This window comes from Triticum aestivum, chromosome 3A, assembly GCF_018294505.1.
Source record: "Triticum aestivum cultivar Chinese Spring chromosome 3A, IWGSC CS RefSeq v2.1, whole genome shotgun sequence".
Lineage (NCBI taxonomy): Eukaryota > Viridiplantae > Streptophyta > Magnoliopsida > Poales > Poaceae > Triticum > Triticum aestivum.
In genome coordinates, this window is record NC_057800.1 from 144,356,936 (window position 1) to 144,501,114 (window position 144,179).

A 144,179-nucleotide genomic window follows, 5' to 3' on the forward strand; every position below is an offset into this window, starting at 1 on the left:
CAAGGAGGCTGGCAAGGAACATCCGGTCCAACGGTCGGTTTACTACGTCAGTGAGGTGTTGATTGAATCTAAACAAAGATATCCACATTGGCAGAAGCTCGTTTATGGGGTGTTCATGGCAAGCCGGAAGCTCAAACATTACTTTCTAGGTCACCCAATCACTGTGGTTAGCTCTGCTCCTTTGGGAGACATCATTCAAAATAGAGAAGCTATTGGACGAGTCGCCAAGTGGGCCATTGAACTTGGGTCTCATGGGTTGAAGTATGTGCCACGTACTGCGATCAAATCTCAAGCGTTGGTTGACTTTATGAATGACTGGACAGAGATACAGATGCCATAGGAGAAATCAGACAACACATATTGGACGATTCACTTCAATGGGTCCAGACAGTTGGAAGGCTCGGGGGCTGGAGTTCTATTAACTTCCCCTCGAGGTGACAAATTTTGTTATGTGTTGCGATTGATGTTTCCTTGTACTAACAATGCAGCAGAATATGAAGCCTTGCTCCATGGTCTTCGAATGGCTAACGAAATGAGTCTAAGCCGGGTCCGGTGCCTTGGCGATTCAGATTTGGTGGATCAACAGGTATCAGGCAAGTGGGATTCCAAGGATCCTCTCATGGCGGCTTATCGCCATGAGGTCGACGCTGTTGCAAGACATTTTAAAGGTTATCAAGTGGAACACATTGACCGTAGAAAGAATGAAGCGGCTGATGCCTTAAGCCGGTTGGGATCTCAGCGTAAGCCGGTGCCACCTAACACCTTTTTGGATGTTTTGCATAACCCATCTGTTAAGTTACCTACAAAGAGAACATTTGGCCGTTCCTGACCCGGAGGCACAGTTGGTGGCGACTCTTCACGTCATCCCAGATTGTACAGTACCGTTCTTGGATTACATGACCCGGGGCGAGTTGCCCGAGGATGAGACCCTGGCCCAACAGATAACCCGGCGGTCCAAGTCAATGACGATTTCTGGCGGAGAGTTATACCATCACAGCATCACTGGAGCATTTCAGCGGTGTGTTTCTGTTGGAAATATGCCCTAGAGGCAATAATAAAATGGTTATTGTTATATTTCTTTGTTCATGATAATTGTCTATTGTTCATGCTATAATTGTGTTATCCGGAAATCGTAATACATGTGTGAATACAAAAACCACAACACGTCCCTAGTGAGCCTCTAGTTGACTGGCTCGTTGATCAAAAGATAGTCATGGTTTCCTGACTATGGACATTGGATGTCATTGATAACAGGATCACATCATTAGGAGAATGATGTGATGGACAAGACCCAATCCTAAGCATAGCTCAAAGATCATGTAGTTCATTTGTTGTAGCTTTTCTGAATGTCAAGTATCATTTCCTTAAACCATGAGATTGTGCAACTCCCGGATACCGTAGGAATGCCTTGGGTGTGCCAAATGTCACAACGTAACTGGGTGACTATAAAGGTACACTATAGGTATCTCCGAAAGTGTCTGTTGGGTTGGCACGAATCGAGACTGGGATTTGTCACTCCGTATGACAGAGAGGTATCACTGGGCCCACTCGGTAATGCATCATCATAATGAGCTCAATGTGACCAAGTGGTTGATCACGGGATCATGCATTACGGCACGAGTAAAGTTACTTGCCGGTAACGAGATTGAACAAGGTATTGGGATAGCGACGATCGAGTCTCGCGCAAGTAACGTACCGATTGACAAAGGGAATTGTATACGGATTGATTGAATCCTCAACATCGTGGTTCATCCGATGAGATCATCGTGGAGCATGTGGGAGCCAACATGGGTATCCAGATCCCGCTGTTGGTTATTGACCGGAGAGGCATCTCGGTCATGTCTGCATGTCTCTTGAACCCGTAGGGTCTACACACTTAAGGTTCGGTGACGCTAGGGTTGTAGAGATATTAGTATGCAGTAACACGAAAGTTGTTCGGAGTCCCGGATGAGATCTCGGACGTCACGAGGAGTTCTGGAATGGTCCGGAGGTAAATATTTATATATAGGAAGTCCGGTTTCGGCCATCGGGAAGGTTTCGGGGGTCGCCGGTATTGTACCGGGACCACCGGAAGGGTCCCGCGGGTCCACCGGGTGGGGCCACCCATTCCGGAGGGCCCCATGGGCTGAATTGGGAGGGGAACCAGCCCCTAGTGGGCTGGTGCGCCCCCCCTTGGGCCTCGCCTGCGCCTAGGGTTGGGAAACCCTAGGGGTGGGGGCGCCCCCCACTTGGCTTGGGGGGAAGCCACCCCTTGGCCGCCGCCCCCTTCGGAGATCCATCTCCTAGGGCCGCCCCCCCAAGGCCCCTATATAAAGAGGGGGGAGGGAGGTCAGCCGCACCCCTTGCTCTTGGCGCCTCCCTCTCCCTCCGTAACACCTCTCCTCCCCGCTTGCGCTTGGCGAAGCCCTACCGAGATCCTGATGCATCCACCACTACGCCGTCGTGCTGCTGGATCTTCATCAACCTCTCCTTCCCCTTGCTGGATCAAGTTGGAGGAGACGTCTTCCAACCGTACGTGTGTTGAACGCGGAGGTGCCGTCCGTTTGGCACTAGGTCATCGGTGATTTGGATCACGTCGAGTACGACTCCATCAACCCCGTTCTCTTGAACGCTTCCGCGCGCGATCTACAAGAGTATGTAGATGCACTCCTCTCTCCCTCATTGCTAGATGACTCCATAGATCGATCTTGGTGATGCGTAGAAAATTTTAAAATTCTGCTACGTTCCCCAACAGTGGCATCATGAGCTAGGTCTATGCGTATTTTCTATGCACGAGTAGAACACAAAGCAGTTGCGGGCGTCGAAATTGTCAATTATCTTGCCGTTACTAGTCTTGTCTTGATTCGGCGGCATTGTGGGATGAAGCGGCCCGGACCGACCTTACACATACGCTTACGTGAGACTGGTTCCACCGACTGACATGTACTAGTTGCATAAGGTGGCTGGCGGGTGTCTGTCTCTCCCACTTTAGTCAGATCGGATTCGATGAACAGGGTCCTTATGAAGGGTAAATAGAAATTGGCAATTCACATTGTGGTTTTGGCGTAGGTAAGAAACATTCTTGCTAGATACCTATAGCAGCCACGTAAAAACTTGCATCAACAATTAGAGGACGTCTAACTTGTTTTAGCAGCAAGTGTTTTGTGATGTGATATGGCCAAAGGATGTGATGAATGATATATGTGATGTATGAGATGATCATGTTCTTGTAATAAGAATCACGACTTGCATGTCGATGAGTATGACAACCGGCAGGAGCCATAGGAGTTGTCTTTATTTATTTATGACCTATGTGTCAACATAAACGTCATGTAATTACTTTACTTTATTGCTAAAGCATTAGCCATAGTAGTAGAAGTAATAGATGACGAGACAACTTCAAGAAGACACGATGATGGAGATCATGGTGTCATGCCGGTGACAACGATGATCATGGAGCCCCGAACATGGAGATCAAAAGGAGCAAATGATATTGGCCATATCATGTCACTATTTGATTGCACGTGATGTTTATCGTGTTTTACATCTTATTTGCTTAGAACAATGGTAGCTTGAATAAGATGATCCCTCGTAATAATTTCAAGAAAGTGTTCCCCCTAACTGGTCACCATTGCGAAGGTTCGTTGTTTCGAAGCACCACGTGATGATCGGGTGTGATAGATTCTAATGTTCGAATACAACGGGTGTAAGCCAGATTTACACACGCAATACACTTAGGTTGAGTTGACGAGCCTAGCATGTACAGACATGGCCTTGGAACACAGAAGACCGAAAGGTCGAGCATGAGTTGTATAGAGGATACGATCAACATGAAGATGTTCACCGATGTTGACTAGTCCGTCTCACATGATGATCGGACATGGCCTAGTTGACTCGGGTCATGTTTCACTTAGATGACTAGAGGGATTTCTATCTGAGTGGGAGTTCATTGAATAATTTGATTAGATGAACTTAATTATCATGAACTTAGTCTAAAATCTTTACAATATGTCTGGTAGATCAAATGGCCCATGTTGTCCTCAACTTCAAAGCATTCCTAGAGAAAACCAAGCTGAAAGATGATGGCAGCAACTATACGGACTGGGTCCGGAACCTGAGGATCATCCTCATAGCTGCCAAGAAAGAGTATGTCCTAGAAGCACCGCTAGGTGACGCACCCATCCCAGAGAACCAAGACGTTATGAACGCTTGGCAGTCATGTGCTGATGATTACTCCCTCGTTCAGTGCGGCATGCTTTACAGCTTAGAACTGGGGCTCCAAAAGTGTTTTGAGAGACACGGAGCATATGAGATGTTCGAAGAGCTGAAAATGGTTTTCCAAGCTCATGCCCGGGTCGAGAGATATGAAGTCTCCGACAAGTTCTTCAGCTGTAAGATGGAGGAAAATAGTTTTGTCAGTGAGCACATACTCAGAATGTCTGGGTTGCATAACCGCTTGACTCAGCTGGGAGTTAATCTCCCAGATGACGCGGTCATTGACAGAATCCTTCAGTCGCTTCCACCGAACTACAAGAGCTTTGTGATGAACTTCAATATGCAGGGGATGGAAAAGACCATTCCTGAGGTATATTCAATGCTAAAATCAGCAGAGGTGGAAATCAAAAAGGAACATCAAGTGTTGATGGTGAATAAAACCACTAAGTTCAAGAAAGGCAAGGGTAAGAAGAACTTCAAGAAGGACGGCAAGGGAGTTGCCGCGCCCGGTAAGCAAGCTGCCGGGAAGAAGCCAAAGTATGGACACAAGCCCGAGACTGAGTGTTTTTATTGCAAGGGAAGTGGTCATTGGAAGCAGAACTGCCCCAAATACTTAGCGGACAAGAAGGCCGACAACACTAAAGGTATATGTGATATACATGTAATTGATGTGTACCTTACCAGTACTCGTAGTAGCTACTTGGTATTTGATACCGGTGCGGTTGCTCACATTTGTAACTCAAAGCAGGAGCTGCGGAATAAGCGGAGACTGGCGAAGGACGAGGTGACGATGCGCGTCGGGAATGGTTCCAAGGTCGATGTGATCGCCGTCGGCACGCTGCCTCTAAATTTACCTGCAGGATTAGTTTTAAACCTCAATAATTGTTATTTAGTGCCAGCTTTGAGCATGAACATTGTATCAGGATCTCATTTAATTCGAGATGGCTACTCATTTAAATCCGAGAATAATGGTTGTTCTATTTATATGAGAGATATGTTTTATGGTCATGCTCCGTTGGTGAATGGTTTATTCTTAATGAATCTCGAGCGTAATGTTACACATATTCATAGTGTGAATACCAAAAGATGTAAGGTTGATAATGATAGTCCCACATACTTGTGGCACTGCCGCCTTGGTCACATAGGTGTCAAACGCATGAAGAAGCTCCATGCAGATGGACTTTTAGAGTCTCTTGATTACGAATAATTTGACACGTGCGAACCATGCCTCATTGGTAAAATGACCAAGACTCCGTTCTCAGGAACAATGGAGCGAGCAACCAACTTATTGGAAATCATACATACTGATGTGTGTGGTCCAATGAGTGTTGAGGCTCGCGGTGGCTATCGTTATGTTCTCACCCTCACTGATGACTTGAGTAGATATGGGTATGTTTACTTAATGAAACACAAGTCTGAGACCTTTGAAAACTTCAAGGAATTTCAAAGTGAGGTTGAGAATCAACGTGACAGGAAAATCAAGTTCTTGCGATCAGATCGTGGGGGAGAATACTTGAGTCACGAATTTGGCACACACTTAAGAAAACGTGGAATAGTTTCACAACTCACGCCGCCTGGAACACCTCAGCGTAATGGTGTGGCCGAACGTCGTAATCGCACTCTATTAGATATGATGCAATCTATGATGTCTCTTACCGATTTACCACTGTCATTTTGGGGCTATGCTTTAGAGACTGCCGCATTCACTTTAAATAGGGCTCGGTCGAAATCCGTTGAGACGACACCGTATGAATTATGGTTTGGGAAGAAACCTAAGCTGTCATTTCTAAAAGTTTGGGGATGCGATGCTTATGTCAAGAAACTTCAACCTGAAAAGCTCGAACCCAAATCGGAAAAATGCGTCTTCATAGGATACCCTAAAGAAACTACTGGGTATACCTTCTACCCCAGATCCGAAGGCAAGGTCTTTGTTGCCAAGAATGGCTCCTTTCTAGAGAGAGAGTTTCTCTCGAAAGAAATAAGTGGGAGGAAAGTAGAACTTGATGAAGTGTTACCTCTTGATTCGGTAAGTGACGCAGCTCAAGAAAATGTTCCTGAGGTGCCTACACCGACTAGAGAGGAAGTTAATGATGATGATCATGAAACTTCAGATCAAGTTGCTACTGAACTTCGTAGGTCCACAAGGACACGTTCCGCACCGGAGTGGTACGGCAACCCTATCTTGGAAATCATGTTGTTAGACAACGGTGAACCTTCGAACTATGAAGAAGCGATGGTGGGCCCGGATTCCGACAAATGGCTGGAGGCCATGAAATCCGAGATAGGATCCATGTATGAAAACGAAGTATGGACTTTGATTGACTTGCCCGATGATCGGCGAGCCATAGAAAATAAATGGATCTTTAAGAAGAAGACAGACGCGGATGGTAATGTGACCATCTACAAAGCTCGGCTTGTCGCTAAGGGTTATCGACAAGTTCAAGGGGTTGACTATGATGAGACTTTCTCACCCGTAGCGAAGCTGAAGTCCGTCCGAATCATGTTAGCAATTGCCGCATTATATGATTATGAGATATGGCAAATGGACGTCAAAACGGCATTCCTTAATGGTTTCCTTAAGGAAGAATTGTATATGATGCAGCCGGAAGGTTTTGTCGATCCTAAGAATGCTGACAAGGTGTGCAAGCTCCAATGCTCGATTTATGGGCTGGTGCAAGCATCTCGGAGTTGGAACATTCATTTTGATGAGATGATCAAAGCGTTTGGGTTTACGCTGTCTTATGGAGAAGCCTGCATTTACAAGAAAGTGAGTGGGAGCCCTGTAGCATTTCTCATATTGTATGTGGATGACATACTGTTGATGGGAAATGATATAGAATTCTTGGAAAGCATAAAGGCCTACTTGAACAAGTGTTTTTCAATGAAGGACCTTGGAGAAGCTGCTTATATATTAGGCATCAAGATCTATAGAGATAGATCGAGACGCCTCATTGATCTTTCACAGAGTACGTACTTTGACAAGATATTGAAGAAGTTCAAAATGGATCAGTAAAAGAAGGGGTTCTTGCCTGTATTGCAAGGTACGAGATTGAGCACGGCTCAATGCCCGACCACGGCAGAAGATAGAGAAAGTTGAGTATCGTCCCCTATGCCTCGGCTATAGGGTCTATCATGTATGCTATGCTGTGTACCAGACCTGATGTAAACCTTGCCGTAAGTTTGGTAGGAAGGTATCAAAGTAATCCTGGCATGGAACACTGGAAAGCGGTCAAGAATATCCTGAAGTACCTGAAAAGGACTAAGGATATGTTTCTCGTTTATGGAGGTGACGAAGAGCTCGTCGTAAAGGGTTACGTCGATGCTAGCTTCGACACAGATCTGGATGACTCTAAGTCACAAACCGGATACATGTATATTTTGAATGGTGGGGCAATATTCTGGTGCAGTTGCAAGCAAAGCGTTGTGGCGGGATCTACATGTGAAGCGGAGTACATGGCAGCCTCGGAGGCAGCACAAGAAGCAGTCTGGGTGAAGGAGTTCATTACCGACCTAGGAGTCATACCCAATGCGTCGGGCCCGATGACTCTCTTCTGTGACAACACTGGAGCCATTGCCCTTGCCAAGGAGCCCAGGTTTCACAGGAAGACCAGGCATATCAAGCGTCGCTTCAACTCCATTCGTGAAAGTGTTCAAAATGGAGACATAGAGATTTGTAAAGGTCATATGGACCTGAATGTGGCAGATCCGTTGACTAAACCTCTCCCTAGAGCAAAACATGATCAACACCAGAACTGCATGGGTGTTCGATTCATCATAATGTAACTAGAATATTGACTCTAGTGCAAGTGGGAGACTGTTGGAAATATGCCCTAGAGGCAATAATAAAATGGTTATTGTTATATTTCTTTGTTCATGATAATTGTCTATTGTTCATGCTATAATTGTGTTATCCGGAAATCGTAATGCATGTGTGAATACATAGACCACAACACGTCCCTAGTGAGCCTCTAGTTGACTGGCTCATTGATCAAAAGATAGTCATGGTTTCCTGACTATGGACATTGGATGTCATTGATAACGGGATCACATCATTAGGAGAATGATGTGATGGACAAGACCCAATCCTAAGCATAGCTCAAAGATCGTGTAGTTCGTTTGCTGTAGCTTTTCCGAATGTCAAGTATCATTTCCTTAGACCATGAGATTGTGCAACTCCCAGATACCGTAGGAATGCCTTGGGTGTGCCAAACGTCACAACGTAACTGGGTGACTATAAAGGTACACTACAGGTATCTCCGAAAGTGTCTGTTGGGTTGGCACGAATCGAGACTGGGATTTGTCACTCCGTATGACGGAGAGGTATCACTGGGCCCACTCGGTAATGCATCATCATAATGAGCTCAATGTGACCAAGTGGTTGATCACGGGATCATGCATTACGGCACGAGTAAAGTGACTTGCCGGTAACGAGATTGAACGAGGTATTGGGATACCGACGATCGAGTCTCGGGCAAGTAACGTACCGATTGACAAAGGGAATTGTATACGGATTGATTGAATCCTTGACATCGTGGTTCATCCGATGAGATCATCGTGGAGCATGTGGGAGCCAACATGGGTATCCAGATCCCGCTGTTGGTTATTGACCGAAGAGGCATCTCGGTCATGTCTGCATGTCTCCCAAACTCGTAGGGTCTACACACTTAAGGTTCGTGACGCTAGGGTTGTAGAGATATTAGTATGCAGTAACCCGAAAGTTGTTCGGAGTCTCGGATGAGATCCCGGACGTCACGAGGAGTTCCAGAATGGTCCGGAGGTAAAGATTTATATATAGGAAGTCCGGTTTCGGCCATCGAGAAGGTTTCGGGGGTCGCTGGTATAGTACCAGGACCACCGGAAGGGTCCCGGGGGTCCACCGGGTGGGGCCACCCATCCCGGAGGGCCCCATGGGCTGAATTGGGAGGGGAACCATCCCCTAGTGGGCTGGTGCGCCCCCCCTTGGTCCTCCCTTGCGCCTAGGGTTGGGAAACCCTAGGGGTGGGGGCGCCCCCCACTTGGCTTGGGGGGAAGCCACCCCTTGGCCGCCGCCCCCTTTGGAGATCCATCTCCTAGGGCCGGCGCCCCCCCCAAGGCCCCTATATAAAGAGGGGGGAGGGAGGGCAGCCACACCCCTTGCTCTTGGCGCCTCCCTCTCCCTCCGTAACACCTCTCCTCCCCGCTTGCGCTTGGCGAAGCCCTGCCGGGATCCTGCTGCATCCACCACCACGCCGTCGTGCTACTGGATCTTCATCAACCTCTCCTTCCCCTTGCTGGATCAAGTTGGAGGAGACGTCTTCCCAACCGTACGTGTGTTGAACGCGGAGGTGTTGTCCGTTTGGCACTAGGTCATCGGTGATTTGGATCACGTCGAGTACGACTCCATCAATCCCGTTCTCTTGAATGCTTCCACACGCGATCTACAAGGGTTTGTAGATGCAATCCTCTCTCCCTTGTTGCTAGATGACTCCATAGATTGATATTGGTGATGCATAGAAAATTTTAAAATTCTGCTAAGTTCCCCAACAGTTTATCCTGAAGAAGGCCAAGAAATACTTCGTGAGATCCATGAAGGGGATTGTGGTCATCACGCCGGGTCAAAATCTCTTGTGGCCAAAGCTTTTTGTCATGGTTTTTACTGGTTGACGGCTCACGCTGATGCAGAAGATCTGGTGAGTAGATGTGATGGATGTCAAAAATTTGCACGACGAGCAGATGATTCCAATCACTTGGCCGTTTGCAGTCTGGGGGCTTGACATGGTTGAACCTTTCAAAAGGTCCAAGGATAAAAAGACACATCTTTTAGTGGCAGTTGACAAATTCACATAATGGGTGGAGGCAGAGCCAGTGAGTAAGTGTGATGCAGCAACGATGGTTCAGTTCATGAAAAAGGTGATTTTTCGCTTTAGTTTTCCACACAGCATTATCACTGACAATGGCACTAATTTGTCCCAAGGGGCTATGGAGGAGTTTTGTCAAAGAGAGCACATCCGGCTGGATGTTTCTTCTGTAGCCCACCCTCAATCTAATGGGCAGGCTGAGAGAGCTAATCAGGAAATCTTAAAAGGTCTCAAACCCCGGCTCATGGTTCCCTTACAACGGACACCGGGTTGCTGGGTAGAGGAGTTACCCTCGGTACTGTGGAGTATCAACACCACTCCTAACAGGTCCACGGGTTATACACCCTTCTTCATGGTTTATGGAGCGGAAGTGGTGCTGCCTAGTGACATCCGTCATGAGTCGCCTCATGTGGCGGCTTATGTTGAAGCTAATAACGAACAAGCCAGGCAGCATGCGCTTGACTTGTTAGATGAGGAGAGAGACTTAGCAGCGGCTCGATCAACAATTTATCAACAGGACCTGCGCCGTTATCATAGCCGTCGGGTTAAGTCCAGGACTTTTCAAGAAGGTGACCTGGTGCTCCGGCTCATCCAGGATCTGTTAGATGCACACAAGCTATCCCCGCCTTGGGAAGGACCCTTTGTGGTCAGCAAGAATTTAAACAATGGATCATATTACCTCATTGATATCCGAGAACACAAACACTCACGTAAGTCGGAGGAGACCCGCTGGCCGTTGAACATTGCTCAACTTCGGCTATACTACACCTGAGCCACCGGCTCTCGTCATGTACATACTTTGACGTTATATATACTATGATAAGTAATAAAGCAGGACCTCTGTCCTTTTCCTTTTTCAAAGATTATATATCTTTACTCTTTTTCACTATTTAAATGATTATTAAGGAGCTGATCATATCTGAATCAAGTCTAACCTTTTTGGTCTGGCTTATGATCGTATTTGAATCTAGCTGTAAACCTCATGATCACTTGGGGGCTTCCTGTTCAAACATAGGTCGTATTCGAACCAAAGAGAACATAGCTATCGTAACCCTCTTGATCGGCTCAAAGCCAAACTCACTAGGAGGCTTCTTGATCGTATCCGAATCATAGCTTAACCCCTTTTGTGTCCAACTTGGATCGTATTCGAATTAGGGTCGTGAAAAACCTCTCAAGGTCATTTGGGGGCTTCCTGTTCAAACATAGGTCGTATTCAAACCAAAGAGAACATAGCTGTCAGTACCCTCTTGATCGGCGCAACGCCAAAGCCACTGGGGGCTATATGATCGTATTAGAATCTTAGCTTAACCCCTATGGTCCGGTTACTGATTGTATTCGAATCAAAAAACCCCAACTTTCAGTTACAAAGTTAATTTATATTGCAGACTGCTATTTGCCTTAATGGACTTTTATTGTCTCAGTTTCAAACGATTAGCACGGTCTTTTCACCGGCGTGACTATTTGACAATAAGCCGCCCAGGCATGATGATCACCAGGCATGAAGAAGCATTCACTTCTCAAAAATGGATTGGATCATCAACCTCATTACCCGGGTCATATAAACCGGTGGTCCAGATGCAAAGAATACAGGTATGACTGTTATTTATGAACAGTTTTTTTAGTGTTTTTGTTAATCAAAGGTTATTTCAACCTTGTTTATTGTTACATCTGTTTTTGTTTTTTCTACTATGATAAAACCATTGGTCATGTAATGGATGTTATGACCCGTTCGGTGCTAAACCGCCAAGCCAGTTTTTTCTCTTTTCTACAGGTACAGAGCCAAAACATGATAGAGATAACCATAAATGTGACGCGTATATTTTCATCAGGAAGCAAAGAGTCACACACGGCATCTTATGCACGATGGCATCGGCAAAATATGCAGTTGTTTCAAGCTAAATTTATTACAAGGCTTTAGAGAGCCCATAAGATGGTTATCACTCTTCCCTCGCCGGTTCACCTCCTTCTGCTGATTGGAAGCTGGGATTGGACCAGCCAAAGCCGTTCACGGCAATGAACTCTCCTTCATCATCAATCAGGCCAGCCGGATCAACTTCTGGAGCAAAAGTATGTTGACGAACCGGCGGGATAAGGTCTGCCACCTTGTAAGAGGGAGTTGCCATCTTCTTATTCGCCAAATCAAAACCCGGCTGATATTTGTCAATGTTGGTCTCATCTCCAAGAACGGTAGCTTGAGGTCCAACTCCCCTCACGCAAGCGACGAAGTCATCCTACTCAAATAGAGACCTGTCTTCCTTCACGGTAGGGTACCCCCTGGCTACATCCGCCGGATCTAGATCTAGCACCCAGGCTTTGGAGCGGCTCAGGGCAGTCAAGGCTCCGGCTCTGGCACAGGATCGTTTGACTTCTTGAAACCTGGCGGGTAAGATTGAAATTTTTTTCAAGACATCACTGAGTCGATTGGGTCCTTGATTGGCAGGAGAGATAGCAGCAAGTGCTTGTTGAGTGCCAGTGTACAACTACTCCACTAAGGTGTAGACCGCCTTCAGTTTGGTCACATTGTCTTGGCTCAGAGTTTTGCTTCGCGGACCTGCACATATTTTTTAAACAAGGGGCCAGCAGGCGGTTTATGTTCCGGGTGAAAAGAAGGTACAAAAGATCAGTACAGATGACTTACCAAAGATGGCAAAAACCATTTGGGACACCCGATTCTTTAAGCCGGTGAGCTCCGTGGTAACCTCTTCAAGAGCAATTTCAGCTTTTTCAGAGCATTGTATAAGCAGCGTCTTTTCTTCGGCCCAGGATTTATTTTTGGCAATCAAGCTGGTTTTCAATTTTTCCGTCTCAGAAAGACTCAATTGAAGTTTAGAATCAACAGATTTGATTTCTTCCTCTTGATTTGCCAGCCGGGTCTTTGCATTAGTTAACTGAGAGCCTAATTCAGATAGACGTTCTACAAAACATACACAGGTGTGTCAAGGCTTAAAGTAAAAGTTATAAAGATTCAAGTCTCAAGTACTTTGCACTGCAATACCACTTGACACTTGGGGGCTAATGTCTGTTAAAACAATTTCTTATGAATTTAATTTCAAGTCCCAAGTACCTTACAAAGTAACTGCACTTGGCACTTGGGGGCTAATGTATGACATTTAGAAAGTCTCTCAAGATTAAGCCGGATTACAATATTTATTGGCACTGGCACAAGACAGTTATGAAATTAAGTACCGACTCATTTATGATCAAGTGAACTGGCCCTTGGGGACTACAGGTGAAGTTTGCACTATTCTGTTGAACTTTTGAAAGACTTAAAGAGAAAGTATCCATCTATAGCATAAAGTCTCTAGATCATTCAGGATCATCATCTGAAGACTTGGGGGCTGGCGGAGTATAAGTAAACCGGAGAACATACCTCATATTTCAGCTGAAGTTGCTTGACCATCTCAATCTCTGACTCACAGCTGGAATGAACATGATTGAGATAGCTGGACAATATGTCATTAGCGTTCAGATGGCTGTGGTGAGAGATATCAAAACACACTTTCTGTCTCTCTAGGGCTTCTTGTTTAGCGGTGTGTCGAGCTAACACGGTGGGTGTCCCCGGCTCAACAAAACGGCTTCCAGTGATCAGAATGTCATGGTCATACGATGATGGCCGGTTGGTCGAGCTGGATGGTCCAGCAATAGAGGGGTTAACAACGATGTCATTAGCTGACGGCTCAGGAGGATCCGATTGAGCATTGACAGTCGGGTCTTCTGGTGCCTCAGTTCGAGGGGAGAAGTTGGCATGGCCGATTCAGGTGCAAGGACTGACGGGTCTTCTGCCGGTTTAGTCACCTTGGCCTTCTTAGACTTGGCTTGACCACTAAGAAAGATGTTATGAGACAGTCAGTACAAAGATGTCGTTTGAAAGACACGGAGGAAAGATGATTTTTTTCCTTCCCCAGGGGCAGTCTTGAAGGCCGGAAATTGAGTCTGGGACGAGTCGCCAGAAGAGTGAGACACCTCCTGTAAAGATAAAACAAAGTTATTAATGCAAGGGAGAAGATCCCTTAATGGAAAGTAAAAGATGAAGATAAAAGAGACCTCATTCTGGCGTTTTTGAGGAGTTTGTTGAAGAACGGAAGGCGGTTCATCGTTGTTCCAGGCCTGACGGCGGCTTTCATGTTGCTGCTTTTTCAAAAGAAAATGAGGGTCCAAATAAGCCAAAGGTTGTGAAAACCTTACTTTCCAGGTTACCAGTCGAATTTTATGTCTTGGCAAATGGGCTGAGTTGGAGGAAATAGTTACCTCTTCTTCTACGGCCTGACTGCCCCCCGTGTCGTCTTGGCAATGGTCAGTGTCAATAAGGTTATTAAAAACTGGCCATGGAAGTCAAGGGCTACCTCCGACTCAGAAGTATCATCATCAAGCTTTAACAGGTCTTCAGCGGTGCTCTTTTTCTTCTTGGACTTCCGGGTCATCTTCTTGGCGGTTATGGCGGCGGCTCTAGCCTTCTTGGCTACTTCATGGTCATACTTGGCTTTCCAGAAGTCAGATCTGGCCTGTAAACAAGTAAACACAATAAAAGGTCATGCATGCATTTAAAACTACTGAGGAAAATACAAAGAGAAAGAGGTCCGGAGTTTTTTACCTCTGACGCCGGGTTAAGTTTGCAGAAGGGGTTTAACCCAACTTTACTGCAGTCTTCATATTTGTCATTCACCAGAAGGGTCGACATTGAAACAATATCTTCTTCAGTTAGTTGAACGGAGCTGTTACGAAGAGAGTCATCTGGGCCTCCAGCATATTCAAACATCAATTTGGATCGGCGACTTAGAGGGATGACCCACCACGCGACCCAGCAACAAGTCAAATCAACTCCGGTTAAGTCATTCCCCAGTAAGGTGGTAATCCTTTTAATTGATGGAATAAGCTTTTTGTGTTCGGCGGCAGTAAGCTTGTCAGGGAGTGCAAACTTGGAACCTAGACGATCTGCATGATAACCCGGGAGTGGTTTCTCATTGGCCGGTGAAGTGTCTTGACAGTAGAACCAGGTCTGATTCCAGTCTTTGGGATGACTCGGCAAGACTATTAGGGGGATGACGACGCCCTGTCGGCGCTGAATTGAGATGCCTCCAAGTTCCAAGCTAGGACCATTGGTACACTCATTCTGGCGGTTCAGATAAAAATACTCTCTAAAAAGTTCCACCGTCGGTTCTTCTTGAAGGTACACCTCACAGAGAACCTGGAAATTGCAGATGTTGGATATGGAATTGGGCCCAAGATCTTGAGGGTGGAGTTTGAAAAAATGGAGAACATCTCTGAAGAACTTTGAGCCGGGTGGTGAATAGCCTCGATTCATGTGGTCAGAAAAGACAATGACTTCAGCATCTTTGGGATTGGACCGTTCCTCGTCCAGGTCAGGTGCACGGTAAGACATAACATTCTTCACTGGCAAAAAACCTATGGTGAAGAATTCCTTCAGATTATCCTTAGTTACTGGGGAAGGGACCCAGTTGCAGACGGTCGGTGCTTTTGACGGCATGATGATCAAAAGACGAACTGAAAAGAAAGTAAAGTACCGGTTCAATTCAATGGTGAAATTAACAGTTAAATAATGATGGTGCAAATAGGTAATGGCGGCTTAAGTAAGGGCTTATGTCATATAAGGGAAAAGTAAGCCGGCGTTGTATGCCCCAATGACTACAGACATTTGAAGGAAATCAAAGACAGAATTGGCTGAAGTGTTGAAGCAAACAAGTTTCCTAAATTCTTGATATTATTCTGGATCAAAGGGTCGTTCAAAATGGAAAATATTCTAGACCTAAAAATCTAGCACAGATGAGTTCATGAGCTTTAATGAGGCCTTTGAACCACAGAAAGGGATCTGTTGGTATCGAAGATGGGCACAAAACAACTATTGCATGAACACATGTTCTCTTTGGATCAAGAACAAGCTGTAGTGGAAGAACTACAAGGAAACCGCGATGAACTACGAAGAACACGCAGAAACCTAGAAACCCTAATGCGGATCTGAGGAGTAGGAAGGTGAGAACTTACAACCACGGATCTTCTACGGAGGTCGCCGCCGTTCTCTGGATCGATTCAGGTTGATGCAGCGGCCAGGGTCGACGGAGACATAGGTGAAGCGCGACGGCGGCGGAGCTCGAGCAGTGGGAGGGTTGCGAGAGGAAGAAGACGAAGAAGAGAGAAGAATGAGAAAGACCGGGGCGTGCCTATTTATAAGGGGATAAGCGAACAGGCGGGCGTGAAAATCGAGGAAGACCCGAATAATGATTATCCAACTAAACGGACGCCTCAATTCTCGGAAGGCATTAAAGGATAAAGATCCTTTGAGAGATGACGGCATAATAGTTTTTCGTGTTTTCAAGAGATGACGTCATGGCGGGTTACAAAAAAATTTGCGAAGAGAGGAAGATGGATTTCGTCTAAGTATTGAAGATTGACAAAGAACAAAGTTCAAAGTCAACCTGAGGCCTAATGTTGGGGATATAGCTACTTGGTATGACCCACCCAGGAGGGGCCAGGTCAACCCCAATGGTGTGTTACAAAAGAAGCCCAGTAACATTCGAGGTGATAGTTTATTAAGACTTATAGAAGGCCTAAGCCCAGAGGCGGCTTAAGGCCCAATATTGTAAACCGCCATTGTAAGGAAAGACTTGTAAAGAATGGCATGAAAAAGAAGTCACCGAGCTGGACATGTTTTATAAGCCGGCCGGGACTCTGTAGGCCGCCAGGCGTCAACCCGTGTATATAAGGGGACGACCCGGTGGCGGCTTAGGGCAAGAAACAAGAGACAACAACTCGAAGCCAGGACAGGCATATTCACTCCCTGGTCTTCGAAACCCCAGCAATTCCAAACACAACTAGACGTAGGCTTTTACCTTCATCGTAAGGGGCCGAACTAGTATAAAACCTCTCATGTCCTTTTTCCCGATTAACCCCTTTAAGCTTCCTAGTTGTGATGGCCCTACGACTAAGTCCTTTCGCCAGGACATCTGCCATGACAATTCCACGACAAAACCCAAATATCAGAGAAGAAATACGAGGCTATAAAAGATCACGCATAAAAGAGATAAAAGAAACTCAAATACTTTCATGGATATAAAAAGATAGATCTGATCATAAACTCAAAGTTCATCGATCCCAACAAACACACCGCAAAAGAGTTACATCATATGGATCTCCAAGAGACCATTGTATTGAGTATTCGGCGAGAGAGAGAAAGCCATCTAGCTACTAACTACCGACCCGAAGGTCTACAAAGAACTACTCACACATCATCGGAGAGGCACTAATGGAGGTGGTGAACCCCATCTGAGATGGTGTCTAGATTGGATCTGGTGGTTCTGGACTCTGCGGCGGCTGGATGAATATTTTGTCGATGCCTTTAGGGTTCTGGTAGTTTCAGGGTATTTATAGAGCAAAGAGGCGGTCCGGGGGCACCCGCGGTGGGCACAACCCACCAGGGCACGCCTAGTCCTCCTGGCGCGCCCTGGTGGGTTGTGCCCCCCTCGGGGCACCCGCCAGGTGCAACAGGGCCCATCGCCTTCCTTTTGGCCCATAAAAATCTCCATAAAGTTTCGTGGCATTTGGACTCTATTTGATATTGATTTTCTGTGATGTAAAAAACATGGAAAAAACAGCAACTGGCACTTGGCACTATGTCAATAGGTTTGTACCAAAAAATGATATAAAATGATTATAAAACATCCAAGATTGGTAATAAAACAACATGGAACTATCAAAAATTATAGATACGTTGGAGACTTATCAAAGACGTCCCTCGAACTCTTGATCCAGCAAAGTGTCAAGGGAGAGTTTCTTCAGCCCGGCGGCGTGGTGACGGTGATGGTGAAGTGATCCGTGCAGGGCTTCACCTAAGCACTACGACAATATGACCGGAGGAGTAAATGGTGGAGGGGGCGCCGCACATGGCTTGGAACAATTGTGCGTCTAGGAGGCGCCCCCTCCCATGTATATAAAGGAGGAGGGGAGAAGAGGCCGGCCAAGGTGCGCCCCCAAGTGGGGAGGGGTCCTACTAGGAATCCAAATCCAATTCAGACCCCCTTTCCTATTACCGGAGAGGGGAAGGCGGAAGGAGAGGGAGAGGGAGAAAGAGAAGGAAAGGGGGGCGCCGCCCCCTTCCCCACTCCAATTCGGACCCCTTCCAAGTGGGGGGCGCACCAGGCCCTTGTGGGCTGGTGTGCCTCCCTCCCAAGGCCCATGTGGCCCATTACTTCCCCCGAGGGGTTCCGGTAACCCCCCGGTACTCCGATAAATACCGAAACACTCGGGAACCATTCTGGTGTGCGAATACTATCGTCCAATATATCAATCTTTACCTCTCAACCATTTCGAGACTCCTTGTCATGTCTGTGATCTCATCTAGGACTCCGAACAATCTTCGGTCACCAAAAGCACATAACTCATAATACAAATCGTCATTGAACGTTAAGCGTGCGGTCCCTACGGGTACAAGAATATGTAGACATAACCGAGACACATCTCCGGTCAATAACCTAAAGCAGAACCTAGATGCTCATATTGGTTCCTAAATATTCTACGAAGATCTTTATCGGTCAACCCGCAATGACAACATACGTCATTCCCTTTGTCATCGGTAAGTTACTTGCCCGAGATTCGATCATCGGTATCTTTATACCTAGTTCAATCTCGTTACCGGCAAGTCTCTTTACTCATTCCATAATGCATCATTCCGTAACTAACTCATTAGTCACATTTCTTGCAAGGCTTATCATGATGTGCATTACCGAGAGGGCCCAGAGATACCTCTCTGATACTCGGAGTGACAAATCCTAATCTCGATCTATGCCAACCCAACAAATACCTTCGGAGATACCTGTAGAGCATCTTTATGATCACCCAGTTACATTGTGATGTTTGATAGCACACAAGGCATTCCTCCGGTATTCGAGAGTTGCATAATCTCATAGTCAAAGGAATATGTATAATTCATGAAGAAAGCAATAGCAATAAAACTTAACGATCATTATGCTAAGCTAATGGATGGGTCTTGTCCATCACATCATTCTCCTAATGATGTGATCTTATTCATCAAATGACAACACATGTCTATGGTTAGGAAACTTAACCATCTTTGATTAACGAGCTAGTCTAGTAGAGGCCTACTAGGGACACTTTGTTTTGTATATGTATTCACACAGGTATCAACTTTTCGGTTAATACAATTCTAGCATGAATAATAAACATTTATCATGATATAAGGAAATATAAATAACAACTTTATTATTGCCTCTAGGGCATATTTCCTTCACTAATTTGTTGAAATGTCTTCTGCTTAGTTTACAAATCATAAGCTATGAATATGCAATGGCACTAATGACGAGAGACCTTTAACTTGGTAGTGTGATGTTGTTTGTATCTTGCATATGATTTATTTCTTGTACGTCTTCACATTTGTTTAAACGCCAGTTATGACGAGACACTGTTAACTTGGCAGAGCCATATTTGTAGCATCTTTCATATGGTGTCTACCTTCCATTGCATTGCTTCTAATTCGTTGAAATGCCTTCTACTTTGTTTACACATCATAGTTCTGATTATCTCATGCCATCTATTTTTCGTACATATTACATCACCCTATCATGTGGTTGTCTAACATCCAAGTTCAGTTTGTCTGTATCATGCATCAATTTGTTCTGAAGAACTAAATTTTAATTCTTTTTTCTTGTCGGCTTGACTTACCATGGCACAGAGAAAGAGGAAGGAACACAAAATGACAGGGGATGGAGTTAGTACTAAGGACACACGAAAACGGAAGCCGAAGAATTATGCATATTTTGCTGGTACTGGTGGTGCAATAGAAGGTCAAAGTCCAGCAGAAAATTGTACAAACACGGTATCCTGTGCTACACGAGCTGCAAAACAAGGCAAACATAAACTTATAGCTGCCACCAAACAAGCAGAGACATCCCTAGTTGTTGCAACACCTTCCACAGTACCAGCAGCTGCAAGTTACTCGTTTGTCAACTTAGCTAGCAGCACGTTCCCAAGATCCCTTTCCACCTGACACTACTTCCGAAGCACTCTTGACACAAGATGAGTTGGCAAGATCAGATGAACCTTGTGAGCTTCAATAGCAAGAAGGTAGTTGCTGGAGTCAAGTTATAGATGCATGCTTCTTTATATGTAGTCTCACAGTTTGATGTACACTAACACTTCCTATGTTCGTTGTTGGACTAGCACCTAGGCGCAATAGGAAACAAACATCAGGGATAATGCTCGATAGGTTAACTAAATCTAGAGGAGGAAGAATGGAGATACATTTTGAGGTAGGTTTAAAAAGGCCACGTGATGCTACAGAGTCGGCCAAGAGGCAGCGGTTGTCGTTAGGTGTCATGCACGTATCCTCCTGACATGGATTCAGTATAGGAATGACAAAGACGAAACCTAGGTCAACACCTTCCTCGACCATTTATCTGTAAGTATGGTTATATATGGAAACTAGGAATATCATCTTACTCTCTCCATACTTTCTAGGTTGCTGATGATGAGACTCCCATAATTTTCAACAGATGAGGTTCAAGTTGGATAGCCAAGATGATGCAACCAGTCAAGCATGCACCCATGTTTTCAAGTCTGCTCTGCGACAATATTGGTATAACTTTATGAAAACTCACTTTGAAGGCAAGGGTAACAGTGAACTTTCCCAAACATCTCCAGTGGGAAATATATCGGATGAAGACTGGAGAGGCCTCATTAAACACTGGTCTGATCCAAAGTATCAAGTACGTTATATGTATGTGATCATATCACATGTTGAACTCTTATTTACGCATGTGCCTCACAAATTTATCTTCTTGTAGGTGAACTGTTCAAAGAACAAGGCCAACCGTATGAAAGTGAAATTCCAACAGATGACGGGATCTCATAGCTATATTGCACACTATGAGGCTCTTGTAATTAGCTGTTGTTTCACTCTTTTCGTTGTGCCATATTATCAGATCTATATTGACTTGTTCCAAATGCAAATTAAAGCCCGCAAGGACCAAAAAGTACCTGGACCAAATGCTGTGGAAATCTTCAAGGACTGTCACACCCGGAAGACGAAGGGCATGACTACACCAGTCAAAGCTGCTGTTGTAAGTTGCTACCTCTTGAGCACTGCGTTGGTTTTCCCTTGAAGAGGAAAGGGTGATGCAGTAAAGTAGCGTAAGTATTTCCCTCAGTTTTTGAGAACCGAGGTAACAATCCAGTAGGAGACCACGCGCGAGTCACCTCGTACCTACAGAAACAAATAAGAACCTCGCAACCAATGCGATAAAGGGGTTGTAAATCCCTTCACGGCCACTTGCAGGAGAGAGATCTGATAGAGATGATAATAATAAGATAAATATTTTTGGTATTTTTATGATATAGATTGAAAGTAAAGATTGCAAAATAAAATAGATTGGAAACTTGTATGATGGAGAATAGATCCGGGGGCCATAGGTTTCACTAGTGGCTTCTTTCAAGATAGCATAAGTATTACGGTGGGTGAACAAATTACTGTTGAGCAATTGATAGAAAAGTGAATACTTATGAGAATATCTAGGTATGATCATGTATATAGGCATCACGTCCGTGACAAGTAGACCGACTCCTGCCTGCATCTACTACTATTACTCCACACATCGACCGCTATCCAGCATGCATCTAGAGTATTAAGTTCATAAGAACAGAGTAACGCCTTAAGCAAGATGACATGATGCAGAGGGATAAACTCATGCAATATGATGTAAACCCCATCTTTTTATCCTCGATGGCAACAATACAATACGTGTCGTTTCCCTTTCTGACACTGGGATCGAGCACCGCAAGATTGAACCCAAAGATAAGCACTTCTCTCATTTCAAGAAATATCAATCTAGTAGGCCAAACCAAACTGATAATTCGAAGAGACTTGCGAAAATAAACCAATCATACATAAAAGAATTCAGAGAAGATTCAAATATTGTTCATAGATAAACTTGATCATAAACTCACAATTCATCGGATCTCGACAAACACACCGCAAAAGAAGATTAGATCAAATAGATCTCGAAAAGAATCGAGGAGAACTTTGTATTGAGATCCAATGAGAGAGAAGAAGCCATCTAGCTACTAGCTATGTACTGAAAGGTTTGAGATAAACTACTCGCACATCATTGGAGGGGCCATGGAGTTGATGTAGAGGCCCTCCGTGATAAATGCCCCCTCTAGCGGAGCTCCGAAAAAGGCCCCAAGATGAGATCTCTTAGGTACAGAAGGTTGCGGCGGTGGAAATAGGGTCTCGTGGTGCTCCTGGATGTTTTCGGGGTATATGGATATATATATAGGAGGAAGAAGTAGGTCAGTGGAGCAACGAGGGGCCCACGAGGATGGAGGGCACGCCCAGGGGGTAGGCGCGCCCCCTGCCTCGTGGCCTCCTCGATTGTTTTTTGACGTCCACCCCAAATCCCCTGGATCACATTTGTTCCAAAAATAACGCCCCCGAAGGTTTCATTCCGTTTGGACTCCGTTTGATATTCCTTTTTGGCGAGACACTGAAATAGGCAAAAAAATAGCAATTTGGGCTGGGCCTTCGGTTAATAGGTTAGTCCCAAAAATAATATAAAAGTGTAAAATAAAGCCCATTAACATCCAAAACAGATAATATAATAGCATGGAACAATCAAAAATTATAGATACATTGGATACGTATCAAGCATCCCCAAGCTTAATTCCTGCTCGTCCTCGAGTAGGTAAATGATAAAAACAGAATTTTTTATGTGGAATGCTTCCTAACATATTTCTCAATGTAATTTTTCTTTATTGTCGCATGAATGTTCAGATCCGAAAGATTCAAGATAAAAGTTTAATATTGACATAGAAATAATAATACTTCAAGCATACTAACCAAGCAATTATGTCTTCTCAAAATAACATGGCCAAAGAAAGTTATCCCTACAAAATCATATAGTCTGGCTATGCTCTATCTTCATCACACAAAATATTAAATCATGCACAACCCCGATGACAAGCCAAGCAATTGTTTCATACTTTTGACGTTCTCAAACTTTTTCAATCTTCACGCAATATATGAGCGTGAGCCATGGATATAGCACTATAGGTGGAATAGAATGGTGGTTGTGGAGAAGACAAAAAAAGGAGAAGATAGTCTCACATCAACTAGGCGTTTCAACGGGCTATGGAGATTCCCATCAATAGATATCAATGTGAGTGAGTAGGGATTGCCATGCAACGGAGGCACTAGAGCTACAAGTGTATGAAAGCTCAACAAAAGAAACTAAGTGGGTGTGCATCCAACTTGCTTGCTCACGAAGACCTATGGCAATTTGAGGAAACCCATCATTGGAATATACAAGCCAAGTTCTATAATGTAAAATTCCCACTAGTTTATGAAAGTGACAACATAGGAGACTCTCTATCATGAAGATCATGGTTCTACTTTGAAGCACAAGTGTGGAAAAAGGATAGTAACATTGTCCCTTCTCTCTTTTTCTCTTTTTTTTATTTGGGCCTTCTTTCTCTTTTTCGTTTTGGCCACTTTTTTCGTCCGGAGTATCATCCTGACTTGTGGGGGAATCATAGTCTCCATCATCCTTTCCTCACTGGTACAATGCTCTAATAATGATGATCATCACACTTATTTTTACTGACAACTCAAGAATTACAACTTAATACTTAGAATAAAATATGACTCTATGTGAAGGCCTCCGGCGGTGTACCAGGATATGCAATGAATCAAGAGTGACATGTATGAAAGTATTATGAACGGTGGATTTGCCACAAATACGATGTCAACTACATGATCATGCATGGCAATGTGACAATGATGAAGCATGTCATAGCAAACGGAATGGTGGAAAGTTGCATGGAAATATATCTCGGAATGGCTATGGAATTGACATAATAGGTAGGTATGGTGGCTGTTTTGAGGAAGGAATATGGCGGGTGTATGATACCGGCGAAAGGTGCGCGATAATGGAGAGGCTAGCAAATGTGAAAGGGTGAGGGTGCGTATAATCCATGGACTCAACATTAGTCATAAAGAACTCACATACTTATTGCAAAAATCTATTAGTTATTGAAACAAAGTACTACGTGCATGCTCCTGGTGGGATAGATTGGTAGGAAAAGACCATCGCTCGTCCCCGACCGCCACTCATAAGGAAGGCAATCAATAAATAAATCATGCTCCGACTTCATCACATAACGGTTCACCATACGTGCATGCTACGGGAATCACAAACTTCAACACAAGTATTTCTCAAATTCACAACTACTCAACTAGCATGACTCTAATATCACCATCTCCATATCTCAAAACAATTATCAAGTATCAAACTTCTCTTAGTATTCAATGCACTTATATGAAAGTTTTTATTATGTCTAAAAGCAAATTGCCATGTTGTTTTAAAGGAGTCTAAAAATAATATAAGTGAAGCATGAGAGATCAATTATTTCTATAAAATGAAACCACCACCGTGCTCTAAAAGATATAAGTGAAGCACTAGAGCAAAAACTATATAGCTCAAAAGATATAAGTGAAGCACATAGAGTATTCTAATAAATTCCGATTCATGTGTGTCTCTCTCAAAAGGTGTTTACATCAAGCATGATTATGGTAAACTAAAAAGAAAAGACTCAAATCATACAAGATGCTCCAAGCAAAACACATATCATGTGGTGAATAAAAATATAGCTCCAAGTAAAGTTACCGATGGACGAAGACGAAAGAGGGGATGCCTTCCGGGGCATCCCAAAGCTTAGGATTTTTGGTGTCCTTGGATTTTACCTTGGTGTGCCTTGGGAATCCCCAAGCTTAGGCTCTTGCCACTCCTTGTTCCATAACCCATCAAATCTTTACCCAAAACTTGAAAACTTCACAACACAAAACTTAACAGAAAATCTCGTGGGCTTCGTTAGCGAAAGAAAACAAAACACCACTTAAAGGTATTGTAATGAACTCATTCTTTATTTATATTGGTGTTAAACATACTGCATTCCAACTTCTCTATGGTTTATAAACTCTATTACTAGCCATAGATTCATCAAAATAAGCAAACAACACACGAAAAACAGAATCTGTCAAAAACAGAACAGTCTGTAGTAATCAGTAGCTAACGCAAACTTATGGAACCCCAAAAAAATATATAATAAATTGCTGGAAGTGAGGAATTTATCTGTTAATCATCTGCAAAAATAATTAACTAAATACCACTCTCCAATAAAAAATGGCAGCAATTATCGTGAGCGCTAAAGTTTATGTTTTTTTACAGCAAGATCAAAAAGACTTTCCTCAAGTCTTCCCAACGGTTCTACTTGGCACAAACACTAATTAAACACAAAAACACAACCAAAACAGAGGCTAGGTAAATTTATTATTACTAAACAGTAACAAAAAGTAAGGAATAAAAATAAGATTGGGTTGCCTCCCAACAAGCGCTATCGTTTAACGCCCCTAGCTAGGCATAATAACAAGGATAGATCTAGGTATTGCCATCTTTGGTAGGCAATCCATAAGTGGATCTCATAACAAATTCAGATGGTAATTTAATTTTCTTTCTAGGGAAGTGTTCCATGCCTTTCCTTAACAGAAATTGGAATCTAATATTCCCTTCCTTCATACCAATAATTGCACCAATCATTCTAAGGAAAGGTCTACCAAGAATAATAGGACATGAAGGATTGCAATCTATATCAAGAACAATGAAATCTATGGGAACATAATTCCTATTTGCAACAATAATAACATCATTAATCTTTCCCACAGGTTTATTAATAGTGGAATCCGCAAGGTGCAAGTTTAAAGAACAATCATCAAATTCATGGAAACCTAGCAAATCACACAAAGTTTTTGGGATCATGGAAACACAAGCACCCAAATCACACAAAGCATAGCACTCATGATCTTTAATTTTTATTTTAATTGTAGGTTCCCACTCATAATAAAGTTTTCTAGGGATAGAAACTTCCAACTCAAGTTTTTCTTCATAAGATTGCATCAAAGCATCATCGATATGTTTAGTAAAAGCTTTATTTTGACTATAAGTATGAGGAGAATTTAGCATGGACTGCAATAAGGAAATACAATCTATCAAAGAGAAATTATCATAATTAAATTCCTTGAAATCCAAGATAGTGGGTTTGTTGCTATCTAAATTTTTAACCTCTTCAATCCCACTTTAATTAATTTTTGCATCAAGATCTAAAAACTCCGAATCATTGGGACGCCTTCTAACTAAAGTTGACTCATCTCCAGTCCCATCATTATCAAGATTCATATTGCAAAACAAATATTTAATAGGGGACACATCAATCACTTTTAGATCTTCATCCTTATTATCATAAAAACTTTTTGGTTTAGCGGCCATCTTATTGACTAAGGTGGCCTTCTTATCCGAGATTTCAGCAATTAATTTTTCAAGATGAGCAAGCTGAGATTTCATAACATAAAATTCTTTAGACATATCATCGAGCTCTTTATTCATGAAACCAATAAAACTTTTTTGTTCTTTAAGCTCGTTTCTAAAGAAATTATTTTGCTTAAACTGCAAGGACATAAAACTTCTAATGTTGTTTTCAATTTCTTCATACCTTCTAAGGTGAGGATCAACTCCTTTTGGTAAATCCATAAGGGCAACAAGCAACAAGAGGCAAGCGAAAAAGAGGCGAATGGAAAATAGAGTGAATAAAACGGCAAGGGTGAAGTGGGGGAGAGGAAAATGATAGGCAAATGGCAAATAATATAATGCGAAGGATAAGAGTTGTGATGGGTACTTGGTATGTCTTGACTTGGCGTAGATCTCCCCGGCAATGGCGCCATAAATCCTTCTTACTACCTCTTGAGCATTACGTTGGTTTTCCCTTGAAGAGGAAAGGGTGATGCAGTAAAGCAGCGTAAGTATTTCCCTCAGTTTTTGAGAACCAAGGTATCAATCCAGTAGGAGACCATGTATGAGTCACCTCATACCTACACAAACAAATAAGAACCTCGCAACCAATGCGATAAAGGGGTTGTTAATCCCTTCACGGCCACTTGCAAGAGTGAGATCTGATAGAGATGATAATAATAAGATAAATATTTTTGGTATTTTTATGATATATATTAAAAGTAAAGATTGCAAAATAAAATAGATTGGAAACTTGTATGATGGAGAATAGACCGAGGGGCCTTAGATTTCACTAGTGGCTTCTCTCAAGATAGCATAAGTATTACGGTGGGTGAACAAATTACTGTTGAGCAATTGATAGAAAAGCGAATAATTATGAGAATATCTAGGTATGATCATGTATATAGGCATCACGTCCGTGACAAGTAGACCAACTCCTGCCTGCATCTACTACTATTACTCCACACATCAACCGCTATCCAGCATGCATCTAGAGTATTAATTTCATAAGAACAGAGTAACGCCTTAAGAAAGGTGACATGATGTAGAGGGATAAACTCATGCAATATGATGTAAACCCCATCTTTTTATCCTCGATGGCAACAATACAATACATGTCATTTCCCTTTCTATCACTGGGATCGAACACCGCAAGATTGAACCCAAAGCTAAGCACTTCTCCCATTGCAAGAAAGATCAATCTAGTTGGCCAAACCAAACTGATAATTCGAAGAGACTTGCAAAGATAAACCAATCATACATAAAAGAATTCAGAGAAGATTCAAATATTGTTCATAGATAAACTTGATCATAAACCCACAATTCATCGGGTCTCGACAAACACACCGCAAAAGAAGATTACATCGAATAGATCTCCAAGAGAATCGAGGAGAACTTTGTATTGAGATCCAAAGAGAGAGAAGAAGCCAGCTAGCTACTAGCTATGGACCCGAAGGTCTGAGGTAAACTACTCACACATCATCGGAGGGGCCATGGAGTTGATGTAGAGGCCCTCCGTGATCAATTCCCCCTCTGGCGGAGCTCCGAAAAAGGCCCCAAGATGAGATCTCTTGGGTACAGAAGGTTGCGGCGGTGGAAATAGGGTTTCGTGGTGCTGCTGGATGTTTTCGGGGTATATGGATATATATAGGAGGAACAAGTAGGTCGGTGGAGCAACGAGGGGCCCACGAGGGTGGAGGGCGTGCCAGGGGGGTAGGCGTGCCCCCCGCCTCGTGGCCTCCTCGATTGTTGCTTGACGTCCACTCCAAGTCCCCTGGATCACGTTTGTTCCAAAAATAATGCTCCCAAAGGTTTCATTCCATTTGGACTCCGTATGATATTCCTTTTCGGCAAAACACTGAAATAGGCAAAAAACAGCAATTTGGGCTACGCCTCCGGTTAATAGGTTAGTCCCAAAAATAATATAGAAGTGTAAAATAAAGCCCATTAACATCCAAAACAGATAATATAATAGCACGGAACAATCAAAAATTATAGATACGTTGGAGACGTATCATAAGTCATTAATCCTCATGCCTTTTAACTACAACTTACTTTGACTCGTGCATGGAACTCCATGGTTTGCAGCCAATGTCTATTACTCTTTTCAATTTTATACTTAATTTTCTTAGTGTATCATTGCACCTTACAAGGTTTAAAAGAGAGAAGTGATGTTCCTTTGATCTTGATCTGTAATCTAGTTTCGTGCTGGACTTGCCCACACAAAATTACAATTATTTGTTTGTCTACTCTCAGTTGTTTTGTGATATGAATGATGTCATACTATTCTTACCATATTATAAACTTAATCTCTTTATCCTTACCTGTCAATACAATGTGAAGAAATAGACAATACATTAGCCATGGTATGTGGTCATATGTTTGGAACCTGGTTTTATTATGTACTTTGCAGTAAAATACAACTAATATTTTACACGGGTTCACCAGAATAAGTTTTGTATATAGACCAAAGCTATTTTGTTTGGTTTTGTTGCCTCCTTAATATCTTCTCTTCTGGTACTACTAATGTAAAAACTCAACTTTTCAGCAAGCTATGGAAAAAATGGTGGAACCGCCACCTTCTAAAGGTGATGAGGCAACTATCACCGCAATGTCACCTCTTGCTGTAGTGGGTCAGTACATGTCCACTAACAGTGCCAAAAGCACATTCCGGCGTAATACTTGGTTGCTTGTTAAGGCAATCTCGTCCAAACTGCCTCATGATCAAGATATGCAAGCTCAAAACGATGTTATATCTGCGCTCCAGGCACAAGTCAATTCCCTAACAGAGACCCTTTGTGAAACAAGGACAGCCATTCTTCGACGTCATCAAGATATGCATGGTTTTGAAACCAGACTATCAGACATTTACTATGTTGTTCAGGAGCCTAGGAGAAATGAAGGCGAAGGTTGTGGTGCTCCATCGGATAGTGCATCATGAAAACATAACAGTCAGGTCAAATGAACTGAGCTTATGAACTTTTGGTGGTGCATTTATCTGCTAGACAGTTAACTTTTATGCCAACCTTCCTTTTGTTTTAGGGTTGTAATTTGTTTTGTTGCGATACCACATTTGTTCTGAACGTGCAGCCACTGGATGAAGAAAACAGCAAGCCATTTTGTGTAGTGTAGGGTGTTCCCTATATTTGCACTGGTGGCTAAGTTTGATGCCCAGTGGATGTAATCTGTGCAATCGCCTTAATAGCCTAACATTAGTTTCGGGCTTATTTACTTCCTAGTCTTATTTTTCCCTGGTTTGCTAGTGGCCGCAACAACCATGGCCCATATATGGACCGTGGTAACCTTGAGCCTGCTATAGGCCGTAGGATCCATGCGCCTCCTATGGGCCATCGGATAAATGGGCATCCAACGGGTCGTAGAATCGATGGGCCTTGGGCTGTCGGACAAATGGGTCCACATTAGGGATGGCAATGGGTTGGGTTTGGGGTGGGTGGAGCTGGTCCACATCCAACCCATGACCCATCTTCCTACCCTCTGCCCATCCACCAAATTATCCATGGGCACAACTTGTGCCCATGCCCAAACCCGTTGGATACCCACATACCCATGGAGCTCCATGGGCATAGAAAAGTCAGCATGAAGCCTTCCCAAAGGTCAAATTAACTCATCATCATTCACTCACAAATGACAACATAAACTACATGCAAAAGTAGGCAACAAGTAATACAATGAGTCCTTAAGTGTGACATACCAGAGGTTGATTCAGTAGCATATAACTTACGGCACCAGTTGCATATTGCCTGCCATTTCCCATTGATTCGCTCTTTCTATTGTCACTGTCATATGGCCCCACATGTCATACAGGTATCCATTGGATATCCATGGAGCACAAAATATAACCGTGCCCAACCCAACTATTCGTGGGTATCCATATCCATGAACTCATGGGCAGAAATGCGCCCCATACCCTTGCCCAACTGGGTTGGGTATCCATGGGTAACCAGATCCGTGGATAAAATTGCCATCCCTAGTCCACATGGGACGTAAATGGGCGTAATTGGTATCGGGCCAGCATGACAACAGGCCATTAACAGGCCGGAAGACAGCAAAGGCTTAATTCTATCACAGGCATAACGGGTCGTTAATGTGCCAGAATATAGGACGGGCTGGAAACGAGGCAATGGGTTAACAGGCCAAAAACGGACCGATTCTAACCACGGGCCGAATTTGGCCCATGAGGGGAACAGGCCAGTAATGGGCTGGAAGTAATCGAGGGCCGGAAAGGAGCCCAAGAACGTATGGGCTGTAAGTAGGCCGAAAGCTAACATGGATGGAAACATCCCATGTGAATCATGAGTCGTTAATGGGTACAAAGAAATTTATTGTTCATTATGGGACAGAGTCACCGTGGGCCACTGAAGGGCCTAAAGATACGAAAGGCCTCATATGGGCCGAAAGACTTCGTGGGCCATACATGCGCCGAAAGTGAAACGGGTTGGTGTTATATTCGACGGCCCACATGACGTTGTTGGGCCAATTTCGGGAAGGCCCTAATGGGTCGTGAGTTACCGGGCCGCAAAATGGGCTATATGCGAGCAGACCATTAATAGGCGTTTCATGGGCCGGCCCGCTAACTTTTGACCAAGTCAAACGGGCTGACCTTTGTAAGCTAAATGGGCTAGTGTTGGGCCGTCGCACGTGTCGACATATCATAGGCACCTATCTGACCCAATGACGAGCTGACACGTGTTTCCTTCAGCCAATGAGGATTTTACACGTGGAAAATCTCCATTGGACTAGGCTGTTAACGGGTTATCGGATCAAAAACTGGACCCAATAGCTAAACGGTGACCCGTTGCGGTGGATGCCACATGTCGGTTACCCTTGATGAAAGCACTTCCATGACGCGTCATTTATCTTCATGGAAGTGAACACTTCCGTGATGATAATTTTGGTATTGTCATGGAACACTTCTACGACAACACATGTATGACTATCTTGATTCTGTCATAAAATCGTCATGGATGTACATACATGATAGAAAACGTGACCTACTGTGACAAACACATATCATCACGGAAGTGTATTTTTTGTAGTGATAGGTGTCAGAGAGAATATGTAAGCTGGATTATTGACTCTAGTGCAAGTGGGAGACTCCTAGAAATATGCCCTAGAGGCAATAATATTGTATTATTATACTTCCATTTCCATAATTAAGAGTTTATATTTCATGCTATAACTGCTATGCTCCTGAAATATGTGCTTCAGTGGAAAACTCATATGCATGTGTGGAATGATTAACGGTAAAGTATAGGTTTCCGGTCTTGCCTCTAAGACTGACTCAAGTGTTGTTGTCGATCATGTTTTCGGGGTCTTAGGATATCATCAAGTGTAATGCTAGTCATAAAACAACATTGAGAGTATGACGTTAGAAGAACAATCATATTGAATTGACACAAACTTGTGTGTTATACTTTGAGATAGTATCGTCTGAAATCAATTGTTATAACACAGAGTGTTAGCATGTATTTTTAGTTCCTCAGACCATGAGAGTATCATAGTCACTTCCTACAATACGATGAACTTTGGGGTTGCTCAAACATCGTCTGTAACACGGTGATCATAACGACAACTTACATGTTCATCGAAAAGTTTGATATGGGACTAGATAGCTCAAGAGTGGGATTTGCTCCTTTGACAATGGAGAGATATTCTTAGGGCCCTCTCAGTGTGATTGCATCAATCATTGTCTGTCCAGACACAAGTGACTACATCACGGGGATGTGGGAACACTTCAGCAAGTAAGAAGAAGAAAACTAGTAACGAGAAGAACGGTATAGTGAGCATGTGCATGACTTAGGAGGATACCGGCACACATCGGGTTTTGTAAAGTATATGAAAGCAAAGGGAACATCACATGATAACCAAAGGTTCACTCGAATGTCATCGTGTAATCATAGGGATTGATATGGACGCCCACATTCCGCTATCGGTCATTGAACAAAGGAGTTTCCATCATGTTGATGATTTACCGAACCTACGGGGCACAAGCTTCAAGTTGACAATCTGTTGAGTGTTAGTAGGATGATATTACCGAGGATTTATTTGTGGAATTGTCTCATTTATATTCAAAATAGTTTCAAGAGGATCCGAAAGCGTGTCAAGGTCACCGGAAGGGTTTCAGAGTTTATCGGGCAATACCGAGTATTACGATAAATAATATATAGGCAGTAAATATTTTGCAGGTCTTAAATTAATAATAAAATGCTCTAGAAATTGTTAGGAGGCTTTTATATTTAATTTAATTTCAAGTGGTGCAATGAGTATTGGGCCACCATGGCCCGATAGGAAGTGGCGCCTCCCCTTTCTTTCTTTTGGGGGTGCGAATTGGACCAGGGGATGATTCCAACCCATCCCCCTTCACTGGCGCCCCAAGGAGGGACTTCCCCTCCTTGGTGGCGACCCCTCTCCCCCTTATAACATGTATATATTTGAGGTATTGGCCCTTTTGTACAGACAATTTTGAAGCCTCCTCTAATCCCTATAGTTCTAGTTCTAGTTGATCATGGTTGTTCAATTAGAGCTTGACCTAGTTCCTCTAATCCTCATAATTGGAAACTGAGTGTGGTTCTAATCCCCTCCCTCTAATTCTCAGGTGATGATTAACTCCTGACGACGAAGCGCTGCCGGATCTTGAAGACAGTGTGCATGCAACAAAGTAGAGAGGTCGTGCTTTCGATCTTCCATTCGAGGGATCATATGAGGGATCATCATCAACTGTTCGAGGGACTCCAAGTATGATCTACACCGACTTGTCTAATTTTGCTACACTTCAGAGTCGGTAACGATCGTTGATCCAAACCTTATATGCATCTTCATATTGCTCCTCAGTGATCGTAGGGTGATTATTTTTCTTTTCTACTATGTTTCTCAATATGCATCACCCTTCTTCTTTTGAGGAATCTCAATAACTCCTACAAAAGTCACCAAAACAATATCTGGCATAATTGTCGAGGTCTCTTCTACTACCAAATCAGGTGCCTTCACACAAACTCCTTATTTACTTGTGTTCTTTCTTGTCCAGTTACTCTTTCCTTTTTTCTTTGCTTGCCAAATATTGTTTTCAAAATACAGAAAATACCTTTCGTTGCTATTCTTGCTATTGGTGGAATCATGTAAACTCTTGAGAATAGTAAGTTGTGCGATTTTTCTACTACTAATAAGAATGATGTTATTATTACACCTATTGCTCCTGTCGCCACTAGTACGCAATCTTATGAAATTAAACTTGATTTGTTGAATCTTATTATGAAATATCAATTTTCTGTAAATTATAATGAAGATGTTGTTGCCCATCTTAATACCTTCTTTGAACTTGGTGATATGCAAAAAACTAAAGATGTGGACAATGGTATTATAAAACAAAAATGGTTTCACTTCTTCTTAAGAGAAAGAGCTAAGCAATGTCTGGTGTATTTACTTAAAAATAGCATTGATTCTTGGTCCAAATGTAAAGATGCTTTTATTGGCAAATATTCTCCTCCCACAGAAATTATACTTTGAGGAATCAAATTATGAATTTAAACACCATGATTAACAGCATGTTGCCCAATATTGGGATTGAACTTATGCTAAAAAATGCCCTACTCATTAATTAAGTCTTTGGATGGTAGTACAAAATTTATATGCAGGACTAAACTTTGTTTCTAGGAACCTTCTAGATTTTGCTGCAAAGTGGTATATTCATGGGGATAACTCCTAGAGAAGCAACAAAGCTTCCTGATAACATCATCGCGAATTATTCCCAATGGCACACCGAGCGAACTTCAATTGGTAAGAGTTAAATTTTGTTGAGGAAATTACCTCTTTGGATACTAAAAGTACTCCTCTTGGTCCAAATGATATTCCATTGTCTACTTTGGGTGAGCAAAATAAAGATAATGTTGATGTTCATTTTATTTCTAGCAGTAATTTCAACAACAATGCTTATAGGCAAAACTTTGAAAATAATCCTACACTGTATCCCAGTAATTCCTTAATGCTTATGATAATTATTGTGAAAAAAGATTGCAAGCAATTGGCATATCTATTAAGAAAATATGCATGCTCACTTTGAACAAAATGAATCCTTTTCTAGAGAGGTTAAAGAACATTATTATATTCTTAAAGGGATAACTAGACAACAAGTTGTTAATTTACAATTAAATCTTGTGCAAACTAAAAGTATTTTGGGAAAAATACCCGATAAGAAAACCACACTAGTTAATATAATGACAACCAAACATGAATCTTAATATCTTACTAGTAATGATTTGGATGTTAAAACTATAGTCATATCACCATTAGAATCATTGTTTGGAAATATTAAACATGTTTAAAATGATGATAAAGGGGCTACAGAAGAGCCAACTTTAAGTAGAAGGAGTCCCAGTTGTTTGGAGGGTAAAAATATTGGTGTTAAGATTGATAAAAATGGGTTTGGACAGGCCAAGACTTTAGGTAGAATTACACCAACTATTTTGGATCTCAAGGACTTTAATTATGATAATTTTTCTATTACTAAAGGTATTACATTGTTTCAATCCTTGTTAAATTCACCTCAAGCCTATGATCATAGTAAAGCTTTTACTAAACAAATTGTACAAGCACTCACTAAGGCCAATGAAGAAATTCTTGAAATTGAAGTTTCCATGCCTTGAAAATTAGATGATGGATGGGAACCTAATACTAAAATTAATATTAAAAATTATGTATGCAATGCTTTATGTGATTTAGCAGTAAATGTGTCTACTATGCCTAAAACACTATATGATGTTCTTAGTCTTGATACTATGTGTGAAAGTTTGTTAAATTTGTACCTTGCCGATCCTACCATTAAAAGACTATGGGGGAATAGATGATGTCCTTCGTAGACTTTATTATTTTTATATTGAATGTAGTCCTCCATGTCCTATTACACTTGGAAGACTGTTTTCAAGAATTGTAGGTGCTATATTGATATGGAAGAGAGCAATATATGGTTCCAATTTCCATTAAATAAAGGTATGGAACACTTTCCAAGAAAAGAGAGATAAGCCTCCTTATGAATCTATTATGAGAGCTACATATGATCTACCATTGAATGACAATAAAACTTGATGCTTGCATTATCCCTAGCTAAAAGGCATTAAAGAAAAGTGCTTGTTGGGAGGCAACCCATTATTTATCTTTAATTTTTTCTTACTATTTTTGTGTGTCAATATGATCATTGATACTGTTATAATTATGTTTGTATCTTCCTTTTTATTTTTGTGAAAATTTGAGCCTTTGGGATGTTGCAATTGCATATTAGTGTGTAGAAACAGAAACTTATGCGCCCTACATTTGAATATCTATTATGTAAAGGAAAGTTTAAATTCCTAAAAGTTTTAGACATTACAAATTGTGTTACTTCCTATTTTTAATAATTATTTGAGTTACAGAAGTGTGATATTTTATTAGATCGTCACATACTGTTCTGTTTTCGATAGATTACTGCTATTTTTCATTATTTCCCTGTTTTAGAGTTTTCATGAATTATGTTGGGGTCCAAATTTTGGAAATGATAGGAATTCAATGGCTATTACCTGTAAATAAATATGCATATTGTCTTGACAGTACATGATTGGGAGATCTATTTTAATGTACTAACCTATCTCATGATTTCTATTGCATTTTATGTAGATGAAGTTTTTAAGATCGAGGGGAAACATTGATATGAGAGGAACAAGGATGGCAAAAAACTAAGCTTGGGGATGCCAAAGTCACCGCAATGTAATCTAAAGGACACTCAAGCGTCTAAGGTTGGGGATGCCCTAGAGGGTGTACCATTTTTGTTTTCAATAACTATCAGTATGTCTCAGTTGGACCTATGTTTTTATTTGTTCACATGTTATGTGCTTTGTTTCAAGCTAGGGGCCCACACGAGCACTAATGACCCACAAGTATAGGGACCGCAATACTCTTTGAGGACAGTATTTCACCAAAATTTATTGATTCGACACAAGGGAAGCCAAAGAGTATTTATAAGCCTTAATTAGCAGTTGAGTTGTCAATTCAACCACACATGAAAAGTCACTTCCTAGCAACAATTAGTAGCACAATAATATGATAGAAGTGGTAACAATGATAGCAATAGTAACGGTAACAGTAGTAGCAGTTTTGTAACAATTGGAACAGTAAAAGTGATAGTAACTTGAGCAAAGGTAATATTATAAAAGCATAGGCACTGGATCAAGGCTATATATTTGGATGAAATTCAATATGTAACAGTCACAACCTAGAGTGATACACAATAACTCCAACTCATCAATCATATGTAGGCATGTATTCTGTATAAAGTCATACATGCTTGCGGCAAGAACTTGCCTGACATCTATTGTCCTACCCTCCAGTGGCAGCGGGGTCCTAATGGAAACTAAGGGTAATTAAGGCGCTCCTTTTAATAGAGAATCAAAACAAAGCATTAGCAGATAGTGAATACTTGAACTCCTCAAATTACATTCGTTCTCGAAGAGTATCCCAATTTTTGTCACCTCGGAGTCTATGATTCGGAACAATAACAGGTGCATACACTACAAAAAAGACACATCCTTGACATTTTGGGCCGAACAATTTTTTTTCTGTCATACATATGACACTTCTATGATGATAATTGTGACAAAACCTGGTATCATCATAGATGTGGTGGGCTCCTACTTCTATGACAAAAAATCAGGACAGAAAATGGTGGGCGGGCCAGAGACGTAGCTGCATGACATTCTTTGGGCCGTCCATGACGGAAAAAACCATGGTAGAAGCGAGGGGGAGGAAAATTTCGGGGAATTCCCGATTACGGTGGGAGGTCGGGGGCCGAGCGATGCGCGTTTCTCTCGTACACGTATGCGCGTGTGTGCGAGGCGTTGGCTCTAACTGAACCCAAGCGAGGCGTTGGGCTCTAACAGAACCCGAGCGATTGCACTGCAGGCTACGCGTTACTGAACCCGAGCAATCGATCGATGGCTGTTAACTGAACCCGATCGAGCGATTCCTTCGCTACTGCTGCTAACTGAAGCCGATCGATGCTACCTCTGGTATGAACAGTGAGTGTTGCGGGGGGTTTGGATGAACAGTGAGTGGTGGCGTTGCCTCTGGATGAACAGGACCCCTTGGTGTGGTGGTGGGCTAGATGAACAGTAGAGAGTGGAGGGGTGCCCGTGGAGGGGTGGTTGAACACGACCCTGTGGTGTGGAGGGCTGGATGAACAGTAGATGGTGGAGGGGTGGTTGAACAATAGCTGGTGGAGTAGCGCGTGGTGGAGGCTGGATGAACAGGAGCCCGTGGAGGCTGGAGGAGGTCGACGGTGGAGATGAACAGTATCCCGTGGAGTCCCGATTTGCGGTACGCCACACCCCTCCCGATGAACAGGACCCCCGTTTCGACCGTAGGAGGTCCGTTTCATCCGTTTTGCGGTACGCCACACCCCTCCCGATGAACAGGACCCCCGTTTCGACCGTAGGAGGTCCGTTTCATGCTTATTGACTAAGTTGACAAAGACCTCCATCCCCGTCAACTTAGTAGGCCCACAAGTCAGCCTGCCACTATAATGGGTCCCAGCTAACAGGGGGAGTATTCATTTTTTGTGCGTAATAAGGAGGCACTTCCTTGCGTGCGAAGATATAGCTGGTGGGTCCGAGCTGTCAGCGGCGATAATGTTTTTTTCGCGAAATACAGAGGCCCTTTCGATGGGTCCCTGATGTCAGGTGGAGGTATCATTATTTTGCGCATAATAAGGAGGCATTTCCTAGCTTGCGGCCATGGACCCAGCTATCGGCCTCTCCACGTACAGTCCACTTCAGACGCATGTCGGTTGTTGACCACGTTGACCAGGCCGCGCCTAGTGCACCAGGGCAGTGGACGACGGCGAGGCCTAGGAAGGGAACGACACGGAGGCAGGGAAGACTCGGCAGTTGTTTCCCAGAAGGAGGGGAGTACGACTGTATGAGGGTTTACTGGTTCGTATGCCGTCGCCGGAGAATAACAGCAGATGTGGGTGAGTAGAGGGATGGCTAGGCCAGCGATGGGAGTACGGTGGGGCGGTGAGGCCTGCGCGGCAGCAGAGCCGACCGCGGGGAGGAGGGAGCAGGCAGTCCCGCCGACGCTTGTTTGAGCGGCTGGAGCAGGAAGAGCAGAGATTGAAGAAGCACGACGGCCGTTGGATGGCCATCCAACAGTCACCGCTTGTGCGTCAACCTTTTTTTTTAAGGAAAGCCTCAAATCTGTGGAAAACATCATACAGCCCATCTGCCATTATTTCTAATAATTTACAGCCTATTTGCTAATTATTAAGGTTTTTTGGAGCCCATATTCTTTTTGTTAGCATTACAGCCCATATTGTGGCCACGGTAAAAAAAATTATACGAAATTTTGCATATTTTGGTGCGGTCTGAACTGTTTTTTAATCCCGAAATTTCGACTCACATTCAAACTGATTTTAAAAATAAATGTATATCAATATAAAATCCAACAAATTCTCCACGCATAAAAATTAATGTAATTTAAAATCTCGAAATGAAAAAAAAAGATATTTGAAACTAATTGACGGTTGATGTGTTTTAAAAATGTACATTCCATTTCTCATTATTAATGGGCCATTTTCTCGGCCAGCCGAATGAAAGCTCTCCTCGTCTTGAAAGATTTGCAGCCCAACAGGCCTGACAAAGCGACTTACTTAGCAAATCACAAAAAAACTGGGCTGCGGCCGTGGACCCAGCTGTCAGCCTCTCCACGTACAGTACTCTTCCGATGGAATGTCGTTGACCACGTTGACCACACCGCGCCGGGAGAACCAAGGCGGTGGACGACGGCAAGGCCTAGGAAGGGGACGACGCGGAGCCGGGGAAGACGCGGCAGTGGATGCCCACGCGAAGAGGAGTACGAGGGTTCACTGGTTCGGCTGCGGTGTGAGGCTGCTGTCGCCGCAGGGCCTGGCTAGCGGTGGGAGTAGTAGGGGGCGATGAAGCCTCAACGGCAGCACAGCCGGCCACTGGAGGCAGGAGCAGGCGGTCTCCCTGGCGCTGGATTGGGCGGCTGGTGCAAGAAGAGCAGCGATTGAAGAAGTAGCAGCACCATTCGATTCAAATCCAACGGTTACTGCTGCTAGAATCGTTTGTTGACTAAGTTGACAAGCCCTGCGTACGCGTCAACTTAGTAGGCCCACGGGTCAGCCTCCCAACCTGTGCGTCCCAGATGTCAATGGGAGGAATCATTTTTTTCGCGTAATAAGGAGGCAGTTGATTGCGTGCGGCCAGGCCAGCAGAGGGAGTAGGGTGGGCCGGGGAAGCCTCCGCGGCATCACAGCGGGCCACAAGAGGAGGGAGCAGGTAGTCCCGCCGCCGCTAGTTTAGGCGGCTGGAGCAGGAAGATCAGAGATTGAAGAAGCACGTCAGCCGTTGGATGGACATCCAAAGTCACTGCTGCTAGAATATGCAACTTAATTCCTTTTTCATAGGCAACTTAATTGAGGCTAAACCCTATGGTATTATTGTGAAGTTTCAATCTAAACACGCATCGTAATCTTGGTTTCTTGTTTCAATCTATGGCCCGTGTCAAGGTTCTGCACGTGAACCTTGATATTCAGTTCGAGGAGAATTGGTTACTTTTGGGGGACTTCAACTTTATGCGCTCGATTGAGAACCGAAATCAGCCGGGTGGTGATGTGAATGATATTTTTTTGTTTAATGAAATAATTGGTCATTTGGGTCTTGTTGAATTGCCAATCAAGGGTCGTCAGTACACATGGTCCAATATGCAAACCTCACCTCTTCTTAAGCAGATTGATTGGTTTTTTACATCTGTGGCTTGGACTCAAGACCACCCCAACACAATGGTTGTTCCTCTTGTGCGCACTACCTCTGATCACGTCCTGTGTGTGGTTTCCATTGCCACTTGTATCCCCAAGGCCAAGGTTTTTCGCTCTGAAAACTATTGGGTTGATTTGCCTGGTTTTACGGATTGTGTTTCTGAGGTTTGGAATAGGCATGTGGGTAAAGCTTCTACTGCCTTAACCATTTCTGCTAAGTTCAAATCACTTCGTTATGCTCTTAAGAAATGGCACCTCAACCTGTCCACAGTAAACGCTCTCATTGCTGATTGCAATAAAGTGATCATTTTTTTGGATAATATTGAGGAATTTAGGCCCTTGAGTTGGCCGGAGTTCAATTTTCACAGGATTGTTAAATTGCACCTTGAAGATGTTTTGCATTGGCAGTTTATTTATTGGAAACAACGTTGCATGATCAGAAACATCAAAGTTGGCGAGGAAAATTCAAAAAATTTCCACGATATGGCAACTGAAAGGTTTCAGAGGAACACTATTTCCTCGATCAAGTCTATGGATGGGGAGGTGATCTCTGATCATCAATAGATAGTGGGGATGTTTTGGTTTGATTTTAATCAAAGAATGGGCCAGGCCAAAGGTATCCAAATGGGTTTTGACCTGGACACATTAATTACTCGGATTGATGGTCTTGAGGAGTTATCCTTGCCTTTCACAGACTCCGAGGTGGATTCGGTAATTAATAACATGCCCTCTGATCGCGCTCCGGGCCCTGACGGGTTTACTGGTCTTTTTTTAAAGAAATATTGGAATATTTTGAAGAAGGATTTTATGCAGCTAGTCAAAGATTTTTATGATGGAAAGTGTGACCTGGAGTGTCTGAATACATCTCTTGTTACCCTCATCCCTAAGAAGTTGAGCCCGGAATATATTGGTGATTTTAGGCCCATATCATTAACAAATACTTGCCTAAAGTTTTCAACTAAACTTTTGGCTAATCATTTACAGGGTGTGATCTTAAAGTGCATTCACCGCAATCAATATGGGTTTCTTCGCTGTCGATCCATACAGGACTGCCTAGCATGGTGTTTTGAATACATCCATCAGTGCAAGGCATCCAAAAGGCCTATAATTCTCCTCAAGCTTGACTTCACGAAGGCGTTTGATACCATTGAGCATGAGCTGATTCTTAGGATCTTGAAATGTAAGGGGTTTGATAACCGTTGGAAAAGTTGGATTGATAGCATCTTGTCCACTGGGTCCTCTTCGGTTCTTCTAAATGGTGTGCCTGGTAACCACTTTGTCTGCCGTTCGGGTGTGCGCAAGGAGATCCATTATCTCCTTTGTTATTTGTGATTCCTGTGGATGTATTGCAGTCGGTGGTTAATTAGATGTGCGCAAGGAACATTCTCACACTTCCCGTACCAACCTCTTCGATGGATTATACGATTGTGCAATACGCTGACGACACACTAATTGTTCTTCCTGCTGTGGACAGCCAGCTCATTGCTTTCAAGGAAATGCTTGAGGTCTTTGCCAAGTCTACGGGTTTGCGGGTCAACTTTAGTAAATCTTCGTTGATTCCAATAAATATGTCCGATGATGAGGGTAAGCGTGTAGCTTCTTTGCTTGGGTGTGATGTTGGCTCCATGCCATTTACCTATCTGGGATTGCCAATGGGTACCTCTCGGCCCACAATTTATGACTTGTTGCCCTTAGTGGATCACATTGAGAGAAGATTATCTTCTTCCTCTTGTCTGTTGAACCAAGGGAGCCGGCTGCAACTTTTGAAATTTGTTCTTTGTTCTATGCCAATATATTTTCTATGCACTCTCTCGTTGCCTCAAGGAATTTTGAAGCATATTGAACGTATCATGCGGCAATGTTTGTGGAGGGGAAACACTGATACACCACAACAATCATTGGCGGCTTAGGATTTGGTCTGTCGGCCTAAGAATCGGGGAGGCCTTGGAGTGCTTGACCTAGGCATACAAAACAATGCCTTGTTGATCAAGCATCTCTTCAAAAAATTTAATAAGTCGGACGTGCCCTGGGTTTCACTCATCTGGGACACATATTATGCTGCCGCACCACCCCAAGTCACTCAAAGTTGTGGTTCTTTCTGGTGGCGTGACGTGTTGAAGCTGTATGACAAATTTTGTAAGTTGGTTGTCCCTCACGTGCGGTCGGGGGATACAGTGATCTTCTGGTTGGACCATTGGCAACTTAATAACATTGTGGTTATCATGCAACAACAATTCCCGAGGCTTCACTCTTTTGTGATTGATGACACGCTTACCATCAAGGATGTGATGGAGCTGTCTGACCCGATCGACAATTTTCATAGGCAACTTGGAATATTTGGACACAAAGGAATGGGAGGATTTTCATAAATGAGTTGCCTACCTTCAGATCCTGGAAGAGGAATTTTATTCATGATATTTCTCTTTTAGCTCATAGAATCAAGTGTAAATATAGAAATAGTCTAACTTCTTGGATAGCTTCCCTACCTTAAACTCTATTTGTAAGTAGCATCTCCTCCCTAATCTTGTTTTTCTTTTGTAACTTTGTATTTTTTGTACTTCTTGGCTTTAATAAAGGACTGTGAGGCTGTTGCCTTGCAGTATATAGTCAAAAAAACAGTCACTGCTGCTAGAATCGTCTGTTCACTAACAAAGCCTTGCGTAAACAAGTCAGCCTCGAAATATGTGGCGTGTACAGCCCATTTGCTATTATTTTTATATTTTTTACTCATTTTCTAATTCATATGGAATTTATTGCAGCCCGTTTTCCATTTTTAGAATTGCTGGCCATTTTCTGGTTAGTACAAGGGTCAAAAAAATAACTAAATATGTGGGAAATTTTGAAAATTCGCAAATATTCTTAATCCAAAAATTAATAGCCATACTAAAACAAATTTAAAAATAAATTAGTACTATGTCATGTTAAATCCAATGAAATGCGTATAAGATATCAGTGAAGAACAAAAACAAAAAAAGAAACTTAGATCCCATTTGCTATAATTTTTTTGGAATTTTCAACCCCTTTTGATATTACTTTTAACAGACATTGACCATACTCTTAAGCCAGGCCGGAATGCATCCCTCCTCGTCTTGAAAGATTTGCAGCCCAGTAATTCGGAGAAAACAAATACGCCTAGCTTGGGTATTCTTCAAAAAGAAATACTGGGCTACCTATTTTCCCAAAGAACTGGTGCATGAGCATTTAGCTTTATTTATTTATTTATTTACTTATTTATGTTTAGGGGACCATGATCATGTACCTGGGCCGGATTCATGTGAGAGTCTCCCTTCCAGTTAATTATGGGCTTCTCTATTGGGCCTTCATCAGTGGGCTGCATGTTATCAACAAGTGGAAAATGTGTTCCGTATGAAAAATAGTATGCGCTACGTACGGTACAGGGCACTAAAGGATCGAACCGTGCAACGACTTCCAAAACATTGTGTTTGTCGTTCTAACAACACATTTATTCAACCAACAGACGAAATATACTACTGATTGTACATTGAAAATAGCAGCAGCAGCAACCAGGGCTGGGGGTGCAACAGAAGCAGTAAGCAGGCAAGAAGAGTGAAGACGCAACTCTCTCTTCCAAACCAAACATCAGCCATCATTACAAAAGGGCTACCAAAAAAAGAACAAGTGTATGCATCAAACTAAATAAAGATCCTACTACACTAAGTGTACACATCTAACTAACTGGCATAGTTAGACGTTACTATTTATTAAGCTGTGGAGATTGGCTGACAGCTTGAACCAGATGGGTGCCTGACGGGGGAAACTCCAGCCAGCAGGTCAAAGTCTGATACTTGCGACCCTCTCTCCTACTTTGGGCTGCAGAGCGTGGCGGCACATATCAGGGTATGGTACATGAAGAGACGCATGGTACGCTGTGTACACACAGTTTTGCCTGATGAACAAAATTGCGCTGCCATCATGATCCTTGCCGTCGGTTATCTCCTGGTTAATCGGATAATTCAGTCCAACAAATAGAGAGCATGTACCATGGCTACTTACCAACCTCCAGTCAAAAATTCCTGAAGGCCCAGAGAAGCTGGGATCCTGCTCAAAGACCTTGCAGTGATTGTGATTGTATTCTGCGAAACAACACGTCCGGTACGTGCGAACGATCATCAATCTTTCGCCGTCGTATGATCGAGCCAGGAACCACCTGCAACTGCCATGCCGCTTTTCTTTGAAAGGTTCTGGGATTAGGAAGGGTAGGGACACCAGGCGACCTACAACATCATATCAAGTTGGAGTCAAATAAAAAAGGGCATCTTAAGAACAGCACGTTATGAGCATGAATATTTTTTCAGCAGATGTTGACAGTAATATAAGCAAGCCATCATGATATCATAGGAAAGTAACATACTGCTGTAACAGCCGTTTGTAGCGATGATTGGAGTAGGCCAGCAATGCGTCCAGCCATAGAAGGAGTCGGCAGCGTAAATGAAGCCCTTGTCTTCAATGGCATCAGAGAACCATGGAGGACGTATGATCCTGTGATGGACGTGCAGATTTATCCACTTACCGCAGTGACCTGTCAGATAGGCGAGACCGCGGTTGAAGAACGCAATTAGCCTGAAGTCTTTATAATTCGCAGATCTTGTGGGCACTTGGCAGATTACAACCTTGAGCAAATCAAACTTGGTATCATGTTGGCTACTGTAAGATTCTGAGTATTCTGGGCCGCGGTGCCAAAGCAGTGCAGAGTTAATCGAAGGAAGGGGGATCAATCGCCGGGTGTAGACCTCCACGAGCATCCAGCTGCCGCGACCGTCAATGAGCACCATCCAAGACGTGTTCATGCCGACCTAGTACATACCATTAATGTCGTTGAGGCTGACGGGGATCGGATCACAGTCAAGGGGGTTGATGCTCGCCACCCTATGATCGTTATGCTGTGTGACACGCCATTTCTGAAGATCAGGCGGCATTAGCAAGCATGGAGCTGGCTTAAAAAGCTTCGGCCTGAGGGTTTGAGTAAACGGTACAGCCCCGACGAGCACGCGGCGAGCGACATGGTACTGAGATTGTCCACACGTGAAACAATGAGCTTGATTACCTCTGTGGGGAGCGAATTCCAGCCACTCTTTCAGAGGACGCTGCTCAGTTTTGCCATTGTTAGTGCTTGGGTTTCGGACGAGGGGGGCGCCTTAGCGGGGATGGAAGATTGGACGAGATTATGTGCGGACAAAGATGGAGAAGTGAATATGTGCTGCGGGAAGTGGACAGGTGATGATGACTACAGCATGCCGCTTGACTTACGAGACACATACCAGCAGCGTAGGGTCATGTCGATGCCAGACAACTTACTTGAGTGATCACAGTACTGGTACTCCCTACAGTGCTATGCCCTAACTTGCTTGAGTAGAGTAGTAGAGTAGGACTCTGCTCTACTACTAGCACCGGAGGAGTAGTATATTCTAATCTAAAATAGTTACAAACTTCAATGCCCGAGCGTGGAACGTCTACGAACCGTGCTCAAAGATCGTGTCTACGTGGTGTTTGGACATGGGCGACAACCTCAACGCCAACGGTGCTGCTACCGTTGCACCGTATGTGTTTTTGTCCTTCCTATTCGAAATCCAAGGAGGTTCACCTGGACATACGCATTATCAAGTTAAATGTTGATCATTAGTCTTCACTCAATGTAATCCGCTGTCTAAGCATGTGCAGACTTCCATGCAGGATCTTGCTCTATTGGAGTATCGTGCATGAATAAAAGTGTATCCATTTATGGTTTAGTCTAGAATCTTCCATGTATGAATTTTTACTACAGTACTGGTGAAAGACTTACGATGAACCATTTCTTACATCTCCTCTGCCCGCTTGCAAGTCATCCTGATTTAATCCCTCCGTCTAGGTGTATAAGGGCATGGTTAATATTACTTAATAGTATAGCCAACTGTTGACTATAAGAAAGTGCCATGTCATCTATAGCCAACATGTATAACAATCGATACTCAAAAACTAATTCTTAAAGATCATTTCTTGCAAAGCAAAATAAGTGTTATTTCTTCACAAGTTTTGGATGCAGGTTGAATAGTTGAACGCTTTTGTTTGCAAAAGATACCTTTTTATCTATTTCACCCGGATGTTTGTGAGCTCTAGAGATGAAATAATATCCAAAGAAACCTATCGATACCCGTTACACCTGAGATGACCCCCACATCCTTTGTCAAAATAAACAACTCCCCGATCAATGCATTTTACTCTTCGGTGCAATGCACGGGCACCTTACTACTCCCTCCGGTCCTTTTTAGTCTGCGTTTAAGAAAAATCCATTTTCCCCGCAATGCTCTATGTATTAGCGTGTTGGGGCTATTCTTTCCAACTTTACCCCTCCTTTATGTTCGCTCGCACGCATGCCTGTAGTTACTCCCATCTCTCTCTCCCATGCATGTCCTTCACGCCTTCCCAAGGCAGCCAACCGCCTACCTCTTACTCTCCTCCCTAGTCCCCACCGGTCCCTTCTCACCTTCCCATTCTCCCATCTCTGCTACATCACGTACATCTCCATGGATGACATGCACCCATCATGGTTGTGGTAGGATAGCTAAACCTAGTGAGACCATGGATGAAAGCTTGCTTGACATGGACGACATCGAGCTCGCGAACCGAAGCGTGCTCCCGCTTGTGGACGACGACGCACTTGTGGAAGACGGGGCGCTAACTGATGACAATGTGTTGCAGCTAGGCGATGTGTTCCAGGTGTGCGGCGCGCCCTCGGACGGCGACGCACTTGTGCAAGGCGGCGCGCTCACAGACTGCAGCATGCACCTGGATGACGGTGGCGTCCACGCGCTTGAGCACATTGTACGGGTGCTGGTCGAGCTGCTAATCTATGGCGGGCTGTTCAGTTTAGGAGGGAGTTGAAATTTTGGCGGAAAGATTTCATTTGCCAAAATTAAACGAATTGTTTTGGCTCCAATTCCACCAGTATCAAGCGACGATGCTGTTCTTCTTGCCTCGGTGTTCTTCATGCTCAAACGCCATGCAATGGGTGAGAGATTGGCGTGGATGTGGAGAAGATTTTGCACAGAGAGAGAGAGAGAGACGCATGCGCCTGCATGCAAAGATTGAGAGGAGAGAGAGAACCCGCATGCATGCAGAGAGGTGGACAAAGGAGAACGTGGGTGCGAGAATACAGGGTGTCGAGCCAATCATTGCATGCGCACAATAACTACCCAGCGTCCCTTCTGTAGCAAACCAGGGGCAAAACAGTCCGATTTTTGCTGCTCTCTCCTCTCCTTGGTATGCAGGCTGAGCATAGAACACAAAGAAAAAAGGATCGGAGGGAGTACTATAGATTAGTATGACCAAAAACTAAACTAACATTATATATAGTACGATAAATGCTGATGCATGTCACATAAATTATATCATTCAAAACTATGTTCAAATACGAATCCAACGATATAGTTTTTGTTGACATGCAATAACATTTTGTCAGTTAAATCTTCAGTCAAATTCAATGGGGGACTAATAAACCACGACCGATATAGTACAAGTGTAGAGGGCGGCACTGCACGGGAGTCTCACCTCTCACCCTGCTCGTGGCGCGGCAGTAAAGCCGTCATATCACAAAACCCAACCACTCCCAGTAATAAGTGGCTTGGTAAAATAAACGGACAAGCAACCATCACATCCGTCCATCTTTTTTGCATTTCATCTCTCTGCATTTACTTTCTTCGGTTCCTCTCGCACACTCGATCCCTAGCTACTACTCCTAGGGCCAGTTCTTTTGGCGGCTTCCCCAGCTTTTCCCACAAGGCGCCTCACTCATTTATTTGGGCTTCTAAACTACTACTCCGTCCTGGTTTATTCCTCACCATTGTAATTTGTGCTAAATTTTGACCAAAGATTTAACTAGTTTATTCCTCACCATTGTAATCCCTTCGTCTAGGTGTGTAAGTCATCTTACAAAAACCAAATAATCACAAGCTTGACTAGTGTTGTTTTTCTACTTTTACAAAAACCGCATCGTAATGTTAAAACGTGCATTTGCACGTACATAAGTAATAGTAGTACTCCCTCCGTCTAGGTGTATAAGTATTCCCTCCTTCTTGGTCACGGTGCACAACTGAAGATGACTTATTGACCTAGACGGAGGGAGTAACACAGTCTGCAAGCATATATCGAGAGAGACGTGTAGTGCGATAGTATATAGTAAAGTTTGTGCTATATGCACGTACTTGCAAAATGCGTACGAATACACAAGGTTTCCAAACTTTCCCTTTTACATACTTAATTATGGACGCTAAAAATTTCTGAACGTTCGGGATTTATCATTTGCGTCCCAAAACTAATGAGATCGCCTTACGAAACAAAAATTATACTCCTCCTAAAAGCCACGGCCTCGCAGGAGCGCTTGCGGCGCGCCACGAGTGCCCTGGTGCGCGGCCATTTCCCAGCGCGCCGACACAATGCCTCTTCCTCAGCCTCGCAACTCGCGAGGTGCTGATTGGCGGCTTGTCGGCGGACGAGCGCGATCTCACCAGTGTGGTGATCCCGCGCCAACAGGTACTCCTCCTCGCTGGAAGCGTGCACCCGGTCCACGTACCGCAAAGCGTAGATGAGGCGCTTGGGCCCGACTGCACTCAGGGCATCGGCACGAGCGTCCTCCGCCATCCTCACGGCCCTCGCACGAGCCTTCTGCGAAAGAGCCAATCGCCTGACTCTCTCGGACGCAACATAGGCCTCCCAGGCAGCTTGTTCTGCGGTGCGCTTCTCTTCCTCGGCCTTCTTCTCTGCCTCTATTTTGGCGCGCTCTGCTGGAGGCAGAGCCTCCCACAAGGTGACATCCATTTCTTTCCAAAGCTCCTCAAGGCTGGGGGGCTCGGCGGGCGGCGCGGCGTTCTCCTCATAGCAGGGAGCCGACGTGTCCTCCGGCGCGCGCGCTGGCGAGATTGGGAATGCCGACGCGTCCACCTCGACGCGTCGCGGCGAGGAGCGGAACACCGAGGCGTCCTACTCGACTAGTGGCGGCGAGGAACGGAATAGCGACGCGTCGCGTAGTGACGAGGAGCGGAACACCAATGCGTCATCCTCGACTAGTGGCGGCGAGGAACGAAACGGCGACGCGTCGCGTAGCGGCGAGGAGCGAAACACCGACGCGTCCTCCTCGACTAGTGGCGGCGAGGAACGGAACGGCGATGCGTGACCGTCTGCGCGGTGCAGCGAGGGGCTCCTAGGGCTTGCGAGGGGCGATGCCATGGTGGTTGACGTGAGAGGGAGGGGGGAGATAGTGATGAACATGAACGTGAGGCGGAGGAGATAGCGATGTCGTGGGAGGCGCAATATTTATAGCGAGCAATAGCACACCTACGTAAGATATGGACTGAGTTGCACTGACTTAACTGCAGGTCCAGTTGCATCACTGACATGTGGGCCAGACCCCTGTTGGGCCCATATGTCAGTGACCCAATGCACCTGCAGGTAAGTAACAACTATGTGGGCATATTTGTTGAAGTAAATTACGGGGGAGCGAAGGGGTGGAAATATTGCTGGTCACAACGGATTGGATGAGCGTGGGGGGAGGAGAGTCATGCATGCAGATTTTTTTCACACGGGGTGGAGTGGTGGGACCGCCGGAGAGACAAGGAGAGTTTAGCAGGCATATTGTTTCCACACATAGAGAGGAAAAGATTTGGAGACGAACGGGCTTCCTGCAGGTATGGGGAATGGTGCATAATAAGTCATCTTGCATGCCGGCTAGGTATAGTCTCAAGTCATTAAAAACATACATGCCCCACACATGTTCATATTTCAAGGTGCACTAAATTATTGCATGCGATGATTAAGGCTGGCCATAATGGTGGTATCTTAGCTGGTATCATGCACACGGGAATAGCAAACATGCTGATGTGGCAAAGAATTAAAGAAGAGAGGGGGTGGTTAGAGTAACTAGTGTTCATGCATGCATCTCGTTTTCCATACACATTTTACAAGTAAAATTCATGGACAAACTTTGACCCAAAGTACAATGGGGACTAGTAAACCAGAATGGAGGTAGTAGTTTTTTTAATCAAAGAAGGGTTTCCCCTTCCGATTTTCATTACTGAAAACCAGCATCTAAATCTAAACCATAGCATTTTCCCTAGAACTACCAGGTTCAACATCTCGCAACATAAACCCATACAACCTCCATCTCAAAAAAACCATACAACCATACGCCAAGGAGGTATGTAGTACTATCAATTCCATTTTTGCTCCATACCAATCATTCTAAAAACTACTTACTACTTATAACGCGCCATTGAAAATCGGAACTCTTAACCCCGCTAAAAACGATATTTTAAACATGGCTACTCGATCTGTGGCAACTGGCGAGCCACCGTGCTCCAAGTCGTTCACCTGTGGTCCTGACCATCAACTCCTACGGATCAAATTATCACGCGAGCTGACTATTCCTACAAAGGTGCTCCACCACGTACCCGGTACCCGCGAATGCAGCAATCGTGCACCTAGGGTTTTAGGGTTTATTTGTTAACGTCGCCTTTCCGTAACACTCATGTGTGCGAGACAGCGAGAGGCCGACTACGTGCGTGCGCCTCTTCTCTTCGTATATGTACTCCACCATTTGTCTGGTGTCCAAAAAATTATAATAACTACTAGTAATGTGCCAATGCGTTGTCACACGATCAAAGTAGATTAATACATATTCACCGATTTGATAGAAAAAAGTCTAGTTTTTGAAATACGTATATCACTAAAAATATGTTATGTTTCACTCAAAATATATTACTTTGGCGGTTTTGATGAGATAAGGGAGGAATTTTGTTGGTTTCAAGATTCGAGAAGTGGTATATGTCTAATTTATACTTTTACTAGCAAGATGCCCGTGCGTTGCGCGGAACATCAAGATCTTGTGGGAGAAAAGGATGAACGAGGGAAGGCCTTATCTGCAAATGTGGTGAAGAGTGCGGGTAAATTGCCATATTTTCCTTCCTATTAGTCAGATATAAATCGGACGACCTACATTGCAGGATGGCAGGCCCACCATCATCACCAACTCTATTTTTTATCCCTACTCTTATAAAAAGCATTGTCGGTGATCATCATGTGCCTGCCATCCTGCAATATAGGCCGTCCAATCTATATCTGACGGATAGGAAGGAAACTATGGCAATTTTGCAAAAAGATACCCACACCCTTCTCCACATTTGCAAATAAGGCCTTCCCTCGTTCATCCGTTTCCCCCACAAGATAAACTACTCATACAAATGCATCTTGATGTTCCATGCAACGCATGGACATCTTGCTAGTTGTTGCAAAAAGCCCATGTGTGTGTGAGAGAGGGAGAGTGGAGGAGGATGGAGTGCATGTGTGACAAAGACACAAGAAGTGTGTGTGCGATAGGTATAAGCTTAAAATGAGGCGATAGTGTGTGTGTGCACAATCGAGAGGTTCAAAAAGGGAAGAAAAATCTACATAGATACAAGGAGTGGGAGAGAGACATGTATGCGATGGTGGAAGCACGAGTGTGCGGGTGTATAAACCTATCTAGAGGCTAGCTAGTCGATAAATGTTTGTGAGAGAAATACGAGTCGGGGTGCGAAAGCGAGAGTTTTGTGTGTGTGAGAGAGACGGTAGTCGGGAAGGGGAGTGGAAGCAGGAGTTGTGTGTGTGTGTGTGTGAGAGAGAGAGAGAGAGAGGAGACGGTAGTCGGGGTTGTCTGATCGGTAAAAAAATGAATAATGTCAGTCTGGGATGGAGACGAAAAGGAGACCGCAACAAATGTTGTGTCTACAGGAGAGAGAGAGAGAGAGAGTAATTTTAGTGGTATGAGTCATATGAAGATACATATAGGGTGTGTGAGAGAATCCCATAGAGAGAAAGACAAAATGAAAGACGAGTGGAGACTGTGTGTGTGGCGGTGAAAAAGAAAGCTTAGGTACCGAGTGATACCAGAGAACAGTAGAGACGTGAGAGATAATGAAATCCGTGTAATGTATAATGATAGGGAGAGTGTGACACTTCTCAAGGGAGACGTCGAGAGACCATGTTTGCGAGGATAGGAGAAACATGAAGTGAGCGTGCGAGTGAGCTGGAGAAAAGAGAGTGATAGCTACCTGAAGAAGCATCCATGTGAGAGAGATGGGCGTGAAAGGAGTGAACAAAAAAGGGATTCAAATATTTGAATTCGAGATGATGATACATGTAATCCATACTTGTAGCGACCCGACCTCAGATGGTCAAGTCTCTGTGCTTCAGTGTCATCCCTGGATCGGTAATGCTGACACACACAGTACTCGAGGATTTATAACAGAGTAGCAATCACACACTTATTACATCAAAAAGTCTAAGAGAGAACTTATTACAATAATATGGCTTAAGGCCATCTAATGCGATAACAGCGGAAGACTTGGAAGATAAATTGAATCCATCAACTCCAACGGCATAGCTGAGCTGCACGGCAATGGCCTAACGAACCTTACTCCTCGTCTGAAAAGTCTGCAACATAATACGTTGCAGCCCGAAAATGGGTCAGCACATGGAATATGCTAGCAATATAACACAGTAGAGCAGAAACGGAATAATGCTATCACTACATGCATATATGGCTGGTGGAAAACTGTATGGTTATAGTTTTTGCGAAAAGCCAATTTTTTCCTACAACAAAGGAATAGATTTTAATTTAACTGTCATGGTGGTTGAAACATCATTGAGAAGGTACCCCCAACTCAATCCCAATTAAAGTGATTAACAACCCAACAATATTAATTAAACATGGTGAGATACATGTGATAACCCAAGTACTAGATACTCAAGAATTGTCCATAACCAGGGACACGGCTAACCATGATTAGATTGTACACTCTGCAGAGGTTTGCGCACTTTTCCCCACAAGACTCGATCGCCTCCGTTGGATTTCTCGCACTACATGGTGTTTGAGAAACGGATGACCGAGACACAGTCTTTCAGAAACGTTAACTCTCTACTCCGGGTAGACCATACCAAACCTACCAAACCCACTACCTGCTGATCTACCTCTTCAAGAGCTTCACGTAACTTACTCAACTATGCTAGAGCCCATAATAGCTTGTGGCTGCACACGGAAGTTTCTAGCATGAATCATCTCAGTTCCCTTTGAGCCTGGGTGGCGGTCCATAGGAAGATCACACGGGTACCCCGGGATTTCCAAAAAAATACAGACAACACTGGGTTCCCCAGGTGCCTCAATCCACCCAGTTGTTTGATTAAGTTGCCACCTTAAGTTGAACCATTAATTAACAATCTCACATCTGTCATGAATTTCACTCAAACCCAAACCACGTCTACGAGCATAGCATAGCAATATAAGCAATACGTAGAAGTAACTCCCAAGGGTTTGAATAATACAGGGCAATAGGTTCTACCTCAGCAACTACTTCCCAACCCACAAGTTAATGGCGTCCTAATCATGCAATGTTTGAGGATTGGAACTAATGCATAAAACTGGGTAATAATGGGATATGATCAAAGTGTTACTAGCCTTGCTGACGATCCGCAAATCCTAGAGACTCGTAGTAACACGCTTCGCACTCCGGGAATTCTATCGCAAGCAAACAATAACATACATAAGTAACAAGCAACGATGCACAAGCAAAATTCAAATAAGAGAGGTTGGCCAGAAAGTTCAACTTAAGAACTCCGGTACGCAAAAAGAATCAAATCAAACAAAGAAACGGAAGTCAAACGGCGAAAGAAAACCACTTCATTTACTAATCTGAACTTAGGTCAAATTTTATAGTAGCAAAAACTTGTTTGAGTTGATTAACCGGAAAGAGGGTTTCGAGACGAAACTCCGGGCGCTTGAATCGCCTGATTCCGATAAACGAGCGAAAAGATAAACAGAAATTAAGATCGGATCAGAAATCACGATCAGAAAAATCACAGAATAAATCTGAGAAAAAGAAAAACGACGAACAGATTAACGAATGAACGTTCGTTATCTAGATCTAAAAGTTCGTTAAAATGAACGAACGAGCGAACGCTCGCTAAATAAATAAACCGAAGAAAAACCGATCTATTTAAAAAAACGAAAACTAGGGATTTGAAAAAAATAAAACCGAACGGTTTTTAAGAAAAATCGGCGGTTGGATCCGGCGGCTACCTCCGGCGAGGTCTTGGGCGGCGGGGCGGTGGCTCGGGGGGCGGCGGCGTGCAGCGGCGGCGCGGGCGGCGGGTGGCGGCAGCGGGGCTCGGCGGCGGCGGGAGGCGCGGTGCGGCTCGGGGCGGGGTGCGGGAGGCGGCGATGGGGGGCTCGGGCGGCGCGTATATAAAGGGGGCGGGGTGGGGCGGCTTGGAGGAGGGGACAAGGCGGCGGCGACGGAGTCCGGCTCGGACTCTTCGTCCGAGTCGTCGGCGGCGGCGGCAGCTGGGCCGGCCTGGCTCGGCTGGGCCCTAGGCCCAGTCAGGCGCGGGATTCTTTTATATATATAATACCGCCGACAGAAGAAAAATCCTAGAAAAATAAATAAAAATCTAAAAATGCCAAAACAAATTTTCACCGTCTAAATAAAATACTTAGGACGAGTTGAACATTTTCTTGGCCCTAAAATGCAATTTTGAAAACGTGTAATTTTTCTAGTGCAAATAAAATCCGAATAAAACAAAATAAAATCCAATAAATGATTTTAATATTTTTCCTCCAATATTTCAATTATTTTGGAGAAGTCATATTATCTCCACTCATTTGATTTAATATGAAATTTTTTTCGGAGAGAAAAATTATTAAAATCAAAATCCTCGTTTCATTAGTTCATAAAAATCAAATATGAAAACCGGAAAATCCCCAACTCTCTCCGTGGGTCCTTGAGTTGCTTAGGATTTCAAGGATTGCGGAACGGAAATGCAATAAATCATGATATGCATGGATGATCTATGTATAACATTCCAAATTGAAAATTTGGGATGTTACAAACCTACCCCCCTTAAAATGAATCTCGCCCTCGAGATTCGGGTTGGCTAGAAAATAGGTATGGGTGGTCCTTGCGGAGATCATCCTCTCATTCCCAGGTGGCTTCATCCTCGGTATGGTGGCTCCACTGAACTTTGCAAAACTTGATAACCTTACTACGGGTGACTCTGCTGGCAAACTCAAGAATCTTAACTGGCTTCTCCTCGTAAGTCAAATCACTGTCCAACTGAATCGCCTCCAAGGGTACTGTATCTCTTAATGGTATATCAGCCATCTCAGCATGACACTTCTTCAGCTGTGAAACGTGGAACACATCGTGGACTCCTGACAATCCCTCAGGTAACTCCAACTTGTAGGCAACTTCTCCCATCCGTTCCAAAATGCGATACGGTCCTACAAATCTCGGGGCTAACTTTCCTTTAACTCCAAAACGTTTCACTCCTCGCAAGGGCGATACTCGCAGATATGCTCTATCTCCAATTTCGTAGGTTACCTCCTTGCGTTTTGAGTCTGCATAACTCTTCTGCCTGGACTGAGCAATCTTCAGTCGGTCTCGGATCAGTTTTACCTTCTCCTCAGATTCTTTAATCAAGTCTGGTCCAAACAACTGTCGGTCTCCTACCTCATCCCACATCAACGGTGTTCTGCACCTGCGTCCATACAGGGCTTCAAACGGTGCCATCTTCAAACTGGCTTGGTAGCTATTGTTGTATGAGAACTCTGCATACGGCAAATTGTCATCCCAACTAGATCCATAATCTAGCGCACAGGCTCTCAACATGTCCTCCAAAATTTGATTGACTCTCTCAGTCTGTCCATCTGTCTGCGGGTGAAACGCTGTACTGAACTCCAATCTCGTTCCCAAAGTCTGGTGTAACTGATGCCAAAACTTTGAAGTAAACTGTGTTCCTCGATCCGATACGATGGTCCTCGGAACTCCATGCAGACATACGATCCTGGACATATAGATCTTGGCCAACTTTGCACTTGTATAGGTGGTTTTCACTGGGATGAAGTGAGCTACTTTGGTCAAACGATCAACTACTACCCATATGGAATCATATCCTGCTTTAGTCCTGGGTAATCCGGTGATAAAGTCCATGCCAAGTTTATCCCACTTCCATTCGGGTATCGGCATAGGCTGTAACAGTCCTGCTGGCTTCTGATGTTCTGCCTTAACTCTCTGACATACATCACATACGGCTACATACTCGGCAATATCCTTCTTCATACCAGTCCACCAGAAACGTTCCTTCAAATCCAAATACATCTTGGTGTTTCCGGGGTGTATCGAGTATGGTGAGTCATGCGCCTCTTGAAGTATTAACTTTCTGATCTCCTGATTATTGGGCACGTAAATTCGGTCCTCAAACCATAGGGTATCGTGCTCATCCTCACGAAAACCTTTGGCCTTTCCTTTGCCCATCTTCTCCTTTATCTCGGCAATCTCTTTATCATCTTTCTGAGCTTCCCGAATCTTGTCCAGCAATGTCGACTGAACCTCCATTGTGGCAATGAACCTTCTAGGTACAATCTCTAATCGAAGTTCCATGATGTCCTTTGCTAATTCCTTCGGCAGTCCTTTACTTTCAAGGATATTAGCATAACTCTTCCGACTCAATGCGTCTGCTACGACATTGGCCTTTCCTGGATGATAGTGTAGCTTCATGTCATAATCCTTTATAAGCTCCAACCATCTCCTCTGCCTAAGGTTCAGCTCCTTCTGGGTGAAGATGTACTTCAAACTCTTGTGATCCGTGTACACATCACAACGGTTTCCAATAAGGTAATGTCTCCAAGTCTTCAACGCATGCACTACGGCTGCTAGCTCCAAATCATGCGTAGCATAATTCAACTCATGAGGTTTTAGTTGTCGTGAGGCATACGAAACAACTCTTCCGTCCTGCATAAGCACACATCCAAGTCCTAAGCGAGAGGCGTCGCAATACACTTGGAACTCCTTATGTATATCTGGCAGTACTAGCACTGGGGCTGTAGTCAAACGTTTCTTCAACTCCTGGAAACTTGCTTCACAATCTTCTGTCCATTTAAACTTGGTATCCTTCTTCAACAGTTCAGTCATTGGTTTTGCAATCTTGGAAAAATTCTCAATGAATCTCCGGTAGTATCCTGCGAGTCCAAGAAAACTGCGGATCTCGCTAACTGAGGTGGGTGCCAACCATTCAGTGACTGACTGAACCTTGCTGGGGTCTACTGCTATACCTTCTCCTGATATAACATGTCCAAGGAATCCGACTTCCTTCAGCCAAAACTCGCATTTGCTAAACTTAGCATACAACTGGTGTTCCCTGAGCTTCTCGAGAACTAAACGCAAATGCTCTTTGTGCTCCTCCTCGTTCTTCGAGTATACCATGATATCATCAATAAACACCACAACAAACTTGTCCAAATACTCCATGAACACCTTGTTCATCATGCTCATGAAATAGGCAGGGGCGTTAGTCAGTCCAAACGACATGACCGTGTACTCGTATAATCCATATCGCGTTGTGAACGCCGTCTTTGGTATGTCCTTCTCTCGTATCTTCAACTGATGATACCCTGATCGTAAATCGATCTTTGAGAACACTTTAGCTCCTTGCAACTGATCAAACAGATCGTTGATCATCGGCAGTGGGTACTTGTTCTTTATCGTCACTTCATTCAAGGCTCGATAATCAACAACCATCCTTAGGGATTTATCCTTCTTCTCAACCAAAAGTACTGGGGCTCCCCAAGGTGATGAACTTCTTCGGATGTATCCTTTCTCCAATAACTCCTTGATCTGTTTCTTAATTTCCTCCAGATCATTCGCGGGCATCCGATAGGGTCTCTTGGATATTGGTCCTGTTCCTGGTAACAGCTCTATCAAAAACTCAATATCTCTGTCCGGTGGCATGCCTGGTAACTCCTCTGGGAAAACATCCGGGTAATCCTTTACTACCGGCACTTCCTCCTGAACAACTCCCGTAAGGGCATTCACTTGGCTCCTTTTAGGCACATGCCTAGACACATACTTAATCCTTTTTCCCTCCGGGGTGGTGAGATAAATCGACTTACTCGCACAGTCAATGCTTCCTCCATACTTTGACATCCAGTCCATACCCAATATCACATCCAATCCTTGCGACTCCAAGATAATTAGGTCGGACGGAAACACATGTGTGCCAATGGTTAAGGGTATCTGGTCACACCATCGGCTAGCCATATATTCTGCTCCGGGTGAACTCACTAAAAGAGGGGTCCTAAGGGTTTGGGTTGGTAGTTTAAACTTATCCACGAATCCCCTTGATATGTATGAATGCGATGCACCAGTATCGAAAAGAACAAGAGCGGTAAATGACTTAACCAAAAACTTACCTATTACCGCGTCCGGCTGCTCTTCAACCTCCTCCACGTTAACGTGGTTCACTTGTCCTTTGTTGAATGGATTGGGCTTCTTCCCAGCGCTTCCATTTCCGTTTCCATTCCTTCCTTCGGGGCAATCATTGGCATAGTGCCCTGTCTTCCCGCACTTAAAACAGGTAACCTGACTTAAGTCTCTTTTGGCGGGAGTGGACGGGTTGGAGCGGTTCTGATTGTTGTTAGCTCCGTTCCCATTCCCATTCTTAGCACCACTGTGGTTATGTGATCCTCCTCCAGTGTGGTTGTGACCTCCATGGTTATGAACAAGTCCTCCCGAGTTCGGGGTTAGGCGAGGCTTCTGCTGAGCTCCTGAGTTATACTTCCCTTGTCCATACTTTCTCTTGCGGCTCTCAATCTGCTGTTGTTTCCCTTCAATCATAAGAGCCTTATCTACCAACTCCTGGTAGTTGTTGAAGGTTGCTACCATCAACTGCATGCTCATCTCATCATTCAGCCCTTCCATAAACTTCTCCTGCTTCGCGGCATCTGTGGCCACATCATCAGGGGCATAGCGTGATAACTTGCTAAACTCATCCACGTACTGAGCCACAGTACGGTTCCCCTGGCGTAGGTTGCGAAACTCCCGCTTCTTCATCTGCATAGCTCCAGTTGAGACATGGGCGGTGCGGAAAGCTTGCTGAAACTGGTCCCAAGTGACATTGGCTACAGGAAAAGTGGCTGTGTAATTCTCCCACCATGAGGCTGCTGGTCCATCCAATTGATGTGCGGCAAAGCGCACCCTCTCAGCATCTGTGCAACCTGCGGTGGTCAACTCCCTTCCAATACGGCGTAGCCAATCATCAGCAACTATAGGCTCGGTGCTACTGGAAAACACCGGCGGCTGTAACCTTAGAAAACGGGCTAGGTTGTCCACTGGCGGTGGGTTGTTGTTGTTGTTGCCCTGGTTCTGAACTAGCAATTGCATCAAGGCATTCTGCTGCTGGATCAACTGGGTGAGCTCCGGCGGGAAGGCAAAACCGGTGTCACGTCTCGGAGGCATCTGATGGGTTTAGATGGAAGAGATTAGAATAGAAAAGGGGTCTAATGAGAAAGCACTACCCATATGCACATGAGACAAACACAATCATTTCACTCAATCAATCAAGCAAGGGCATACAAACGGTCTAGAACTATCGCAAAAGTGCTCACTACTACTATATACATGGGGGAAATACTACTAATAGTTGGTGGTCATCTAGAAATTTTGATCGGTGGAAGACTCCATGATGTCTGCTCCAGCTTCGTCTTCAAAGTCATCATCACTAGGGTCGGAGTCGGTGTCGTCGATGATGATGTAGTTGTCCGGGCAAGTGGAATCGTCGTCTTCTACTCCCGGTGCTGGTCCTCCCATGAATACTCCGATCTTCTTGACTAGGTCGTCATTCTTCTCCAGTAGGGTCTTGATTTCCTCCTCATATCCATCGCGGGTAAACTTGAGTTCTTCCTCCAGCTCGATGATCCTAGTCTTCGCCTTCTTCAAGTCCATCATGTCCGCACACATCTGGTTCTCCTGACGTCGAATGTGCTGGTTTAACTCCTGGATGAAAGCTGCAATGGATCTATCCTTCTTAGTGCTGATTACTTCCCATTGCTCGTCTCGGCGCCCACATATTTGGTAGATAGTGTCCTGGAGATCCCTGTGATACACTTCTCCAATGCGTCCCATGGTGATGTGAGCTGCCATACTCTTTCCTAAACTCCAGGTTGGTGCGTCGAAGGAAAATTCTATGGGTTTAGAGGTTGGCGAGAACGTCCTTCCTGGAACTTGTACTTGAATCATCCAGCGCTCTTCTTCTGGTAAAGTGGCGTTGTACGTCCCGGTGAAGCTTGGTATTCCAATGTTCAAGTACCTAGTGACTTCCTTCAGGTGACGTCCAAAAGGTGTATCTTCATCCGGTTGTGCAAACTTGTTCTTCATCTCCGCCATCCTAAAGAGTAGAAAATGGAGAGGAGTCAGAAATGAGTAGAGAAGTGTGACCTAGGGTTTATCTTAGTGGTCGTGTCCTACACTCAGCGTGTGCTCTGATACCATCTTGTAGCGACCCGACCTCAGATGGTCAAGTCTCTGTGCTTCAGTGTCATCCCTGGATCGGTAATGCTGACACACACAGTACTCGAGGATTTATAACAGAGTAGCAATCACACACTTATTACATCGAAAGTCTCAAAGAGAACTTATTACAATAATATGGCTTAAGGCCATCTAATGCGATAACAGCGGAAGGCTTGGAAGATAAGGTGAGTCCATCAACTCCAACGGCATAGCTGAGCTGCACGGCAACGACCTAACGAACCTTACTCCTCGTCTGAAAAGTCTGCAACATAATACGTTGCAGCCCGAAAACGGGTCAGCACATGGAATATGCTGGCAATATAACACAGTAGAGCAGAAACAGAATAATGCTATCACTACATGCATATATGGCTGGTGGAAAGCTGTATGGTTATAGTTTTTGCGAAAAGCCAATTTTTCCCTACAACAAAGGAATAGATTTTAATTTAACTATCATGGTGGTTGAAACATCATTGAGAAGGTACCCCCAACTCAATCCCAATTAAAGTGATTAACAACCCAACAGTATTAATTAAACATGGTGAGATACATGTGATAACCCAAGTACTAGATACTCAAGAATTGTCCATAACCGGGGACACGGCTAACCATGATTAGATTGTACACTCTGCAGAGGTTTGCGCACTTTTCCCCACAAGACTCGATCGCCTCCGTTGGATTTCTCGCACTACATGGTGTTTGAGAAACGGATGACCGAGACACAGTCTTTCAGAAACGTTAACTCTCTACTCCGGGTAGACCATACCAAACCTACCAAACCCACTACCTGCTGATCTACCTCTTCAAGAGCTTCACGTAACTTACTCAACTATGCTAGAGCCCATAATAGCTTGTGGCTGCACACGGAAGTTTCTAGCATGAATCATCTCAGTTCCCTTTGAGCCTGGGTGGCGGTCCATAGGAAGATCACACGGGTACCCCGGGATTTCCAAAAAAATACAGACAACACTGGGTTCCCCAGGTGCCTCAATCCACCCAGTTGTTTGATTAAGTTGCCACCTTAAGTTGAACCATTAATTAACAATCTCACATCTGTCATGAATTTCACTCAAACCCAAACCACGTCTACGAGCATAGCATAGCAATATAAGCAATACGTAGAAGTAACTCCCAAGGGTTTGAATATAACAGGGCAATAGGTTCTACCTCAGCAACTACTTCCCAACCCACAAGTTAATGACATCCTAATCATGCAATGTTTGAGGATTGGAACTAATGCATAAAAACTGGGTAATAATGGGATATGATCAAAGTGTTACTTGCCTTGCTGACGATCCGCGAATCCTAGAGACTCGTAGTAACACGCTTCGCACTCCGGGAATTCTATCGCAAGCAAACAATAACATACATAAGTAACAAGCAACGATGCACAAGCAAAACTCAAATAAGAGAGGTTGACCAGAAAGTTCAACTTAAGAACTCCGGTACGCAAAAAGAATCAAATCAAACGAAGCAACGAAAGTCAAACGGCGAAAGAAAACCACTTCGTTTACTAATCTGAACTTAGGTCAAATTTTACAGTAGCAAAAACTTGTTTGAGTTGATTAACCGGAAAGAGGGTTTCGAGACGAAACTCCAGGCACTTGAATCGCCTGATTCCGATAAACGAGCGAAAAGATAAACAGAAATTAAGATCGGGTCAGAAATTACGATCAGAAAAATCACGGAATAAATCCGAGAAAAAGAAAAACGACGAACAGATTAACGAACGAACGTTCATTATCTGGATCTAAACGAAGAACGCGTTCGTTAAAACGAACGAACGAGCGAACGCTCGCTAAATAAATAAACCGGAGAAAAACCGATCTATTTAAAAAAACAAAAACTAGGGTTTTGGAAGAAAAAAACCAAACGGTTTTTAAGAAAAACCGGCAGTTGGATCCGGCAGCTACCTCCGGCGAGGGGCTCCGTCGAGGGCTTGGGCGACGGGGCGACGGCTCGCGAGGCGGCGGGGTGCGGCGGCGGGCGGCGGCGGCGCGCTGCAGCGGCGGCGGCGGGAGGCACGGCGCGGCTCGGGCAGGGTGCGGGAGGCGGCGATGGTGGCGGTGGGGGGGCTCGGGCGGCGCGTATATAAAGGGGGCGGGGTGGGGCGGCTTGGAGGAGGGGGCAAGGCGGCGGCGACGGAGTCCGTCTCGGACTCTTCGTCCGAGTCGGCGGCGGCGGTTGGGCCGGCCTGGCTCGGCTGGGCCCTAGGCCCAGTCGGGTGCGGGATTTTTTTATATATATATTATACCGCCGAGAGAAGAAAAATCCTAGAAAAATAAATAAAAATCTAAAAATGCCAAAACAAATTTTCACCGTCTAAATAAAATATTTAGGACGAGTTGAACATTTTCTTGGCCCAAAAATGCAATTTTGAAAACGTGCAATTTTTCTAATGCAAATAAAATCCGAATAAAACCAAATAAAATCCAATAGATGATTTTAAAATTTTTCTTCCAATATTTCAATTATTTTGGAGAAGTCATATTATCTCCACTCATTTGATTTAATATGAAATATTATTCGGAGAGAAAAATTATTAAAATCAAAATCCTCGTTTCATTAGTTGATAAAAATCAAATATGAAAACCGGAAAATCCCCAACTCTCTCCATGGGTCCTTGAGTTGCTTAGGATTTCGAGGATTGCGGAACGGAAATGCAATAAATCATGATATGCATGGATGATCTATGTATAATATTCCAAATTGAAAACTTGGGATGTTACAATACTCGAACCAAAATTGATCTATCAAACATGCATACTCATATGAATTCACGCACATCTATGTTATTTAATATGTAGATATTACTGATCCAAACATTTTAGTAGAACATAATTTGGTTAATTTTTTTTGAATTCAACCTTAAGATTTCGAGATTGTTGTATTTGTAAATCATATTATACATATAAAGGAGCAGAATTCTTTGTTGTGCTTTTGAAAGTATATATAAAAAATGATGTATATAGAATGTAATTCCAATTGAAAATGGATCCCGCCCGAAAAAAATAGAATACAAACGGGATTCGAATTGAGTTGGCATAGTAAACGTGCACTCTGCAAAATTTGAACGAAGCGGGGAAAGTCGCAGTAACCGCCCGAAACCAAAATCTGCGAGATGGAAATCACTACTGCCTATCCCTGCCACGCAAAGCCTATCTGATGGATTTCTATAGGTTTCGATAGGTGTAGGTTTGTAATTTCACCTAAACGTGACGTAACCGCCTCTCACCCGGATTCATACACGGTGGGCGCTAAAACACAGTGTGTCCTCAGCCGAAATCGACTCCCTCCCCTATTCATATTCATACACGGTGGGCGCCAAAAACAAACTCTCGTTGGCAAATATTCGGTGTATGCGAGATTACCGTCCTATCCCCAACCGACTAATGTTGCTGTGATGTAGTAGAAATTTGAAATAGGGGCTAAGTTTGTAAATTTCCTCGCATTTGAGACAAGCGCGCCCTGAATACATGGTTCCCCCTTCCTCTCTACCTCCCTTTTCCCCATTCGTGCTCCGTGGGCGCCAAAACACCCTCTCCACCCCACCCTCCTCCGTCCGCCGCTGTCCGCCACCCCATCCACCCCCGTCCTCCTCCACCATGCCAGAGTTGATACCCCAACGCCACCGTCCATTACAAGAGATCGACTTCTCTCATCCACGGCTTCGGACCGGGATCCTTGCATCCTGTCCTCTTGCTTCATCCCCACCGTCGTCCACCTTGCCGGCGCCGCTCCTACGACCGTCTCGTCCACCGCGCCCCTCCGCCACCGTCTACCCTCCTAGATCTGCTTCCACGCCGCCGACAGCCATCACTACCGCAGCACCGTCAAATTCTCAGCAGATGCGTACACGGCGCCGCACCAGCGGCGGTACTCTTTCGTATCTGCTCAACTTATTTATCGCAGCAAGAAAATAGATCGCCACTGCTTACTCTGATTTCTTGTCTTGGTTGTGAAGTTGCCTTTATCCGGTTTGCACCTTCAGATCCGCCATAGCACGCTCAACACTATACTCCCAATGCTTATGGTTTTCCCCTTTTATATTCCACACTAGTTAAATCATAGTAGACTAAATTTCAAAATTGGGTCACTTAATTTTTCAGAGCTCGCCGGAGTTCGCCGGTGCGATCGAAGGGGCTTGGGTGGTTGTGGGGCCTCACCGAACGAAGAAAACTCGACGCGGGTGGGGGTTGGGGCGGGGTGGGGGTGGGGGTGGCGGAGGGACACAGGCGATGGGGGCCGATGGTCCGGCCGGTGGCCCGTGCGGTGTTATGTATGGGAAGAATCAGAGACGAGGAAGAAGAAGGGTTAGGAGACGTAGGATCTTCATCCAACTGCCTAAAATGGTCAAGAGACAGCTGGGAGTTGCATTCTTAATGCGCTCTGGTTCATCATGTGTGGGCACTACGCAACCAACATTTTATTATCCAAAATCGGCTTACTCTTCTTTACCATGTTCCTCCTCCGTTCTTCTTTAATATGTACTCTCTCCGTTCCTAAATACAAGTCTTTGTATAGATTCCACCATGGACTACATATGGAGCAAAATGAGTGAATCGACACTCTGAAATGTATCTGGATACATCTGTATGTGATCCATAGTGGAAATCTCTACCAAGACTTATATTTCAGAACGGAGGGAGTATGATAGTAGTACAGTATGTTCCTTGTACTGAAGATGAGCAGGGACATTTGGAGTGTAGAGGTCTATACGGTCGGTTGTGATGGACACTTTGAGCCTCTTTGATTCGTAGGATCTTGTAAACATAGGAATAGGATTTGTAGTGGCCTGCCCACTTGAATCCTATAAGAATAGCAAGGAAATGCGGGGAGCTGTGTTGCCTTTGAGAGTTACACTGATATTAACAGTACCGCACCTTCACTTGAAGAGAGCTGGTATCCGAAGCCTTTCTAGCCGTACTGGCAATACTAGCACATATATTCCAGCAAGTTCCACTTTGCTGATTTTACTTTGATGCTTAAGGTTTTCCCGTTATATCTACACTATGATCTGTGTAGCTGCTTTGTGTCGCACTAGCAGCAGTACACTCTTGAAGCTAAACACTGCAATGACTTACAAAACTGGCACCAAGGCATTGAGTGCCATTCTGGATGCAATGAAACTCATACGCTCCCCACCTGTCGATTCTTGTTCAGAATATGATCCTAATGACTATTCTAACCTTGAGGAGTCAAAGGCATATGGCCTGTCCTGTTCACCCATCAAGGTGCCTGTTCTAATTTGGCAATGTTTTATTGATTGTGGGTATCTTGCATATGTTGTCTTGCATTTCTTCTACTTTGTTGCACCGCCATCTGCTTAGTTTACTCATCATATATGTCGAGATGCCATGCCCATCCATTATCAATACATATTCCATTTGTCATCATACCATGTTTTTCCACTCAAATGTTGTTCTTGTGCATCAGACATCAAAAAGGAAGAGGGTGATTGCCGAACCTGAAGGAGCACCAGCAAAGTCCTTGAAAAACGTGGTGGTGCCGGAGAAATCAGACAGCATCCCACTTATATTGGATGTACAACCAGTGACACAAAATGTAGGACCGACTCCAGCAGACTGTACCCATACTTCACTGGCCACACCACACAGGACCTGCACTCCAGCAAAAGGTATACCGATTTCATTTGCCATAGCACCAGCTGTACCACAGAAAAATCCCACTCCAGCAAAAAGTACAGCAAGTCCACCGGCCGAAGACCTATCCCAACCGCAGAGACGGCCAATTCCTGCAGATTGGAACCCCATTCTATTTATTCCCAGTTTAAAAGACAATGCTTTCAATGTTGTTAGGGACTACGTGCATATATTCCCATCATGGGAAGATTATTATGAAGACAAACACCATTTTCACATCTTCCTGTCCAACTTACGTGTAAGTGCTATTATTCATGGTTATTATTTTCCTGTTTTCTGCTTATTGAACACATCAATGATTTACATTACATTGTTGTAACTAGGCGAGGGTTAATCTAGATAGTCATGACGAGCAAAGCTTGCTTGTGCTTTTCAAGGAAGCATTGCAGCAGTATCAGTGTTACCTGAGGAAATCACACTTTGATGGCAAGTCTATAAACGAATTTCTGGTGAAGTCTCCTGTGCTAAATTTAGAAGACATTGAATGGAAAAACTTTGTTATGCACTGGTCTCGTTCCCAGGATGAGGTACTGCCTATGAAATCACATCACAATTTGAACTTCTAGTTTTCCGCATGTGCCTTACAGATCTTTTTTGCAGGAAATCTGCTCGAAGAAGAATTCCGGTTTGACAAGAACGACAGGATATCGCAAATACGTTGCCCGCTGCTTTGCTCTTGTTAGTACCTATTGTCATGTATCACTGTACTTGCATACATACCTGGTTCATTATGTGACAGCAGTATGCTTGATAGCTTGCTTATCAATTGTTTGCTCCAAATTATCTGATCTGTATGAATGGTTACATTAGTGTAGAATATATCCAATGCCAATGTTTTTTTAGCTCTGCATTGTTCTTGTAAGTACATGTTGTCCTTTATAAGTGTACTTATAATGACAGGTAGTTGTTCATGTACCATCACTCTGCAGCTTATTTTCCTTTTCCCTCCATTTTCTACACATCAGATCTATATTTACTCTTACCATAAGGTTGGTACTGAAGAAGTTTAGCTGTGCATTGCTCTTGGCTGTACCTTTTGCCTGTATCGCTGCACTTACATTTATAACTACTTGGTTATGTAGCATCAATCTTCATCTTATCTTAAATATTCTCCATTTTTCGTATATTATCACATCTATATTTACTCTTAACAAAATGTAGAATAAAGGCAAATGCTTTTGATGAAGATTCTGTGGTAAACTTCTTGAATTGCCCCCCCCCATCAGCATGGACAAGGCCTTTATAGAGCCTGTCTTCACCAATAATGTAAGTTTGTCCATCTCAAGCCTTCAAACTTTGTTGTATATATTTGGTTAGGCATGACTGCAACAGCTGTTTATTTTTGGTGTTTGCATCAAATTGCTTGTTTAAAGTATATTATGTAGTTCATAAACAAAAGTTTGTCCTTTCTCAATTTAAGTTTTCAGTTGTACAACCAAGTTCCTTCTTCATACCATGTAAATTAAACTATACAGAGCAAGTGATCTTCTTTTGCACTGCATGTATGCTTCTGTTCTTCATCCGTAATCTAGTGGTGTGGTGAACCTACCCACTAAAGCACAATGTCATATTCTGCAATGTCTTAACTATGAATAATGTCATATCATTCTACTATTATTTAAATCGTCTCTTTATTTGCCAATCTGAAATGGTATAAATTGACAGCACACTAACCATTGATACTTATGAGTTCTTGATCTGTAATCCAATGGTGTCGTGAAGCTGCCAACTCCTTCACAATGTCATTTCCTGCCATGTCTTGACCTGAACAATACCATATAGTGTTAATGCAATTTTAAACTGTGTCACTTTATTCGTCAGTAAGAAATGTGATGAATTGCCAGCACTGATACTTTTATGTGCAAAACTTGTCATCTGTCTGCTTGTTTATCTTTCAGAGTGAGGAAGATATAAGTGTTGAACAAGCGCAGTCTCATCATCTTGCTCAGCTCCTTGTGCTGCAGCTCCCCGGCAGGGCTAATCTTTCTTGAACTCTATTGAAGTGCTGTCGGTTTTGTATATAATTTTGTCAGCGTGTTTATTTGCACTGGTGGCGATCTTTGATGCCCAGTGTATGTAATCTGATGTCTACTTGTGCTTTATTACCATAGTGGTGAACTTTGATGCCCAGTGGATGTAATATGCTGTAATTTCTTTATTGTATAGTCTAGGTTTTTTCTTATTCACGATGCTACAGTTATTTTACTGTATATATATCATGTCTTCGCAGTAAACCGGCCAAACAATGTTATTATTTTATTTCCTTATATCATGATAAATGTTTATTATTCATGCTAGAATTGTATTATCCGGAAACATAATGCTTGTGTGAATACATAGACAAACTAAACGTCACTAGTATGCCTCTACTTGACTAGCTCGTTAATCAAAGATGGTTATGTTTCCTAACCATAGACATGTGTTGTCATTTGATCAACGGGATCACATTATTAGAAGAATGATGTGATTGACATGACCCATTCCATTAGCTTAGCACCCGATCATTCAGTATGTTGCTATTGCTTTCTTCATGACTTATACATGTTCCTATGACTATGAGATTATGCAACTCCCGTTTGCCAGAGGAACACTTTGTGTGCTACCAAACGTCACAACGTAACTGGGTGATTATAAAGGAGCTCCACCGGTGTCTTCAAAGGTAAATGTTGGGTTGGCGTATTTCGAGATTAGGATTTGTCACTCGATTGTCGGAGAGGTATCTCTGGGCCCTCTCGATAATGCACATTACATAAGCCTTGCAAGCATTGCAACTAATGAGTTGGTTGCGAGATGATGTATTACGAAACGAGTAAAGAGACTTGCCGGTAACGAGATTGAACTAGGTATTGAGATACCGACGATCGAATCTCGGGCAAGTAACATATCGATGACAAAGGGAACAACGTATGTTGTTATGCGGTCTGACCGATAAAGATCTTCATAGAATATGTGGGAGACAATATGAGCATCCAGGTTCCGCTATTGGTTATTGACCGGAGACATGTCTCGGTCATGTCTACATTGTTCTCGAACCCGTAGGGTCCGCACGCTTAAGGTTTCGATGACAGTTATATTATGAGTTTATGTGTTTTGATGTACCGAAGTTAGTTCGGAGTCCCGGATGTGATGACGGACATAACGAGGAGTCTCAAAATGGTCGAGACATAAAGATTGATATATTGGACGACTATATTCGGACACCGGAAGTGTTCCGGGTGATTTCGGAGAAAACCGGAGCCGGAGGGTTACCTGAACCCTACCAGGAGAAGTAATGGGCCATATGGGCCTTAGTGGAGAGAGAGAAGGGCGCCAGGGTGGGCCGCGCGCCTCCTCCCCCCCTTGGTCTGAATTGGACTAGGAGAGGGGGGCGGCGCCCCCCTTTCCTTCTCCCTCCCCACTTCTTTCCCCCTCCTAGTAGGAGTCCTACTCCTACTAGGAGGAGGACTCGTCCTGGCGCGCCTATAGGGGCCGGCCGGCCTCCTCCCCTTGCTCCTTTATATACGGGGGCAGGGGGCACCCCTATACACACAAGTTGATCCACGTGATCGTTTTCTGTGTGCGGTGCCCCCTTCCACCATAATCCTCGATAATATTGTAGCAGTGCTTAGGCGAAGCCCTGCGACGGTAAAACATCAAGATCGTCACCACGCCGTCGTGCTGACGGAACTCTTCCCCGACGCTTTGCTGGATCGGAGTCCGTGGATCGTCATCGAGTTGAACATGTGCTAAAACTCGGAGGTGCCGTAGTTTCGGTGCTTGATCGGTCGGGCCATGAAGACGTACGACTACATTAACTGCGTTGTGCTAACGCTTCCGCTATCGGTCTACAAGGGTACGTAGATCACACTGTCCCCTCGTTGCTATGCATCACCATGATCTTGCGTGTGCGTAGGAATTTTTTTTGAAATTACTACGTTCCCCAAAAGTGGTATCAGAGCCTAGGTTTTATGTGTTGATGTTATATGCACGAGTAGAACACAAGTGAGTTGTGGGCGATATAAGTCATACTGCTTACCAGCATGTCATACTTTGGTTCGGCGGTATTGTTGGACGAAGCAGCCCGGACCGACATTACGCGTACGCTTACGCGAGACCGGTTCTCCCGACGTGCTTTGCACAAAGGTGGCTAGCGGGTGTTAGTTTCTCCATCTTTAGTTGAACCGAGTGTGGCTACGCCTGGTCCTTGCGAAGGTTAAAACATCACCAATTTGACAAACTATCGTTGTGGTTTTGATGCGTAGGTAAGATTGGTTCTTGCTTAAGCCCGTAGCAGCCACGTAAAACTTGCAACAACAAAGTAGAGGACGTCTAACTTGTTTTTGCAGGGCATGTTGTGATGTGATATGGTCAAGACATGATGCTAAATTTTATTGTATGAGATGATCATGTTTTGTAACCGAGTTATCGGCAACTGGCAGGAGCCATATGGTTGTCGCTTTATTGTATGCAATGCAACTGCGCTGTAATGCTTTACTTTATCACTAAACAGTAGCGATAGTCATGGAAGCATAAGATTGGCGAGACGACAACGATGCTACGATGGTGATCAAGGTGTCGCACCGGTGACGATGGTGATCATGGCGGTACTTCGGAGATGAAGATCACAAGTACAAGAAGATGATGGCCATATCATATCACTTATATTGATTGCATGTGATGTTTATCTTTTATGCATCTTATCTTGCTTTGATTGACGGTAGCATTATAAGATGATCTCTCACTAATTATCAAGAAGTGTTCTCCCTGAGTATGCACCGTTGCGAAAGTTCTTCGTGCTGAGACACCACGTGATGATTGGGTGTGATAGGCTCTACGTTCAAATACAACGGGTGCAAAGCAGTTGCACACGCGGAATACTCAGGTTATACTTGACGAGCCAAGCATATACAGATATGGCCTCGGAACACGGAGACCGAAAGGTCGAGCATGAATCATATAGTAGATATGATCAACATAGTGATGTTCACTAATGAAACTACTCCATCTCACGTGATGATCGGACATGGTTTAGTTGATTTGGATCACGTAATCACTTAGAGGATTAGAGGGATGTCTATCTAAGTGGGAGTTCTTTAGTAATATGATTAATTGAACCTAAATTTATCATGAACTTAGTACCTGATAGTATCTTGCTTGTTTATGTTTGATTGTAGATAGATGGCCCGTGCTGTTGTTCCATTGAATTTTAATGCGTTCCTTGAGAAAGCAAAGTTGAAAGATGATGGTAGCAATTACACGGACTGGATCCGTAACTTGAGGATTATCCTCATTGCTGCACAGAAGAATTACGTCCTGGAAGCACCGCTGGGTGTCAGGCCTGCTGCTGAGCAACACCAGATGTTATGAATGTCTGGTAGAGCAAAGCTGATGACTACTCGATAGTTCCGTGTGCCATGCTTTACGGCTTAGAATCGGGACTTCAACGACGTTTTGAACGTCATGGAGCATATGAGATGTTCCAGGAGTTGAAGTTAATATTTCAAGCAAATGCCCGGATTGAGAGATATGAAGTCTCCAATAAGTTCTATAGCTGCAAGATGGAGGAGAACAGTTTTGTCAGTGAGCATATACTCAAAATGTCTGGGTATAATAATCACTTGATTCAATTGGGAGTTAATCTTCCAGATGATTGCGTCATTGACAGAATTCTCCAATCACTGCCACCAAGCTACAAGAGCTTCGTGATGAACTATAATATGCAAGGGATGAATAAGACTATTCCCTAGCTCTTCGCAATGCTGAAAGTTGTGGAGGTAGAAATCAAGAAGGAGCATCAAGTGTTGATGGTCAACAAGACCACTAGTTTCAAGGAAAAGGGCAAAGGAAAGAAGAAGGGGAACTTCAAAAAGAACAGCAAGCAAGTTGCTACTCAAGAGAAGAAACCCAAACCTAGACCTAAGCCTGAAACTGAGTGCTTCTACTGCAAGCAGACTGGTCACTAGAAGCGGAACTGCCCCAAGTATTTGGCGGATAAGAAGGATGGCAAGGTGAACAAAGGTATATGTGATATACATGTTATTGATGTGTACCTTACTAATGCTCGCGGTAGCACCTGGGTATTTGATACTGGTTCTGTTGCTAATATTTGCAACTCGAAACAGGGACTACGGATTAAGCGAAGATTGGCTAAGGACGAGGTGACGATGCGCGTGGGAAATGGTTCCAAAGTCGATGTGATCACGGTCGGCACGCTACCTCTACATCTACCTTCGGGATTAGTATTAGACCTAAATAATTGTTATTTGGTGCTAGCGTTAAGCATGAACATTATATCTGGATCTTGTTTGATGCGAAATGGTTATTCATTTAAATTAGAGAATAATGGTTGTTCTATTTATATGAGTAATATCTTTTATGGTCATGCACCCTTAAAGAGTGGTCTATTCTTATTGAATCTCGATAGTAGTGACACACATATTTATAATGTTGAAGCCAAAAGATGCAGAGTTGATAATGATAGTGCAACTTATTTGTGGCACTGCCGTTTGGGTCATATCGGTGTAAAGCGCATGAAGAAACTCCATACTGATGGGCTTTTGGAACCACTTGATTATGAGTCACTTGGTACTTGCGAACCGTGCCTTATGGGTAAGATGACAAAAACACCGTTCTCCGGTACTATGGAGAGAGCAACAGATTTGTTGGAAATCATACAGACAGATGTATGTGGTCCGATGAATGTTGAGGCTCGTGGCGAATATCGTTACTTTCTCACCTTCATAGATGACTTAAGCAGATATGGGTATATCTACTTAATGAAACATAAATCTGAAACATTTGAAAAGTTCAAAGAATTTCATAGTGAAGTTGAAAATCATCGTAACAAGAAAATAAAATTCCTACGATCTGATCGTGGAGGAGAATATTTGAGTTACGAGTTTGGTGTACATTTGAAACAATGTGGAATAGTTTCGCAACTCACACCACCCGGAACACCACAGCGTAATGGTGTGTCCGAACGTCGTAATCGTACTTTACTAGATATGGTGCGATCTATGATGTCTCTTACTGATTTACCGCTATCGTTTTGGGGTTATGCTCTAGAGACGGCCGCATTCACGTTAAATAGGGCACCATCAAAATCCGTTGAGACGACGCCTTATGAACTGTGGTTTGGCAAGAAACCAAAGTTGTCGTTTCTGAAAGTTTGGGGTTGCGATGCTTATGTGGAAAAGCTTCAACCTGATAAGCTCGAACCCAAATCAGAGAAATGTGTCTTCATAGGATATCCAAAGGAAACTATTGGATACACCTTCTATCACAGATCCGAAGGCAAAACCTTTGTGACTAAATTCGGAAACTTTCTAGAGAAGGAGTTTGTCTCGAAAGAAGTGAGTGGGAGGAAAGTAGAACTTGATGAGGTAACTGTACCTGCTCCCTTATTGGAAAGTAGTACATCACAGAAACCAGTTTCTGTGACACCTACACCAATTAGTGAGGAAGCTAATGATGATGATCATGAAGCTTCAGAACAAGATACTACTAAACCTCGTAGATCAACCAGAGTAAGATCCGCACCAGAATGGTATGGTAATCTTGTTCTGGAAGTCATGCTACTAGATCATGATGAACCTACGAACTATGGAGAAGCGATGATGAGCCCAAATTCCGCAAAATGGCTTGAAGCCATGAAATCTGAGATGGGATCCATGTATGAGAACAAAGTATGCACTTTGGTTGACTTGCCCAATGATCGGCAAGCAATTGAGAATAAATGGATCTTTAAGAAGAAGACTGACGCTGATGGTAATGTTACTGTCTACAAAGCTCGACTTGTCGCAAAAGGTTTTTGACAGGTTCAAGGGATTGACTACGATGAGACCTTCTCACCCGTAGCGATGCTTAAGTCTGTCCGAGTCATGTTAGCAATTGCCACATTTTATGATTATGAAATTTGGTAGATGGATGTCAAAACTGCATTCCTGAATGGATTTCTGTAAGAAGAGTTGTATATGATACAACTGGAAGGTTTTGTCGATCCAAAGGGAGCTAACAAAGTGTGCAAGCTCCAGCGATTCATTTATGGACTGGTGCAAGCCTCTCGGAGTTGGAATAAACGTTTTGATAGTGTGATCAAAGCATTTGGTTTTGTACAGACTTTTGGAGAAGCCTGTATTTACAAGAAAGTGAGTGGGAGCTCTGTAGCATTTCTGATATTATATGTAGATGACATATTGCTAATCAGAAATGATATAGAATTTCTGGATAGCATAAAGGGATACTTGAATAAGAGTTTTTCAATGAAAGACCTCGGTGAAGCTGCTTACATATTGGGCATTAAGATCTATAGAGATAGATTAAGACGCTTAATTGGACTTTCACAAAGCACATACCTTGACAAAGTTTTGAAGAAGATCAAAATGGATCAAGCAAAGAAAGGATTCTTGCCTGTGTTACAAGAGGTGAAATTGAGTAAGACTCAATCCCCGACCAATGCAGAAGATAGAGAGAAAATGAAAGATTTTCCCTATGCTTCAGCCATAGGCTCTATCATGTATGCAATGTTGTGTACCAGACCTGATGTGTGTCTTGCTATAAGTCTAGCAGGGAGGTACCAAAGTAATCCAGGAGTGGATCACTGGACATCGGTCAAGAACATCCTGAAATACCTGAAAAGGACTAAGGATATGTTTCTCATATATGGAGGTGACAAAGAGCTCATCGTAAATGGTTACGTTGATGCAAGCTTTGACACTGATCCGGACGATTGTAAATCGCAAACCGGATACATGTTTACATTAAACGGTGGAGCTGTCAGTTGGTGCAGTTCTAAACAAAGCGTTATGGCCGGATCTACATGTGAAGCGGAGTACATAGCTACTTCGGAAGCAGCAAAAGAAGGAGTCTGGATGAAGGAGTTCATATCCGATCTAGGTGTCATACCTAGTGCATCGGGTCCGATGAAAATCTTTTGTGACAATACTGGTGCAATTGCCTTGGCAAAGGAATCCAAATTTCACAAGAGAACCAAGCACATCAAGAGACGCTTCAATTCCATCAGGGATCTAGTCCAGGTGGGAGACATAGAGATTTCCAAGATACATACGGATCTGAATGTAGCAGACCCATTAATTAAGCCTCTTCCACGAGCAAAACATGATCAGCACCAAAGATCCATGGGTGTTAGAATCATTACAGTGTAATCTAGATTATTGACTCTAGTGCAAGTGGGAGACTGAAGGAAATATGCCCTAGAGGCAATAATAATGTTATTATTTTATTTCCTTATATCATGATAAATGTTTATTATTCATGCTAGAATTGTATTATCCGGAAACATAATGCTTGTGTGAATACATAGACAAACTAAACGTCACTAGTATGCCTCTACTTGACTAGCTCGTTAATCAAAGATGGTTATGTTTCCTAACCATAGACATGTGTTGTCATTTGATCAACGGGATCACATTATTAGAAGAATGATGTGATTGACATGACCCATTCCATTAGCTTAGCACCTGATCGTTTAGTATGTTGCTATTGCTTTCTTCATGACTTATACATGTTCCTATGACTATGAGATTATGCAACTTCCGTTTGCAGGAGGAACACTTTGTGTGCTACCAAACGTCACAACGTAACTAGGTGATTATAAAGGAGCTCTACAGGTGTCTCCAAAGATAAATGTTGGGTTGGCGTATTTCAAGATTAGGATTTCTCACTCCAATTGTCGGAGAGGTATCTCTGGGCCCTCTCGGTAACGCACATCACATAAGCCTTGCAAGCATTGCAACTAATGAGTTGGTTGCGAGATGATGTATTATGAAACGAGTAAAGAGACTTGCTGGTAACGAGATTGAACTAGGTATTGAGATACCGACGATCGAATCTCGGGCAAGTAACATACCGATGACAAAGGGAATAACGTAAGTTGTTATGCGGTCTGACCGATAAAGATCTTCGTAGAATATGTGGGAGCCAATATGAGCATCCAGGTTCCGCTATTGGTTATTGACCGGAGACATTCTCGGTCATGTCTACATTGTTCTTGAACCCGTAGGGTCCGCACGCTTAAGGTTTCGATGACAGTTATATTATGAGTTTATGAGTTTTGATGTACCGAAGTTAGTTCGGAGTCCCGGATGTGATCACGGACATAACGAGGAGTCTCGAAATGGTCGAGACATAAAGATTGATATATTGGACGACTATATTCGGACACCGGAAGTGTTCCGGGTGATTTCGGAGAAAACCGGAGAGCCGGAGGGTTACCGGAACCCTACCGGGAGAAGTAATGGGCCATATGGGCCTTAGTGGAGAGAGAGAAGGGCGCCAAGGTGGGTCACGCGCCTCCTCCCCCCCTTGGTCCGAATTGGACTAGGAGAGGGGGGGCCGCGCCCTCCTTTCCTTCTCCCTCCCCACTTCTTTCCCCCTCCTAGTAGGAGTCCTACTCCTACTAGGAGGAGGACTCCTCCTGGCGCGCCTATAGGGGCAGGCCGGCCTCCTCCTCTTGCTCCTTTATATACGGGGGTAGGGGGCACCCCTAGACACACAAGTTGATCCACGTGATCGTTTTCTGAGCCATGTGCGGTGCCCCCTTCCACCATAATCCTCGATAATATTTTAGTGGTGCTTAGGCGAAGCCCTGCGACGGTAAAACATCAAGATCGTCACCACACCATCGTGCTGACGGAACTCTTCCCCGACGCTTTGCTGGATCGGAGTCCGGGGATCGTCATCGAGCTGAACGTGTGCTAAAACTCGGAGGTGCCGTAGTTTCGGTGCTTGATCGGTCGGGCCGTGAAGGCGTATGACTACATCAACCGTGTTGTGCTAACGCTTCCACTGTCGGTCTACAAGGGTACGTAGATCACACTCTCCCCTTGTTGCTATGCATCACCATGATCTTGCGTGTGCGTAGGAAATTTTTTGAAATTACTATGTTCCCAACCAAGGTTGGGCCTGAAACATGTCGAACAGTTCATGGGCCGGCAGCAGCCCGAAATGAACCCCGGCCCATGATTGTGTGAATCAAATCACGGGCTTTTAATAGGCCAAAATTGTCTCGGTCCTTGTTTTGGCCCAATCAGATATCGGCTGTGAGTAGGCCGGATGCAAACCGGGCCGTAGTGAGGCCCAACTATATGACGAGTTTTTAACAGGCCGAAATTAAGATAGGGCCGAAATGTTAAACGGGCCCTTAACAGGCCAAAACTAATATCAAGACGAATTACTAAGTGGGCCTTTAGCAAGTGGGCCCAAAACCACAGTGTCCAGTTGACGGGACGAATCTGATATGGGCCATAATTGAGCCCAAAGCCTCTTAAAGTGTCGGACCTGATCTGGGCCGTAATTTGGCCCAGAACGTGGTAGGCTTTTAACGGGCCGGATCTCATATGGGCCACTATTAGGCCCAGAGCATGGCAGGCCATTAATGGCCGAATCAAATATGGGCCGGCATTTGGCCCAAAACATGGCAGCCAGTTAATGGGCCGACCTACTAGGGTCCTCAAAATCTTGTGGGCCTGCAGCTGGGCCGGCCCATTAATGTCGGCGATATCTCATGGGCCTTTAGCTGGGCTGGCCCATTATGATCCGCAAGAATCTTGTGGTCCTTACCTGGGCCGTCCCATTATGGCACAAAAAAATCTTGTGGGCCTTTACCTGGGCCAGCCCATTATGGCCCGCAAAATCTTGTGGGCCTTTAGCTGGGCCAGCCCATTATGGTCCGCAAAATCTCCTGGGCCTTTAGCTGGGCCGGCCCATTATAGTCCGCAAAATCTTGTGGGCCTTCATTTGGGCTGGCCCATTTAAACTTGATGGGCCGGTCCACGTGTCAACATATCATAGGAGCGTCTCGCCCATTGGATGAGTGACACATGTGCCAACGCGGACCTGACACGTGTCTCCTCCAGCCAATGAAGATTTTACACGTGGAAAATCCCCATTGGCCGGGGCTGTTAACGGGTTATCGGATCCAAAACCCGACCCGATAGCTTAACGGCGTTCCGTTACGGTGGATGCCACGTGTCGGTCACCCTTGACGAAAGCACTTCTGTGACGCGTGATTTATCATCATGGAAGTGGACACTTTCGTGATGATAATTTTGGTAATGTCATGGAACATTTCTACGACAGCACAGGTATGATTATCTCAATTATGTCATAAATTTGTCATGGATGTACATGCATGACAAAAAACGTGACCTACTGTGACAAACACGTATCATCACGGAAGTGTATTTTTTTGTAGTGATATAACTTGCAGATAGGATCAAGAACTCAAATATATGCATGAAAACATAATATGTTCAGATCTAAAATCGTGGCACCAGGGCCCTAATGATAAACATTAAGCATAGAAAAGTCATAGCAACATCAATCTCAGAACATAGTGGGTACTAGGGATCACGCCATAACAAATTGTCTCCATTACATAACAAATCTCATACATCTCCATCACCTCCAGCAAGTATACGATGGAATTACTTACTCCCAGTGGTAAGCATCATGGAATTGTTGATGATGACGATGGCGATGAATCCCCCTCTCCGAAGCCCCGGACAAACTCCAGATGAACCCTCCCGATGAAGAATAGGAGGTGGCGGTGGCTCTGTATCGTAAAATGCGATGAAACTTTCGCTGTAATTTTTTCTTTGAAGACAGTATTTGTAGCACTAGAATTAGGTCAGACGACCACCCGTGTGCAAACAAGGTACGGAGTAGAATTTGGTCAGACCCCGGGCGGTGGCGTTGACTGTGTGCCACGGTCGGAAGGGGCGACATAGTAGTAGCACCTAAGTCAGTGCAGCCATGGGAACGGCCTCGGGGCAGCAGCATGGACCGCCTGCCACAGTGGTACAACTCGAAGGGGCGATGCAGCGGCGGCTCATGGGTTAGTGCAGCCTTGGGAAGAACCATGGGGCAGTGGCGTGGTGGCTCGATGAGGCGACGCAGCGGCGACCCTTTTCTCGGTCGATGGAGGGGTGCGCAGTACTCGAGAGTAGTATTCATGGGACCACGGAGGCAACCGCCATCGACGGGCCAGATAGGTCGCACGGTGTAGATGAGGCAGATTGGGGGTGGGCGGGTGATCAATCTCATCGCGCACAAAGTCCTGGACGCTGCTCTATGGAGGCGGGGTGGTTGCGAAGTCCTTGCTAAATCCAGGAATGACGACCGGCGTGGGACGATGTGCGAACGAGCATCTCATCACTGGTGCCTGGGCGGCCAATGCAGCACCTACGCCCGAGCAGTGAAGCCCAAGCGGCCAACACAACACCGTCGCCAAGAAGCCAACACAGCATCGTGCAGAGGTGGACGTACATGTGCGGCGAAGGCAGGTGGTCATGAAGGAGTCCCATTCGTAGCGGGGTAGCGACGGGCTAGCAGACGCACAGGCGAAGACCGTGACGGGCTGCCGCGTCGGTCGAGGTCGCCTCATCGGAGAAGAGGCCGGGTGGTCGCGTCGGTGCAGGAGTAGAGGCACATAGGGTCGACGGCGGCATGTGATGAAGACTGATCTTAGATCGGAGAACCAAAAAGAAAGACATCGATCAATGCGACCGACGAGAGAGGAAAACCTAGATCAAAGGACTGGGAAAAGACTCTCTAGGGCAACTGTTCAACTGGATCACCGAACGAACCCTAGGTACAGGTGGCGCAACCCTTGCTGGCTACCATGGAGATCGACCACCCTGGGGCCGTGCGGTGCGGAAGTGGCGGCGGCTAGGGTTTGGATCGAGGTTAGGCTGATGCCATGTAAAGGGTATAGAGAGGGAGATTGACGTAATGCGGTGTTTGTATTATTGAGCCTCGAGGGCAAGTATATATAGAGTGCAAGAATTGGAGGGCAAGAAGGCGCTCCTAGAGATAAGATAGGAATCGTATTGATAGGATTACGATCAATATTAACAAATCCTAACCTATCATAATCTATATTACTTTAGAAGAACAAGGAGATTCCTCCCGGGTTCCATTGCTCAAATGAAACCCTCAGACATAGTTCCATACATCAGCTAACTTAGAGGAGCAGATCGGAAAGCAAAAACAAGAAAAATGGAAAATAAGTTCATCTAATACGCCCTATTACGAGGCAGGATGGGAACAACTAAAATGGTGTCCGAGGGGGGACCAACTACTAGATGCAGGTGACCTCCTGAGACGCCCTCCTGGTCTTCATAGGTGGTGCTGCAATGGCTTGAGGAAACCAGCAGGTGATGTGTGTCAACACAGGGCTGGTCGAAATAGGTTTGTCACTGATGTCTCTCTTCCCGGGAAACAAGAAGCCCCCATCGTCTTCAGAGATCTTGAGTTTCCTCTAGGGGTCAAACGCCAGCATGTTTTCTGGGCTCAGCCACAAGTGATCATCATTGGTTTCTGAAGGAATTTCGCCAGTTATGCCGCAAAGACCAATAGTCTTTCCTTGGAAAACTCTGGGGACAGGAAAGTCTAGTTCGTGACTATGTGCAAGATCAATCTCAGCACCTGGTTAACAGAGATCCAAGTAGTGTTATTGAAAAACAGTGTTTTTATATTTCCAAAGACACCAAAGTACTACTGAACCAGCAGTATTTAAGGCCGAGTTTTTATTGTTAGAAATCTAGAATCTAGCAATAAACTCAAAACCGGTCCCCACTTGAACGCCAAAGTGTTCATTAACGAAGGACCACATGTGTTTGTCCATAATACAGTCAAAGTATAGGTGCATGCCAGATTCATGTTCAGAGCAATAAACATAATCAAGAGGCTTAATTATATGTCTCTTCCTTAGGTTGTCTCTAGTCAATAGCTTATTGTTAGAAAGCAGCCAAAGAAAAACATGTATTTTAGGGGGAACTCTAAGTTTCCACATAGCTAGCATAAACATGGGTTGGACCCCCCTCAAGTTGATCGTATGATAAACAGAACTAGATGAGTAATGGCCCTTGTTTTCCAATTGCCAAACCAGGGCATCAGGATCAGAGGACAGAGCAATGCTCCCAACTATTTCTACTAGTTGGTACCATTGTTCCATTAACTTGTCATCAAAGTTCCTTCTAAAGGCGAGCTTCAATAGATGACCATCCCAGTCCTCATTCACACATTTAGTTTGCTCATTGCAGATAGAGTAGATAGGCCAAAACTAAACTGCCAAGAGAGAAGTGCCAAACCAGGCATCCTCCCCAAACCTAACTTTATTACCTAAACCAATCTTCCACCTATATCCAAATTTCAAGGTTTGAGTAATGGAGTTAACCCCTTTCAAAAATCTGGAGCAGTTCTGAGTTGGGGCAGGGGCAAAGAGGTTAGGCCTCCCTACCATGTATGTACGATCAATGATCATCTTCCAAGGTTTACCTTCTCCATAATAATACCTTTTAATCCAAGAGCCCAAAAGGTAGATATTAATCTCTTGGAGGTTGGGGATATCAAGGCCCCCAAAATCTCTTTTCATAGAGACCACCCCCGAGTTAGCTAAGTGGAGTTTTCTATGACCCTCAAAATCATTCCAGCGGCAATTGGCCATTTGGGAATAGATCATATGGACAACCCACTTAGGGAATTTAAAGAAATAAAGAAAGAAGATAGATAGGAATGCTGGCGAGGCAGGCCTGTATCAAAACCAACCCGCCTTTGTAGAATAGGAGTTTTCTTCTCCACCCAGCAATTCGCTTTAGGATTTTATCTAAAAGAGGTTGAATGTCCTCTCTCCATAACTTCTCATGGTATAGGGGGATCCCTAGATATTTTATAGGAAACTTCCCCCCACTACAATTTAAGATGGAGAGGTAGTCATTAAACTCAAGCTCATCAATATTATGGGAATGAGTTCACTTTTAGAATAGTTAATCCTCATGCCAGATACCTGTTCAAAGCAAGTTAAGACAATTTTGAGGTTTTTGTCATGATTAAGGTTTTTGTCAAGGAACAGAATGGTGTCATCTTCATACTAGAGACAGACGATACCCCTAGGGCAGACTACTGGGCAGAGCCCAGTGATGTCTACTACACAACTTGTTATTGTAGACTCATGTTGGGCCTCCAAGCGTAGAGTTTTATAGGACAGTAGCAAATTTCCCTCAAGTGGATGACCTAAGGTTTATCAATCCATGGGAGGTGTAGGATGAAGATGGTCTCTCTCAAACAACCCTGCAACTAAATAATAAAAGGTCTCTTGTGTCCCCAACACACCAAATACAATGGTAAATTGTATAGGTGCACTAGTTCGGCGAAGAGATGGTGATACAAGTGTAGTAATGATAGTAGATTTTAATTTTTGTAATAGGAACAATAAAAAAACAGCAAGCTAGCAAGTAACAAAAGTGAGCACAAATGGTATTGCAATGCTTGAAAATGAGGCCTGCGGTTCATACTTTCGCTAGTGCAATCTCTCAGCAATGCTAATATAATTGGATCATATAACCGTCCCTCAATGTGCAATGAAGAATCACTCCAAAGTTCCTATCTAGTGCACAACATAAGAAGAAATTGTTTGTAGGGTACGAAACCACCTCAAAGTTATCCTTTCCGATTGATCTATCAAGCTATCTCTATAAGTGTCACAAAAATTACTAGAGGTCGTACTAAAATAACACCAAATGATACACATCAACCAACTCTAATGTCACCTAGATACTCCAATGTCACCACGAGTATCCGTGAGTTGATTATACGATATGCATAAAAAAAATCAGATTCATAATAGTTAATCCAACACAAAGAACCTCAAAGAGTGCCCCAAGATTTCTACCGGAGAAATAAGGATGAGAACGTGCATCAACCCCTATGCATAGATTACCCCAATGTCACCTTGGGAATCCGCGAGTTGACTGCCAAAACGCATATCAAGTGAATCAATATGATACCCCATTGTCACCACGGGTATTCATAGCAAGACATACATCAAGTGCTCTCAAATCCATAAAAGTATTCATCTAATAACACTACTATGGAAAACCCTAGCAGTAGCGTGGGTATTTTGCCTATCAGTAGCGTGGGAGGACGCGCTACTTATAAGGCGCTACAGCTATTCCTTAGTAGTAGCGCATGCTACGCACACTGCTGCTAAGACATATAGCAGCCGCGTTTCTTCACTCCAGCGCTACTGCTAATATAGCTAGTTGTAGCATGTTTACTCTCCATCGCTACTAGTATTCTTTTTCTCATTTTTTTAATTTTTAGTGTATTTATACGCCATTATACAAATTTTGGTGCAATACCAATTATGAGGTTGTTATATCAATATGTCCATAACGGTGTGTCAAATGAAGGTGAATTAGGTTTAAGTGGAGGGAACATGTGGTGCATGTCAAAAGTATACTACTAATCCGAACTTGATCTAGTTTGGACTAGTAGTACTTTCGATGTGCACCACATGTTGCCTCCACTTGAATCTAATCCGCCAACACAAGCTATTTAATCATCATCATAGCAATTACCACCAACAGTAGCTATTTAATCAGCATCATAGCCATTACCACCAACAGTAGCTATTTAATCATCATAGTCATAGTGTAGCACACATCATCATCTTCAAGCTCATTCTAGCTAGCTAATCACCACCAACACTAGCTGCGGTAGCTATCTAATCACCACCAACACTAGCTAATAATAATCATCATAGTCATTACCACCAACACTAGCTATTTAATCATCATAACTCATTTCTAGCTAGCTAATCACTCCTGCTGCTCTCTCTCTCTCTCTCAGCTAAAATAACATAAAACATGTGTAGCACTGCTGCTTCATCAAGTTGGAGCATGCAGATGAACCTGTCTCCTAATCGTGGGCTGCGCTTCTGATTGTTGCCCCCTAGTACTTCTCTGCGACCGTTCACAATTTTGCTCCAGTCTTTCACTATTAAGCATTCCTCGCTATTAGAGATCCTGAATGCACTAAAGTGCATTGTAGGAAATCTTGGCCGTAAGCTAACAATTCTCATGCGACCTTTAGCCTCGATCCAATGAGGCACAACATTCATCGGGAGTCCCTGTTGAAGAACATCGTATAGTAAGATACTTAGCAATGAATTTTAGCTTAAAAATAATGTATGCAAAAGATGCACCGAGGACAAATAGTAAAAATCTTACCATCTTTCCTAAATAGATGTGACCGTAGTTCAGTACAAACACTATTGGTCGCATGTTTTGAGTACTAAGATTTTTAAGTCCAATAAATAATTTGTCTTGACAGTATGAAGATCCTCAAGCCATGAAACATAATGACTTATCTCCTCGCAGTTTAGTTCAGCGCTGGGACAGTAGTAGGTCCTGTCTACCAAGAGCTGGACATGTTTTCTTGAATGGAAATAAGCTGTCAATAGAAATTAGTTGTCAGCTATTTTTGAATAAACAATATCGAAGACATAAATATGGTTGAGAAACTCACATAATGGTATAATTGGAGGCATCTACACATCGACCCATATGTCAATATTACCTTCAATATCATCTTCCGGACGAATATCAAAGGTGATAACCATATCAGGCTCAAATGCATAAGTCTTGCATAGTGCTTGCCAAGTTTTGCATTCAATATAGGTGTAGGTGTCTGCGTTGTATAATTTTGCGTGGAAAGTATAACCATGCTCGGTCTTCAAGTAAACTCTCTTTACCTCCATAGTATTTTTCATAGAACTTAAACATATCTTATCCAAGACAAAAACTCTTGCATGGTAGGGGATACGCTAGTGGAATAGTAAAATAAATAAATTATAAGTTGAAGCAAATGAAGCAGATGTCATGCTTAATTACGAAAAGAGACTTGTCGTTGTGACTTACTATATCCACTTCGAAGTTCTCGTCCAGCTTGATGCTGAAGCGCCTATCATCATCTAGGAAGATTCTGTCGCACAGGCCACGCTCGTCTTCGCAGTACTCGCAAATACCGAAATCCTTTTCGTCGTCGGACATTTCCTATGTTCATAGTTGAAACATTAATTGAAAATCGATCGAAGGCAACTACCAGGATACTCAACACACAAATCCGGGGCACTCGATATTTCCTACATATTCTGGCACAAGTCATGCCAAAATTCACGGAAAAATCCGGCATGACCTTTGCTAAAATTGGACATATCGAGTGCCTGAAATTTGCCGGAATGGAAATGAATCAACACTCTGGCAAAACATAGGCCACTTGGAGGTGTAACCTGCAAACATGACCGGCCACTTGGGCAAGCACATATCCTATTTGAGCAACACAAGATATACATTTCAAAATATCTTATAGGACTCATATTGACATGAGCATTCAATAATCAAAACAAAGTCGTAAAATAAATAAGTATTCAAATTAGCATGCATTCAATAATCAAAAGTAAATCATCTCATGCGTTCGTACATCGTCGAATATTATGACTAATGCATCCCGAATAGTATCATACATATAACATCACTAATACAACTAAAACCCTAGCGCATGATGGGTATCAGCGCGGTCGGTGGACACCCACAAAGAAGGAACCATCACAGGATTATAGCTCCAGTGAGATCCCTGGAGAACCTGCCAGGTATTGGAGAACCTGTGCTCCAACGCAAACAAGTAGCGACGGACGTGCGCATCCTCCTCACTGACACGGTGACACACCACCTCCGCGGGGTCCTCGAGCCTCTGGACCGTCACTGGCCCATGCGACCGCCACCAAAGAAGGTTCGGGTCAACGATGGGCTGACTCCTCACCAACCTGCGCCTCCCAGTACCACCCCGGCAGAGCCCATTCCCGGACATGGCCCATCTGGTGACGCACTCGACGACGAGGATGCGGGATAGGCATCGTCGACGTCGATGCGGGAATAATTGCTTTAACTAAAAAAGTAAGCTAGTTCTATTAATTTTCGTACTAAAAATAAAATAGTTGTATTAACTCAACTAGTTAAATTAAGCACTTACTATAAATAAAAATAAACTAGTTTTTACTAAAAATAAACTACTTATATTAATTTTCTTATTAAATCTATTAAACACTTACTAAAAACAGTAAAAAAAACTAGTTAGATGAAGTCTAAAATTTACCCCTAACTAATTTGATGAACTCTAAAATTTAATGAACCCTAACTAATTTGATGAACACTAAAATTTAACCCTAACTAATTTGATGAACTCTAAAACTAATTCTATTTAACAACTACTGCCATAATTAGCATCTAATTTGATGAACCCTAACTAATTAGATGAACTCTGAAATTTAACCCTAAGAACCCTAGCTAGGCAGAGGTAGGGGAGGAGGAGGAGGAGGGTGTGCTCACCTCGGGCGCCGGCGGAGTTAGGGAGAGGGGCACGTGGCGTCGAGGTCGGGGACGGGGTCGCGGTCGGGGCGGTGGGCGCATGGCGGAGGGCGGCGATGTAGGGGGGCGTCGAGGTCGGGGTCGGGGTCGGGGTCGGGGGCGGCGTCGACGGTGTGCGGAGGACGACGGGAGAGTGCGCGGTGGCCGGGCGATGACGACGGCGACAGCAGACGCACGCGTGTTTGATTTGGGGGAAGTGGGCGTCGGGGAAGAAGAAAACGGTTGGTTAAGTGGAAAGTAGCAGCAGCGCGTTCCACGTAAAGCGCTACTGCTACATTAGCTATAGCGCGTGTACATAAATCCCGCTGCTCCTACGCATTTCTCCTTTATTTTTATTTTTCATTTATTTTCATTCACATTTTCTTTTTTCCTTCCCCTTTTTCTATTTCTTTCATTTTCATTTAATTTTCTATATGTTTTTCATTTTATTTTCCTTTCCTTAGTAGTAGCGCTTCCTGCGCGAAACACGCTGCTACAACAATCTTAGCAGCAGCGCACTTTCCTTAGGCACGCTACTACTATAGGTACCCTGGCGAGAATAGTAAGGAGAATTGTAGTAGTAGCGCCTCTACAGTTAGATGCGATACTGCTATGATCTTAGCTGCAGCGCGTTTGGATGACATGCACTAGTGGTAAATTGTAGTAGCGCTTCTTTTTGTCCTGCGCTACTTGTAAGTTTCTGTGTATAAGGTTTTCCCTAGTAGTGTAACAACGATATCTCAAAGGGAATACTCAATTCATCACAAAAAAGATAGAAAGGGAGAAACACCATATGATCCAACTATATTAACAAAACTCGCGATACATCAAGATCATGCCAAGTCAAGAATACGATGGAGAGAGAGAGAGAGAGAGAGAGAGAGAAATTAAACACATAGCTAAGTGTACAAACCCTCAGCCCCGAGGGTGGACTATTGCCTCCTCATCATGGTGGCCGACGGGATGATGAATATGGCCTCCAGTGATGATTTCCCCCTCCGGCAGGGTGCCGAAACAGGGTCCAAATTGCTTTCTCGTGGCTACAGAGGATTGCGGTGGCAGAACTTCTGATCTAGGTTAACTTTCAGGTTTTTTTGAATATATAGGATTTTTTAGCATTGGAATCACGCGAAGATGGGCCTCAGGGGGGCCACCACACACCAGGGCGCGCTAGGGGGTTGGCACTCCCTGGTGTCTTGTGGGCAGCAGGGGGGCCCTCTGGTGGTTCTTTGCCCCATTATTCCTCTTTTCTTCCAAAAAATCTTCAAAAAGTTGCGTCCAATTCTGAGAACTTTTATTTCTACACAAAAAACAACACCATGATAGTTCTGTTGGAAACAACATCATTCCGGGTTACTTCCATTCAAATCATACCGAAACCATATAAAATTGTTGTAAACATGGCATGAATACTTCATAAATTATAGATACATTGGAGACGTATCAGCATCCCCAAGCTTAATTCCTACTCGTCCTCGAGTAGGTAAATGATAAAAGAAATAATTTATGAAGTGTGAGTGCTAGCATAGTGCATAAGTTTGATCAATGATAATTTCAATCGCTTTTTCTAGCATCATAACAGCAACTGTTTCTCATATAACTCATCATGATAAAGTAGCAATCAATTCACATGTTACGATTCAAACAATGCATTCTCTTGAAACTTAACAACCTATGTTCTCAGTCACCAAGCAATTGCAATTCAACTTATTCAACAAAGTCTAAGTAAGAGCTCCACATACTCAATCATCATATAGTCTTCTATGATTGCTAGTACTCAAAGAATATTTTTAGAACAAATGGCATACACCAAACATAGAGAAAGATAGGGGCTCAATGTTTCGCCTCCCAACTCATTTATCATAGAGATAATTGTCAACAATAATAAATCATGATCAAATATATTTGACTTGCCATATGTGCCTAGATCTTTCCCCACCACATGATGCTTGCCAACTAGAGAATAATTGAGGTTGAAATAATAATGCATACTATTGACTCTTGCATAAAAGTAAATACTGAAAAGTAAAAGATAGGCCCTTCGCAGAGGGAAGCAGAGGTTTTCATGTGCTTTTTATTTTTGGATGCACAATCTCTTAATGCAAAGGAACGTCACATTACATTGCCCCTTATGATAGCAACCATTATTATGCAGTATATCGCTTTTATTACTTTGCCATCACAAGTTTGTACAACGCTTATTTTTCCCTTACAATAAAAGATCAAACATATTTAGGAGCATTTTTTATTGCTTTATGCACCAATGACAACTTACTTGAAGGATCTTATTCAATCCATAGGTAGGTATGGTGGACACTCATGGCAAGAAACTGGGTTTAAGGGTTTTTGGATGCACAAGTAGTATTTCTACTTAGTACGGATTTTTGGCTAGCAAAAGATTCTAAGCAAGCACCACATGTTGGAGGATCCATAACAATATAATTCTATGCAAATATACCCAACCATATAACTTATTACGTTGTCTTCCTTGTCCAACTTCAACTAATTTGCTCAAGTCTGAAAATAAAAGATCTGGTGTCAGAAACTCAGCTTGGGGATGCCCCGGAAGACATCCCCTCTTTCGTCTCCAATATTATCGGTAACCTTACTTGGAGCTATATTTTCATTCACCACATGATATGTGTTTTGCTTGGAGCGTCATTCTATTTTGTTAGGATTTTCTTGCTAGTATTTAGATAATGTTTTGCATCTTTTATTTCAATAAAAATGTCAAGTATAGCCTTTGCCATGCTTATTTTGCAAGTCTATATGTGGCTGTTTGAAAACAGAAAGTTGCATGCTAGTGCATGAATTCTTGAAAAAAGTCAGAATGTGATAAAATGTTAATTCTTTTTGAAAAATAAGTTATGATAAATATTCTACAGTGTGGTAAATTTTCAGAATTTTTGGAGTTAAATAAGTATGAATCTTCTTGCATCCTTTACAGATTGTCCTGTTTTGGCAGATTGTTGTTATGTTTGCATTGTTTGCATATGTTTGCTTGTTTAATCATTCTATTTGAGGATAGGAGTGTTAAATATGCAGAGGCATTTATTATGCAATGTTAAATAATAATTTCAGTGATTTGCTATAGTAGGGAATGATAAGGTTTTGCATTGATTTATACTAACTTATCTCACAAGTTCTTGTTGAGTTTTGTGTGGATGGGGTTTTTAAGATTTAGGGAAACCGTGCTATAAAAGGATTTAAGGAGACAAAAAATCTCAAGCTTGGGGATTCTCAAGGCATCCCAAGATAATATTCCAAGCAGTCTCAATTATCTAAGCTTGGGGATGCCCCAGTAGGCATCCCACCTTTCTTCATCAACAATTATCGGTTAGTATTGGTTGAGCCTAAGTTTTTGCTTCTTCACATGATATGTGCTATTATTGGAATGTCATTTTATTTTGTTTTGCTTGCTCCTTTAATAAAATACTTAGATCTAAAAGTTTTCAAATGAGAGAGAGAGAGTCCTCAAATCTATCCATTTACTTAACTACTCGTTTGATCTTCACTTATATCTTTTTGGTGTAGCTTGTCATTTACTCTTGTGCTTCACTTATATACTATGAGTAAATTGTTGAATGAATTGAATATCACAAAGTTGAAATATACATGCTTCATATGCTTGTATCATAGCTAGTAGTAGCTTCACATTGGGTTTAGAAAGTGAAATCTTTTGAAGCTTCACAATAACAATATTGGTCATAGAAGCAATTCATGAATGGTTAGTATACGGAAGAGAACTTTCACATACAAATATATTATCTTGGACATCTTCTATGATTATGAATACCCAATAATTATTTTCAGACTTGAGAAAATTAGTTGAAGTTGGACAAGGAAGACAACATAATAAGTTATATGGTTGGGTATATTTGCATAGAATTATATTGTTATGGATCCTCCAACATGTGGTGCTTGCTTAGAATCTTTTGCTAGCCAAAAATCCGTACTAAGTAGAAATACTACTTGTGCATCCAAAAACCCTTAAACCCAGTTTCTTGCCATGAGTGTCCACCATACCTACCTATGGATTGAATAAGATCCTTCAAGTAAGTTATCATCGGTGCATAAAGCAATAAAAATTGCTCCTAAATTTGTTTGATCTTTTATTGTAAGGGAAAAATAAGCGTTGTACAAACTTGTGATGGCAAAGTAATAAAATAACACCAAATGTTTCTGACTTGAACAAATTAGTTGAAGTTGTATGTCTTGCTATGAATACACCAAACTTCCTTGTCCACATGTTTCTGATTGATCTATCAAGCTATCCCTATAAGTGTCACAAACAACCCTAGAGTTCGTACTAAAATAACACCAAATGATACACGTCAACCAACTCTAATGTCACCTAGATACTACAATGTCACCGCGAGTATCTGTGAGTTGATTATACGATATGCATGAAACAATTTCAGATTCATAATACTCAATCCAACACAAAGAAACTCAAAGAGTGCCCCAAGATTTCTACCGGAGAAACCAAGACGAGAACGTGCATAAACCCCTATGCATAGATTACCCCAATGTCACCTCGGGAATCCATGAGCTGACTACCAAAACACATATCAAGTGAATCAATATGATGCTCCATTGTCACCACATGTATTCATAGCAAGACATACATCAAGTGCTCTCAAATCCATAAAAGTATTCAATCCAATAACAATGAAATCTCAGAGAGAATACTCAATTTATCATAAAAAGATGAGAGAGGGAGAAACACCATATGATCCAACTATATTAACAAAGCTCGCAATACGTCAAGATCGTGCCAACTCAAGAACACGAGAGATAGAGAGAGAGAGAGAGAGATTAAACACATAACTACTGGTACAAACCCTCAGCCCCGAGGGTGGACTACTCCCTCCTCAACATGGTGGCCGTCGAGATCATGAAGATGGCCTCCGGTGATGATTTCCCCCTCTGGCAAGGTGCCGGAATAGGGTCCAAATTGGTTTTTCTTGGCTACAGAGGCTTGCTGTGCCGAAACTTCCGATCTAGGTTAACTTTCAAGGGTTTATGAATATATAGGATTTTTTAGCGTTGGAATGACGCGAAGATGGGCCTCAAGGGGCCCACCACCCACCAGGGCGCGCCAGGGGGGCTAGCGCACCCTGGTGTCTTATGGGCAGCAGGGCCCCCCTCTGGTGGTTCCTTGCTCCATTATTTCTCTTTTCTTCCAAAAAACATCAAAAAGTTTCGTCCAATTCTCAGAACTTCTATTTCTGCACAGAAAATTACACTACGGTAGTTCTGCTGGAAATAGCGTCAGTCCGGGTTAGTTCCATTAAAAACATACCCAAACTATATAAAAATTTTATAAACATGGCATGAATACTTCATAAATTATAGATACGTTGGAGACGTATCACCCAACATCAACTCCTCGTTAGCAGCCTTAGACAACATTTTACTATGAACATCTACTACTAAGTTGAAAAGTAGGGGAGAGATGGGGACCCTTGCCTCAACCCTTTTCCAGTGAAAAAATGACACTTTCTACATTACTGAGTTTGACCCCAGCTGAACCCCCATGAGTAAGCTCGTAGATCAAATGAGTCCATTTACCACCAAAACCCCTAAGTTTTAATAGTTCAATCAGGAAACTCAGGCCAACCTTGTCAAAAGCCTTCTCATAATCTAATTTGAGGACGGGGCCCTCTTCTTTAGCAGAGTGGACTGGGTGCAACACCTCATGTGTAGTAACCACACTTTCTAAAATATATCTCCCTGTAAGGAAGGCAGACTGATTACTAGCAACCATTCTTTGCAAAACTATAGTCTGTTGGTGTGAACCTTAGAGAAAATTCTCAAACTAAAGTTAATAATACTGATTGGTCTAAACTTCTTCATAAAAGTAGGCTCGGCTTCTTTAGGAATGAGAGAGAGCATGGCAAAATTAAGCATATGTATATTCAGTTGTCCTCTGTGAAAGACCTGAAACAGAGCCACCGGGTCTGTTTTGATGAGATCCCAAAGTGTTCGTCGAAATGGAAAGGAATCCCATCAAGGCCAGGGGCCCCATCTGGGTAAGAGCCAAACACAGCTAATTTAATCTCCACTTTAGATAAAGGGGCCTCTAGCATATCATTCTCATCTAGGGAGACTTTTTCTACACTAGAGAAAAAAATCAGGGCTCCGGCTAAACCCGGAGCACTCTTCCTTCTGAAAGAGGTCTTTTATAGAAGTCACTAGCAATCCCAAGCGTGCATGTCTTTGATATCAGTGGACGGGCAATCAGGACCATCTAAGGAGTGGATAAGGATTTTCCTTCTCCTTTGGTTGGCTACTACATGGAAATATGCAATTTTACTGTCTCCCTCTTTGGTGTCCCTATCTCTAGACCTTTGTTTATCTTTGGTCTCCTCTTTGAGCCAAATTTTCTTGAGCTCCTCATGAATGAAATTCATTATGGTTAGCTCACTTCAGACATATGAGAAGATTCCGATTTAATATCTAGGGCACCAAATTCCTGAAGGAGAATCCTTTAGTATCTCCTAAAGCTACCTTCCTCATTAGTACTCCACCCTTTTGTGGCCTTCCTAAACCTTCTAACTTCTATCTGCCAGCTCTCTGATACGTCTCCAACGTATCTATATTTTTTTTATTGTTCCATGTTGTTATATTATCAATCTTGGATGTTTTATAATCATTTTATACTCATTTTATATCATTTTTTGGTACTAACCTATTGACATAGTGCCAAGTGCTAGTTGTTGTTTTTTCCATGTTTTTTACATCGCATAAAATCAAAATCAAATGGAGTCCAAATGCCACGAAACTTTACGGAGAATTTCTATGGGCTAGAAGGAACACAATGGGCCCTGGCTGCGCCTGGGGGTGCCCCAAGGGGAGCACAACCCACCAGGGCGCGCCAGGAGGCCCAGGCACGCCCAAGTGGGTTGTGCCCACCTCGGGTGCCCCCCGGACCGCCTCTTTGCTCTATAAATATCCCAATATTCCCAAAACCCCAGGGGAGTCGACGAAATATTGATCCAGCCGCCGCAGATTCCAGAACCACCAGATCCAATCTAGACACCATCTCGGATGGGGTTCACCACCTCCATTGGTGCCTCTCCGATGATGCACGAGTAGTTCTTTGTAGACCTTAGGGTTCGTAGTTAGTATCTAGATGGTTTCGTCTCTCTCCCTTGATTCTCAATACAATGGTCTCTTGGAGATCCATATGATGTAACTTTTTGCGGTGTGTTTGTTGGGATCCGATGAACTTTGAGTTTATGATCAGATCTATCTCTTTCTATATCCATGAAAGTATTTCAGTTTCTTTGACCTATTTTATGCATGATTTCTTATAGCCTCGTATTTCTTTTATGATATTTTGGTTTTGTTTGGCCAACTTGTTATATTTATCTTGCAATGGGAAGAGGTGCTTTGTAGTGGGTTCGATCTTACGGTGCTTGATACCAGTGATAGAAGGGGAACCGACACGTATGTATCGTTGCTACTAAGGATAAAACGATGGGTGTCAGTGTCAAAACCGGCAGATCTCGGGTAGGGGGTCCCGAACTGTGCGTCTAGGCAGATGGTAACAGGAGACAAGGGACATGATGTTTTTACCCAGGTTCGGGCCCTCTGATGGAGGTAAAACCCTACTCCTGCTTGATTAATATTGATGATATGGGTAGTACAAGAGTAGATCTACCACGAGATCAAGGAGGCTAAACCCTAGAAGCTAGCCTATGGTATGATTGTTGTATGATGAAGTTGTCCTATGGACTAGAACCCTCCGGTTTATATAGACACCGGATAGGGTTAGGGTTACACAGAGTTGGTTACAAAGGTAGGAGATCTTGAATATCCGCATCGCCAAGCTTGCCTTCCACGCCAAGGAAAGTCCCATACGGACACGGGACGAAGTCTTCAATCTTGTATCTTCATAGTCCTGGAGTCCGGCTGAAGGTATAGTCCGGCTACCCGAACACCCCCTAATCCAGGACTCCCTCAGTAGCCCCTGAACCAGGCTTCAATGACGACGAGTCCGGCGCGTAGATTGTCTTCGGCATTGCAAGGCGGGTTCCTCCTCCAAGTTCTTCAAGAAGATTTTAAACACCAAGGATAGTGTCCGGCTCTGCAAAATAAGTTTCCACATATTGCCATAGAGAGAATAATATCAACACAAATCTAATCTGCTGACGTATTCCGCAGCATGACATCACACTACGGCCAAGTCCTTTACTCGAATCGTTTTTACTTTTTCACCTCAGCACGTTTTGCGAGGCAGTTTCCTTGGCACGTCTTGTCAAAGCAGAGATCGTGTCCCCCCTTTTTCGGGATTCTCATCAATACGGACGTGGGTAACCCAACTGCGCCATTTATCATGGCGCTTGGGAGGCAAGCGAGTTTTACTAGGCTGGTGGGGACGCACAACCGCGTCCGCCCATATAAGGGGATAAGGATCCACCTTTTTACCTACGCCTTCTTCCTCCTTTGCCTATCCATCTCCTGTGCACTCGAGATCCAGTGCCCAAGCCTGCACTTCCTACCTCAACCTCCTCCAGCAATGTCCGGAGCGGGAGGCAAGTGGATGGTCTCCTCCGTCATGGAGGGCCATGTCAAAAAGCTAAGGAAGGCCGAATACTTTCCAAGGACATCGCGCACCGGCTTCCCGAGGAAGGGCAGCTTCTCCCCACCCCAAGGCCCCATGAGAGGGTAGTATTCCTTCCCCACTTCCTCCGCGGACTGGGTTTCCCACTCCACCCATTTGTCCGGGGGCTCATGTTCTACTATGGCCTGGATTTCCACGATCTGGCCCCGAACTTCGTCCTCAACATCTCGGCGTTTATCGTTGTGTGCGAGGCTTTCCTCCGCATCCGCCCCCATTTCGGCCTCTGGCTCAAGACCTTCAACGTCAAGCCCAAGGTGGTGCTCGGCAGCCAGGCGGAGTGCGGAGGCGCCATGGCGGGCAAGATGGCCAACGTCCTATGGCTCGAGGGCTCCTTCGTGGAGACCCTAAAGGGGTGGCAATCGTGGTGGTTTTACATCACCCAGCCGCGCGATCCGAAATGGATTGCAGCCCCCGAGTTCCGATCCGGACCCCCCACGCGGCTTATGTCTTGGAAAGAGACGGGCCTGTCGTGGGGCGACGAAAAAGAGGTGACCGGATTGGAGACATGCATCCAGTCCTTGGTGAGCAAGCCGATCAAGCTTCTCAATGTAGTCCAGGTCATGCTCGTCCATCGGATCCTCCCGTGTCAACAACGGGACTTTACTCTGTGGGAGTTCTACCCGGCGCAGCACCAAACCCTTAACAGGCTTTTCGACACGATGTATGAAGATGTCTGGAAGGTGCTAACCAAAGGCGCCGAGGCTCCCACATCCGCTTCCGAGGACCGCGGGTACAGCTCGCAGTGGCATGCTAGCGAGGTAAGCTATTTTCACCTTTTACAGGATGTTAAGTTTTTTCATAGTTTGACTCTATGCGGGATCTAAACTCCCTCACCTTTGATAGGCTTGGCGGGCGAAGTCCGGATCGATTAACTGTCCTGCTCCCTTGCCCGAAGACCCAGACCCTAATCTCCTAGTGAAGCTGCTGGTTCTGGCGCCTTATGTGGTGCCGGAGAAGAAGGCCAAGAAGAAGAAGGCCACGGGGACTCGAAAGAGTGCCCGTAATGTGGTGGTGTCGGACTCGTCATCCGACGAGTCCGAGACGCTCTCCTCCCGCGAGAACGAGGAGGAGGAAGAAGAAAACTCTCCCCCTCCAGCGGGGGGAGGAAAGAAAAGGAAGGCCTCCCCAACGGGGGAGACCGAAGGGTCCAAGAAGAGGAAGACCCCTCCGCCAAACTACTCCCCCGATGCCGAAGAGGACGAAGAGGAGTGGCCAGATAGGGCCAAGCATCCGGTGAAATCGTAAGTATTCGGATATCAGAGTAACTCATGATGTTCCTTTGTCGCACAGCTTTCCCTAATGTCGAACATAATTATGCAGCCCGCCCCGGGCCGAACTCCATGAGTCGTCGAGTGGCTCCCTGGATTCATCGGACGTGAACTCAGTTCCGCCCGCTGTCTCCCCCCGCACTGTGGATGACGCCAAAGTGGCGTCGCAACAAGCTCCGGGGCAGGAGGAGGTGGTCCTGGAGGAGCCGCAAGGCGACCTCCCGAACCCCAGGAGTAAAGGGGACAAGACCCCCCAGGGCTCCAAGTCCGGCTTTGAGCCGGACACCGCGCCAGAATCTTCAACAGTTCCGGACCGCGGTAGGTGAACTCCTTCCAAGAGGAGCAAGCCTTCTGAGCCGGCGGCCTCTGTCCAAGCGGAGGTGCCGGACAATCTGCTGGAGGTGCTTGACGGCGCCTCCTTCGACGAGGAGCACCGTACTATTATGAGTACGGTGATCCAGAAGGTTCAGTCCGCCAAGAGTGGACTGAGTGAAGCTTGCGCTAGCCTTCTAACAGGCTTCGAGGTGAGTAAAAAATATGTAAGAATATAACCGCATAGACAGTAGCCCCTGATGCTCTGTTTGGCGTTCAAAAAAAAAGCCGAATAGAGGATCTATTAAATTTCGCAGGAGTCTAACAACAAAGAGTCAATATGCGTATGCAGGCTTCGCTGCTAGCCACCGCCGCACTGACTGCGGAGGTGGGTGCCCTGAAACAGGGACTCGAGCGGACCAAGCAAGAGCTCGGCCTTGCCAAGCGGCAGCTCGATGAGAAAGAAGGTAAGAAATACCTTACAGAAAAAGGTGCCTATAAAAAGACGGGATTGCAAAAAATAACAGGATTGTACTGCTTATTGTAGGGGCCACGACTGAGGTGGCGACCCTCAAGCAGGCGCTGTCCGAGGCCGGAAAGAAAGTGGCCGCGAGAGAAACTTGGGTCCCAAGTTGGCGAGGTGCAGCAAGAGCTTCAGGCTCTCATGAAAAAACATGAGAGTTTGGAGCTTGAGTCAAAGACGCAAGCGTCCGAGCTCGCAGCGGCCCTTGAGACTGCCAAGTCTGCCAAGGCTGAAGCCCAGAAGGCCCTCCAAGAGTTGGAGGAGATGAAAAAGATAGCAGCGGGTAAGGCATTCTTTATGCAAAGAAGAAATATAAAAGTAAACTACTTGTTACTTACCCGAATCCGGAGCTCTCCAGGGGCATTCGCAGATCTTCCCCGTGGCATATCCGACGCTGCCGCATTCTACCGAGCTAAAGAGGGCAGTTCGATGGAGAAGGTGTTCTGGTCTCAGTATGCTGAGGCCGGACACCCTGTGCCCTTGAGCGACCCGCTGAAATAGCTGGTCGAGCTCCACAAGGCGGCCGAACAGGCCATGAAGGGCTGCATAGTTCGGCTGTGGCCCGGAGAGGCCCTGCCTGGGAGCTACTTCAGGCTAGTGCGGCAGCTGGTGGAGGCCTGTCCAAGGCTCGAGGTCATCAAGCGCTCTGTCTGCATCGAAGGTGCCCGTAGGGCCCTTGCCCGTGCAAAGGTGCACTAGGGTAAGCTGGACGATGAGAAGCTTGTGAGGGACGGGCCACCGCCGGGGAAGGAGCATCGCAAGCCCGAGAACTACTATAAGGATGTTCTTGCGGGTGCCCGCCTTGTGGCGGATGAATGTACCAAGGATGTAACTTTTGAATGAACTCGCTCGTGTTTATCCTGTGCGCTGAAAACTTGTTCATATGCGCTAAGCAATGCTTGTTGAATTTAAAATATTACTTTCTGTGCGGCCGTTTATCAAAAAATTGAGAGATGGCCAGTCGTCGGCTTCTGCCCCCATGCCACTAGTGCTGGGGTGTTCGGGATAAACCTGAGCGCTCTTTTTCCCATAGTTGGGTCCTTCGAGGGAGGCGCTCAGCACAACGAACCAGGCAATCGGACTATAATGCTTGAACACTCTCACTTAGCCATAGAACTCTATAATTTTAAATTTTGGCGAAGCCCCTAGTTCAGAAGACCGAGTTCGGGGCGCTATCCACACCTTGGCCGGACAAAGCCAGCTCCTCGCTCGAAGCGGCATAAGTCTTTAGGGACTCGAAAAACCTCTCAAACAGCGACCGGTCTCTTGCCTCATCATGACAGTCAGTTTTAGCTTTCTCCACTGAGGTGCTTAACCCAGCTCAACTGGGGCACAATCGCAGTGGTTCTCCTAGTGCTACCTTAGCCTATATAGCGGAACGTAAGGCACCAAAACATAGGAGCCGGGCAAACCCAACTATTGACCCAAATCATGATTCAGAGCCGATGCATATAGTGCTATAAGTTCGGGGTGCCGCACTTGTGAAAGTGTACGGGCTTCTCACACCATATTGAGGGGTACTGAAGCCCCTTGCGTGTTTGCCGTACCATGGTGTACGGGTGCAACATGTCATTTAATAAACATATATATGAAAGGAGGATAATGCAAAAAATAGACAAAAGGCTATGCATTGTTTATAGAAAGGCTGCTATCAAAGCAGAACGATACGAGTAGTGCGATAAGCAAAAGATATTGGGTTATTTAACATGTCCTGGCCAGGAGCAGGCCGCGGAATTGTATGCCAAAACAGGTATACTGCTCGTAACAGAGACCACCTGGGAGTTCCATAATGCGGCATGGCTTGTCTGCTTCCCTGGATCTTGCATCGTTTGTGCGGCAGTTGAATTGCCGAACAGGTCGTCCGAAGTATTGAGTCCTGAAAGTAAGAGAAAATTAAAAAAAGGAATTCGGCAGCCCCTAGTACGTTTTAAGCCATATTTTGGGTTTGCCGTTATTGTTCCCCTTCCCCTGCGCCCATGGTATTTCGAGAGCGTAGTTACGTACGCGAGGCACTGGTTTCGCTATGTCGCGAGGGCTGGGGTTGGGGCCGCATTGCTACGCCTGCTCAGAACGTGCCAGGCGGTCTTGTTGTAGGTTACTCCGGGCGCGCTTGGCAGTGTCTAGTTTTTTAACGGCCGGACTGGAGAATTGCGTAAGAAGGCTGCTTTGTATTTCCGCTGTGAGGGCCGTTGTGTGCTCCTCCGTATGGAGGGAGCGTTTGGTGTTTCTGTTGACCATGATTACTCCTCGAGGGCCTGGTATCTTGAGCTTGAGATATGCGTAGTGCGGCACCGCATTGAACTTTGCAAATGCAGTTCGCCTGAGCAGGGCGTGATAGCCACTGCGAAACGGGACTATATCGAAGATTAACTCTTCGCTTTGGAAATTGTCCGGAGACCCGAAGACCACTTCAAGTGTGACTGAGCCTGTACAGTTGGCCTCTACACCTGGTATAATGCCTTTAAAGGTCGTTTTTGTGGGCTTAATCCTCGAGGGATCTATGCCCATTTTCCGCACTGTATCCTGGTAAAGCAGGTTTAGGCTACTTCCGCCGTCCATGAGGACTCTTGTGAGATGAAATCCGTCGATAATTGGGTCGAGAACCAACGCGGTGAAGCTGCCGTGACGGATGTTAGTGGGGTGGTCCCTTCGATCAAAAGTGATCGGGCAGGAGGACCATGGGTTGAACTTTGGGGCGACTGGCTCCATCGCATATACGTCCCGTAGCGCATGCTTCCGCTCCCTCTTGGGAATGTGGGTTGCGTATATCATGTTCACCATCCGCACTTGTGGGGGAAAACCCTTCTGTCCACTGTTGTTCGGCGGCCTGGGCTCCTCCTCGTCATCGCTATGTAGCCACTTGTATTTATTTTCGGCTCTTAGCTTGCCTGCCTGCTTGAACACCCAACAATCCCTGTTGGTGTGATTGGCTGGCCTTTCGGGGGTGCCATGTATCTGGCACAAGCGGTCGAGTATTCGGTCCAAACTGGATGGGCCCTGAGTATTCTTTTTGAATGGCTTTTTCCGCTGACCGGATTTATAGCCTCTGAATCCGGCATTAACTGTCGTGTCTTCATTGCTGTCGCTGCTAACGCGGCGCTTTTGCTTATTCCGACGTGTCATGCCACTTTTGTCCTTGGTATCTGAATTACTAGGGTTCTTGCTAAGTTGTTGTTGCGAGCTAGCCAGCTGTCTTCTCCCGTGCAAAAGCGGGTCATGAGTGTCGTGAGGGCTGCCATGGACTTTGGCTTTTCCTGTCCCGGGTGCCGGGCAAGCCACTCGTCGCGGATATTATGCTTGAAGGCTGCTAGGGCCTCTGCGTCCGGACAGTCGACTATCTGGTTTTTCTTTGTTAGGAACCGTGTCCAGAATTGCCTGGCCGATTCTTCTGGCTGCTGAATTATGTGGCTTAAGTCATCGGCATCCGGTGGTTGCACATAAGTGCCCTGGAAGTTGTCGAGGAATGCGGCTTCCAGGTCCTCCCAAGAACCGATTGAGTCTGCTGGCAAGCTGTTAAGCCAATGCCGGGTCGGTCCCTTAAGTTTGAGCGGGAGGTATTTGATGGCGTGTAGATCATCGCCGCGGGCCATGTGGATATGGAGGAGATAATCCTCAATCCATACCGCAGGATCTGTTGTTCCATCATATGATTCGATGTTTACGGGTTTGAAACCCTCTGGGATTTTATGATCCATTACTTTGTCTGTGAAGCATAATGGGTGTGCGGCGCCTCTATACTGGGCTATATCACGACGCAGCTCGAAGGAGCTATGTCTGTTGTGTTCGGCCCGGCCGGATTTGTTGTATCCGGAATGAAGATCACCGTCACGTGCCGTGGGGCGCCTGCGCGATCCGTAGATCGATCTTGTTTGTCTTGCCTTGTCCTCCAGTACGTCTCGCAGGTCTGGCGCATTTTCCCGTGCCTTGGTTGAACGGCGTCGGGGCATGGCTTGGGTGGAGGGCCGAGAGGCCTCTCTGTCGCGGCCGCGAGGTGGCCGGTCTGCCATGTCGTGCGTTGGTGATGTAGGTGCTTCCTCCTTTGATCGGGGTAGCGGCCTGCGCTTTGGGTAACTCTTGGAGGGGCGTTCGAGTTCATACTCTTTGGCTGCAAGGACTTCGATCCATGTGTTAGCTAGCAAATCTTGATCAGCTCTAAGTTGTTGTTGCTTTTTCTTGAGGCTGCTTGCCGTGGCTAAAAGCCTGCGTTTGAAACGCTCTTGTTCGGCGGGGTCCGATGGTACGACGAATTCGTCGTCGTCGAGGCTTGCCTCGTCTTCGGAGGGAGGCATATAGTTATCATCCTCAACCTCTCGGTCTGCCGCTCTCTCATGAGGGCTGGCTTCTCCATCTTCCTGTGCCGAATCTTGCTGTAGGGGGTGTTCTTCGGCGCTATTCAGGGTAGTATTATCTCCCATGCCAGAATCACCGTTTTTGCTTTGGCGGGATTTAGAGCGGCGCCGCTGACGCCGGCGCTTTGGCTGTTTCTTGGAGGTGTCATCCTCCGCTGTTCCATCGCCATCTCCATCTTTTGGAGTATCCACCATGTATATATCATATGACAAGGTGGCCTTCCAGCGCTCTATAGGTGCTGGTTCCTGTGTGTCTCCTGCATCGTCGTCCATACCATCGATGTCTTCGGAATCGAAGCCAAGCATGTCGGTTAAATCGTCGACAGTGGCTACAAAGTGGGTGGTGGGTGGGCTTCGAATTTCTTCGTCGTCCGCATCCCATCCTTGCTGACCATAGTCCGGCCATGCCTCTCCTGATAAAGAGAGAGACTTTAGTGAGTTCAGGATGTCGCCGAAGGGCGAGTGCTGAAAGATGTCCGCTGCGGTGAACTCCATTATCGGCGCCCAATCGGATTCGATCGGTAGGGGCGCGGGGGGTTCGGAGTCCGGAGAGGAATCCGGATCCTCGGAGCCACGGGTCACGCAGAACGCGGGGCTGACGTTCGGCTCGATCGCCTTTGAGATCGTAGCCCCTAAGGTGACGTCCAGCCGCTCATCCTTGATTGGCGTAATAGGCTCCGGATTAAGGGTGGGAACTGGTGCGCGTGCGGCCTCCAGGGCACTGTTCGGCGGCAGAGCAAGATCATGCCTCTCAAAACAGTGCGGCGCGCTTGGCTGTGGCTCGAATCCGTCGAAGATCAAATCCCCGCGGATGTCTACCGTGTAGTTTAAGCTTCCAAACCTGACCTGATGGCCAGGGGCGTAGCTTTCCATCTGCTCCAGGTGGCCAAGCGAATTGGCCCGCAGTGCAAAGCCGCCGAAGACGAAGATCTCTCCGGGGCGAAAAGTCTCACCCTGGACCGCATCGTCGTTGATGATTAAAGGAGCCATCCGGCCTAAAAGTGACGACACAGAGGAACTCTCAATGAAAGCACCAATGTCGGTGTCAAAACCGGCGGATCTTGGGTAGGGGGTCCCGAACTGTGCGTCTAGGCGGATGGTAACAGGAGACAAGGGACACGATGTTTTTACCTAGGTTCGGGCCCTCTCGATGGAGGTAAAACCCTACTCCTGCTTGATTAATATTGATGATATGGGTAGTACAAGAGTAGATCTACCACGAGATCAAGGAGGCTAAACCCTAGAAGCTAGCCTATGGTATGATTGTTGTATGATGAACTTGTCCTACGGACTAGAACCCTCCGGTTTATATAGACACCGGATAGGGTTAGGGTTACATAGAGTCGGTTACAAAGGTAGGAGATCTTGAATATTCGCATCGCCAAGCTTGCCTTCCACGCCAAGGAAAGTCCCATCCGGACACGGGACGAAGTCTTCAATCTTGTATCTTCATAGTCCTGGTGTCCGGCTGAAGGTATAGTCCGGCTACCCGAACACCCCCTAATCCATGACTCCCTCAATGGGTTCTATCTGTACATAGATAGATCTTGTCTACATCATGTCCTCATTCTTATTGCATTACTTCATTTCTCCATGACTTAATACACTATATGCATGCTGGATAGCGGTCGATGTGTGGAGTAATAGTAGTAGATGCAGGCAGGAGCCGGTCTACTAATCTTGGACGTGATGCCTATGTAATGATCATTGCCTGGATATCGTCATGAGTATTTGAAGTTCTATCAATTGCCCAACAGTAATTTGTTCACCCACCGTTTGCTATTTTTTCTCGAGAGAAGCCACTGGTGAAACCGACGGCCCCCGGTTCACTTTATCGTATTATTTGCCTTTGTGATCCACTTTTATTCTCTTTTATTTTCAGATCTATTAATCCAAAAACCCAAAAATACTTTGCTACACTTTATTTTTTTGTGATCTATTTATTCAATCTATTACAACTTTCTCCCGTCACACACCAATTTCTGGCAGAGTTACCCAAAAGGGATTGACAACCCCTTTAACATGTCGGGTTGCGAGGATTTGTTATCTATATGCAGGGGTTGTTTACGTTGTGTTGCTTGGCTCTCCTACTGGTTTGATAACCTTGGTTTCATATCTGAGGGAAATACCTACCACCGTTGTGCTGCATCATCCCTTCCTCTTTGGGGAAATACCGACGTAGCTTCAAGCGACATCAAAAGGAATTTCTGGCGTCGTTGCCGGGGAGGATCTTCAACATATACCAGGTTCCTAATCACAAAACTCATCTCCTTGCAATTTACATTATTTGCCATTTGCCTCCCATTTTCCTCTCCCCCACTTCACAAAAATTTGCCGTTTTATTCACCCCTCTTTTTCCGTTCGCTGTTTTCTCGTCGAATCTATCCTTTGCTTGCAATCATGAGTGCTATCGGTATGGCACCAATAGATGATGGCCTAACTCCTAAGATTGGACGTACAAGCAATCTGGATGCTAAAACGTTTATCTTGGGGCAAGGGAACGTTATGGTAAAAGAACGTATCCAAGAATTTTTCAGTTGTGTTGGGAATCTAAGTTTCGATGATGCTCCTATACTTAAAACTACTAGATCTTATGCGGATGCTATTTCAGCACTAGTTCTGAAACTTGAAAGTAAATTTATTCGTACTCATCCTACTTTGCAAATATTGTGTTTTGAGCTTCCCATTATAAAGAATCCTAGGGCTAAAAAGTTGGCCACTCTCGTTCTTATGAATGAGTTTGACTACATAATATGGGAAGCTAGGGAAATCATTGATTTTTATGGTATGAATTGTGAAAAACTTGTGATAGATGAAATTATTTACAATAGTGACTATGCTTTAAGACATTTTCTTGGGGATAATAAAATCTTTGATGAGAATCTTAAAAAGGAAGTCCCCGCTCTAGATATAATCCAACAAGTTTTCAACAATGTTAATCAACATTACTCTTGGATTGTTGCAGGGAATCAAAGAGGTTATGATGAACATCAACTTAGGAATGCCAAGGTTTCTATGGATAATATGTTTTATGTTGTGTTTACAAAACCCCATGATGAAAACACCTCTAAGAAGGTTAAGAAGAAGGATGACAAAACTTAGATCCTTGCTTTATGCCTAGCTAAGGGTGTAAAACTATAGCGCTTGTTGGGAGGCAACCTAATGAATAAACTTTTTTTGCTTTTTGCTTCCTGTTCTTGAGTGTTTGCACAATTATGCTACTGTTATGATTGTGTTTTTTATGTTTTAATTAGTGTTTGTGCCTGTCGGTGTCAAAACCGGCGGATCTTGGGTAGGGGGTCCCGAACTGTGCGTCTAAGGCGGATGGTAATAGGAGGCAGGGGACACGATGTTTTACCCAGGTTCGGGCCCTCTTGATGGAGGTAAAACCCTACGTCCTGCTTGATTATTCTTGATAATATGAGTAGTACAAGAGTTGATCTACCACGAGATTGGAGAGGCTAAACCCTAGAAGCTAGCCTATGGTATGATTGTTGTATATTATCTATCGACTAGCCTGGCCTCGGTTTATATAATGCACCAGAGGCCTAGGATAACAAGAGTCCTAGCCGAATACGCCGGTGGGGAGGAGTCCTTGTCTTGCTCACCGAGTCTTATGGAATCTTCCATGTATGCGGCAGTTGTCCGAACTGGCCCATGAGTATACGGCCATGGGGGTCCTCGGCCCAATCTAACAGATCGAGAGATGACATGGTGAGTACCCCCTAGTCCAGGACACCGTTAGTAGCCCCCTGAACTGGTCTTCAAGTTAGGGACGCTCCTGGATTCTTCCGAACTGTTCTTCATCTTCGGTTGTCGGTCTTGTAAACTGGTTCAACAAATCTTCTCATCTTCGATCTTGAGGATCGCCGAAATGCATTCGACGAGTTTACACATCGGGTATCCGAGGAGCCCCTTTAAGTTTCCGGCCTTTATCAATGCCTTGTTATTTTTATGCCACACCTCGGGTTTGAAGTTGTTCCCGGGAGGCAGTGTCCTCTTGCGTCCGAGCTCCAACTCCGGACTGCATTCGAGGTATCTTTTGCAGCCGAGCACCAATGTAGGACTGCTTCCGAGCTCCAACGCCGAAATGTATCCGAGCTCCAACACCGGACTGTGTCCAAGATCCAACGCCGGACTATATCCAAGATGTCATAGATCATCTTGGTACAAAAAAGTTGAAGGAGTTTAGCCGAGCTTAATGCTGGAAATGCCATCTATGGAGCCAGCCACTAGCACCCGAGCTTTATGCCGGACTGCTTCCGAGGTGGTGCAACACCCCGACTGTGGGCCAATTTTTTGTCAATATTTTTTATTGGTGCAATTTATTCTCTGCCGAGATATATAGCCAGTAGCCCTTAAGGTGTGTATCGGTCTAAAATCCGAGATGCACCTGAAGGATGACGTAAGACCGCTGATCCCAATCGCCGCTGAGACTCAGGTTGATTTGCAAAATCGGCCTGAGGATCAAGTCCTAGCTCGGTAGAATACTTCGGGACACTAAAAGCGGCGTGCTCAGTCCTCGAGGCTCAGGTTGGGTGCGGCCAACCAACCTGAGGATCAAAATCTCCTCGGAAACTATATTGCGCATAAAATTTTCTGCATCGGACAGGCAATGCAGTAGCCCCCGAGACACTGGTCGGGTGGAAACACCAGATCAGGGGATCGATGTGCCCCTCTAATATTTTTAAATAATAAGCCGAAGCCCAGTAGCCCCGAGCCTTAATGCGGGCACGGGTGGCCGAATTAAGGATCGATATCCACAGTAAAATCACAAATTATGTGTAATGACTCTATGTATCCAAGTACTTTACGTCATTAATGCTTGGATCCGCATTGTACAAAACTTTGTCGACCGACCATCGGCTTCCACCTCCTCGGCTAGTAGCCGAGGAGTGTTTGTCCTACTTTATAAAGCCTTTATGAGGGCAAAGATTTACGACAAACAAGGCAATCTGGCCATAGGGTTTTATAAACAAAGGTACGCAGAGAGATATGTTATATTACTGTTTAACATAAGAAATGTCTTCCAAAGAAAATAGTCCCGCTATCGGTTCCTTTGTTTGGGTTGTCATGCTAAGCATGATCATGAAACCTCAGCTCTAATGTGAGAGCAAAATATTGAGGATTTAGTTTGGGAGGCCAGTTACTAGCCCCCGGTAGTGTTCGGCGACAGTCGAGGTCAAGCCGTAAACACTTCAGCCAATGTTATGAATGGTCGTCATTTAACACAGTTATCGGATTGCTGACCAGTTTACGCTTATTGTGACAGTCAATTTTTGGCTTTCTCCACTGAGGTGCTTAACCATGTGAGCTGGAAGCACAATCGCAGTGGTTCTCCCTTTGCACACCTAGCCGAACAAGGCGGAACGTAGGAGGCAAGCGAACGAGCCGGGCAACCCAACTATTGACCGAAGACACAATTCGAAACCAATGCATATATAGTGAGATCCGAGCATGTTTTTGCCGAATCTATAAAGGTGTCCAACATTGCACTGTGAGACTTGTGCTGGAACACACCAATAGTTTGAAAGTGCCATAAGCTTGGAAAACCAAAAAACGTCAGTAAAAACATGACGTCCGAACAAGATCAAGTGTTCGGTGCCCATCCGAAAATTGGAAGAGAGAAAAAAAGGTGCTTCTGTCATGTTTTGACAACGACCAAGAAGAAAACACATTTACAACTCATATATAAATTTTAAGAGCCCCCAAGTGACTTGGGTAAAAGAATTTTATGTATAATGATTGTATGTACCAAATGACTTATATCATATATGTGTTCACCCGAACTTTAAACGCGTCTTAACCGGCCATCGGCTTCTCCCTAAAAGTGTCATGTACTCCGCCTGTCGAGAGTATCGACGGTGTTTCCAATGACCAGGCAATCAGGCCATAAGGTTGTAACAGACAAAGCGCACTCAGGGAACTTATGCTATATTACTAACGAAGTGTAAGAAGCATCTTCGAAGAAAATAGTACCCCCACCGATACCTTTCTTCGGTGCTCATTATTACTATGAGACTTGTGCAATAGATTTTTTGTACTCATGAGTTCCGTTGTGTGCCGACCATGATTGAAAAAAATAAGAGCGCTAGCTTTCGGCTTCACCCAGTCTGAGGTCAGAGCTCGGAGGACCCGGTCGTGACAATCGCAGAGGTGCTCCCTTTACTCCCTAGCCGAACAATCGGGAACGTAGGGGTAAGCACAGGAGCCAGGCAACCTAGCTTGCAAATCGCTTAAGTCAATATGGTGCATATTGTGGCGTAATACACGAACAAGGAACGAAGCCGTACAAGTATAATCATATGCAAGAGGAAAAGCTCCATCAAGGGAGCCCCCAAGTAAACGGGGTATTTGAATTTGTGTGTCACAAACAAAGTTTTGACAAGGAGATTCTCTACAAGCAATTTTTTTCAAAAAGGTATAATGCTTGGTCGAACCAAACACAAGTTAAAAATTTAAAACTTTGAGCATGAAGGCAACTTAGCTGGTTAATGTGTTCAATATTGATGACGCAGCCCAAACTTGATGCGGGACAAGGTTCCATCCCCCAAGCCGGTCCCAAGGTGGCGGAGCAAAGAGTTCGGCACTCCAAAGTGGTGACATAGCACGGTCAATGCGGGCCGGCAGAGTGATGCCGAAGTCCCTGGCATGGGGTAATGAAGTGTTGACGAAGCCCCCCGTCCAGCCGAGGTGACGTGGTATGTCAGTACGCCGAATTGACGATACTGCCCAACCCGGATCATTTTCCTGTGCACAAAAAATAGTGCAAACCGGAGATAATAATAATAATTTAAAAAATCGTTGCATAATAAATAATTTATGCAAAGTGAGTAATAAAAGAAATGTGGCATGGCGCCGGAGTCAAGGCGGGGGCGTCGGCATGATGCGGTAAAGGCATGGCGAAGCCTGAATTCACAAGTCGGTCCGAGTTCTGGATGCGGCGTTGGCCGGACTATGTACGGAAATTGACCGAACCGCCATGCGACCATCGTTAATGCGGCCACCATTTGATAGACCTGTGTGCATATAATGGACAAACCAGAGTAATAATTCCTTGGAAAAAATGAACCCAAACAAGCAAAAAGTACTAAGATTAATAGCACCTGGTTTATTTGTTGTAGCAATCCAAAGAAAGGTGATTCCAAAAATTGGGACTCGATCCATACACCCATTGCCTGATGGGCGATAAAGCGATGGTATGGCGATGCTGGCAAAGGTTGGCTCACAGAGGCAAAGCCCTCGGTCCAGCTAACATGACGGAGCTGGTCGGCTAGTGACGCCGAAGTCTCTGGACTAGGTTGATGAAGAGATGGCGAAGCCCCTGGTCCAGCCGAGATGTCGAAGCCTCGATGTTAGCCGATGAGTCGAAGTAGGTCAGCATGATGGACACCAGATTGAAGAAGTAATAGTGCGGCCCTGCCGATGCAGGTCGTGACGTGGTCGATGCCGGCTTGATGAAGTGACCATGCGGCGATGTCGGTATGCCCGCTCTGTGTAATCCGTGGGGCGGAGATGTTGGTGATGATTTATCCTTCGCGATGCCGGACTCTTGTTCGGCTTGCCGAGATGATGATCTAAAGAAGTTGAGCGCGGCTCAACAAAGTGACGACGTGTCTAGCGCAGGTCGGCAGCCTTGGAGCAATATTGCCGGACTGGTTAGACACCAGCATGATGCTGAAGATGACCTCAGGGGAGGCTTAAAAATTTACGGGCGCGTGTTTAAAAACAATGCACAATACCCTAGAAGAGAATTCCTCTAAAAAGGTTGTCCAATATCACGTTCATAAAGAAACATGAATTCGGGCCGGATCTGTATTCGCGTAGAAAACAGATCCGAAAATTGGTCCACTCATTGGAAGGTTCCCGGAGTTTGAACCGTCGGATCAAGCTGAAATTTGGAGGGGTGGTAGATATGGGAATTCCGCAGTATATGAATGGTTGGATTTTCCAAAGGACCTCCAAGCTGGGCTCTAGAGGCACGCCCTAAACTCGTCCAGATTCCCATCCAGATTTGATAGGGTTCCGGTATATCGTAGATTGTCAGAGATTCCTCCATAGGAACATGACGAAATTTTGCGTGGCTGTTGTAGACGTAATCCCACACTATTCCACCGAAGCAATCGTCAAACCGACGCTCGAGGAGGTGGTGACGGCGAATACAAGTTCGATGTCCATAAAAACAGCACGGCCGCCCGAGGGCAATGTTGACGTTGAGCCCTCGAGCTCCATGGATGACTCCTCTATGATCATGATAGAGATCGGAGTTGATGTTGAAGAAGGCCTCGTCCGAACATGACGATCGGAGATGGAGCATGGTCCTTGGTCGAGCCAAGGTGACCAGTCGAGCCGGCGACGAAGATGCCGGCGTCATAGTTGACCTGCGGGTGAGCGATTGATCCTTTTGCCGATCACACAGCAGAACTCTCAATGAAAGCACCAATGTCGGTGTCAAAACCGGAGGATCTCGGGTAGGGGTCCCGAACTGTGCATCTAAGGTGGATGGTAACAGGAGGTAGGGGACACGATGTTTTACCCAGGTTCGGGACCTCTTGATGGAGGTAAAACCCTACGGCCTGCTTGATTATTCTTGATAATATGAGTAGTAGAAGAGTTGATCTACCACGAAATCGGAGAGGCTAAACCCTAGAAGCTAGCCTATGGTATGATTGTTGTATATTATCTATCGACTAGCCTGGCCTCAATTTATATAATGCACCAGAGGCCTAGGATAATAAGAGTCCTAGCCGAATACGCCGGTCGGGAGGAGTCCTTGTCTTGATCACCAAGTCTTGTGGAATCTTTCATGTATGCGGAAGCTGTCCGAACTGGCCCATGAGTATACGGCCATGGGGGTCCTCGGCCCAATCTAACAGATCGAGAGACGACATGGTGAGTACCCCCTAGTCCAGGACACCGTCAGTGCCAAGTAAAGCCTTTAGGATCTTCTTGGGTGATAGTTGTTTGATCTTGCTGAAAAATAGAAACTTTTGCGCTCATGCAAATAATTATCATTTTTTACCAGAGAGTGGTAAAATACCCATTCCACTAGCAGTAGATCAATATACAAATTGCTAAGGCCTTCCTAATTTTTCAGAATTTTTGGAGTTATAGAAGTATTCGAAATAGTCAGATTGCTACAGACTATTTTGTTTTGACTGATTATGTTTTCTTTGTGGTGTGTGCTTATTTTGATGGCTCTATGGTTTTTCTTTGATGAGTTTTTCCCATAGAGAAGTTTGAATACAGTAGATATAATTCAAGAACAAAATATGAATTGGTTTGATACATCACTTATAGTAGTGATTTATTATTTTGTTATACTAACGGATCTCACGAAAGTTTTGTTGAGTTTTGTGTGATTGAAGTTTTCAAGTTTTTGGTTATCTTACGATGGATGAAAGAATAAGGAGTAGAAGATCCTAATCTTGGGGATGCCACAGCATCCCAAGCTATTATCCAAAATTGAGCAACCAACTAAGCTTGGGGATGCCCCTGAGCGACATCCCCTCTTTCTTCTAACGACTATCGGTATTTTACTCGAAGCTATATTTTTATTTGTCACATACTATGTGTTTTGCTTGGAGCGTCTTGTATGATATGAGTCTTTTCTTGTTTTATTTTTGTTTTAAGTCTTGATCCCTTGCTAGACACACCTATTTGAGAGAGCCAAAATTATGTCATGACTTGTTAGAATTGCTCTCTTTGCTTCACTTAAATCATTTATGAGCTATGGACTTGCTCTAGTGCTTCACTTATATCTTTTTGAGCACGGTGTGCTTTAGTATTTTTTAAGAAATGCTCTCTTGCTACACTTAGATTTATTTGAGAGTTAGTAAAATTTTCAAGAAATTCTCTCTTGCTTCACTTAAATTAATTTGAGATAAAGAAAAATTATGCTCATGATCTTCACTTATATTTGTTTGAGCTTGTGAAAAGCAACACATGAAAATTAGTCCCAAAGTGATAGATATCCAAGAAGGATATAATAAAAACTTTCATGAAGATCATTGGACAAAATAAACTTGATTCTTAGTAATAGTTTTGAGATATGATGTTGTGATACGTGAACCATCTTGATGAGTAATTATGCTTTAGTAAGAATATTGGTGTTAAGGTTTGTGATGCCCTATGCAAGCACAAAGGTCAATAGTTATGCAATGAAATTATATCCTACTTGTGGTGCATTATTCGGTGTTAGTTATGCTTAATGCTCACTTATGAGATTATTTGTTTCTTGGTTGGTTGCTTCTCAATCTTTTGCTAGCCTTCATTTTGCACTAAGTATGATCACTACTTGTGCATCCAAAAACCTTTAAACCAGTTTTGGCACATGAGTCCACTATACCTACCTACATGCGGTATTCTTTTGCCGTTCTAAGCCAATTTGCATGTGCCATCTCTAATTTTCAAAAATAAACTTCTCTTTTGTGTGTTCGTTTCGCTCGCGGAGTGGTGAGGGGTGGCTAATATTTTCCATGCTAGAGGTGTTATTCTCAAGATGAGTGTTTATTCACTTGTCATTGCACGAGAGTAAGGCAAAGGTATTAGGGATGCCCAGTCCCGAAATGAAAAAAATGAATTTACTTTATGTTGTCAAATAATAAATTCCTTGGAAAGTGTTGGTATGGAGGGCACCTGTGGATACGGTTAGCCATGGTAAGTGAAAGTATGGTGGAAAAAGAATAAACTTTATATTCTGTTTGGGAACTGCCTATGATATATCTAGCATGGAAAGTGTTGGGAACTCTAAGTCGTTTTCGTTAGTGGGATGGATACACCTCACAAAATGTTTTTATGTCTAAGTTTTTCGCTTTGAGCTCTGGCACCTCTACAAATCCCTACTTCCCTCTGCGAAGGGCCTTTCTTTTACTTTATGCAATTTTTATTTTTAATTTGAGTCTCCATCTTCTCTTATAAAATCACCAACTAGGAGGCAATACGATTGTACTTGAGTATTGGGTGTAGCTAATATGCGAGTGTTTTTCATGAATGGGTCAATGGTTGAGCATGATGGGCTAGAGATAGCTTATTTTAGTGTTGATATTTTGAAAGACATGGTTGCTTGTTGATATGCTTGAGTATTTAAATCATCATGTCAAAACTAGACTATTGCTTTGAACAATATAAAAGTCCAAATGTCCATGCTATAAAGGAAAGAATATGATATGACATGTTAGGCAGCATTCCACATCAAAATTTCTGCTTTTATCACTTCCCTACTCGAGGACGAGTAGGAGTTAAGCTTGGGGATGCTGATACGTCTCCAACGTATCTATAATTTTTGATTGTTCCATGCTGTTATATTATCAATCTTGGATGTTTTATAATCATTTTATACCATTTTTTGGTACTAACCTATTGACATAGTGCCAAGTGCCAGTTGCTGTTATTTCCATGTTTTTTACATCGTAGAAAATCAATATCAAACGGAGTCCAAATGCCATGAAACTTTACGGAGAAGGCCATAAGGAACACAACGGGCCCTGGCTGTGCCTGGGGGTGCCCCGAGGGGAGCACAACCCACCAGGGCATGCCAGGAGGCCTAGGCGCGCCCTGGTGGGTTGTGCCCACCTTGGGTGCCCCCCAGACCGCCTCTTTGCTTTATAAATACGCCAATATTCTAAAAACCCCAGGGGAGTCGACGAAATATTGATCCAGCCACCGCAGAGTCCAGAACCACTAGATCCAATCTAGACACCATCTCGGATGGGGTTCACCACCTCCATTGGTGCCTCTCCAATGATGCGTGAGTAGTTCTTTGTAGACCTTCAGGTTCGTAGTTAGTAGCTAGATGGCTTCATCTCTCTCTCTTGATTCTCAATACGGTGGTCTCTTGGAGATCCATATGATGTAACTCTTTTGCGGTGTGTATGTTGGGATCCGATGAACTTTGAGTTTATGATCAGATCTATCTCTTTTTATATCCATGAAAGTATTTGAGTTTCTTTGATCTCTTTTATGCATGATTGCTTATAGACTCATATTTCTTCTCCGATATTTGGGTTTTGTTTGGCCAACTTGATATATTTATCTTGCAATGGGAAGAGGTGCTTTGTAGTGGGTTCAATCTTACGGTGCTTGATCCCAGTGACAGAAGGGGAACCGACACGTATGTGTCGTTGCTACTAAGGATAAAACGATGGGGTCTATCTGTACATAGATAGATCTTGTATACATCATGTCCTCGTTATTATTGCATTACTTCGTTTCTCCATGACTTAATACACTAGATGCATGCTGGATAGCGGTCGATGTGTGGAGTAATAGTAGTAGATGCAGGCAGGAGTTGGTCTACTAATCTTGGACGTGATGCCTATGTAATGATCATTGCCTGGATATCGTCATGAGTATTTGAAGTTCTATCAATTGCCCAACAGTAATTTGTTCACCCACCGTTTTCTATTTTTCTTGAGAGAAACCACTAGTGAAACCTATGGCCCCCGGGTCTCTTCCTCATATTATTTGCCTTTGTGATCCACTTTTATTTGTTTTTATTTCCAGATCTATTAATCCAAAAACCCAAAAATACTTTGTTGCTCTTTATTTTATTTGTGATCTATTTATTCAACCTGTTACAACTTTCTCCCGTCATACACCAATTTCTGGCACCGTTACCCGAAAGGGATTGACAACCCCTTTAACATGTCAGGTTGCGAGGATTTGTTATCTGTGTGCAGGGGCTGTTTACGTTGTGTTGCATGATTCTCCTACTGGGTCAATAACCTTGGTTTCATATCTGAGGGAAATACCTACTGCCGATGTGCTGCATCATCCCTTCCTCTTTGGGGAAATACCGACGTAGCTTCAAGCGACATCACTCTCTTGGCCAGATCTTCCTTACTAGGTCAGAGAAGTCCTCCCTCCGAAGCCACCACTTTTCAAATTTAAAACTACTTTTCCTAGGGAGTTCGTTCACACCAGAGTCCCAGAGAATGGGGGTGTGATCACTACCACATCTAGTTAAAGCTTTGCAAGAGGATAAAGAAAACATTTATCTAGGTTAGTATCACAGAAAAGTCTATCAATAGTAGACATAATAAGGTCCACTTGATTATTGGCCCAAGTAAATTTCCTACTGGACAACTTAATCTCCAGAGGCTCCAAATTTCAATCCAAGCATTGAAATTGTCACTCCATTTATGATTAATCACATCATTACTTTTATCCCAGAGTTTATAACAAGATTGAAATCCCCACCATTGAGGGTAGGAGTATCCACATCAACAAAAAGTGTGTGGGTCTCAGAAATAAAAGCTTCTCTGCCTTCCTCATGGGAAGAGCCATAAACACTAAGCAACCTAAATATTTGCCCATCAGTTTTTACCTTGACTAAACAGCTAACAGAGGACTCTAGGTGAGACTAAGAAATTACATCAAAAACTTCCAGGTCCATGATGAACCACAAGTATAGGGGATCAATCGTAGTTCTTTCAATAAGTAAGAGTGTCGAACCCAACGAAGAGCAGAAGGAAATGACAAGTGGTTTTCAGCAAGGTAATGTCTGCAAGCACTGAAACTATAAGTAACGAGTAGCTTGATAGCAAGATAATTTGTAATGAGCAAGTAACAATAATAGTAACAAAACTGCAGCAAGGTAGCCCAATCCTTTTGAGGCAAAGGACATGCCAAAACAGTCTCTTATAATAAGCAAAGCGTTCTTGAGGGTACACGGGAATTTCATCTAGTCACTTTCATCATGTTGATTCGATTTGTGTTTGCTACTTTGATAATTTGATATGTGGGTGGATCGTGCTTAGGTGTTGTTCTTACTTGAAAAAACCTCCTACTTATGATTAACCCCCTCACAAGCATCCGCAACTATGAGAAAATCATTAAGAATAAATTCTAACCATAGCATTAAACTTTTGGATCCAATCTGTCCCTTACGGAATAGCGTATAAACTAGGGTTTAAGCTTCTGTCACTCTCGCAAGCCATCATCTAATAACTACTCCACAATGCATTCCCTTAGTCCCAAATATGGTGAAATGTCATGTAGTTGATGTTCACATGACACCACTAAGGGAATCACAACATACATACTATCAAAATATCAAACACATACAAAATTCACATGATTACTTGCAACAAGATTTCTCCCCTGACCTCAAGAACAAAAGTAACTACTCACAAATGATAGCCATGCTCAAGATCAAAGGGGTATTAAATATCATAATGGATCTGAACATATAATCTTCCACCAAATAAACCATATAGTAATCAACTACAAGATGTAATCAACACTACTAGTCACCCACAAGTACCAATCTATAGTTACGGTACAAAGATTGAACACAAGAGATGAACTAGGGTTTGAGAGGAGATGGTGATGTTGAAGATGTTGATGGAGATTGCCCTCCCCAATATGGGAGAGTTGTTGGTGATGATGATGACGATGATTTCCCCTCTGGGAGGGAAGTTCCCCCGGCGGAATCGCTCCACCGGAGGGTAAAAGTGCTCCTACCCAAGTTCCGCCTCAAGACGGCGGCGCTTCGTCCTGAAAGTCCACTCCTTATTTTTTAGGTCAAAATGACTTATATACCAGAAGATGGACACCGGAGGTGGGCAGGGCTGAGCACAACCCACCAGGGCGCGCCTGGGGGCCTGGCGCGCCCTGGTATCTTGTCCTCACCAGGTGGGGCCCCTCCGATAGTTATTCGCTCTAGTGTTTCTTATTTATTCCATAAAAATTCCTTGTGAAGTTTCAGCTCATTTGGAGTTGTGTAGAATAGGTAGCCTGACGTAGCCTTTTCAGCTCCAGATTTCTAACTGCCGGAATTCTCCCTCTTTGTGTGAACCTTGCATATTATGAGAGAAAAGGCATAAGAATTACTCCAAAAGCATTATTATGGATAAAAACATTATCAATAACAGTAGGTAAACATGATGCAAAATGGACGTATCACTCCACTCCCATCAGGATGCCACCAGCATAGCCTTTAGATGGTAGTTGATGCCATGAAAAATCCCTAGTCCCCACTAGGGATTTAAGGTAAGAGATATAGAATTCTTCTTTTTTAGTTTCCTGGAATCTGAGAACAGTGACATGAGTTTTACTAATGGTGTCAATAATGAGAGGTTTCCTCCCCAGGGCAGCAATACCCGTCACATTCTAGAACAGAGCATTCATGAGGAATCTCTGGTCATGGGGTTCTTGCCCCGTCTATGTTTGCAAATGATGGACCAGAGCCCTTCATTATAATTAGGAGGGAATCAGGAGGAATTTTACTAGAGGTGCTACATGCCAACTCAGATCTAGGAACAGTACCCATAGTCTTCTCCTGGATCTTATCAGTATCAAAAGTAGTATTTACATCACTAGCACTATCTATTTTATTAACTTCTACAACAGTACTAGAGGCAACAAAAACAAAGGAGGGATTATTGAAAGAGAGAAAGTGGGGTTTTTCTTACAATGGTCTTTAGGCACCTCCAGGTTCTGAACCTCCTTGAATTCCTGAGCTTTCTCAATTATGGTTCTTTTATCACCAGCCAACCTTGAGCTCATTTCGATAGCTTGGACAAGCCCCCATTTGACTGAATTTTTTGGTTGAGGGAGCCTGCGAAATTGATGCTCATATTGATCATCTATGATGGCGACATTGTGAGCTAATCCAATGTCAGACTCCACCTGGTCATCATGTAGGTCCTCAGAGTCCACCTCAGCTTCAAGATCATCATCATCCATCAATTCCAACTCTCTGAGCAAGTTGAAACCCACAACATCTCCTTGCACAGAATTAAGAAGCTTTTCCAAGTTACTGAACCTGCATGAGTATTGTGATTCTGGGAGGTGAGTCTTCAAGAGGGAGGTGGGGGTCACTTCACTATTAGGTGTTTATGGCCAAGGGACTGGTTTCTGGGGTTAATAGTTTCAGAGCCAGTGAAGGAAATATGCCCTAGAGGCAATAATAAAGTTGTTATTTATATTTCCTTATATCATGATAAATGTTTATTGTTCATGCTAGAATTGTATTAACCAGAAACTTAGTACATGTGTGAATACATACACAAATAGAGTGTCACTAGTATGCCTCTACGTAACTAGCTTGTTAATCAAAGATGGTTAAGTTTCCTAGCCATGGACAAAGAGTTGTCATTTGATAAACGGGGTCACATCATCAGAGAATGATGTGATTGACTTGACCCAGCCGTTAGCTTAGCACTATGATCGTTTAGTTTACTACTATTGCTTTCTCCATAACTTATACATGTTCCTATGACTATGAGATCAACTCCCGAATACCGGAGGAACACTTAGTGTGCTATCAAACGTCACATCATAACTGGGTGACTATAAAGATGCTCTACATGTGTCTCCAATGGTGTATGTTGAGTTGGCATAGATCGAGATTAGGATTTGTCACTCCATGTATCGTAGAGGTATCTCTAGGCCCTCTCGGTAATGCACATCACTATAAGCCTTGCAAGCAATGTGACTAATGAGTTAGTTACGGGATGTTGCATTACGAAACGAGTAAAGAGACTTGCCGGTAACGAGATTGAACTAGGTATGATGATACCGACGATCGAATCTCGGGCAAGTAACATACCGATGACAAAGGGAACGACGTATGTTGTTATGCAGTTTGACCGATAAAGATCTTCGTAGAATATGTAGGAACCAATATGAGCATCCAGGTTCCGCTATTGGTTATTGACCGAAGATGTGTCTCGGTCATGTCTACATAGTTCTTGAACCCATAGGGTCCGCACGCTTAATGATTAGTGACGATCGGTATTATGAGTTTATGTGTTTTGATGTACCAAAGGTAGTTCGGAGTCCCGGATGTGATCACGGACATGACGAGGGGTCTCGAAATGGTCGAGACATATATATTCATATATTGGACGGCTATATTCGGACACCGGAAGTGTTCCGGGTGGTTTTGGATAAAACCGGAGTGCTGGAGGGTTATCGGACCCCCGCCCCCGGAACTAGTGGGCCTAGATGGGCCTTAGTATAGAGAGAGAGAGGGGCTGCGAGGGCAGGCCGTGTGCCCCCTCCCCCTTGAGTCCGAATTGGACTAGGAGGGGGGTGGCGCCCCCCTTTCCTTCCCCTCTCCCACTCCTTCCTTCCCCCTCCTAGTAGGACTCGGAAAGGAGGAATCCTACTCCTACTAGGAGGAGGATTCATCCCCTCCTTGGCGCGCCCTAGGGCCGGCCGGCCTCCCCCCTTGCTTCTTTATATACGAGGGCAGGGGGCACCCTAGAACACACAACAGACAACTGTCTTAGCCGTGTGCGGTGCCCCCCCCTCCACCATAATCCACCTCGATCATATCGTCATAGTGCTTAGGCGAAGCCCTACACCGCTAACTTCATCATCACCGTCATCATGCCGTCGTGCTGACGAAGCTCTCCCTCGACACTCAGTTGGATCAAGAGTTCGTGGGACGTCACCGAGCCGAACGTGTGCAGATCACGGAGGTGCCGTATTTTCGGTACTAGGATCGGTCGGATCGTGAAGATGTACGACTACATCAACCGCGTTGTCATAACACCTCCACTTACGGTCTATGAGGGTACATGGACAACACTCTTCCCCTCTCGTTGCTATGCATCACCATGATAGATCTTGCGTGTGCGTAGGATTTTTTTGAAATTAATGCGTTCCCCAACAGCCAGTCCCATAGCCATGACCAGACCCAGTTCTAGAGCCCCTGTTAGACCCATCTTCCTCAAAAGTATAGTCACTATGTTCTGTATCCATGGATGGTTGAGTACCAGAGGAAGGGTTGGTGGAAATGACTGGGTCTGCAGGAGGTATGAGAGATTCAACCTAAATCAGAAACCTATAGATTTTTCCATACTCCCAAACATCCTTTCTTCTGGAATCTTAGAAGGGTCCTTGCAGACAATTTTAACTATGACAGTCTCATAGAAGGACCTGAAATTATGTTGCCAGTCCACATCAGTTAGCACACCCAGAGTAGAGGTGATGTGGTCCAGCATTGACCATTCACACCATTTGGATTCAAGTTCCTAATTTTGATCCATACCTCCTGGAGATCAATCTCAGCCTCCACATCACCTTTCCAAACTTCCAAATTAACAATGACATTATCCTTCTTGAGACCAAAGCAAGGATACCCAGCAACTTGTACCACATCAATTTCAGAAGGAAACTTCACTAGTAAGGACCATGCATCCAAAGCATTGATAGGCCATGGCCAATTTGTCTTATAGACATCTGCAAACTCTCTAAACAGCTCATGTTTAGTAACTTCTCCAGACTCCACAAGAACAATGCCAACATTGTTCAGAGCGCCAAGATGCTGAGCATGAACATTTGGTTCATCCACATGGTAAAACCCCAGTCCAGGTGCAGCACTGCCAACATATCTAGCAGAAGTATATGGCTTTTTCCTAACAGGACAACTGTCTACTCTGTGGGTGACCATTTTGCAAATGAAGCAATTTTAGGCTTCACACACTTGTCCACATGATTTCCAGGATCACCACAGTTGTGGAAGACCACATCAAGATAGGACATCAAGCCAGTGATTGAGGCAGGAGAAACTTTAGGTGCCTGATCCTACTTCTTCCGATTTGAGTTCTTGTTCTGGGATATGTTGCTGACATGGTTCCCAGACGGGATAGAAGTTGGATCTACCGAGCTCCCAGGGCCTTTCCCCTGCTGTGGACCAATCAGTCGTGGAGGGGGGCTGAACCATTGCTGCTGCGGACCTCCCCACTGCTACTAAGGGTACGAGGGGCGGGAATTTCCCAGGGAATCCCCATGGCGATGGAGCTCCCTAGAAGTCATACCCAAAGAATTGTTGCGGCGGCCCCATCTGAGATTGCAGCGATTGCCCTTGTCGCCAAGGACCCATGTTCTCCCCTCTACCCCCTTGTTCTTGCCCCTCCCGCGTCCACACCCATTGTCCCCCATAGCACAATCCTCCCAAGTTGTGGTGGCGGCGGTCTTGAGGAGCGGGGTGGAGGGCAAAGTGTTGTTAGGGTTTGCAGGCATGCCCCTATATATAGGGGCCTAGAGTTAGGTGTGGAATTCTTCTGCCCAGTCACCATGGCAGCAAAGCAGCAGGCCCTCCATGATGACATCTCCATCAGCACTTTTTTGACAAATTTTCTTGGCGCGTCTCTCCTTCTAAAAGAATCTAAATCCACCTTCTCTATGCATCACCAACAGAGCAATGCCATTTTCCTGGCCAGAGCCAGTAGCCGCGAGCTCAACCACTCCCCCAGCATCAAACTACCCCCTTTGTGTTGCCAACATATCTGAGACAGGGCTATGGAAGGATCGCTCCACCTTTCGCTCATTGGGGATCCATCCCAATCCATGCGCTCATAGGTGATGTTTATGATAAGCAGAGAAACAAAGCTGGGGAGATGAGGCTAAAATCCCCTGATCCTGCACCCAAATGTTATCAGCTAGGTAATTGAAGTGCACTCCCACAGCAGGCAAGCCTGAGCCGCCCAAATCCTTTTGCCTAGATCCTGGAGGTCCAACTAGTGTAGCACTGAAACTTGTATTATGTGACGCAGCCATCAGTCCATCGCTGGAATTGGCGATAAATACGACAGCAGATCCACTTGCTCGGGCTCTGGCGGAACCCTGGTAGGCATCAGGCCCGTCAGACACTCTCACCGAGTTGCGCAGTGTGGGCCCTCTAATTTTCCCTCCTACGTCGCCCAGTTGACAAACGCAACAGGCGGCTGATGGATGCAGCATCTCGCGCTTCTCCTCCAGGTTGCCTTCGAAGTAAACCCTCCAGGCCAAATTCAACAGTTCCCAATCTGCACGAGCCTTGCACATCAGCGCATGTCGATGGGAGATCGAGTACGGATCTGAGCCCTCCTCCACCTCCTCCTCCACTTTCCTCCACTCCCGAACACACAACGTCCAGGAGAGGGCGTCGTCGCAGATCCGCTCCGCCCGCTCCCTTAATCTTCTCCCCATTGTCTCTCGCAAGACGTCCGACGAGACTGCGCTGAGAGGCTGCAACATCTCCGGGAACACCTGATAGACAAATGGAAGTGGCATCTGGAATCCTCTCCCCTCCACGAGCGGCGTCCTTTTGGATCTGGGAGTATGAGGCATGGGGGGGGGGGGGGATGGGAGACGATATGCTGGAGAGGTTGGGAGTAGTGGAGTCAGTGGTGACAGTGGTGGTGGGTAGCGGTGGCAGTGCGGTGCGATTGCGAGAGCAGTCATGCGGTGGCAAGTAGCTACCTCATTGCTTCAACCTATCATAATCTATACTCCAACAAAGATCTCGCGGACTAATGCGTCGGCCGCGCTGGTTGCATCGACCAAACCAAATTCAAAAACGGGGACGCGCGTCCGCTCGGCCGAACCGAGGAAAAAAAAACAGCGTCCGGTGTTGGAAACTTGGAATTGCCCTAACAATCGGTCATACTCATAGTACATATGGTCTTTGCTTTTGGCTAGCCACGCGGATACTCATGCCTCGCTTTTTTGTAATCCTACGTGAGATAGCTAGGCTGCCGATCTCACTTGTTGGACGGCGGCGACGCCACAATTAGGGTGCGATGTACTGGTGTGTGATGTGATGAGAGGGCGGCATCTAAGCATGCTATTCCGAGTCAGAGGCTGTCCCCATTGGATGGGAAGCCCTGCAAAGAACAACCTCGAAAGATTGCGGCCATGATTCAGCCTTTCTTTTGTGAGCAAGCTGTTATGTTTCGTCCTAATGCCATCGCCCTCTTTTCAGTCGTTATCCCTGCAATCTATTGCAACCCTACCTCAGTTTAGTATGCACTAGGCCCCATGGGACAGCAAGAAAAAACAAGTGGTTTATGGTACGTGCTCGGCTGCTCGCCCAATGTATAACAGTATAAGACTAGTCTAGGACTAGGACTAGGAGTGCACTTGGCCTCGCTTGGTCTCTTGTAATGTTTGAATCATTTTGGCAGCATGCATGGGTGCATGGGAACGATAAAACTATGTACGATTAACCGCGCGTCCGTCGGGTCCCTTTAAATTAGTGCGACTGGTTGCATGTCTTGTTGCGCGCGCGTGTGTATTCTGTGTGTACGTACGCACGGCGCCCCTCAGGCATCAGTGCATGGCTTGGCATGCATGCATATGGTCGCCGCGCCGGATGCGGCACGGAGAAGCAAAACACGCAGGGATTAGTAAAAGGGGAGACGCACCGGTCGTACGTGCGTTAAAACAGCAATGGCACGCCGGAGCCCAGCCCTGCCCCGGCAGCGCAGAGGGCGTGCAGTGGGTTTTGTCGCGCCCTACGGCACGTTCTCGCCGGCCCCGCCTGCCCGGCGGCAGGCAAACCGGCGAGCCAACCGCGCTGGCTGGACCGCCTCCACGTACGTACGTCTCCCGTCTCCGGCCGCGTGCATGCGTCGGAACCAACTGGGCCGCACCACCAGCTGGACGGCTTGTGGGCTTGTGGCGCAATCGGCCTCAGATTCTGCTTCAACTAGTAGTAGTACTCTCTGTTTGTCTCAAAAAAAAAGTAGTACTCTCTGTTTTTTGTTGAAACTGATTCTAGCTAGTGCGCGTTGAAGGGATTAAACTGCATGCATACGTGAGTCACAAAACTCTACCTTGACCCATATTTGTAGAGTAACTCTAGTGGAGTTGCAATATTTTGTAGCCTTCACGCTACATATGGAGCAAGTTTCATAATGTTTTGAAGCCCGTGGAAGCTGTACGCAACTCGCCATATAATGTGGCCTCCATCTCCTTTTCTATTCATCTTGTTTCTTCTTTCTACACTATTGCAACTATTTTGATCAAACAATTCAATACTCTAACAAATATTATTACAAATTATTAATCTGAATACAAATAATTCAGATTAAGAAACAATCCAAATGCAACAAATAGCCCGGCCAAATAAATTGTTCAAGTAAACATAAATGAAATGTGGAAAAAATTAAGCACACTATTTAGCTAGCTGCCAATGGTGTTGAATGAGATCCTCATTCAGCTGATGATGGGAGAATCGATCTCCAAACTTCAGGTACGCCTTAAGAAACGTTTGAATGTGGTTTGTGTGTCCACGGGTCCTCAGGATTTGTGCCAATATGTATGTATTCAATGGGGCTTGCCATCTCTCTCATCCATGAATTCATGATCTTCGTTAAGAATTTCTTATTCCAGCAATTAGAAGGCCCATAGAAATTTCCAACCTTGCTTGCTGCACTCGAAATGCTCTTTCGATATCGTTCCTCGCTACTCCTTGCATCTTGGTGAAATGTTTAAGTTTCTTCTTCTCGATATTAGAAATTGTCTTCACAAATGTGATCAAGATGGATAGGTGCCACCGGCTAGATAGTAGCCTTGGTCATGGCCATTCACCGTGAACTTGCAAAGTGGAGCAGTACCACCAGGTAGCCTTGCAAACATATGAGATCTCCGCAAGGAATTGATGTCATTGTGAGATCTAGACGACGCAAAGTAGCAATGGCAAATTCACAAATCTTCAGAGGCTTCCAAAGATATTGTTTGGTCAGGACAATGCCCAGTGAATTTGTCGTGCAAGCTGCAGGGTAATTCTTCCACCTTCAGTGCATACTTCCAACACTCGATAGCATCCTAGGCCAGCCTCTTGCTTAACTGTGCGCTAGAAGTCTTGTCCTGTCATACCCTGACCATAGTTTCAGCGTACACTTCCGTGCATTCATGCATCTGCAAGAACGCCGCATCAATCATCTGAAGTGCCTTGGTGACCTTCTAATAACAGGAATCCTAGGACAAAGACATCTTTTCTCCATTGTTGAAAGAATGGTTTATTGGCTTCCATGTCAGATAAAACAGTCGGTTGATCATGCAGAAGCAGCGCCAGAAAAAACAAAGGGAAGATACAACTCGACATGAAGTAATCGCGCATGAGCTTCTTCTGGCCTTTGATTTTGTTAAGTGAAATGTTGCACGACCAACCTGCGACCTCACATGCTTTCTCTTTGTTCTGGTTGCCTCTACCCATTCGGCAATCATGAACACTCCTCGTCTTTGCCAGACTGATTTCACTTTCGAACTCGGAGCTTGAATCCAACAAATAATCATAAAAAAAGCTCTAGCAACCATCTACATACAATGTGAATCCTATGTCATCTACACCAATCTATGAGTTGCTGGAATAAATCTATAAGAAAAGATTCGGGAAATTTATCTCTCGAAAAGTTGTCGAACACCTTGGGGTCGTCTGATGAAAGGGTTCCTGGTCGGATGGTGGGAAGCAGGCGCGAGGCTCCGACGAAGCATGGGAGTTCTATGAGTGTCTTACCGCAAGCGACTCGGGGCAAATTGTGTGATCCGAGTGGTGAAGGTGGCACCAATAGTGGCCGCATGGGGTTATGTGCAAAGGCGGAAAAGAGCATGCATCCTAAAATGTCTGTGGCGCCAATATTTGGGTGGATGGAGGGCATGCTATATCTCCTCACCCAACTGCCAAATACTAAGGTTCATGGGGCTTGACTTGGCGCGGCCTCCACAAATTATACCAATCGAGCACGGATGGCGATTCTGCCAGAGCAATTTTTTGGCCAAAATCGCCATACTGGCGATTATTATGGTGATCACACCGATATAACGAATTTTCTAGAGTTGCTCTTAGATTCTTCTACTAGTAGTGGTATGTGTTGTTGTTTGAAACAAAATTTACTAGTACTTAGTGATCTAAACGGTGTTATATTTCTTTATGGAGGAGTATATATGTGGCTAGTGTGCGTTGAAGGGACTAAACTGAATACATAAGTCGAAGAGGGAGCGAGGAAAGATGGTGGCTTGTGCAGTTAAACTAGATAGGGAAAAAGACTGTGGTAGAGCGAAGTGATCGTACTTGAGAGACATTATGCTCATATCGGGTTTCTACTTATCCCGGATTAATCTCGGGATGAAGTGTGCATGTATTATGGATTTCTTAGTAAAGTTAATAAATAACTCTAGGAATCCATTAAGCCTACCAGGGTACTAGGCAAGAGGATCCCATTCCCTTATCTTTTTTGGCTTTGTAGTGAGGGATCTTAAGCTTACTAAAACTTTCTAGGCTGCAATTCCTATTCAGAGGTATTCATGTGGTGATCCACGTGCCATGGACTTCCCATCTACTCTTTGTTGAGGACTACTTGATCTTTGCCGAAATTCAGCAAGAGAGGCTGATTGTTTACACTCATTGATTGATTGTTGCAATAATGGTTCTCGGCAGCTAGACAATACGACATAATCCAGAATTTTCATTAGCAATAATTTTCACAAGATGTGAAAACCGAAGTTCTTCATCATCTTAACATTGATTGGGAGGTCCTTGGGAAGAAGTACCTGGGGATGCCTACAACCTTCGAAAGAAACACGGCCAAGGCCTTTGAAAAGGTATGCATTAGTGTGCAGAAATTGGTGATACGTCTCCAATGTATCTATAATTTTTTATTGTTCCATGCTATTATAGTATCATTCTTGGATGTCTTACCATCATTTTATAGTAATTTTATATCAATTTTTGGTACTAACCTATTGACATAGTGTGATAACCCACAAGTATAGAGGATCGTTTGTAGCCTTCTTCGATAAATAAGAGTGTCGAACCCAACAAGGAGCTAAAGGCAGAACAAATATTCCCTCAAGTTCTATCGACCACCGATACAACTCTACACCCACTAGATGTTTGCTTTACCAAGAACAAGTATAAAACTATTTTGTGAGAATAAAACTATGAGTACTTTGCGAGAATAAAACTATGGATAAATTTCAAGGTAATAAAAGTGGATTTATTTTTTCAACAAGAAAGTCATTTGTCCCTAGGCAATCGATAACAAGTACCGGTAATCATTCTTGCAATTTTACATGAGGGAGAGGCATGAGCTAACATACTTTCTCTACTTGGATCATATGCACTTATGATTGGACCCCTAGCAAGCATCCGCAACTACTAAAGATCATTAAGGTCGTGAAACCCAACCATAGCATTAAGTATCAAGTCCTCTTTACTCCCATACGCCATAACCCACTTATCCGTGTTTAGGCTGCTGCCACCCCCGCAACACTGACAATAAGCAAACCATGAACATATTGCAATACCTACAGCGGGGGCCCCTCACGTTTGCGCGAGACGGAGGGTGTTAGATTATGGGTTCCGGCAAACCCTTGATGTTCGAACACTATGGTGTGCACGAAGATCTCTTCCTAGCTCCCTCTCGCAACGATCTCAGGGCCTAGCTCGCTGAACCCAAGGAACAAGAGAAATGAGGGTTTATACTGGTTCGGGCAACCGTTGTGGTGTAATACCCTACTCCAGTGTTGTGTGGTGGATTGCCTCTTGGGATGGGGATGAACTAGTACAATGGATGAACAACCTCATGAGGAGAGGTGTTCTTGAGCTCGATGAACTAGTACAGTGGATGAACATCCCTGTTAGCCAAATGTCAGCTAATCCTGAACCAGACTCATCAACTAGGATGAGGGATGATACAGTGCCGGCTCCGCCTCTTCAAGAGGATTCGGATGATGTATCTGTAACAAATTCCGAGGTAGAGATCGTAATGCATCATCGTCAACTGAAAGAGGCCATGCGCGCTCCAGTTTTTTCTGAACAGGAGTTTACTGCACTCAGCTCCGTGGACGCTTATATCCGAGCTGCCCAGGACAGACTTGCTAGAGTTACTCAACTGTTCTCAAAGGATATGCAGGTAATAATTTGTGTAAATAGATATATGCCAGTAGCCCTCGAGACTTAAAGAGGTTAGGCCAACCGATTTAAGGATCGTTACAACTTGCACGTTCTCAGGGAGAAGAACAACACACTGTCCCAGGAGCGGAAGACAAATCGGACAAATATGAATGTCGTCACCACAAAGCTTGCGGAGATGAAACAGGCCACAATGACCACTAATCAGAAGAACAAGCTTGAGGCGGAAAAGGATAAGCAAGCCGAAGAGATAAAGAGCTTAAACGCTCAGTTATCGGCCGTGCAACAAGAAAATAAGAAGTTAAAAGGCGGTATATTCGGTATGACCGATTGAACTATTTAATGATTGTATAATATCCATAGTTTGGATTGTCACAACTATGCTATTGCAGTTCTGCTAACCGGTCGACCTGAAGAGGAAGTATCCAGATTTCGAGGCAACGTGCTTAAGGAACTATCCGTGATGCATGAACGAGCTCGGAAAGCTATGAGAAATATGACGAAGGCTTTATGGACATCCGATGCCTCGCCAGAAAGTATGGAGGGGTTGGCGAACCTGTTCAAAGGTGCCCTGCGCTGATTCGAGCTATGGAAGGTGTCCACATGCCGGGAAGGCTCACGAGAGGCGTGGGCGATGGTGAAAACGTGCTACACCGGACTCAACCTGAATCATATGGCCCGAGTTGGACCGAGGGGGTCCGACGGAAAGTTGATTCCCGTGAACTTGGTGTACGACCAAGTGATGATAGCTGCGAAGTACTCGCAAGAATACTATAGTTTAGACTGCCTTATAGATGGTATGAAAAAAGATTAGATTTTTGTCTCGACGTACCAGTGTACTTGCACTTTTTATTTCCCACCAAACATGTGAAAATTTGTCATCGCAGACTTTCGGCTTGGCCCTTGAACCCAGAAGGTGGAGTGTTTCCGGAAACTATTTGGGAATGTTGGAAACATTCATTATGTTCGGAAACCAGTCAACCTAGTCATATTGCTCGAATAGACAGAAATTTAGTTAGGGGAGTTATGTTATATTACGTATGTAACGTAAGAAACATCTTCCAAGGAAAATAGTTTCGTTAAGGGTTCATTTCCTTGGGATGGCATGCCTAATTATGCGTGCCTAGGCTTTGATCCTAATTAGGGGTAGCCCGTCATGTATTGTTTCAAAGAGTTACAGGAATGTAAACAATCTGTCATTGCTTGCCGACCAATTATAAAAGAAGGGAAAGAAAAAAGAGGAGAAAGAAAAGGAGCCTAGAAACATACAGGAGGCGGTCGGGCTATGCGTAGAATCGTCGAAGCCGAGCAGCGTTCCATGGGTTCGGCTCAAGGCGATTATCCGATGCATTACGAAGGCGATAGGCTCCTCCTGTGAGAACTTCATTTATGATGAAGGGCCCCTCCCATTTTGGTTTGAGCTTGTCCTTCTTCTTCTCTGGGAGACGTAAGACGAGATCGCCGACGTTGTATGTTTTGGCCCGCACTTCCCTGCTTTGGTATCACCTGGACTGTTGCTGATAGAATGCGGAACGGGCCTTTGCAATATCACACTCTTCTTCAAGGTTGTCTAGGTCATCCCGCCGATCGAGCTCGGCTTCTCACTGTTCGTACATGCACACTCGAGGTGAGTAATGAATAATATGACAGGGCAAAACAGCCTCTGCGCCGTACACCATGAAGAAAGGTGTGTATCTAGTCATCCGATTAGGCATAGTCCGCAGCCCCCAGAGCATGAAATCTAGTTATTCAACCCAATGCTTATCTGACTCCTGCAGGGAGCGCACTAGTCTGGATTTAATGCCGCTCATAATCAGGCTGTTGGCCCATTCAATTTGACCGTTAGTTTGAGGGTGGTAGATGGATGCATAGTCGAGTTTAATGCCCAAGTTAGCGCATGAGTTTTCCACCTCATTGGTTGTACAATTGGAGCCATTATCAGTGATGATGCTGCACGGGACACCATAACGGTGTACCATGTCGGATATAAAGTCGATCACTGGTCCTGCTTCAGCCGTTTTTACTAGTTTGGCCTCTATCCATTTGGTGAATTTATCCATCATGACCAGTAAAAAAAATTGGCTTCCCCCTTTAAGGGGTCTGACCATGTCTAGCCCCCAGACCGCGAAAGGCCAAGTGATGGGGATTGTTCGTAAGGCAGTGGGAGGCATCTGAGTTTGATTGGCAACAAGCTGACATCCGACGCAATGTTGCACAAGGGCTTGTGCATTTGCTCGGGTTGTTGGCCAGAAGAAGCCTGTCAAAAAGGCCTTGCTTACAAGGGCCCGAGCTGCGGTGTGCTGGCCGCCTAGACCAGCATGTATTTCAGCCAAGAGTTGTCGTCCCTCCTCTTCGGAGATGCACCTTTGAAGGACTCAAGTAGTACTTTTCTTGTGTAGTTCATCTTCGTGAACCTTACAGGCTTTAGAACGTCGAACTATGTGACGAGCCTCATTTTGATCAACAGGAAGTTACTGTCTATTAAGTTAAGCCAGGAAGGGTTCGGTCCATGGAGCAATAACTGCCATGATTTCATGGGCGGAGGGTGTTATTTCGGTACCCGAACCCCCGATGATATCCGTGTTGCGTTCGACTGCCGGCGGCGTGACCAGGTCCGAACTAGTATTTCCGCTCTCGTCCCGCCACACCACAAATGACTTAAAAAGTATTTCCACAAAGGTGTTGGGTGGGACGGGGTCGCGCTTGGCGCCCATTCAAGCAAGGATGTCACCTACCTGGTTACTGTCTCAAACAAGGTGATGAAACTCGAGCCCCTCAAACCGAGCCGATATTTTTAATATGGCATTTTGATATGCCGCCATTTTGGGATCTTTTGCATCGAACTCTCCATTTATCTGAGATATTCCAAGGTTTGAATCACTGCGCACCTCGAGGCGTTGTATGCCCATCGAGACAGCCATTCAGAGGCCATGTAGAAGTGCTTCGTATTCGGCTGCGCTATTGGAGTCCGTATACATGATCTGCGGTATGTAGCGGACTGTGTCCCCCGTGGGGGATGTTAATATGACACCAGCCCCTAGTATGGCTAACATTTTAGAGCCGTCAAAGTACATAATCCAGTTGGAATATGAGCTGTACTCCTTAGGGAGCTCGGCTTCCGTCCACTCGGCGACGAAGTCAGCCAGCACATGAGATTTAATAGCTCGGCGTGGCTTGTATGTGATTTCAAATGGCAAGAGCTCAATGTCCCATTTAGCTATGCGACCGGTGGCATCCCTATTATTTGTAATGTCATTAAGTGGTACTACGGATGCCACCGTGATCGAACACTCTTGGAAATAGTGTCGGAGCTTGCGGGATGCCGTAAAGACCGTGTAAGCTATCTTTTGATAGTGAGGGTATCGGGATTTGCATGGTGTAAGAATCGCCGACACATAGTACACTGGTTTTTGGATGTGGAATTTATGTCCCGCTTCCTCTCGCTCGATGACAAGTACGATACTCACTACCTGGTGAGTTCCGATATATAGAGCAGCATGGGCTCGCCAACACTTGGTGTGGCTAGGATTGGGTTGCCTGCTAATAAGGCTTTTATTTCTTCCAATACAGCTGTAGCCACGTCCTTCCATTCGAAGTGGCCGGTGTGTCTGAGCAGTCTATAAAGAGGTAATGTTTTTTCTCCTAATATGGAGATGAAGCGGCTCAACGCTGCCACGCACCCTGCTAGTTTTTGGACCTTCTTTAAGTTCGTTGGTATGTCCAATTGTGACAAGGGTCGGATTTTGGCTGGGTTCGCTTCAGTTCCTCTATTGGAGACAATGAACCCCATCAGCTTTCCAGCTGGAACGCCAAAAACAGATTTTTCTGGATTGAGCCTTATCTCATATGTTCAGAGGTTTTCAAATGTGAGGCGGAGATCGTCCACCAATGATTTGACGTGTTTGGTCTTGATGACCACGTCGTCCACATATGCCTCCACTGTCTTGCCGATTTGTTTTTCGAAGCATGCTTGAATCATGCGTTGGTAAGTGGCACCAACGTTCTTAAGCCCAAAAGGCATAGTGTTGAAACAAAAAGGCCCGTACGGAGTAATGAACGCCGTTGCGGCCTGATCGGACTCCTTCATCTTAATCTGATGGTATCCGGAGTAGGCATCGAGGAAACACAATGACTCGTGTCCTGCGGATGCGTCGATAATCTGGTCAATGCAAGGCAGCGGGAAAGGGTCCTTGGGGCAGGCCTTATTGAGGTCTTTGAAATCGACACAAAGGCGCCAGGATTTATCTTTCTTTGGCACCATGACCAAGTTGGCTAGCCAATCCGGGTGTTTAATTTCTCTGATGAACCCAGCCTCGAGTACCTTAGCTAGCTCCTCCACCATAGCTTGTCGTTTGGGTTCAGAAAATCGTCTTAGAATTTGCTTGACCGGTTCGAACCCCTTGATTAAGTTGAGGCTATGTTCGGCCACTCTGCATGGGATTACGGGCATGTACGAAGGGTGCCAGGCGAAGATATCCCAATTTTCACGCAGGAATGTTCATAGGGCGGCGTCAACTACTGGATCTAGTTGTGCTCCGATCGACGCTGTTTTCTTAGGATTCGTCGGGTGCACTTGAAATTTAACTATTTCATCTGCTGGTTCAAAAGAGGTAGATTTGGGCCTCTTATCGAGGATCACATCGTCTTTGTCCACCGTGGATCGTAGGGTAGTTAATTCTTCGGCCGCGAGGGCTTCGGATAGTGCCTCGAGGGCCAAGGATGCGGTTTTATTTTCGGCGGAGAGTGCTATGTCCGGATCACTTGTGATAGTGATTATTCTGTTGGGCCCTGGCATTTTAAGCTTCTTGTATCCGTAATGGGGTATGGCTTGGAAGCGTGAGAAGGCATCCCGCCCCAAAAGGGCGTGATATCCGCTGTTGAAGGGGGCCACGTGGAAAAGCAACTCTTCGTCCTGTAATTCTCAGGAGTGTCGAATACCACACCAAGTTTGATTTTCCTCGAACATCATGCTTCGCGACTGGGGATGATGCCTCGAAAGGTGGTACTGCTTTGCTCGATGCGGGCCTTGTCAATTTGCATTTTGTTGAGCGTGTCCTTGTAGATGATGTTAAGTCCGCTGCCGCCATCCATGAGCAATTTGGTGAGTCGAAAGCCATCCACAATTGGGTTTAAGACCAGGGCGGCTGGTGCTCGGACCGATCGGGCCCTTGGTTCGTCGTTCGCGGTGAAAGTTATGGTTGTGTCGCTCCAAGGGCTTATTGCGGTTACTTGATTCATTTCGGCGAGGTCGAGCAACGCCCTTTTGCGCCGATTATTTGAAGAGAAGGTCTCAAAGAAAGTTAAGACGTTAAGATCGTCATCCTCTGGAGAATGCTTCTCTGGAGTAATGTTAGTGAGGATAACCTCGCCGCTTTTAGCTACTTGCGAGAGTACCCAACATACCCGCAGGTTGTGAGTTGGTTCAGTACACGACATCGCATGTATTTGACAGGGTTTGTCCAGGAGTTTGTCAAGAACCGTTCTGTGTCCCATGAGGGGTTTGTTTTTCTTGCTAGAGGGCTTATGATCGGATGCCTCGTAGGGGTGTACCCGTTTTGCCCGTGTGGTGGACCGCTTAGAGGCAGTGGGTTCCAACCAGGCTTTTTGGGCCTTCCATGTACTTTCCGTCGCATAGTACTTCTGTACTAAGTGTGACAATACTACAAAGTTCTGTATGTGACGACAGTTGAGGGCGTTCAGAATTCCCTCGTCCGTATAATTATGATAAAAAACCGGAATTGTATCGTCGTCACAGCAATCTTTAATCTTGTTTCTAACAAGGAGGAATCTAGCCCAGAAGTGATGGACCGTTTCCTGAGGTTGCTGCCGTACATACATTAGGTCACATATGTCTGGAGGGCCTGAATTGCTTGGATAATATTGATTGTGGTGGGTGGGTGGGATAAAACCCGAACCCCGACCCAAGATTGAATCCGGAGCTTGAAAGATCTCCCAGGTGGCCATCTCGGGTTTCGGAAGATCCAAGTGCTCTACGTCCAACCCTGAGTTTGGTGGAAGTGCAATCTCATCCCGAGTGAGGGTATCCGGCTCAGGGAGATCGAAGATCTGGACACAACTGGTCTTTAACTTAGGGGAAGAAGTGTTTTCTGCTTGTTCCTCGACAACCGTTGCCAAATGGGTGATCGGCGGGGAATTAATTTCCCTCTGATCGGGTTTAAGCCTGATTCGATCGTAATCTGTTGCAAGCCCCAGGGCGGCGATGCGATCTAGCAGCTCGTTCAAGGATGAGACGTCTGCCAGATCCATCTTTTCGGAGTGTTCGAGACCAATGCGGAGGTGATGTTTGGCGAACGTGGGGGGTGCCATCGGTTTGAAGGCCGTACGGGTGCCCACGGTGAAACCACCAAGCTGGAGGACCTATCCCAAAGTTAGGCTCCCTCTAGAAGTGATGTCATTGTTGATGACAAGGCGAGCCATTGATCCTTCTGTTGACAACACGGTGGAACTCTCAATGAAAGCACCAATGTCGGTGTTAAAACCGACAGATCTCGGGTAGGGGGTCCTGAACTATGCGCCTGAGGATTGATGGTAACAAGGGACAAGTGGGACACAATGTTTACCCAGGTTCGGGCCCTCTTGATGGAGGTAAAACCCTACGTCCTGCTTGATTGTATTTGATGAGTATTGGGGTTACAAGAGTTGATCTACCTCGAGATCGTAATGAAGGAAATATGCCCTAGAGGCAATAATAAAGTTATTATTTATTTCCTTATATCATGATAAATGTTTATTATTCATGCTAGAATTGTATTAACCGGAAACATGATACATGTGTGAATACATAGACAAACAGAGTGTCACTAGTATGCCTCTACTTGACTAGCTCGTTGATCAAAGATGGTTATGTTTCCTAGCCATAGACAAAGAGTTGTCATTTGATTAACGGGATCACATCATTAGGAGAATGATGTGATTGACTTGACCCATTCCGTTAGCTTAGCACTTGATCATTTAGTTTGTTGCTATTGCTTTCTTCATGACTTATACATGTTCCTATGACTATGAGATTATGCAACTCCCATTTACCGGAGGAACACTTTGTGTGCCACCAAACGTCACAACGTAACTGGGTGATTATAAAGGTGCTCTACAGGTGTCTCCGAAGGTACTTGTTGGGTTGGCGTATTTCGAGATTAGGATTTGTCACTCCGATTGTCGGAGAGGTATCTCTGGGCCCACTCGGTAATGGACATCACTATAAGTCCTACAAGCATTGCAACTAATGAGTTAGTTGCGGGATGATGTATTACGGAACGAGTAAAGAGACTTGCTGGTAACGAGATTGAACTAGGCATTGAGATACCGACGATCGAATCTCGGGCAAGTAACATACCGATGACAAAGGGAACAACGTATGTTGTTATGCGGTTTAACCGATAAAGATCTTCATAGAATATGTAGGAGCCAATATGAGCATCCAGGTTATGCTATTGGTTATTGGCCGGAGACGTGTCTCGGTCATGTCTACATAGTTCTCGAACCCGTAGGGTCCGCACGCTTAAAGTTCGATGACGGTTATATTATGAGTTTATGTGTTTTGATGTACCGAAGGTAGCTCGGAGTCCCGGATGAGATCGGAGACATGACGAGGAGTCCCGAAATGGTCGAGATGTAAAGATCGATATATTGGACGACTATATTCGGACATCGGAAAGGTTCCGAGTGATTCGGGTATTTATCGGAGTACGGGGGAGTTACGGGAATTCGCCGGGAGAAGTATTGGGACTTATTGGGCCATACAGGAATAGAGGAGAGAGGCCAAAAGGAAGGAGGCGCGCGCCGCCCTCTGGTCCGAATTGGACAAGGGGTGCAGCCCCCTTTCCCTTTTCCCTCTTCCCCTCTTTCCTTCTCTCCTACTCCTAGTACTTGGAAGGGCTCCTAGTTCTACTAGGAAAGGGGGAATCCTACTCCCGGTGGGAGTAGGACTCCCCTAGGGCGCGCCATAGAGAGGGCCTGCCCCTCCCCTCCTCCACTCCTTTATATACGTGGCCAGGAGCACCCCATAGACACAACAATTGATCTCCTGGATCTCTTAGCCGTGTGCGGTGCCCCCTCCACCATAATCCACCTCTATAATATCGTAGCGGCGCTTAGGCGAAGCCCTGCGTCGGTAGAACATCATCATCATCACCATGAAACTCTCCCTCAAAGCTCGGCTGGATCGGAGTTCGAGGGACGTCATCGAGTTGAACGTGTGCAGAACTCGGAGGTGTCGTGCGTTCGGTACTTGATCGGTCGGATCATGAAGACGTACGACTACATCAACCGCGTTGTGCTAACGCTTCCGCTTTCGGTCTACGAGGGTACGTGGACACACTCTTCCCTCTCGTTGTTATGCATCACCATGATCTTGCGTGTGCGTAGGATTTTTTTTGAAATTACTACGTTCCCCAACACGTAATGGCTAAACCCTAGCTGTCTAGCCTATGAGAATTATGATAGCCTCTACGGACTAAACCCTTCGGTTTATATACACAGCGGAAGGGCCTAGGGTCATACAGAGTCGATTCGTGGGGGAAGGAAATAACATGCCCGGACACCAATCTTGCCTTCCACGCATAGGGGAGCCCTACCCGGACACGAGGGGAGGGAAGTCTTCTGCTTGTATCTTCACGGTCCATCAGTCCGGCCCATATCGAATAGTCCGGACACCCTAGGACCCACTAATCCAGGACTCCCTCAGCCGACACAGGGATGGAGGCAGTGGGAGTGCTCCACGCAAATGAGAGCATCCACCTTGTCCGATCCTCGATCATTTGGGCTCCAGGTGCTTCGAAATTTTCAGCGCTTCCTTCTGAAGATAAGCCATGGAAATAGCAGTATCAAAGTATTTTGGTGTATGACCTATGAAAACAACATGAATCTCACCCTTCAACCCATCCATGTAACGTGAAGGAAACATGGCAAGATCCCAACTAGTGCTATGAGCTAAGAGAGAGTGCACCATTTCATCAAACCGACTAGTGTACTCTACAACTAACTTAGTTAGACGAAGATGAATCAATTGGCGCAATAACACATTGAACTCGTTATGGCCAAATTGTATATCCAATAGAGAGAAAATAACGCCCAATCCAGACAATTCAAATCCAATCCAACATTTTAGAACTAGAACATAGCTGGACCAGTGAAATGCATGGAAGCAATATCTACCCATGACTCTGAATCAATATGAAAAACTGTGAATATGACTGACAATTCCTACATCAACTACAAGGATGTCCCTCCTTCCCCCAAATGTGGAAATTCCATCTTAGGACGCGGAAGTAATGAAGAACGCGTGTGCTGTGGACTACCAGAACACGACGAGTCTTTAAGTTGTGAACCAACCAGGTACAACCTCAACTCTGGTGAAAAAGCTAGTGAATAGGAACGGGGGTCGGCTGATAGTAACATACCAATGCCGGAGGTGGAACGAGAGTGGTGACCACCCCGTTACGCAACCCCCGGGATGAAATGTCATCATGGCGACCATCGGTCTAGTTATGTCGTCACAGACGTTGATGGGTGCATCGCCGGAGCATGGAAGTAGGGGTGGTAGATCGCTTGACTTGAGCACCAGGACCGGGGTGTGGGCAACGAGGTCGAGCTTGCATTGTGTGCCACCGAGCTCCAACTTCAGATCCGCGACCGATTGCTCGAGCATCGATCTCCACTCCGTGAGGTCAAGGACAAATGACTTGATCTCTTCGAAGAGCACCGTGAATGCTGCCACCGCCTTCTGGATCGACACATTCTGCTCCTGGATGGCCAGCAACGTTGAAGTGAGGTCGTCTATGTGTTGTTCCATTTTGATGGCTTGTCACTGCTGCCGCGTGGAGAGGTGGGGTTCTTGATGTAACCAAGGCCCTCTCATGCCATATGATACGTCTGTACTCACATATATTGGATTATTTGCTGATCTACGAAGTATTTGGAGGGATTTGGTAGCAAAGGAAGGAGCGGAGATGGTGATCATGAGATAGATGAAAGGGGATTGGGAATTCATTTTACGATGAAGTGACAACGCATACCCTCAACACACACGCACACTCACCATCTTATGACCCTTTGGTCACAATTGCCACGTAGTTGGGTCAAAAACGGTGATTGGGCTTCGAATTGCGTTTAGTCTACTTTGGCCTTGTGCTCCTTGGTCAATTGTGTAGTTATCAGGGGTTGTGACATCTCAACTCCTATTTGGTGCCGTCTGTGCCAGTTAAAGGGTATTCCAGAAACCGGCGCCCCCCCCCTCCATCCTAGGCTCGGCCCATTTACTTTTTTTATTTTAATCTTTAAAAATACGTGCACACCATGAGATTTGAACTCCGAACCCGTGGTTAGTTCCAAACGAGGGTAACAAACTTCTACAACTCACCAGTTCTGCATAGTTACTTCTTTTTTTCTTTATTTTTTGCGTCAACCAAAGTAACCAACTTTTTCATTTTCGTTTTTCTTCTTTTATTTTTAAATTTCATGATATTTTTTTCAAATTCGTGAACTTTACCCAATTTCGTAAACAAATCTTAAATTTGTGAACTTTCAATTTTTTTATTTTAATTGGTGAACATTTTCAAGTTCTTGAACTTTTATCTCAAATTCATGGAAAAAAATGCTAATTCGTGAACTTTTTCCCTCAAATATGTGAAAAAAATCAGTTTTGTGAACTATTTTTATCTCAAATTTGTGAAATTTTAATATTCCTGAGCTTTGTTTGCACAAATTTGTGAAGTTTTTCCAAATCCATGATTTTTAAAAAATATTTGATTTTCTCAAATTTGTGAACTTTTTTCAAACTCATGAACTTTTTTTGTCCCAAATTCATGAAATTTTATAAAACTTGTAAACTTATTTCAAATTTTTGACCTTTTTCCCAAATTCATGAACTTGTTTCAAATATTTGTTTTTTTACTTTTTAAAATTTGTGAATGTTTTCCAAATTCGTGAACAGTTTTCAAATTCGCGAACATGATTGAGATTCTTGAACTATTTGAAATTCATTAACTCTTTGCAAATTCATGGTATTTTTTTACTAAATCAGGATTTATTTTTCGTACTTGTGAACTTTTTAAAAATCCACAACTTCTTTAAAACCCGTCAATTTTTGCTACTTCAGGACGCAGTACAAGGTGACTGCAAAAAAAGACGAGCGAAAAAGCTAGCTAAACTGGCGCTTGAGGCGCTGACGAGGAGGTCTCCCGTGAGTAAGGATGGCAATGGCAGGGTATGGGGCGGGTAGAGCAATATCATACCCATACCCGTGTAGTCAATTGGTACAAAATTCTACCCATCCCCGTGCCCGTGGGTATGATACTTTACCCTGTACTCATGCCGGACGGGTACCCATACCCATTCGGTACCCAACGGGTAGATTAAGCAGTACACAAGTTATTCACAATTTTACATTCATCTATAGCACATTTGAAAAAAAAAATTGATCTCAACTCAATAACAAATAACCGAGTACTTGAAAATTATCTCAATTTAAATTGACATTTGGTAAAAACTTAAACATAGGTTCATAAGCACACAACATAACTTTCACATAGGTACACTTGTGATTGTGAATCACGGGTAAGATTCATATGTCGGTATTAAATGGGTAGTGTATGTGTATATCCATGGGTAAAATGTTACACCGGTGCCCTACCCATGAATTAATGGTAGGATATGGGTACTACAGGTGGCTATAAAATTGTGCCCATACTCTGCCCATGCGGGTACGATACCCGCGGGTACCGTATCCATGAGTAAAATTGCCATCCTTACCCGTGAGATGATGCCGGGAGGGGGCGTTTTACTACGTTGCCGGCAGCCGATGGCACCAATGAGAAGAGGAGGGTCATCTCAAGCATGCCGCACGGTATGGCCAACGTACGTAACGTAACCTTGGCGTGTCTTCGCGCTCGCGCGCGCGCACGCATACATTTACGCCGCCTGCGACGCACATCCGATCAATCAGTCCCATCCCAGTCGCTCGCTATAGCACGCGCACCAGCAGCATTCCCTCCTGCGTGAGCAACAGTGTGCGGCCGCGCTCGGGGCTCTAGGCCATACCCGGCGTGCCGTTCCATCGATTCTAGCCCTGCGTGCGTGAGCCACAGCCCCCCGCGGTCACTGACGGGACGGGACGAGACGCGCAACGCAGCAGCAGATCTCTCGAATTTCTAGTCTCTCTCGTGATCGACGTCGCCGCGATCGAAGCCTCTCAATTCCGTCTTTTCGCGGCACAGGGGTCTCCTAGTTTTCTGCAAGGCAGGATTAGTAGTGCTAACACGCACCACGGGCATCTTTCGAGTGGCAATCAACATCCGTAATGGTCTCTGGAATTTGTGTCTCCGGCACTTGAAAACCAATCATGTGATCTGGCAAAAAAGAACGCCAGCTGCTCTTCTTCTGAGTCTCTGCAAACAAAGATGAGTCCCCTGGCCTGAACAGGCATGCTCTTCAAAGGAAACTTCTTTTATGCATCTCGACCGCCTTTGATAATTGTCGGCAGGGATAAGCTGGAATGGCGAGACCTAATCATTCCGGGTCATAATCTCCAGTGGTTACCTGTGTTTGACTATGTATGTGGCCTGGTACTTCAGGGTCATCCTGTCGCTCTCTTTCTATATAATGATAATTCCAACTGAATTCTCCTTTCAAAATAAAAATTCCAACTGAATTGCTTGCTTCACATGATTGTTGCTCGGTCGATTAAGCACAACATAATGCGCGGTAATTGCGCATTTGAACTAGAATGAGTTTCAACCATTGAGTCAACCACGCACGTGAGTGTACTGCAGTACACATGTCTGAAAAGCTCGGGGCAATGTGGTGCTAATCGGATCAGATGCCGAAAACATCTTGAAATGAGGAACAACTACTGTTCGTAGTAACCTGTAGGACGAGGACCTCCCTAGTATTTGCGGCAATTCGGTGGTCCTCGTGCTCCTCCTAACAGCTGAAGAAAATACCCATTTCTTTCATTCTGCTCACACCAGGTGACAAAGCCCCATCCTATGAGCTACGCCTACGTTGTTCCATTTGCGATGTAGGTGGAAACACCAATCTGCCGACGGCGACGGCAGCAAAACACACTTTCTGCTTGCACATGCAGTGTGCTGGAAAAAAGGAAGTATGTAAAGAGCTTATGCATGTCGTGGAAAAGAAAGGTATACCTTTTATTTCTCTCCAAAAAAGAGAGGCGTATACATCATCAATGTACTGCCCAAAGACATGTATCGGCCTGCAAGTCCTCAGTTGTCCCTAGAAGATGCCCAAGCTTGTGCAAGGCGCATGATCTTTGTGTTGTGGCTTTATCCAGGAAAAATCTCAGTAGCTTCATCACACCTTAGCTTCGACAAAGCTATACGTGCACATAAAGGCTAGACGTACTACAGCTCTTGTGCTGGATAAAGCACACCAAGTGTACATGGGCGTCCCCAGTTTTTTTTTTTTTTTTTTTTTTTTTTTTTTTTTTTTTTTTGAGAATCGTCCCCAGACTTAAATTGATTGACATGCATAAGTTTCTAGTTCTTTCTGATTTCTGCCATGACAAAACCAAAACAGTGCACCAAGCAGTAGTAATATACGTAGTAATATAAAGCAATATACGTAGTATTAAGTACGTAGATCCTGATGCTAATCTCTTGCGAAACAAACCACAAGGGACCAAACAAGAACGGGCTAAAAGGCCAAGACACCTTTACCCAGCTTCCTCGCACGGCTGATTAGCTCACAAAATCAATGTACCGTTTGACCAGTCCAACGGCTTTCATCAGGGTTCAAAGCTTTGAAACAGATTTAAAACAGGCTAGTTTCAGCCTTATGGCTCGCCGGTTTGTGGTCCTTTCCTTTATGATACTACCGCATACTCTATCAGCTTAATACTGCTTTATCAGAAGAATTACAGTTAGGAGTGGGTGCCCTCCTTTTGTTTTTCAACTTTTGCAAATATTTACATACAGTATCTTCCATGAAGCCCTCCACTGATGAACGCTTTTCAGCCATGTGCATGAGTAAGTAAATTAACACTTGGTGCTGATAGAGACAATGTGCAAATCCATGTCCCTGCACTACACTACGGCTACGTGCATGAGTAGTTGCATAGTATATAGTGATTCCTATATTATTTTTCAAGAAAAAGGTATGCTGCATTTGGAGAATCCGCTAGGACAAGACTATTGCTAGCCACTCACACAACTTGCAACACTAGAGCCCCCAAACCATCTAAAATTTCTAAAGCAAGAGCAAGAGATGCCAAATATGTGATTGCTCGGCTCCATCTTTTGAATTCTCTCGGCCTCTCTCTTTGGTTTGGCAGCTTGCTGTTTCTACCCAGTGTGGGGTAGCTTTCAAATAGCTGCAAGCACATAGCAACAACTTTGTAAAGGTTGCCTCTTTCTTGGGCGTCTCACCTCCTACAACTACTTGCACCTGTCCCTTTCACCATGCCGGGGGGCTTAGCTAGGAGTAGCTAGGGCACGCACCTAGACTAGTTGCACATAAAGGCTTACTCCCTTTTTCAACCAATGCCACCACACTTCAAATTTCATTTGAAAAAACGTACATAGGTTGCAAAATTTCTTTCGTCTATACAAATGGATGATCCCTTATGTGCATGCAAATATATCTATTCTGTAAAGGTTGATGTCTAATATTGTCACAACTAACAATTAACTTCAGTTAATCTTAGTGTCGTGATGGGCGCACGACAGATGTCGAGGGATGGCTAAAGAGAGGAGGAGGCTCGAGGGCACTGGTGGGCTCCAGAGGCGAGGTCGGCATGAGCGAGCGCGGGACACAAGACATACCCAGGTTCGGGGCGCTCCGGAGAGATAACACCCCTAGTCCTGCCGAGTGTGGTTTATGTGTGATAGTATAGAGTTGCTCCTTGAGCTGTATCAGGGAGGAAGGAAGGCAGGCCAGGGCTTAGGCTGCTCCCTCTGTGTGTGTGTGTGTGTGTGTGTGTTCTACTGATCGGATCTGTTCACCCCGTGCATGGAGGCCTCCTGGGGGGGTTTATAGGTCAACCCCCCAGGGGTACAATGGTAATGTTACAAGATCGTGGGGCCGGGTTGTCATCGGCAGGGAAGACGGTGCTGGGACCCGCCAGGTGACAGGGCTTGTCGGGTTGTCCGGGCGCGGGACCCGCCGGGTGTAGGGGCACTGTTTGCCGTCTTGTCGATCGTCAGGGAGTGGCCGGGCTGAGTCCGCTACAGTGGCGCTCCGTCAGGTCGCCGCTTGCTGGCGTCAGCAGTGACGATGGGCGCACTGTAGCCAGTTCGGCCCTGGTCACCAGGTAGGTGTGGCACCGTTGCCACGGCTCGGCTGACCAGAGGTATGGGAGGGGCACTGTTGCCTTGCTCATCTCTTGATTGAAGACTCGTCCCATCGTACGGCCAGGATGGGACGGGAGCTGACCCTCGATCGGGTTGGAGAACACGCTAAGGGGAAGCTGGCTTGTTGAAGACGTCTTGGTGCGCCGAGTTCGGCTGCCTTGCGCCGGCCGTCGGGGCCGGGTCAAGGAATTTTGCCGTGCCGAGGGGCTTGGCCGGGTAGAGCGACCTGGCCAGGCGTGATTCGGCTTAAGGGGCGTTGCTGGCCCCGTTGTTTTTAAAAGGATCCGGGTTCCGTTGCCTGCCTGGGGTTTATCCCCCCGACAATAGTCCTCGAAGTTGTGAAGGTCCGACGTCTTCGAGCGGGAGGGCCTTCACAGCCCTCCCAGGAGGCGAATTTTGTGACCGCCGGGTCCGGCAACACCCACTGTGTGCCGGCTTCCGGAAGCCGGATCGCGGCATCCCGGCAAGGGCGGGAAACCGAAGAGCCCGTCGAATCTTGAGACAATATTTTGGGCTTCGCGCGGGCGCCATGTGGCGGTCGGGAGCCGGAGGGGCCTGACAGGCTACGCGCGTGATAGGACGGGGCGGCGCGCTGGGGCCCGCCGCTACGTGCCCTTGGCCCACGCGTGCGGATTTATTGCGGCGTCCGCGGGCCGGTTGCCATTCTCGATGCAGTTACTGCGCGCGTACGTCCGCAGTTATTGCGGGGAAGTGGGAGGGGCGAGCGCAAACGATACCACTTCCTCACATTTCAAATCGTGGGTTGTAAATTGGGAGAGGGGGGAGGGGGCGGTGGAAGTCATTCTCGCTCGCACTCCCCTGCCTCCTCGTCCTTCCTCTACCCTTAGCGACCGCCGTGCGCTGCGACGCCCGCCGCTTCAAGCAGAGCTTCACGGCTGTTCTTCCTTCTTTCATTTCTTCGTCGATGGCTCTTCCGTCGGGCTCGTGGATGGGCTCGACCGTCACCTTAGACGACATCGCCTACCTCCGCACCACCAGGCGCTTGCCGGGGGAGACGGAGGTCGCCGTGCGCCTGCCTAGGGGGAGCGGGAGCCGAGGCCCGAGGGCACAAAGTGCCTGGTCTTCTTCACGCATTTCAAGCGCGGGTTCAGTCTTCCGGCGAGTGCTTTCTTCCACGGCTTCATGAAGTTCTTAGGGCTCCAGCCCCATCATCTTGGCGCGGGCGCCATCGTGCAGCTTTCGGGCTTCGTCACCCTCTGCGAGGGGTACCTGGGGGTCAAGCCTTCCATTGATCTCTGGGTGCGCTTCTTCTCCTTGAAGCAGTAGGGGCCGAGGGCCGGGGAAGTGTCCGACTGCAGGGCCGCCGTCATCTCCAAGCGGTCGGGTGCTGACTGTCCCAAGATGCCGCTGGAGGTTCTGCCAAGAAGTGGCAGAATTCTTTTTTCTTTGTCTGCAACCTCGGCGTGGACCGCATCAATCTGCCGCCGTTTGTAGACGCGCCGCCGCGGGCGAAGCAGAACTGGGGTTACTACCCCTAGCACCCGTCACAGGAGGTGCTGAACCTGTGCGCGCGGGGGTCGGAGATTAAGGAGCGGGAGGGGCTCACTGGCACCGACCTCATCATCGCCTTCATCAGGCGCCGCGTGCTGCCATTGCAGCAACACTGCCACCTCATCGGTCAGATGACCGGGCTTCAAGACCCTGACCGCATGTTGAATTTGCGGTTGGCGGCGAACCAGGTCACGC